The sequence below is a fragment of the Chelmon rostratus genome, chromosome 13 (genome assembly GCF_017976325.1).
Source record: "Chelmon rostratus isolate fCheRos1 chromosome 13, fCheRos1.pri, whole genome shotgun sequence".
Taxonomy (NCBI): Eukaryota; Metazoa; Chordata; class Actinopteri; order Chaetodontiformes; family Chaetodontidae; genus Chelmon; species Chelmon rostratus.
This window is the reverse complement of record NC_055670.1, coordinates 9,243,344-9,382,617: the sequence shown is the minus strand read 5'-3', so window position 1 is coordinate 9,382,617 and position 139,274 is coordinate 9,243,344. Positions and strand designations below refer to the sequence as shown.

The window sequence follows — 139,274 nt, the reverse complement described above, 5'->3', positions numbered from 1 at the left end:
AACTCATCAAATCCTCACATCTGTGATGCTTAAACCCAGCAAAGCTGCAAAGTTTGATCATTTTACTTTAAAAATAAAACAATTGATGATCAAAAATGTTCTGTCAGTTTGATTTCGTATTTGATTAATCGACAAGTCGTAGCAGCCTGAAGGTCCGGACAGAATCTTTTTAAAACAAGACTTTTCATTTTTATACCTTTATAACTTCTTCAAATTGCCATTGTGCTTTATTGGACAATATCAATTGAAAAGCAGCAGACTAAATGTTTAACATTTAACAGCAAAGGTGTGTGTGTGTGTGTGGGTGTGTGTGTGTGTGTGTGTGTGTCAGGAGGAACCTTAATAACGATGGCCATCTCAGATTGCTTAACACAATTCTTTCCTTATGTCAAATTTATTAAATAATTAGTCTATTCCATGAAAATATACACAGTGGAAAAAATAAATAGTACAAATCATCACACAAGAGTACACAGCTGACTTACTTGTATACAACCTCAGGGGAATGTTTGCTAATTTTTAAAAATAAGTTTTCTGTGAAGGAAACACCAGACTGGAACTATTTGAAATCGCTCTTTGACCGCCTTAAATTGTGTCACAACATAAATCCACCGACGCACAACACAAAAGTGAGAAACACGTTTGAAGGAAGGTAAATTATTGCTCATTAAAACAACTTAATGCTGACAAAAGCGCATTAAATCAAGGTCTCCTATTTGAACAAAACGGTGGCTGTACAGCCCGGTCCAGCGTGTGGGACATCAAAACCTGCAGCATTACAAGGAAACTATTATTTTTAACTTTACAGAGAAACGGAAATAACTTTTTGTTTGTCAGAACTTCTTGGCATCGCATTGACAAAATGTCCTTTCTGTGGGCTGTTCTAGTGAACAAACACTGCCTTTAATCGACTTTGAACAATTTTCTATTCAGATCTTTTCATTTTTGTGTCCCAAAGGTTGACTCATAGTGCAGAAAAACACCCTGCCAGGCATGAAAGCAGACATTTGTCCTGCTCTGAAATGAACACACACTAGATAAGATTATTATTGTGGATTGAAGAACATGGGGAGCTGTAAGAAAAGTTTATCAAGTCTCCCATCATTTCAGGAAACATGAGATATTTTCTCTAAAGAGTTATTCAAACACTTCACGCTGTTCAGATTTCTTGGTCTTGCTCAAGTTATGTTCACGTGTCGCTGTACATCCTCTTGCAGTCTATGGAGGGTGACGGCGTGTCAGGACCCATGCTGCCCACCTGTGAGTACGCGTCCTCCGGGGTGCGTGGCAGTCCAGGCGGCGTCATGCGCTTCTCTTTCTGCCTGCGGTTGCAGAACCAGACCCTGACCACCTCCTTCTCCAGCTGCAGAGTGTCCGCCAGAGAGTTGATCTCCTGCGCGGATGGTTTGGGACACTTGAGGAAGTGGCTCTCCAGCGCGCCTTTTACGCTCACCTCGATAGATGTGCGCTTTTTCCTCTTCCTGCCCTGCGTGGCGATCTTATCGATGCTGGTCGGGCTCCCGGTCGTGGAATCGGCCTCCTCCAGCCACTTGTTCAGCAGAGGCTTCAGCTTGCACATGTTCTTGAAGCTCAGCTGAAGCGCTTCAAACCTGCAGATGGTGGTCTGCGAGAACACGTTGCCGTACAGGGTGCCCAAAGCCAAGCCCACGTCTGCCTGGGTGAAGCCCAGCTTGATCCGCCGCTGTTTGAACTGTTTGGCGAAATGCTCCAGGTCATCGGACGTCGGGGTGTCCTCGTCTGAGTGCACTTCGTGGCTCACCCCGTGATGCTGGTGATGGTGCGCGTGGTGATTATGGTGGTGATGGTGATGATGGTGGCTGCTGTGGTCCAGCTCCGGGGACTCCCCGCGCACCAGCCCCGGGTGCATGAGGCTCTGCCCCGCGTGTGAGCTGAGCATCCCGTTGACTGTAAACCCACCGGGCTGCGAGTAAATGAGAGACTGTTGTTGTTGCTGCTGCTGCTGCTGCTGCCCCTCAGTGATGCTGATGTGCGCTGCGGAGGTGCCTCCCCAACTTCCCGGGTGCGCCTGATGGGGTCCCAGATGCGGGGACCTGTGGTGCAGAGCGGAGCCTGAGTGGAGGTCCTCCCTACCGGCGTTTCTCTTCACGTCCGTTTGGGAGCTTGGGGGCCACGGAGAGCCGGCCTCGACGGCTGCCACCGCGGCGGCTGCTGCTGCGGCTGCTGCGTGAGGCAACGATGTCACCCACTGATGGGCATGGCTCAGCATGTGGCCCCCGTTGCTCGCCACCATGGCTCCCTGCATGAAGTCACTCTGCACCATCTTTACTGAAGGGTCCCCTCTGTATCCACTAGACACCGTGGTCACAGCGGTGCTGCCCGGCTGCATGCCACCACCCCTCCGATCAGAGTGAAGGACAGAGCCGGATAAAATCCTGCTGCTGGCTAGGTACGGACTCGAGGTAGCTGTTGCCATCCCCCAAAGCATATATCTTAAGATATACTTCTCTCTTCTGATGTTTTGTTAAAGTCCAAGTTTATTCTAATCCATGAATAAATTATGTCTATCTCAGCATGAGCGAAACTGTTGGCGATTGGTGAAAAAAAGTGCAAAATCACTCCACAGAGGCTTCGATGATAATTTTAGTTATACAGCAGCTCGTGCGTGCTGAGACTTTCTTAGCATTCCTGTGCAACAAAACAATAGTCCTCAAAACTTTTCTCTGTCCCGGGAGCTGCGTCGTGCGTAATCCACAGCCCTGATGACATGGAAAGCCTACTTTGATCCGCGCCAAACCGATGAGCTGCCGGACCGCTCACTAACAACACGCTTCTGTGATGTTTAACGTTTTAAAACGATCCGCAGTTTCGCTCGCTTCGTCTGCTCTTTCCGGCGAGTCCTCTACGGACAGAAGGAGACGAGCATGTGTTTACGTTGTGCCAAGGCTGCGTATACCTCTCCCATCTCCATCCAATTACAGCAGGAAGGCTCTGCAGAGCCCCCACTGATTGGACCAGAGAGGAGTTGTGTGTCTCAGTCGAGCCTCGGGTGCACAAAGTTGTTGCCGCAGGAAAAGAAGCCACAATATACTGGAAAATATGACAATAAAAAGAGACAAAGACGCAGAACAGTCCAGCTGCGTCTTTAATAACGCGCTAAGTATTCATGAATCATTTGGAGAAAGAAAATAAAAAAACAAATCTTCTACCAAAATATCAAAGAAATTATTTTAGATTGTTTTTATCATCATCATCATCATCATCATCATCATCATCATCATTATTTTTATAAGGTGATAAAGCTACTAAATTTAGTGATTCCAGTTAACATAATATGGTTATCTCCTCTCTGAGAACGCAGAGCAGCAGAGGCCTGTGTCAAGGATACTCAAGTCGGTTTGGGTACATAGGGGCTTTAAATGTCTCTTGCATCTTAATGCGCTCTGCTTTTCATTCTTTTTGTTAAAGGAAGGCCACAGTGGCGTGACGCGCGGCACTGGTGAGCGCTGAAGGTGCACAAACCCGGGCAGCAGTTTGACCCCCCCCCCCCCCCCAAAAAAAAAAAAAAAACCCAAAACAAAACAAAACTAAGCGGCTCTGCTGGGATGTTTCCACGCTGGCTCAGTTCATGGATGAACTGTTAAATAAACGTGTCATGCGGAATTTTCTACCGCGGGTCTGCCTGAGATTTAAGGGCCTTACGAGAGCAAAGCATCGACTGGGACGCATGAAGTTTCTGTGAGCAGAGGAGAGAGCCAGGTGCAGCCCAATAAATGTGCTAATTTATGTTTTCACCGGATTTGTCTTGGATCTTATCCAAACGGTGGAAGACAAATAGACACAAAAATGTATTTGCCCAACCTGCAACATAAACTGAGACTTTTATCATAACATTTAAATCCACCTACCTCCCATTATGTTCAGTCATGATGTTCCAAAATACCAGATTTGTTCGATTTGAGGATACATGTTTAGGTGCAGCTGTTTGCAGCTGTAGAAATATCCTGTATGATTTATCAGCAGAAGAGGTGTATGTCACATCCTGCACTATCTGCCATTATTAGGCAAGATTAAAATGCATTAAAGTGCTTTAAGGTCACAACAGACTCACTGAGTAATGCAGATACGCAGCCACTCTCAAGAACAGTTGAGGAATCATTTTTCATGGGATTGTTTTTGTTAAACTGTTTAATCTCCCAAGGTATCATTTCAGAAATCACCATGGAAACTGGTCAGGGTGTTCTGTAACGTCCCCTCAGAGAGTCCAGGACCTTTTTTTTGTTTGGCGGGGACAGGATGGCACTCAGGGGTTCATCTCTGAGGGACCACAATGACACACTTACTCGTGCAACTCAGCCCAACTCAAGGTAGCACCACAGGCTGCATACCATAATGAATTACACAACAAAATACTGCACTTGCAGTGAATAATGTGCTATATTTAAATGTTGTAATTTGGGTGATTTAACCCTTTAAATTTGAAATGGCTCAGGAGTTCATCATTTCTAATGTTGGATACCAACTTGAAGAATTACCAACATTTAACTTTCTAAGACACAATTTATAAAGGGTTTAAAAGTGGAAACACTTTGGCCATATTAATGATTGATAAATGCTGGTGCCATAAAGAGCAGTTTTGACAATTAATAAGCACAATGTGAGTTGTGTCAGCTGATCAACATGACACTTGGTTTTAGACGTTAACAAGTCATCAATAAAGGGGTTTCACAAAAGTCCAAGTCTTCTGTCGTGTAAATGGTCAAACTGTACAAGCAAGTTTTTATGCACCACAGAAGCCAAAATGTTTAGTTGAGTTTTTACTTTTATTAGTGTCCTTTTTTCACATTCCAGCTTTTGTTGCCAACACATTCATGGGCCCATTGTAGTTGTAAAAATTCATAATATAATAATAAAAAATTCTGCAGACGATGTACAGAGATCAACACATTACAAATAAGAGGAGTGCATCAGCATTAAGGACTCGTCGCACTGTAACATAGATATGGTTGCTATGAAAGTGAAGATGTTGCTGTCTCCAGCACCCCAGCAGCTCCTGACTGAGCCCACCTACTTGTTGTGTAGCCACACATAACTCCATGTCGCTTTATTAATGGCTTGTAACTAATAACCCTTTTTTAGCAATTCATTACCTTTATAAGGAAGTATGCATGAGGAGGATATATCAGCAAGAGGGGTTTTAACTGATCTATACACTGTTAATAAATCATTTAATAACCATTAATAAAACGATTTACAACGTCTAAACATAAAAACATGAATGATCATTAATTCCACAGTCTATAAAACCTGTTTATTGCTGATCTGTGTTCAGTAAAACACAGTAAAAACAGAGAAGCTGTACAAAAGCACCACAGTGTTTCACATTTCCAGCCTACCAGCACAATGTAGAGAAAACCAGACGAGTCGGGGAATGCAGTAATGTTTTTCATGTGTTGTGCTGGCTGGTCACAGCACTGGGTCCTCTATTTGTTATTCATGAAGGAAGCTGGGTGAAGAGGCCTTCTTATGATGCACATTTTTCTCTCTGCTCCCTCTCCCTCTCTCCGTGAAACCGCTTGACAGCTAAGCAAATCATCTGTTTTAGCTGAAGTGAATCCTGCAATTAATCCGGCATAATAAGCATGACACCGTCAGCTAATTGACATTATTGTTTCTTTTAGATCATCTTCAAATTATTTACAGAGACTTTCTCTCTCTCTCCCTCGCTCTCCCCCCTTTCTCTCTCTCTCTCTCTCTCCCACTCTTCGCCCTCTGTTGAGTCTTCAATATGCAGATCGGCCATTTCTGCCCCTGGGCTATTTTCTTTGGTAGACTTTTGAAATATGCAAATGCTTCCAACAAAAATTGCGAAGGAGAAGAGGAAAAAAGCCTTCATCTGGGCTCCAGGAGTTTTCCGTTCAAAGAAACAGATGATTTTCTCTTGTTCGTGCTCTTGTTCTTGCTCTGTTTGCTTTGTCAGTCAAGGGTCTGTCTAATTAAGCAGAGCGAGAAAAAACACAAACCAGGCAGACCAAACAAAAATTAAGCGGTGAGGATGACAAGGAGTTGTTGTTGCTGATATCTACAATCCAGTAAACAATTATTAGGTTTATTAATATTCTTTGCAGAGACAACAAATTCTCAGTCTACCTGGCTTGTGTCTGTTGTCAGGTAATATATACAATATGTTTATATGTGTATGTCGTAGAAGCTATAGGTCCAAGCAGATCATATAATGTGGCATCTACTGAATGAAGTGTACTGAATTGCCGGAAACACCGCTGAGAGATCAAAACTTGTTGCTCTCTCGTGGCTTTCATCCCCGTACTCTTTATATTCCACCTCTTCAGTGTCATCCTGCGGTTCTGATCATGAGTGTGTTTGACCTTCAGCTCTCCCTGAGTCAGAGAGATCCTTCACAGCGTGAGTCTCTACCCACAACCCCCTGCTGCGTGTTCGAATCAGAAGCAGAGGCGGCCGCGGAGAAGAGGGGGAGACACGAGGAGGGACAAAGCGCGGCAGCCGGGGAAGAGCGTGGGGAAACACGGGCCGTGCGGGGGAAGTGATCAAAGTATATCCATTTCCTCAGTCCTCATTCACAGAGACGGACAAACATGACCGATGATATTCACATTTAAAGGCAGATCTCTCTGAGGTTTGGGAACATGTCTGACTGCGCTCTGATGTGCCGTTTTAAATTGCTCTTCAGTCAGCAACTGAGCTTAAAGATGATTCATCAGGCGTGAAAAGTTTGCTGGGATGGCCGTCCATTTCCGAACTGCACTTGATGTGGTGGAACTACTCATCGCAGAGGGGAGGGTAAAAGCAGCGGAAGGAGTTGTGTTTACCACGCTGGAACAATAGTCGATTACGAACCCCTGCTGTGACTTCAATGATGATACCCAGCGGACAGATGCACTGGTTAAACACTGTTGTGGTTTGGCCCATTATGTATGAATGGGTGGAAGTTAATGTGTGAAAATTACATTCATTAATCCCAATGGATCATTTGAAAGGGGCCAGAGTGACAAGGAACAGCGCGGAGAATACAGCCGGGAAATGATACAAAGACATCACTCAGCTCCATTTTTCCTGTTTGCGTGTGTGTGTGTGTGTACACAGGTGCTCGCAGGTGCCTGAAATTTGCCCGTTTCTAAGTGTCTGTGCGCATTAACATAATGGTGAAAGACGTTCTTGGAATGAGGGCCTGTTACAAGCAGACGTCTTTGCTGAATATTTATGCTAAACTAAACAAAATGCAGGGAGAGAAGAGAAACATCTGGGCCGTCATAGTAGAAAAACAGAGGAAATTGAGAAAAGATGAGACTCATGGGGTTTAGAGCGTTCAGATAAAGTCACGGCCTAAACGAGAAATATAGCTCTTATATGGCTGCAAAAAAATAAGCCATGGAAGTGGGTTAAAGGAAAGAAGCCTGTGAGTTTTTAATTTCCTTTTAGCTTTTACCAAAGCTCATGAACCAAAACATAAAAAATGATATTGCGACTACGAGTTTCAAGTTATATTTGTGTCTTCCCACTATGGCATCTAATGAGTTTTTACCCATGTTCTCTCTCTAGAGTTCCCATGCTGTCCTTCGAATACGACTGCAAACAGTATGACAGAGAAATTTAGTCAGGAAATACCTGCAGCTCTGCAGCCTGTGGCTACAGACAACTGTAGCCCTGTACCCAGGCCCAGTCCTGAGCCAAGTCAAACAGCGGGTGTCCCTGAAGGGCCGGTCTGGCTGAGTCTGGCTGGCCCTGCGCTTTTCATGAATGGACAGATTTCTCTCTGAAGCTCCCACCGAGGTCCGCATGGTTACAAAGGCTCTCTGTAGTTGAGATGATTTCTCAGGTGGGTTTGGAGGGAAACAAGGAAGTATCAGATACTGAAATATTAAGTGACTTCTGATATAAGTGGCAGAATGGTTTGTGGCAGTTTGATTCATGATACCGTGCTCCTGTTACACTGTGGCTCATAGAGGATAGCATAGCAGGTATGACAGTTAATGTGTTAGTTTATCATATTATGGATTATCAATTTGATCTCTCAGGGACAGCACACAAAGAGACACACAGTGTACCCACATTATAAACCAACACCACCACCAGTTCAAATAAAAACCAACCTGTGATTATTCAGCAGGGCGAGAACAAGTGGCTGAATTCATAATAACTTTTTTGTTCTTTTATGTTTGAATCATCTGAGCAGTTCGAGAACAGCATAATAAAAGAACACTCTCGAACATGTTGATGATATTGTGAATCTATCAGCACTAAGCGGTGTTCCACGGATCAGCTGAGGCATCAATCAAGACACCTTACAATGGAATCTAATTAAATAAACGGAACGAATACCTTTAAACACAGCAGGTTAATGATGGCGTGCAGCTTCGGAATTAACACTTATTCACTGCACAGTGAGAGGACTTTCACATGAACACTGCACACTTCAAGAATTACAACTCCTTTTACATACTCCTTGAGGGTACAAGCTAAAGAAAAAGCTATTTTTAGTGTCGCAACAATTTTAACTTCTTGTCAAAGTGACACATTTAGTGTTTTGCTGAAGGACGACATGCAGACTGACTGATTAAGTTCAGTTCTGATGAAGGTTTGGAAAATGAAGGATGTTTTATTTTTATGTATGCATTTATGCAAGGGGCCCGACATCACTAACAGTGCACATTTTTTCAGTATGGTCAGTCAAAGTGGCAAATGATTCATTCAGCCTGACACAGACTATCCATTATGTTCACTTGGATATGGTCTTTCTGAGGTTATACTGGTGCCGTGTTCTAATAAGGCACATTTTACAAACTGTCACTAATTTCTTCATTAATGGTTACTAAATCATCTATGTTTTATATATCAGCAATTATACAGTAGAACCTGAGGCACAAGCTGTCAACAGATCCATTTTCAAATGCCGTCCACTAATAAACACAATGTTATGTGGTTGAAAGCTCTGGAGAATCAGAATTAGGTTTATTGTCAAGTAGGTTTTCACATACGAGGATTTTTCCTTGATGTCGTGCTGCATAAATAAAATAGAATACAAGTGCCACAAAAATACATCTTAAATGAGAATTTACAATAACAAAATGTGTAATATATTTAACAGTATAGAGAGTCGTATAGTGCTTCAAACAAACATGTTGAATTTTGTACAAAAAAGTGGACCTTGACCCAATGAAGTTGATGAGTTAAACATCAGATATATTGTCGTTGTACTGTTTTCAGCTGAGTAATGTCAATGTTTTTGGAGTCAGGGTTGTACTGCTGATGAAGACCATGGCATACATTTGAAAGCTATAGAAACAGCTAGATATTGCACCTTGAGTTGGGATTGTTCTGTCAAATTTCGGATAGCCAGTGAAAGTGAAGCATAAATTGCTTTGTTGCCTTTTTAGGTTCTGAGGAGGACTCTGTTGTTGACTGTTCATCTACTTACGTTCTGGCAAACAGCTGCAGAGGATCTGGAAACAAATACATTTAATAACAACTTATCAGCATTTACAACTGCAACTACAACTTAGATTAGGGGTATTCCTAAAAGAGTTGTTTTATGAGAGAAGAGGAGATCCCCAGTTCAGAGCGTCTGGATCAGTGTTGTGGATGTATGGGTCAGAGAAGCAAAAGCTTCTGTATTTTTCCATTCTTGATGCAGCTCTTTACAGAGACATTCACTGGAACCTCGAAGTCTCTGGAAACTCTTAGCAGCCTCTCCTGCTGCACAGTCTCATTCATAGTTGTGGGTCAGACATTTTAACATCTCAAAATTTCTAGATACCAAGACTTCAAACACACAGCAAAACGCTGTTGCATGTGTGCAGAGAGAGGAAATTAGTGTCAATCGAGGACCACATCTCTAACCTATGACAAGCTTTTGTTGGTTGCGGTGTTTGACTTCCCATCCTTGAGAACATGTCCTGCAGACCCAGCAGCTCACCTTGTGCCATCAGACTGGCCCCGAGCGCCAACACCACACGAGCGGGATCAGAGACGACCTTGGCATGCACGCAATGAAAACACAGCCTACTTCAGCATCTCTCTTTGATGTACATTATCAAAGACCTTTCTCCTCCTCTCCTCCCTGGACCAAAGGCTACTATTGTTTTTGTTGTTGTTATTGATATTGTTTTCCACCCTTATAACACAAAGCAGTCTGACCATGACTCTGATGCTAATGCGGAGGTGGAGAGGGTGTTTTAATGAGCTGCAGAGTAGATCAGAGGAGCTCAGGGGGCTAGAGAAAGGGAATAGGTAGCACTGAACATCAAAACACAGCTAGTACTCCAGCTTCTGCTTTTCACCAGCCATGACCTTTCAATGCAGCACCGGCTGGAGGATGTATTAAGGAAATTATGATTTTTAGCTGCAAAATAAACAATATAGAAACAAACAAACTGAAGGTTTGTTAATAAATGAAAGAACACATGTGGGAGAGGAGATCATTTAGTCTGGCCACCTTTAATATCAATAACGTTTATTTTTGACAAAGTAGACAGTGGTGAATGAGAAATAGCATACAGCCCAGTCAGACCAGCATTTAAAGCAGCAGTTTGCAGCGAAATCAGTGAATTTCAGTGGTATTGCAGCAATCAGTGGATTTGCCAAAAGTAAATCTGTGAAAATGTTCAACTTTGGCAAACAGTGATGCACAAATCTGCACCACTGACCACTTGCAAACTTTCTCCACAGTGCTGACCCTTGAGTAAACCCAGAGCTGGAGAGTTTAAATGCCAGAAGCTATAATAGCTTATTAGCTGATCTGCAACATACACTTTTACTTAAACTCCTCTGTTGGAGAAAAAACGGATCCACAAAAGATGGTTTACAGACAGTTAGGACACATTAATCGATGGTGCCAATATGCATTTCCAAATAAACTATGTGAACTTATTGCCCTGTGAGCAACCAAGCTTGTGTGCGTGTTAACAGTTTGCTAGCTACCTCTGCAAGCATCTCTTTCCCTTTCAAAATGCCAGGGGAAGTTGATGGCCCAGTAAAGTGATATTATGACTGACTGCATGTTCCTGGCTGGCTAAAGTTTAGCAGTCACACCTTGTTTACACCTGCTATCATAAGGAAAAATGCGTGTTAATGTACGGTTTAAAATGCGTCATGATTGGACTGTGATTGGATCTGCCTGATCACATCTGGAGGTACTCTGGCTCGCATTGTGTTCAGATCTTATTTAGGTGTGAACACAAATGTACTGGCATCTGTACACAACATAACATTGCTACAGATTTGTTTTTAACCAACATAAAATATAGGTTGTGGTTGAAATTTAGAGCTTTCAGGAAGGCTGAGAGAGACATGCTTCTAATTACTGATTATATGTCTATTCTGTCCCATGAAAGCACCAGAAGATGCATTATTCAATAGAATGATATACCGAAATAAATATCTGTGTGTGATGGTTTGAATTGCACTCATCTGCGCAGCTGATAACGAGGCATATATTTTATCTAGTAGCCTGCACAAGGGAACAAACTAACAGCAACCACAGCACATAGATAACTATGATAATAATAATTCATTGAGGCAAGAGAGAATTCAGTCCATACATTTATTTAGTGAACTATGGGTGGTCATTCAACCGCTTTTATCTCGAATTTTACAACCTGATTCCAGAAAAGTCAGGATGCTGTGAAAAACACAATGCGATAACTTGCTAATCCTTTTTCACATATACTTATTAGGAAACAGTACAAAGATAACTTATTGCTGGGCAACATATCTCAATACAGATCCTGTTTTAGTAACAGGTATAAATGGATCACTAACTTCTAGAAGCACATAATTCAGTAAAAACGCAGATTAATCACTTGGAATACCTTCATTCTTTTGATTTTAAATTAATATGTTGCCGACCCTTAGAGTTTAATCAAATTACCACAAGGTAAACCTGAGACCCCTGGCCCCAGCAGGTTGATTTGGCCAAACAGTGACAACAGTCTTACCTGACTTGGTCAGTGGTACATATGAGAATATTCCAAAATAGTAACTTAAGTAAAGAAGAAGCGTTCTTCCCTCTCATAAACACTCCTGCCAAACTAACAAAGATGCTCCCACAAGAACAAAAGCACACAGTAGCGCATAACGACAAAACAACTTCTCCTGTCTATTGCCTAACGCTGTCTGCACAGATTGTTTTAATACCTATCAAGCAAATCTGTCACTTCAGCACAGACTGTCACAGTTATTCAAAGATGGACAAAAGCTTTGCAGGAGACAACAATACGTAAATCTGAACTGATAGCGAAAGAAATCCTGTCGGAACATTTAGAGCTCCTTCATGAATCAGAACGTTGTGTTGCTGCTTTGTTTTGTTAAAGAAAACCCGAAGTTACTTCAGACTGCTGCTCTCTACAGCTGATCTTCAAAGTTAGAAGAGATGTTTGTCTGATGGGTGTTATTTCCTTGTGAGTGTTTCAAAGTCTGTGCCTTCTAACGTCCGTCTGTTCAATGCACCGCTCACAACTTTTGGGAGCACTTTTCCTGAGATGTACCATAAATATGCACACATCACATTGCAGGTGAGTCGTGTCCAGACGTGACCCTCATCCTCCTGCAGTCTGGGATCTTGTTGTCTGAGCTCCTGCTGAGATTAAAGTTTATGAGCGTCTCTTGCTTCTCATGTGTTTGTATAATGAGACGAGACAACAAAGCATCTACCAGCACTGATGCAGAACCCTGTCGAAGCTGTCGGCCGAGCCGAGGTGCAGCCCTCGCACGGTAAGCAGGAGTAGGCACAGACGTGAACTAGCTTCATACGGCTATTGGCCCTGAACATGCAGCACCCAAGCACCAACCTAATAGTCTGGGAACCATAGTAAAGGCTCTCCATGAACTGGTTCATGCTGAGATATAGATGCTACAACACCTGGCTGGGTCGGTATCCATCTGCAGCTTTTTCAGCGCTGCCATGTGGTCTCTTCAGGTTACTGCCTCCATAATTTACTCCAAAAAGAAGTAAAAGTAAAAATTGCAAACCCAAATCACAGAGCTGCTGATTTACACAGGACTAATATTATCACATGATCTCTGGTAGATATGGTACGTAATTTGCGGTTAGAATTTTTACTCCACAAAGAAGAGACAGGACTAAGATCACAGACAACCTCTGAAATTATTACAAATTACAAGCAGGTAATGCTAGTCTCATGCAAATAGGGTACTGACCCTGGGAGTGGTGTAACATGGTCTGTCTAGGGCTCAGACACCAATGGCATTTTATGTTATTCTCTAAATCAGTGAATATCTGCATGATTTGGTATACTGAACGACTGAATTTGTACATAAACCAGTTAATACCAGGACTTTACCAAGTCATTTTGATTTTTCTTTGCACATTCAGGAGACCACTGGGCACGCCGGGACCCTGGGAGTCGACCTTACTGTTCTACAGTCCACATGCCATCTAAATCTCAATATGTTAATCTCAGCTCTGTCATTTTGTCATAACATTGATGTGTCCTTTCCATTTCATATTCATAATACACTCTTCCACACCTTCACAGCTGACCAGTGTGGCCATAGTCTTCCTGCTGCTAGTCACTGACCAGCCTAGAGACGCAGAAGAAATCAGATTCACCTCAGCGGACACCTGACAGGCAACACCAGAGTCAACTAACTGTTGTATCATGTTATCCAGCTTCAGATCTACATGCTGATAATCTCCAGATGGTTTACGACAACTAAATAGACATGTATACACATATATAACACTCAATCTCTTTGGGTCTAAAACCTCCGACCTCCTGAGCATATTACATTACTGAGACAATTTTAGCGCTGTGAGCTTAGGCCTAGTGGTGCTTTGAGCTAAATGTTAACATCAGCATGCTAAGATGCTCACATAATACTAATGTTGAGCAGGTGTAATGTTAGCATATTCACCATTTGCCAGTTAGCACTAAATATGCTAAATGGGCGTGTTGTTAGTTTTGCAGGTATTTGGACAAAAACCAGTATTGGTAAGAACTGGACAAACTGAAATTTTATTATTAAGGTAGGTAGTATGTTATTACACTTCATCCTGAATGGGACTTGAACGTGTACTGTCGACCAATCTATTGAATAGATATTTCCCCCATAGCCACTGCTGTCAGCTTCATGGTGCTACAGAGAGTCAGCAGACTGTCAAACTCTTTTTTTCAGCATCTAAGAAAACAATGGATGTACAATCCATCCAGTAGGTGTTAAGAACACGAATGTCTGTGAAAAAAAAACAAAACATGGCAATACATCCAGTGGTTGTTGAGATGTTTGAAACACTAACAGACACATTTTATCAGTCTGCTCTAGCTCTCCTATTATCACAGTGGAAAAACAATAGAAAAAAGGGGGATTTATTCTCAGAGTCTCCAAACCAGGTTTGCTTCCAATACAGAAAGCAAAGTAAGCTTGAACAAGGCATATGGGAGGAAGGAAAAGAAAAGACTTGTTTACCTTTCCTCCCCTTCAGGGTCGAGGGGGATTCATTAGCTGCTGTGTAAATCAATCTGCTTCTCCTTAAAGGCCTGTCAATTTAGCCCTGATGTCTGGCAGCCTGACATCGCTCACTGGATATTTAACTTGAAAGCCAATTAATCATCATGATTAATTCACTCACAAACCACATGGAACTGTTCGACTTTACCTTACGGAATAAGGGCCAAATTCTCCAGACTTGAAAAGGGAGAGAAATGTGAGGTATTGGAAGTCTCGCAGCTCCGTTCACTCTTGATCAGCCTCTCAATGCACAGTTTCAGCTGTGCCTCCACTCTCCTCTGTTCCGCCGACACAGCCACAAACCTACAGCTCCGTCTCTATCACCACAAATACCTCTATGCACTTATACACACACGCAGGCCTGGTCCATGATTAGAGGGTGACTCTTGTAATTGGCTTCGCTCTTCAAATCTATAATGTTAACACAGGTTGGAACTGTGAATATAAATTTGCTTGCACATATAATGAACTCACTCCGTCGTACAGAAAAACAGCAATTTTCGACACTGCTTACCGCATACTGGCTGGCTAATGTTTTCTTAGCTTAACGTAATATTTTCTCCTCTTTCTCAGTGAAAAGGTGGGATCACGCATTAGGAAAGTGGAGGGTGAATATGTATTCCATTCAGCACTTTATCATTATCTTCTAAAGTCTCAGCTGAGGTAATGGAAATGACCTAAATTGTATGCAGAGTTACTGAGAAAGACAGTTTTGCTATCAGCAAAAAAAAAAAAAAAAAAAAATTCCCAGCTCTTCAATCATGTATCATTATTTCCTCTGCTAATTCATTGAGGCAAGAGAGATTTCAGTCCATACATTTATTTAGTGAACTATGGGTGGTCATTCAACCGCTTTTATCTCGAATTTTACAACCTGATTCCAGAAAAGTCAGGATGCTGTGAAAAACACAATGCGATAACTTGCTAATCCTTTTTCACATATACTTATTAGGAAACAGTACAAAGAAAATGTCAGGTGTTGCCGGTAGTGGACCCACAGGAGAACGCACAGAACAGTCACAGGCAGATCGGGGTTTACGTGAGTTTATTGAAAACAAAACTTAACTCTCCGTGTGGCAGGTGGAATGCTGGAGAGGAATGAGCGTTCAGTTCGCTGAGGAGTCCGCCGGGCAGCTCTAAGTCCACAGCGGCTGCTTGTGGAGCAGCGGAGAGACGGAGCCGTCCAAGGTCCAAGGCAGGATGCGCCGGAGCGCACAGACAGGCGGGGAAGGTATCGGCAAGTGGCCAAGCAGAGGGAAGGCGGCGGAGTCGAGGGCTGCCGAGCACAGAGGCAGTGGAATACTCAGCTGATGTTGTTGGCAGGACGCAGGTGAATGCAGGATCTCGACGGAACGGTCAAAGGACTGCAAACAGAGGGGAAAAACAACGTTAAACAACGTTCAGACAAAACTTGACACTAACGTGCAAGCGGCTCAATCACTAACAGTGGAAACTGAGTTTACGATCTCGCAGGGAGTGGAGTGTTGAGCCCGGTTATATGGAGGTGGTGAATAATCAGTGAGATGACACGCAGCCGTCGGAAACCCTATGGCGCTGATTGCAGATGGGAACCGCTGCTTGAGAGCTGCAATGACAGGAGCTGAGACAGGTGAGTGAGAGAATGTGGAAGGAATGACACAGGATCAGAGAGGGCCTAAGCAGACACAGGGTGAGCCCTGACAGAAAATATATTTACTGTCTGACCTCATCTACTTCATTGATTTTTGTAAATATCTGCTCATCCGGAGTTTGATGCAGCAACACGTTTCAAACAAGTCAGGACAGGAGCAACTAAAGACTGGGAAAGTTGTGGAACGCTCCAAAAGCACCTGTTTGGATCATTCCACAGGTAAACAGGCTGATTGGTAACAGGTGATAGTATCATGATTGGGTATGAAAGGGGCTTCCTGGGTAGGCTCAGTGGGTCACAAGCAAGGATGTTACTACATGGGCTCAGGAAAACTTCATAAAACTGTTGGTGGTAAACACAACCGGTAAACTGGAGATCGTGCCACAATAACAGCAAACAGACAAATCTCAAAACATTAAAATCTGAAAATGTCCTCAAACGCTGCACAGTGTCTCGCTCGTCCTCTGTCCTGAAGCTTTCAGCGCGATTGGCGGACGCTGACTCAACAAAGCAATGAAGTCAAAGGTTGAATGATTCATGCGCCGATTGGCTGACTGATGACTTCCTGCTCCAGCCCCTCTTATATAGCTGCGTACTCTAAGAGGACATGAACAGCAGATCAATCAATCAATCGTATCCCTCCTGACAGCTGTGATCCATTGAGAGAACATTCTCTGGTTGCAGTCTAATGACTTTTGAGGCATCGAATGATCACTGTCAATGTAGCGTCCAAGTGCAAAAGCTGGCGCGTCTCCTTCAGACTCAGCACATTTCACTCTGTCCGTGCACCTATGCCAGAGGCGAAGGAGTCTTTGTGTGCTGGAGCATCTGTTAAACACATGTCACAACTTCGAATTATGCCTGAGATGCACATCCTAGAATGAACACTTTTCTGCCCACTCCTGACAAAGAAAGAGATACAGTTACTCGAATGAGATTTACTGTGGAGACTGCAGACGTAGCTCAACGGAAGTTAATGCTTTAAAGCTTCTATAATCATCATCAACAGTGGGTCATATGACTACTTGTATGTGAAAAGGGTTCAGCTGTGCAGAGCTTCAGCATCTTTAAGCTGATTGTTTTGGTTTTCCACCCTCACCTTTACAGTTGTGGTTTGGACTTTGGACCAGAGACACTGCTCTAAATGAAGGATGTTAGTCCATAACTGTGAGAGTTTACACCATCATGCTGCTGAAAATACACACCTGCCCTTTAAATGACGATGTTAATCCATGTCTCAAAATATCCCTGCTTAAATACACTACTTTCCCTGTTTGAGTAAAGTTTGCTAAAAAACTACACTGGCCATCTGTTATAGGAAGTTACAGAGCCATTTTACAGAAAAATAAAACTTGTGATTTTAAGGATTTGATGTTATCAGTAGCAGCACATGGACGTTAGGTCAGGACTGGAAAGTCAGAGAATACTGAGCGATGGACAAGCACATTGTTGGTTTTGATCTTTTCATGACACATAAAAAAAAACTAGGGAATAATGCAAATCCCTGTCCTTAAATATCAACCACAGAGCTCTGTTCACACACACTGTAAACTTGCTGTAACCCCACAGTCCCTCCAGGACATATGACTCAAAACAAACCAAGTAAATTAAAAATTATCTGTAAATCAGAAATTTTTTTGTGGCACTTAAGTTATAATTTTCATCATTGTTACATTATTACATTATTAATTTAGATAAACATATGCAAAGACATCCAGTATGTCCAGCTTGGATGACAAGGATTCTGCGAGTGAGATACACTTCCTAACTTTAAAGTCCATTAAAGAACCATGTGTTACAGGATTTACTCCCTTTTATCTCATAGAGCTTCGTCTAATACACGTTTTGATCAGGCTACCACCCAAAGTTGAGGTGCGACACACTGTAAAACAACTTGTCTTCACAGTTCTGAAAGAAGTTCATCAATCACATTAGACCTCCTTTAATTAACTGAACCACCTCTCTTGGTCGAGAACACACACACACACGACCACCACACGCAACCTCCCGCTGAGCCAAACTCTGCACCACTGTCCGCCACGCAAGCTCCAGCCTCTATTTGAAGAGCAGGACATGAAAGCAACCGCAGACCCTCCACGTGGGCTTGTATCGGATCTTAATTAAAAAGCCTTGCATATTATTTGCTGTAACAAAGGGAAATTTGGGGGTTCATTTAAATCCAATTAGGCCTGTGCTGATGCCTCAGGAGATGAGAGAGTAATTGCTGTTTGAACACGAAGGTCTTTGTTCTGGGCTCCGGTAGATTGATAAAGGCAATAAGCACACAATGTGGAGCGACTGGAGATGGGACGGGGCTGTGAACTTACAGTATGAAGGCTTAAACACGCCAGGACCATGTAACAAGACAATTAGTGGTATGGAAATTTTTTCCTTGTTGTGTTTTGACAAAAAAAAAAAAAATCTAATAATGTGATTGAGCTCCCCATGCTGCAGGTGTTACGAGAAAGATCAGTTGAGTTAATTGCTTCAGTCATTATTGCCTTATGCCACATGCAGTGAGCCTCAGCATAATCAAAGTGCACATTGTTAGTGTATAATTTCACTAACTGAAATACATTTTCCTGATGTTGCGTGCTTATCATCTCTCTGTTTCGCACTGATTCGTCCACTATTAATGTCATTACTGATTTATGAGAGGCTCAGGTGTTCCTCCACATAAATGTGGGTGGTCGTAATGATCAATGCACCTTTACACACACACACACACACACACACACACACACACACACACATACAGTCCTGTTTCCATCATTTTTGGGGACATTACACAGACTTACACTCATTTCCTGGAGACATACCATAACCATAACAACTCCTGACTAACCTAACTCTGACCTTAACCCAAGTCTAACTCCATTACTCCAAACGATCCCAGTTTAATGAAGTTCAAACCAACATTAGAGGGATAATTTGAAATTTTAGTAAATATTTTTATTCACTTTCTTGCCGTGAGTTAGATGAGAAGATCTCGATACAACTCTCATGTCTGTATGTTCAGTATGAAGCTACCGCCAGTGTTAGCTTAGCTTAGCACAAAGACTAGAAACAGAGGGAAACAGCTAGCCTGGTTCTGTCCAGAGGTAACAAAATCAACTAGCACCTCTGAAGCTCACTAGTGAACATGCGGCACCTTTTTTTCTAATCAGAGCTACAAATGAAACATAAAAAGTGCTTGTGATTTTATGGAGGGTTATTTCTCGGCCGGCCACAATAACTTCCTGGACTGTGTCTAAATCTCCCTGTTTGCTCCATAGTTCACTGTGCTTTTTCCTTCGCCATTTTAATTGAGCGCCTGAATTTTGAGTGAGCTTTAGAGGTGCTGGCAGATTTTATACCTCAGGACAGATCAGCTAGTCCAGCTACTCTCCAGTTTCAGTCTTCATGCTAAGCTAAGCTAACAGACTGCAGTGACACATTAAAATATTTTCAAGTGCTCTATTCAGACACATTTTAACATTTGCTGCAGCGTTCATGTACAGAGGAGTTGGACTAGTAGCACCTACTGTCAGTTATGCTCAGAGTGAGAAAGTAATGAAGCTACTAGATACCAGCTATACATACAGTATACAGCTGAAATGATTATCAGCCTTTATACGTGGCAAAAAATGTTCAACAAAGCAATTGACATATTTTATTTTATACACCAGTGATTCTGAAATAATGCTTTTGTAAAAGGTATAACGGCAACTGCAATTAGATTTTCATCAAGTGCACTATAAACTGCTATAGCTGAGAATGCAGTATAAATCAAGTTTACAAAGTTTCTTGCAGCGCTTCAATCAATATAAAACAGCCACTGAGACTTTTGAAATGTATTATTCCAAAGAGAAGATTTGAAACAGGCGCATTAATAAAAGCTCTTAGGAAAATCTGCTTAAAACCTGATTGTACCCTGACTGAAATATGGACACACACACGGGACATCATACTTCTGTCTGTCTGCTATCCTGCAGCCCAGCCTGAGCAGTGAACTGAGAGAAATATTTTAAAGTCGTTCTCTGTGGCATATTAACACAAAGAAAGAGAAAGCTGCCTGAGTCTGTGATCTATCGCCACGTTCTGCTTGTGTATGTGTGTTTAATGCATGCTCATGTAATTACATTACCAGATCAATCCTGCTGAGCTCCTCGTAACCTCACAGCTGCTTCTAAAGCGAGTAGAAAACATTCTTACATCTTCGCTTTGCTTGCGCTCTCTCAGACTGTGGTCACACCTCTCAGGTGAGGCAGCGTTCATTTGAAACCTTTTGACTTATCTAAACCTCCCTCTTCCTCTCTGGAGATTGTTTTCTGAGCAGAAAGGGAGCACAGCCGGGACACTGAAACACACAGCGCAGGTCACATCTGGGCCTCCCTCTGGAGGCCAGAGGTCACCTAATGAAGGTTAAAGGGCAGTTTTCTGGCTTTAGGCCAAGGTCAAGGCGTCAGAGGTCAGTGTTTGAGCTGTCAGCTTCATCCTGCCCTTGGCCTTGAGCGGATCAATAGGAGCAGGGTCTCTGCTTGCCTCAGCCAAACGATCAATGAGTCATTTACATTTAGTCCAGTCACACCCCCCCACATTTCCCCAACACCGACTATCTGTTGGCAATGATGCCTCTTTCTCTCTTTCTCTTCTTTTATTGTTCTGCGAGTAGAAGCTCTCCACTGCAATCTTTTCTGTTTCACATTTTAGAGATCAACATTTCGGTACACTGCCTTCATCAGGATAAAGATGGGGTTATGAGTGTGTGGCTTTCTTTGATGTCTGCCTGAAAGTCAGCACTTCAGTAGAATTGGCTCGCCTCTTCCCTCAGTTCTTCAGGTAGATGCTTACATGAAATGTTTTTCATTATTGTGATCAGTGGTGGATGAAGTACCTGAAAGCCACACCAGAAAATGACTTTAGTAGAAGTTAGAGTCACCTATTAGAAAATGACTTGAGTAAAAGTGTCTGATATGTACTGTGAGTATTAAAAGTAATTTAAAATTAAAAGAAACTTGAGAATGTAAACCACCTTAAAAATAGAGCCTTCATCACAAAGTGAGGTCTTCACACCTTTAAGAATTTAAAGAATACATTTTTTTTTCTCCTTCCTTCCCTTACAGTAATAACGCAGTCATTACTTAAAATCAACAACAACAGTTTGCTGTTCATCTTGAAAAGAAGCTGGTGTTCAAAATTGTTAGACTTCGGTCTTGTTCTTCTCGGGCTGAAGACACGTCATGCGATGCCTTTCAGAGACCGCGGTGGCAGGTACAGGTGCGTTCAGCTTCACAGACAGATTGCACACAGCTGGGAAGGTTTTCAGCAAGTCCATGTGATCTGCTGAGCAGGCCAAGTATCCATCCAGCTGTCTGGAGCTGTCTCGTGCTTGAGACAACTGCAGGGCAGAGAAGAAGTCATCTTCATCAGATGAGCTTTACGAAGTCAGATCAGTCTAACTCTTAATGAACGCACACACAAGGATTCACAAATGTATTTCGAGATTCATGTATATAAATGTTTGCACACAAACATATTCATGGTATCTCGATGTAAAATAAGGTTCAAAAATGTGTTTGTGTGGTTTTTGCTTTTTTGAATTAGAGTTAATGCAGTTAATGTTAGATTGAAATGCCTTTTAGGAACAATAAACTCACATGACAGATCAGCTGTTTCCACTGAGCTGTTTCTGCAGAATAAAACGTCTCCTCATCCCTCCATGCAAATCTGATGTAACCTTCCTCACATCAGTACATGAAACAAATGGAAATGTCATATTGTCATTGTGTTTTCTATATCTTTTTCACCTTTTGAGGTTTTACTGGCGCTCTTTTGTTTACATCATCTTGTTACACCCTCTTCCTCTGCAATGGTTGCCTGACAGGAGAACTGGCACCAGATACTGCTCATCTCGATGAACCAACTCCTAACACTCACATAAAGGTACATAATTCCTATTTACATAAGAATCTTTAAAGGTTTGCTGTGTGGGATTTAGCTGCATCTAGCAGTGAGGTTGCAGATTGCAATCAACTGAATACCCCTCGCCCCCCCTCTCCCTTTCCAAGCATGTGTGAGAACCTGGCTGCGAAACAAAAAAACACAAATGCAGTTCAGAGCCAGTCTTTGGTTTGTCCATTCTGGGTTACTGTGGAAACACGTGGAAGAGGGACCACTCGCTCTGTAGATATAAAGGTGACAAAAAGGTAATCATACACCAATGAAAATGATGATGTTGCTTTCATGGCTTTAATTGTAGCCATTAGGCAGAGTAGGCAATAGGCTCAGTAGGTGCTTCAGGACTGGAACTCAAACCCAACGACAAACTCCTCTTCTTCTCTTGTCCTCTTGATCCTCCTCTCCTGGTTGAAATGCATCATCATCACCATCAACTGCACTGTTGTTCTCCTCTTCGCCAAAAACTTGGAAAAGTTTTGTGAGGTCCGAGACATTGTCTGTTGTCAGGATGGATTTCATTCAGGGCTCTTGTCAACACATCAAATGTGTCCAAAGCTCAGTTGTTTACGGTCTGTGGCTGCTGAGCATCTTTTGAGACCGTCAGGGTCAATTCAATGGGCAGCAGCACCAATGAAGCTCTGGCTTCTTACAGACCAGCAGTCGGTGCCTATGGCCAACTCCTCCGTCATCGCCTCCTTCATTCCTTTGGCGGTATCATCAATCACGGAGCGCAGAGTAAGCCAAGACATCATTTTGCATTGGGCAACGGCTCCTTCACAAAATCTCTAAAATGGTTCTTGTTCGACAACACAGAATTCTGGAGCCGCTGGACCACAGGCTTCATGACAGCTTTGTCAATGGACCTCTGAGACACAGTCATGATGTTCACTAATGTGGTCTGCCTGCTGGTGGATGGAGTCTCTTTGTTAATTTAAAAAAAACTGAGGAGAGTTTAACAAAGCATATGGCGCTTTTAAAGATGTGCATAATCCTGAACACTGTTCTGTAACCTGCCGCTGCCACACAAATCACCTCCAGCTTTGCAGAATAAAAGTTACCTGAGGAAGTATAAGGCCAGTAGGTTAAACCAGAAAGACTGTTTCATGTCTTCAGGAGTTTTGTGTTTAATCTATTGTAAATTCAGTGCTAAATATTATATTTGTAATTCGAAAGTAATTGGCAATGTTAGCCATCGCGTTAGCCAGATGCCTGAACAGTCTTAATGCTAATTATGATAACAAAATAACATTAACATTGCAGATTCACAAGATTAATCTTAATTATTTTAATCTTTGCGCAAACATAAGAGGCGTTTAATCCAGAACGAAGACTCTTTCACTCCAACATGAGAAAACATTTCTTGGCAATATGGCCACAGGTGGTCGTCTTCGTCACCACCGTCATTCGGTGTGGGAGTAGCAGCTACTGTCAATATTCCTGCTTCCATCATGAAATCAGTCTCATCAAGTGGAATTCTACTCCAGTAGTCACCTAAACGTGGCTGTGAGAGCACTTTAATGTCGATTCACCAAACCGGCTTGCTTGCACTCTGTCTTCCAACATCATTAAGCTACCAAATTTCTTCTGACTGAACTTAACAAAGTAGTGAAGAAGCTTGGAGGGAACGTATCACAGTAAAAGTATTCATTCTATTAAGGAAATGCAGTTGTCATGTCTCGTAGCGTCTGTTGATGTGTCAAGTCTTGTCATGCACTTCCTGTCTTATTGTGAAACCCTAACTCTCCTCTCGTTTCAGGCCCTTGACTTCCTGGTGTTCTTCCCGCCTTTCTGATTGTCTGCCCCACTCTGATTGTCTCCCCCTGTTCATTGTTACCTCGTGTATATATAGTCCGCGTCTCCCATTGTCCTGTGCCAGATCGTCTTGTGCGTCTCGTGCCTTGTTGTGAACCTTGTCTTACCCCCTTGAGCTAATTACCTTGCCATTTGCCTTTTTGTTATTTTTTGCCTTTGCTCATTTTTGTCTCTCAGCCTAAGCGCCTTTAGTTTGTATTTTTTGATATCCTCAGCGTCTTGATTTTTGCCTGTCTAAAGAAAACCTTTGTTCAAATAAATTCAGCCTTTGAGCTCGCTTTAAGTTTGGAGAGTTGGGGTGCCTGCTTGTGAGTCCTGAAACCTCGAGCCCAACGGGCCTTTTCAGCAGTGGAGCAAAAGTGAAAGTTGACAAATCTAAAAACTCAAGTAAAGTACAGATATGTCCAGACCACATCCTGTATTTTCACGATAATTAAAATACTGTCCAGAACGATGATTTAAATTAGAGAGATGCGCAGTGAATATTTAATTCCCCGCCTCCCCCTGTAATGTTCATCCTGCCCAAAGTCTAACTTTGTATTTCTGAGACTCACAAATCTGGTTGGTTGTTGGTTTCAGCAGACTGTGCTGATTGGCAGCCCTCCATCACTTTTTATCTAGTCTCTTGTTCTTCCCTGTTAGCTCCCCCCACTCTCACTGCTTGTTGCTGCTATCATGAACCCCTTTCCATCCTCTGCAGCTTCTCTGTGACATGGGACAAACTGAAGCTCTGTTGTTTGGACAGTGTTTCCTATTAAACGGACCTTCCTTTATATTCACACATGGTGCATCTCCAGTCCCAGAGCAATTATACACATGACTACACTTGGAGCTAAAGGAACAGGCTGAATCTTTATCACCAGCCAAAGAGCAGCAGCACTGTGACTCCTTACCGAGGCGTCTGCCTTCTGTGCTTGCGTCTGCAGTCCCAGTCAAAGAGAAGGAATATTATTTTGTTGTTATCAAATGACCAGAGCTCAATTATTTTGCATTCTCTGTAAAATCACTCCACTGAAAGAGCTGGGCTAATTATTCACTACAACTCAGTTAGTTTTAACAGGTTTACCAAAGTATCAGAAATACTGAGTGACAATGGAAAGAGAACAACAGAGAGAGGATTGTTGTGATTTTAAGACAGTTGAACAAACCATAATTTGTTAAAAATCATGAACTTTAACGGCAGCGCTTGTACACCATTGTAATTCAGTTTACTCCATGACATATCTGTATACATATATATGTATTTTTGTCCACACTACGTTCATCAACTGCAACAACTATTGGGTGGGTTGCCATGAAATTCACGTCCCCAGAGGATGAATCCTTGACTTTTCATCTAATGGCGCCAGCAGTGGCACTTATCCTGCCTCAACTACTTCTGTACAATGGTCAGGCAAAAGATTCGGCATTCAGGGTTCCCAGATGACATGCCCTAACTACTCAGACTTCAGTGCCAATTAGCAAATGTTAAAGCACAACACTAAAATGTTAAACAAATGAGAAAAACTACAGCTTCAAAACATCAGCATGGTAGCGTTGTCGCTGTGAGCGTGTTAGCGTGCTGATGTTAGTATTTAGCTCAAAGCACCACTGTGTCTATGTACAGTACAGCATCACAGAGCCACGAACATGGTGAGACCCTCAATCCCGTCGAAGAATCATCTCTCCTCTTGAGACAAACTGAATGACCAGCTTGACATGCTGCTGAGTGAGCTCCAAGACTGGATTTTTACTAGCTTGCGTTATTACAAATGTCAATATAATTTTGATTAAGGTTTTCTATCCTCTGGAGGCTCATTTTTTCCAGTTTAATTTTGGCCCTCTTTATGGAAATATCACCATTCCTGCTGGCCAACAATAATCCAATATTTATTTAAGTGCTCGACATAATTGCAAAGTTGAATTAATAATGGGACACTGATGTGTTGGCCCTTTTACATCAAAGTAACTCTGAACTTGAAAATGTAACCATGTCCCCTAAAAATATCCCAATGTGCTTACACAGCCAGGATGTCCATCTGTCATGATCTGTGCTTGGCACGCCTGCTTTTTGTTGATTCTCCTCTTGTGTTGTCATAGTCTGTTTTTGTCACGTCCTGTTTTATTTTGAAGGTTCACATTATGTTTTTTCTTTTGCTTTATTCCCTGCGTTTTTCCCGCCTTGGTAATTGTCTGATTGGTTTCACCTGTGTGTCATTGGTTGTCCTCCCTTGTGTATTTAAGTCCATGTCTTCCCCTCAGTCTTTGTCAGGTCGTTGTCTGTGAATCCATGCCATGCCCCATGTAAGTGTCTCTTTAGTGTTGTCTTAGTCTTTAGCCAAGCCACGTTTCTTGTAAGTGTTTTCTAGTGTTGTCTTTGTCCATGAGCCGTGCCACGTTCTTTGTAAGTGTTTGTTCAGTGTTTCCCTGTGTTGTCTTCATTCCCTGAGTTAAGCCCGACTACCCGCATGTTTTCCAGTAATTTCTTATGTTGGTCTTTGCTTCGTTTTTTTTTTTTTTTTTTTTGCATTTGGACTCAAGTTGTTAGACTCTGTTGTAGACTTCCTTTTGTTAACCTTTTGGGACTTTTGATTTTTGTTTCGATTATTACCTGCCCACCTGTGTTTACCATCACCTTAAACTCATTTCAATTACTCCAGTCCTCCCTCGTGTCTGCATCTGGGTTCAATCCTTGTTCTCCTGAAACCCCACTTCCTGATACCATCTTCCTCTTCCCCTCTCCAGGATAAAACTCAACGGTCTCCACATCAAAGAGCGTCTTTCAGGACAAGGACAAACATGCACTGAAATGAGTGGCACCATCCTTTAACAGTCCTCCCTTCCTGATATTTCCAGGTCTGAGCAATGTCAGAAAATCTGGCAGCAGCTAAGATGAAGGCAGAATGTTTGAAGATGAGGAAAGATGTTTGAACCTGCACCCTCTTTTCTTTGTCCCAGTGGGGAGTGTATATGGGAAGGCAAGTCATGTATTATTTAGTCAGATCTTCCTTTGTGCTTGATCAGGGCTTGATTGAGAGAGGGTGTGACTGGTGGTTCCTTTCCCCCTGTAAGAATGTCTGCACAGGAATGAAGGTGAACTTGTGACCTCCACACAGAACTCGGTCAATACCTGCATACATTGAATGCAAAGTGCGGGAAATGTATTACACTACTTTGCTGGCATGTGCATGGACAGGTCCTGTTATCAGAATACTTACCAAACAATACTCTTGTGCATTACGTTATTGGACAGCTGTGGGATAACCTGCACTCCTTGTGGAGTTGTTTTAAGTGCAGGAGTATTGGTAATGTGTCAAGGGAGCTGTGTTTTAGCCAATCCCTAATTAAAGTGGAAACTCCGAGCGGTGTGCTCCTCCACTGTTCAGCAAACGAGCCATAGCTGATATGCTCTTTAAGTCATTAGCAGCTCTGACTCGAAGCCGCAGCACCTTGTTAACAGAACAGAGGCTCATAATCCCAAGACAAGCTGCTCTGGTGCTGGTGGAGCAGCTACTCCAGTCCAAATTGGAATATCAGTTTAGTTTATAAAGTGTGTAATTACTGTATCAGACTGAATTACACTCATTACTGTTTACAACTCTGTCGATGGTGGTGGAGAGGAATACGGACTCTGAAACTACCCGACGTGTTTGCATGAAAAATGACACAAATTCAAGGCCCAAATTTGTGTGACTTACGATTTTCTATCCAAATGAGGTTCATAATTCACACACGTTTGGACCTTGAATTTGGTCTCCAGCTTTGAAACATAAATTCGTCTTGCAGTGAGCTTCCCTGAGCATTAAGAAAGAGACACTCCTCTTCAAAAAATGTGTTGACACGGCACTACACTGAATAACCTCCACCGAGAATATTGAAATTGTGATTGTGAATAATTTACAGCCAACAGCACACACTGAACGTACTAAATATTTGGGACATACTGAGCTGTAACAGGTCAAAGATTCAAACCTCCTGCATGTTTATCTACCTTGAGTTGGTTTAAATACACAAAGAGAAATCATTAAGAGAAAATGGCTTTTACCTTGATTCAGCAGTGCACTTCGTCTAGAACAGAGACGCTTTTCATCCTCATCCCCAAAATGTTTCCTATATCTTGCATCAATACTGTTTGGGCAATTAAGCTTTTAAAAGTGTTTATCTGTTAGTCTTGGGGCTTGGTCGGCTGGGGCTTTTCTGTGTGGAGTGTGCACACTCGGTGTGTGTGTGTGTGTTTCCTGCAGGTGATGCAGTTCCCTAAAATTCAGTTTAGGTTAATTGGCATCTCTAAAATGCCCGTGGGTGTGAATTAAAGCGTGAACTTCAAAGTTCAAAGATGTTTGGTGGTCTTGTGTAACGTGACTGTCTGCGTTTGTTCTGATGAAGTGTGAGGCAGGAGGAGGTTACCATGCTGATTGTGCTTTGCCTGGGTGGAGACAGAAAAGACCACAGTTTCAGAACTGTTACTCATTACAGCTTAGTTAAAACTGAAGCTTGGGGCAAAAATCTTTAATTTAAAAGTTTGATGAGCAACACTGAAGGCCAATGTGAATTTTGATCCAAAGTCATAAAAAGAGTCAGAGACAGAAGTAAAATCAGTTGCTTCCTTGTTGTAAAGCAGTGAACTTATTGCCATTGAAGCATTGTTGTATGTTATGTATTGTAACATAGTGGCTTTGTGGCTGCAGAGAGAGCTGTTGGTAATCTGAGAAATTGCCTCAAGGGATTTAGTCAGCATCTGAAGACTACAAGTTTGTCAATGAAAAACATCTGGGAGGGTGGAGTTAGAAAGAGAGAAAGAAGGCAGATGTGAGCTTACCAGACCTCTGCACCTCTGCCTCATCTCTGATCGAGGCTAGCAGCTCAAGGCCACATTAGCTGCTACAAGCATAATACACCTGAATCTCCAACTGAACTGTCAGAGGTTGTGTTGCGTTGTGGGTCATGTAGGCACCAGTTTTTGACAAGGAAGAAGAATGTGTTGAATAAAAATAAAAAGATATCCGTTTTTCTTTTTAGTCCTTAATTACAGGTGGTTTAGCTTTTTCGTTTGGTCTGCAGGTGTCATGTAAGAGTGAATACGAAAAATGAAGAAATTAAGAAGTTGTAAAGAAAAGTTGTCTTTAGGTCTCCAGTATTTGTTTTATCAAGATCTGATGTCAAACAAAAGATTCTTCAGACGATTTTTTAATGATAGTGTTCATTTTAGGACACAAAAGAAGGCCCTGGGTGTTACAGAGCGGCTTTAGATTTAAGATGGAGAAGGTGTTGGAGGTTTGAGGTCAACCTCTGCTGTCTGTGCAGGAGAATCCGCTGAACTTTGGTCTGCAGACATTATTGTAACAACTAATCAAATCAATTCAGTTTAAAGAGATACATACATTTTGTTTAAGGTCATATGTTGTTTTAATTCCCTTTTACAGTAACTCACAGACAATCAGTGAACCATGCATGAGTGCTGTGAATGGACACAGGCTGCCGTACCAGGCAGGCTGCATTTGAATACCAAATTTGAACAAAAAGGCAGGTTAACCTTCAAGCTACAGTGTACATTGACTCCGTGTTAGATATGCATTCAGAAGATTTATTGTCTCGCGCTGATAGGTCTGTGAAGTTGGACAAACGCCACCAAAAGACAGTTTATCCCGCTTCTGCCCCCTCTCTCCCTTGTCAACGCTCGGATCTGCAATCAAGATAATCCATCATTGTGGCACATAATGCAAAAAAAGATATTAAACTCACTCTGAGAAAATGTATTCGCAGGGACTGAAATGAGAATAAAATGCTGCTTAAGCATTTAGTGAAGGTTAAAAAAGGAGAAGACTACAGGAGACGCACCTGCAAACCTGACAGTCAGAATAAATATTCATTCATATTCTGATAGACTTTAACTCCATTAGAAGCAAATGCATATTTCATTTACTGAAACTAGTGATGAAAATGTTTAAATTTGTCCTAAATGATGATGCATTGCAACGGAGAGTGACATGCAAATCATTATTGTAATAATGCAGAGGAATGTTAATCTTATTATAATAATGTCAGACAGATTATCTACTGCGTACTGGTTTCAACACACAGATCAAACATGCATGTACTGCCAGCAACCATAAGTAATCCATGTTTGTGTCTCGGTGTAAGGATTAACCTGAGCAAAATCCACAACAACTGATCATACTTCATCACATTTTTCATCCATTCTAAAATGAAGTGACATATATAAGAATAAGATGATATGATCTGTAAAGTTCAAGGCTACTAAAACAAGATGATGTTCACTACAAGCAACAGCAACATGTTGAAGGAACAGATGGCAGGGGGCAGGAGAGGAAGAGTTCAAACAAGAAGGACTGACGAGAGGCAGGGGAAGTGGCAGAGCGGTCAGAGGCACATTGAGAATCTCTTGTGCGTGTTTGCAGTGACAAAAACCCAGATAAGTGTAGACCAGAGCCACACACAGATGTTTTTACAGGCTGGTGCCAGCACAGATGTTTGCAACACCTTTTGCAGGTTTAAAAACTGTCCTCAATCTGCTCATGACAAAACTTTCCCTCAGCAGGGCAGATAGATCGATCGGTAGGTAGGTAGGTAGGTAGATAGATAGATAGATAGATAGATAGATGGTCTGTGTGTTACATAATGACAGGCTTGCAGGACAAATCATTTCCAAATCACACTGTGAAAACCCTTTTCATTTATCACGCATGTGTGCAGATGCCAAGTCCCGACGCTAAAGTGCAACCCGTTCAGCCCCTCTGTCTGCTGAACAGATGCCCCTCTGCTCCTCCCAGAGGCTCAGATGTTACCATGCCAACTAGCAGGTGTCTTGTGTCGCGATGGCCAAGAGACTGGCACGACATCTTCCACCGGGCAGAGCAGGGTCTGGACCGAGATTACAAACAGGCCAATAACAACAGAGTCACAGGCTTTATAACCCCGTTCAGTCTGATAGCTATTTAGCTTTTTGCCTGACACTGTTGATGGGGATCAGCAGTGTTAGCAGCCCTAACATCACCGGGAATCATTTGATTTAATCGTAGTATTAAGTATTGCAAATTGAATTTCAAATGATGAGAATAATTCTTCTACCTCTACATACAAATATGCAGAGAAGGGATAACACACAAACCACAGTGAGCCAGCCTTTCAGCTTTAACCCTTATTCTTCACTAAAAGCAATTATAAATATAAAAGGTTTTCAACTGTCCCAAATACAGTTATGACAACTTCTTTTCTCATCATACAACAGCCCTCAGGTCGGTTTAAGTTTGGCTGAAGAGATTATTAAATTAAGCAGTTAATCAAATGACAAAAAATAATAATTAGCAGCTATTTTGATCATTGTCTAATCATTTCAATACATTTTTTTTAAAGTGAAGATGGTGAAAAAATATTATCTCGTTTCAGCCTGTCAAATGTGAGAATTTTCTGCTTTTCTTCTTCATATATCAAAGTAAACTGAATATTTCTGGGGGTTTCACACTGTTGGTCGGACAAACCAGGACATCTGAAGATGTCTCCTTTTTCTCTGGAAAGCTGCAACAGGTGTTTTTACCTTAGACTGTGTAAAACATGGATGTAGTCTCTGTGACGTCACCCATAGGTTTCTGAAGAACCACTGTGAAGCTCAGTGACAGCGGCTCTGGCTGTCGCCTTCTTAGCAGTGCCTGACTCCACTAACTCCCAGCTAATACAAACATGGGCAAAGAAGTGGAGCATGGGTGGAGCTGAGGCAGGCAGAAGACGTCTGGTTGCGGAAACCGAACAGCTAGCTGTCATTCAAAGCAGCAATGCCTATAATTATGCATAACTTTAAGCATTAATACAATTAAAACAAGTGAGTTATTTAAAAAGTTGTCCTTGTACGGTTGTCATGAACATGGAAATTAGCTATACACCATTTTTTGTACCAGGCTGTGAACATGACAAGTTCTGTTTTAAAGTTGGCCACTTTATTACGGGGGTCTACGGGGATTGACTCACTTTTGGAGCCAGCCTCAAGTGGCTAATCAAGGAACTGCAGTCACTTTCAGAGCATTACACAGCCCTGGATGCTGCCGCTTTTTACATTATTTTCCAATTAATCTATTAATTAAAAAAATGAATAAATTAATTGTGAAAATAGTCGTTGGAGCCCTAAAGCTTAGTATATTGATGTTTTCGTAAAATATTTCTTTACAATGTTCTTTATAATGCATGTTCCGGTCAGTAGGGTTAGTTTGTGCTTTGGGATGCATGCAAAGGGAATGTTAGGACAATCTAAATGTTTCAACAGACTTAACTTGGCTTTTAAAACCTTATTGAAAGACACACCAAACGTCTCTCATGGAGTGACACCAGTGATAAACTGCTACTCTCTTGATGGGATCCATCGCTTGGTGAACGCTGTTGTGTTTAGCTCCACCTGAACAGAAACAGTCATGCTTTGTACAGATAATTCTTGAGAAAGCTCTAACATGTGAACTTCATATTGTTTTTAAGAGCACACAAATTTTAATTATTAGTATGTAAATCTAAAACATCGGTGCACAAGTCATCCTCAACGTGTGTGTGCTTGTGGCTCCCAGAAATGGTATCTGTGATTATTCATATCATTCAGAGGAGTGATTAAATATTCCTTATACCCTCAGAGCAGCGAGACAAATGAACCACGGCTACGTTCTAACAGGAGCTGACAGATCTTTTAAATAATGTTTATTTATCGATGGTAACATTTACCAGCCCTTCCTATGGTCCCTCTGGCATCCAGAGGCATCTCTGACTTCCACTGCCTGAAGCCCGGCAGCGTCTCCTCAGCTGGCATTTCCTTTCTGCTTTGTAAAACTTTGCAGAACTTTGTGGCGTGTTTATCAAGGCTTCTCTCCTCTTCAGTTCATCTTCAGATGGGAACAAGAAAGAGAAGGACGGAGGGTGAAATGAAGGACGGGGATACAGTAAAAACGCTTTGGTTTTACACAAGTTCACTAAAGCAGGAGAAAGGAAAGGATAAAGGGAGGGAAAAAATCAACAGAAAAGTCGAGTAGAACATTTTTGTTGTTTTTTGACAGGGATGTTGAGATCCTCTTTACATTTTCAGAGTTTTAATCATCACAGTGGTGAACAACCAAACGTGTCCAATGACAGATTAAAAGAGAGATGGTTCGTAATGAAGTATAAGGGCAATCTAAATTGCAATTCAAACGTATGAATTAATAAATGAATATATGAACATATTCATTTATCATCTGCATGGAGATACATTATTCACTGCCTTTCTCCTTTCCCCAACATCCAAGCCAGGGATATCATTATACTTCAATTAATACAAAGTCTACTCTTACCATTGCAAAACCAAACAACACACTCTCTGCACAAGATTTTACTTTCAAGGAACGTCAGCCCTACTTGGGGTCAAAGGTATAATTTTGCAAGTTAAACCAGTATAAAAGCGCCGCATTCAGCCACAGGATGGGGACACACGTGGAGCATGTTGGATGTAGTGGTGAAGAAAAAGGATTGTAGCACAACTCTTGCTAACACTGGGCTTTAATTTGAAACTTCAAACATGAAAAAAAAAAAAAAGGTTGCTTGTCGTCAAAGCTGCTGCAAAAATTCAAAGGACATCAGCAGGTAAAGCATTCTGTCTGTGTCTGGCAGATTATTTGTGTCTGCTGTGGTGGCTTTTCTCTTGCCTTAAACTGTGTTTCTTTCTTTTAATTTGTCTGTTTTTTGTATGAGGTTTGGTGCTGCCTGAGAAATGTGTATTTCATATGTAACAATTGTGTGAAGTGTCTTCAGCTGTTCAGCTTCATTTTTCACTCGTTTCTTTACTTTTGCAAAGTATTTCATGTCACTGCTGGCCACATGCGTTAACCATGTTCTTGTCAGTGTAGTACATTTGTGTCTAAATCTCAGCAGAAGTCATGCTCTTGTAACTTCAGCAAGACATCACCTATATTGATATCCAGGCGATGTGACTCTAATGTCTGTACAAATGTAGTTCAAGTGTTAATAATAGGCCCGTGTTTGCTGTGCAGTGATTTCAATACATAATACATCAGTTTCATAAATGTAGCAACTCTTATGAATACACATGAAGACTGAAACAAAGAGTAGAGATCATTTGAATAGTTACATTAGAATTGTATATTTTCTTTTCTATTAAATATGGTAAACAGTGCATGTGCCTGTTTATTTTGTTGAATCCATTTACACACGCTGACATGCTTAAGACTAACAGATGTGACAGTGCCCCCTTGTAAAACGGCATTAATAAACATGTGTAACATTAAAACAGACTGAGGGATTGTGGTTCAGCAGAACGGAACAACAAACATTTTTATTGTACCGTTGAGACGCACTGGATGGAGAATCAGAGGTTTAAAGCTGCGTGAAGTGAACCTGCAAGCAAGGATATGAAAAAATGATTTTGCTCCCTGGAAATATAGTAAAAATTATTAGTTTCTGGTTTGATTGTGAATTTTTTGTGTGTGTTATGAGTTAATTAATTATGTTGGGAAAAAAGGGAAGACCTAAAAAAAAGAAGTTTAAAAAATTAATTAATAGTAAAAGTGAAGAACCATGTCAGAGTGTGGATAAATCCTTCTTTTACGAAATGATTGAGAGCTCCAAATTGTGGCGCAAATAAACAGTTGTCGGTGCTTTTTTCAAATAAATATATTTACTGTAATTAATTATATATTTTTCTAAGAAAATAATCATTTTATAGCCTCGATCCTTTGTTTTTGTTTTTTGCAGTTCTTTAATTAAAGGAAGCTGTTTCATTACTTTGCACCACAGATTTATCTATAAATAATTACTATATAGTAGGTTAGTGGCCACTTAATTAGGTACAATTGTACAATCAAATGCAGTCAAATGCAACCATTCTGCCATAACGTCTGTCTTTGTGCAGTTTAGACGTTTAGTTTTTGTTGACATTGTTGGAAATGAGTAAATGAATTTACGTGTTCAATACTAAGGTGATAGTTAAAGGTGGTGTTGTAATGAACTTCATTATATTGAGAGGTGTTTCTAATTTTTTGTCCTCTTTAGTTACATGCATGGGGGAGTGAGAATATTGGAAACACCTTTCAATATAATGTAGTCCAACACCACTAACTACGACCCCACTGCTAAATCATTTTGATGTAATGAACACGTCTGTGGCTTGTAAAAAACTCACCATTACAGGCATCATGAAGATAGACTTCATGGCAGAGCAGCTGTGCTGGATTGCATTAGGCTGTACCTAATAAAGTGGACACTGTGCGTATAATAAAATAATGCCAAGGCACGGTAAGCTAAAAACGTTAAATAACAAAATAAGAGAAAGCTGATCAAATGTGTAGCAACGTTTAGAGGAGTGTAATGTCACTTTTCAGCGTGACGTCTTGTTCAGTCTCACTGTGTGGAGTACAGGCGGGGACTGACTGGCTGTTCAGATGGGGGCAGATAGGTTTGGTACAGAAACCCCCGGCTGGCTTTGAAGCCATGATGCCCGCCTCACCAACGCCCAGTGTTACAACGCTGCATAAGAAATGATATGCAAGAGCTGTTTGAATATTCATGACCAAAATCCACTGGCTTTTTGTACTGTAGCATTAATTAATTGCTTGAGGGGAAGCTACACCCAAATAAGGAGCCGCTCGGTGCTGAAGCACAGCATCCGAAGAAGGCATTAAAAAGTGAGAAAATCATGAGCAGTGGGTGTTAGCGGGGTATGGAGCTTTCAAAATGCATGGGATGTATATGTACTGAAAGGTTTCACTCATTTATTTAACAATTACAAGCATATTTTGAGTAGGAAAAGACAATAAAGCAACTGGAATAATGTCTCCTATGTAACCCAGGCAAAATCTCTCTTCGTTTAGGATTGGTGGTTATATATGTGCCATTAAAAAATGTATGAATATTCAAGAGGAAAGATGGCTGAAGAGTCCCAATCATCTCCTACACAGTTGCTCTGGCAGTTAAAAGAGGGCCGCTGAGAGGAGTTTCACTGTGAACGACATTAGCATGCCTTTGAAACGAGAGACCTTGAGTATGAACAAGGGCCATCCATACACACTTTGGAATGTAATTTATATGCACAAACTAGGTGTGAGGCCAGAGGATGTGAGAGGGGCAGAAAGGATCCACTCAGTACAGGTGTAGCTTTCACTGGTCAACAGTGTAAGACCTGTTTTTATACAGCCAGCGCCTCTTTACACATCAGTGTGCTCCTCTGAACTTGCAGACTCCATTCAAACTGAAAAGATGTGAGTATACAGATAATTGGATGCTCTGCTTGTACTTTTATATATATTTATTTCCTCTCTGATCGTGACGAAATGTGCTGCCTCATCAAAGGGATTTTGTCTAACGTTTCAAGCCTGGTGCCACTGAAAGCGCTGATTTTCAACTGTTTGTGTGATGACCTGAGTTACTTTTTGTGCCACTGCCACCGGTGACCTATGTGCTCAGCTCTCTGAATTATGCATGCTGATTGTACGACGTAGTCCTCTGAATTGTAAATTCTCACAATTATACAGCCCATTGTCTATTCATTATTTCAAAACGAATGGGAAATTATGTAAAACTATCTCTAAAGAGGAAAGCAGCGTGTAATATGACTTGCCATATTGTTCATGCAATTCAAATACTTTGCTTTTTCTGAGAGTTGAAAGTAATCTGATTTAAATGAAATCTGACTTGCATGTCATGTGGGATTATGATACATTCGGAAGATAAGCTATGATAACTACACTACGTGCCGTGAGGTGAGAGCACTCAGGCAAAGAGTGTTTTCCAATTAACTTAAACCTCCCTCAAGGTTAAATATACAAGTGTTGACGGAGAGTCGAACTTATCTTCGTTTCTCGACCAGACGAGCGAAGGACTTCAACACGTCCCACGGCTTCTCTCGGCTTCTCTGTGGACTTTGATGATCCCTTCACTCGAGCAGCACATACAGTAACACACATACTGTATGTCTACACAGACGTAAAGCTCATTTACAAGCCTGATTCCAAAAAGGTTGGGTTGCTGTGTAAAATCCAAATAAAAACTGAATGCAATCATTTGCAAACAAACTGTGTTTACTGACAAGAGTATATGTCAAGAAGGATTTACTTTCTGGAATCAGGGTCGTAGTTTGGAAGTCACACATGTGTGATGTGGAAACGTGAAGCCTGCAGGTCACAAACACTGAGGACAGACTTTTCAGTGTAGTAGGAGGCATCTGGTGTCCAGAAGCTAAGCTTGAAATGAAAAGATTTCTGCATATTCATAGATATTCTGGATTTTTCAATGAGGGAGAAGGAACAGATGTAGTTTTAAAGAATTTTAAAGCAGGTAATTGAACTTTGCTGTGGAAAGAAAAACATATTGACACAAATTATTGTTGAAAGCAAAGAATTTTCATGTGTCTTGAAGTCTGCTTGTGTCTGGAGGGACTCTTTCACTGCTTCTCTGTGTTGTCAAAATACAGGAATTTCTTTGTTATTTTGTTGGAATGTTTTCTGCTTTTATATAAAGCATTATGGAGATTCAAGGGAAGCGCAGTGCAAAAAAAGGTCTGAAAGCTTTTTGTTATCTTGGCCGTAGACGTGATGAGTCTATAGCATTATGACAGATATTTGAAACTTAAATCAGCTTTTGATTGTGTTAATTCTATTCTATCCTATTCTATCTTATTCTGTTCTGTTATTTTTTTCTGTTCTGTTCTATTCCATTCTATTCTGTCCTGTTCTACTTTTTGCTGTTCATTCTGTTCTATTCCTTTGTGTTCTGTTCTGTTCTGTTCTATTTTTTCTGTTCCATTCTATTCAGTTCTATTCAGTTCTATTCTATTCTGCTCTGGTCTGTTGCATTTTTTCTTTTCTGTTCTGTTCTGTTCTGTTTTAGAACTGTTCTGTTACCGGGTGGTTTTCACACACCTCACTGCTATTATGACACTGACAGATGTCTGTTTTAGTCTATAAAAGTCCAGAGGTTTTTTTGTGATTTTTAAGGCACAGTATCTTGCATGGCCTTGCCTTGGTTGTGTTATGTACAGCCTATAAGGACCTGCAGTGAGACCGCTGCTTCCTGTCTCTCCTCCTCCTCCTCCTCCTCTGGAAGCGTTACCCTCTCATCCTCTATCTCCCCTCATCCTCTATTCTCCTCCTCACCTCCTGCTGCACTCCATCCCTCTGCTGAGCACAGGTATTTGTTTAGGAATCTCTCGGTGGAAATTATACTCCATCTCCGGCGCTCCCTATCAACACACAATTATCATGGGCAATCATGCAGAACAGTGCTGAATTCAGCTGGGACTCTGATGACATTACTGACTGCAAGGCCTGGCTTCTTCAGGAGGAAGCCTGCTCCACACCTGCAGTAAACCTCTCCCTCTCTTTTTCACACACTCTCTCACTTGATATGGATTGAGAAATTATTAAACTTTTTTTTTTTTTTTATCTCATTAGGATTTCATTTAAAGCAGGAAGTCCACCACATAAGAAATCTCTCTCCCAGGGGAGACTTTGCTGAAAAGACCACTCCAACCTGACAGGACAAATCCTGTGATTTGATCTTGCAGTTTATTAGCTTCTGCCAACCTCTGTGGCTTCCTCTGGTGACCTGCAGTGGTTTACCTCGCTGCAGCTTCTCATGTGGCTCAGTTACTCTCTCAGTGTGTGGACAGCAATCTGAAATTTCAGGAATCTGGAAGTGTGAATCTCCATCGTAAAGTGTCTTCTATGAAGGCAAAGTCAATCTCACAAAGTAATCAATGCCTTACTTTGTGTCGCTCTCGCCTGCATTCTGAGGCACACCACAGATGCATTTCCCTATGTATGGTAAGTGCATTAAAAAGCTCGAAAGGCACGGAGTTGATACAGACACATGAGAATCGGCACAGGAGTCCATTCAGATCCTGATCAAATGCTCCATTCATGAGTGAAATTACCATCCGTCTGTCAGCCAAGGTGTGAATTCTTTCATCTGCAGATCCAGCCTCTGAAGTTGTGATTAAATGCATAACGCCACATACACTCCACACAGACGGGAGATAAGCAAACTAGGATTTGTGCTGCTGACGGTGTGGGTTGATGTGTAAATCAACAGTGCCCTCTTGTGGTGGTTTAGCTGAATATTTTGTATTTTTCCAGTCCGTTGTTACTGATGCCATTCATAGAAAAATTACAAGAAGAATCATCAATTTATTCCACGTGGAAAAGGTGTTCTCTGGATTGGTCTCTTGCATTAAACTGTCTGTAAATTGTGTTGACGACCCTTTAACTGAAACTTTCACTTTTTGTCACATTTCCTCACACTGTGTCACCGTTAGCACATGGAATAAATGAAGCCTTTTTGTAACTTAAGAGCCGCTTCTACTTTTTTTGTCAGTGCAAAGGCAATTTTCCTATGAAATGGGACTGCTGATTTTGGTTGCACATACCTGACACTGTCTTTTGAAAAGCCTCAATTCAAAAGCCCGAATCCTTTCACAGTCGTTTCAGTTTTTTACAATGACAAAATGATTTGCCTTACACGTCAATGCTTGCCTTCACCTCGTCCTTTTATTGGCAGACTGATATCTTATGTCACAATCTCACAACGCACTTAACAATTCAAGGATGGTAAAAACGTGTACAACCAAAAGTCAACAACATAAATATGATTAAAATCGTGCTGCAAGCTCCACTTATAAACAAAATAAACTGTGCTCAATAAACTGGTCACACAGGAAAACATATGACCAAATAGCAGCACAGTTTCAGTCTATGTACAGAAATAGTGATGCTGCAGAAAAAGCAGGAAAAATTAAGCAAGATACACTCAGTGAAATATGAATATATTTTTATATTAGAGGATATGTCTGATGATATTCTGCAAAACCAACATTTACTGGACCAAACTAGTGTCTCTACTAAATGTCATCTGTGTCACAGCTACCAACACACAAGATTCAAACAAAGGTGTAAGGCACCACAGTTATTACAATAAACAGCACAGTGCATGTGATTGGGCTGGTAGAGAATTCCTCATGTAGTCTACTACCTACATATAGCTCAAGTGAAAGTAGCTCAGGGTGGAGTAATTGTGATGCCTTTTCTGAGCTTGTCAATGGCTGGAAGGTTTATTCTGGAACAAAGTGCTCAAGACGGTCAGATCATTTCCACACAGAGCTGCCATATAGTATCTACAGAGTCCTGCTTTTACCTGGCAGACAAAATGGGGAAAGTATATGAAAAAAGAAAGAGAAACACTTGTACTCCAAACTTCTCAAGCCCCTACTCTTCCTCCAACTTGCTGCTGGCTAAAGTCAGTGGTAATGAATCTGGATTGTTCGGCCAATGAGGAGGAAAAGAAGGCCGGCCAGGAGGCAGAAGAAGATGCCAACCGGGGCAAACATGAAGGACAGACCATAGTTGAGGGACAGCTGGAAGCCCGGACACACTGCAGAGCGCTGGTGGTCTATGTAGACATCCACCACATCCAACACCTGCAGCCACAGTACGTACATCACCACCACACACAGCAGGAAAAGGCCTGGTGCAGAGAGGGACAAAGAGGTGAGACCGTGATGACTGAAACTCACTCACACAAATTAAGTAGTAAGTTAAGTAAGAGGACCAACAGAAAGCAAAATCCCTGCATGTATAATCCTACAGTACAGAAGTATTTTCAGCGAAATACAATGAAAGTGTGAAATTTAAAAGTAATTATTCTGCAGAAAAATCGCTCCTGTGAGTCACATATTAATATGCATGACATTATTAGGTTGGTAATACTCTTGCACAAATGGATAAGAGAATTTTACTGTTCCTGGTGGAGGTCTGGCTAGTTTGAGCTAGTTAGGTAGATCAGTCAGGTTCCCAACAATGCAAAGTTTAACAATGCAACAGATTGTATTTTATACACTCATCGCATGCTTTGAATGTTAAATCTTAATTTGCTGTCAAATAAATGTGCTAAAAAGTAAAACATTCTCTCAAGTCATGTACAAATACCTCAAATGTATTTTTAGGTACCGAATTTTATTTTATAGCTACTTTCCCCCACTGGATTTAACCATGTCAACGCCTCACCAGATGCCAGGAAGAGGCCGCCTCCTGCTTTGTACAGGCGGTGGCTGGCGAACGGAGCAGCGCAGATGATGACGAACCCACCGAGCACTACAGCTGCCACACCAATGAGCATAAAGATGCTCCAGAAGCCTCTGTAGACTGAACAACAAACAAACGTAAGCCAGTTGTATCTCCACAGCCATTTGAACAATCACTCAAATAAGGAGACACTTACTTATGGCAGAATCATACTCTGTGGCATTGTGGGTCTGGTGAGACACTGGGAATGGGAAGAGGTAGGCGTGCATGCACACTTTGGAGTGAGGCTGATTTGCTAGAGAGAGACGGAATAAATCGATGCAGAAATTAAATGAGCAATATCTCACAAGTGCAGTGTCTTACAAGCTGGCAATCAGACGACATCACTTACAAATACAATATAACTGTGTAGCAAACAGGAACATAAATCTTTAATTGTCACTCAAGACATCTATAAGCAATAACAACTTGCATACAACAACAGTAAGATTTAATGTTTTTGCTTTGTCAGTTGCAGACTCTGAACACTCTTTTTTGACTTAAAATATGTATAGACGCAACTGAATATATGAAAAAGTTAATTATTTCAGCCTCTCAGGTATTTCTATTCTTCCCTTCTCTTCCACCATGTGAAATTCCACAGACCCTCACAAGGTCCTTTCAGTGCTGGAGGCTGTTTCTGACAATGACCCACCATTCAAAGTCCCCAACAGAAAAAAAGATGACGCACAATCACCTGACAAAGGACCAAAATAACATCACATGGCACGGCGTCTAAACAGTCACATGAGAGGGTTTCTATGGCAACGTACAGTTTTATTGACATAATAGCTGCAAATCAGAAGCTGATATGTATTCTGGAGCAGAGTTATACTGCCGCTGTGCGACTCTGTGGAAGCATGACGTCGGTTGAATACACAGGATTTTCATCCGCGCTGCATCTGTTATTGGAGTTGAGAGCAGTTTTTGTGCAGTAAGACCCTTCTTAAAGCCCTAATTTGTCCATTCGAATTCCTGTCACTGGAGATTTTTGAAATTTATATTACTGTGAATGACTTTTAGGGTAAAAAAATAAAAGACATATATTTGTTCATGCATAGCCTATATAAGTTTGAAAACCTAAAATGGTTCCTTATTTGGTGTAATAACATTACACTAAGGTCATTTCCATACTTCGCTACCTCGATTAAATGTGTAGGCGCAGTTTGTAGCAAAGGGAAGGGTTAGAACTTCTCTAATTTACTCCATACTGGGTTTTAATAATGTCAGAGGAAAACAAAGAAGTTATTTAAAGGAAATAAATTAGCTGATTTTGTAATTATGCTCATCAGTTTTAATTATATAGCGACGGAAAAGATGACAAAGTTAAGCCAAAGTCAACAAAACACAGGAGTTAATGACTGGAACATGATCATGTGCCTTTTTCACTTACTGAACCAGAGCTTCCACAGCAGGTTGTCATCACCCACGCTGCCTCCAAACGAGCACCTCCAGAAGAAGCCCTCATGGTACAGAGTGATATCAGGAGTGCCCTCCTGCAGCACCACATCTCCAGGCTGAAAGAAGGGATAAAACAAAGAACAATGACTTTTATTAATTTAGTCTGACTTTTCAAAAAGTCTGCAAAACGGGGTCCATGTGAGCATGATTATGCATTTGTTCCACGCTATCAAACGATGTAATTAAAGTTCGGGAGCAGGTGAGGCAGGTGTGCGGTGTGTTGCCTCAGTGGCACAGAGCAGCTGCTAAGTCAGGTCAAGGGTTGAGCTGAGCAAGCACCTCCAAACTCATGCAGGTTTGGTTTGGTGCCGTGCGAAAGTGCAGCTCAAGGGTGTTCCCATTCAGGATGTAGTCACTATTTTTGCACATCAGCCAAAAAAAAAAAAAAGACATCCTAAATGAATTGCCTGTTATGTCATCCATTAAATACCTCACAGAGGAGTTAAAGCAGAGGTTGCAGGTCGTGAGGAAGTTAGACGTTCAAGTTCCAAGTCAAGCTTAATTAAATCAGGGTGTATTTTATGTTGAAATCAGCTTTCTAAGGCCTTGTTGAAAGACTGCCTTGTTAGTTTGTTTGTCAGACAGAAAGGACTCTGATCAATGCTGGAGGGCAGTGGCTCCCAGCCCAGGGGTCAGGAGCCCCCAGTGATAAATCCATCCCCCAAATAATTCCTTTTTTAGCCTAAAAATACTGAAAGAAAATAATTTAAGAAGGGGAAATTGCTTCAGTTGACTGGTGTTACACCTGTGATGAGGAGTCAAAGAGAAAGAAGTTGGCTTGTTATAAGGGGACAGAAGCTAAAACAGGTTGAAAACCAGTCCTATGTGATGACAACACTCCTACTAAACTGTCTACTAATGAATTAAACCAACTGTTTTATAAATGGATCCTGCATGCTACCTTATATATTATGTTATTGCTCTGAAAATAACACAAATGATAGAATTATGGTTGATAAAATTTTAAATATTAGTTCGTCACATTGTGTAACTGTGTATACCACATGTTACTACTTTGGTTTTATTGTGGTGATATCACGTCTCAATTCCAGTGTCAGTGCCCACTATGAAAAGCAAAGTATGTTCTAGTCGGTGATATTTAATACAGCCTCATACTGCTGGGACTACTGGTATTTGTATTTCTATCATAGGGGCACATGGTACAAGCTATGTCTCAATCACCGCATAGCTGCACACACACACTACATACAGTGTCTGATTACATGGAGAGGTCCTTCAGGGATGCCTCTCCACCCTGCAGTTCATGTACTGAGAGAATGACTGGGACAACTGATCACACTTTCCAAAATAGAGGACCTGACTTTGATTGTAGTTTTAAGCTCCACCATTAGACATTGCAAGTACTTTAGAATAAGGGTATAAAGTCCTATACACTGTTTAAATCTTAAATACTATTCAGAATAATAGAATTGCTGGGTTCATGTCTTGCCTCTGGCCTTACAGCAAGAATAGCATGCCCTAACTTTAGTGTCGGGAGTTGTAAGACCATTTTTCGACCTATAACCACATGAAAACTAATATTCAAGAGACATAACAAATAATAACTGACTATCTTCTGATCGTCCTTGAACTGCTGCTGCTTGAACACCCACCTCTATGGTCACACCGCCCAGGCCAGCAGATCCATTACGGTTTGAGGGGCAACTCTCTGAGGCCAGCAGCCAGTAATCAGTTCCAAAGGAGAGGAGGATGAACACAGCTGCCAACGCCCCAAAGAGCCCCGCGAAGAACAACGCCGCGCTAAGCTTCATGGTCCAGGATTGAGCAGCCACTGGGTGCCCACACTCAGTCTGACGTTCCCCTCCAACTACAGTGAGTGCATGTGACAAGCAGAGGCAGAGACAGTCACTCCTCTTGCACTGCAGAACCCTCGCTCAGTAAGAAGGGTTCCAGCTGGGTTTTGATGGGTTATTGGATCTTGACTCTTCTCTCTGTGTGTTGTGGGACAAGGATGAGCACATGACTCCTCTGAACTCTGCTGGGGTCTGCAGCAAGCCCACCCCCTGGGCTATTTTGGGGGTCTGACTGAAGGCGGCTGCTCCGCTCCACCGCGGGACCGAGTGTGTGGGACAGTTGGAGAGTGTGAAGGGTGGGGATCAACGCAGAAATAACCGGTGGCAACTGGACACCCACCGCCTGCACGGGAATGTCAGGGCAGGGTGAGATTGAAAGGACAGAAGAGGAGTAAAGTATCCCACAACACCCTGCCCAGAGCTTCCAAACAGACACATAAACACACACACACACACACACACCAACACACACCAGTATTATTTCCTGTAAATGGGGGTCATGAAAATTACTGTAAATGCACTTTTGCTTTTTGGGGATTTTCAAAATCAAAGAGATAATTATCATCTTAAGTTTTATAAACAGTTAAATTGCTTATTGTAGTAATAATCATAATGTTATTTAAATTTAAAAAACTATACATATCAGAAGCATTTCTCAGCTTCTGATACGTATAGTTAAGCATGTTTAAATATTGGATTCAGAATACAAAAAAATGTAACTGTGAATTAGTTGGTTTAGCAGTAAGGCACATAACAACAACAACAACAACAACAAAAACAACAACAATAATAATAATAATAATAATAATAATAATAATAATAATAATAGCAGTATATTATAGTGGGTCAAGTTATTTATTTAGCCCATCAATATTTTTTTTTAAGTGTACTTAACCTAAAACAAACAGGTTTAAGATCTGAGTTTGTGGTTGGTAACAGGCAGTGAGAATCGAGGGGAACCTCTGCTTTATTAGCATCTAAGGGGCATATTTAGCAGTGAACCTACATGTAGACACCGACAAATTTACACACTGATGTGACTCAGGCCAACCTCGGGCACTCCACCCACATCCACTGATCTGTGCTGTAGTGTGTGCGTGTGTGAGTGTGTGTGTGTGACAGAGAAAATGTAGTTATCACTTAAATCATTTAACTCAAAGCCACTGAGTAATATTTTCCATCTACCTCTCATAATTTTCTTTTTTTCTTTTTATCAGACTGATAAAGCGTGCAACACATACTGAACAGTCCAACAAATGCATTTGTAAGACAAATATACTGTATCAGACTTAGCAAACTCTACATCCTGTTCATATAATCCATGGCCCCACAGCCAAAGATTTAATTTTTCAGCACCGTGCAAGGTTGTAAATAGAACATGTTTGAATGATAAGGACTGCTGATTAATTGTTATCAGCTCAGGAAGTAACCACCCTTTAAAATAAGTGGGAGGGTAGCTACAGCTGGTTATTTTCAGATAGGTTAACTGTATGTTAAAGACTTTTATTATCATATCAGAATATATGTCATAATTGCAAAGGTTTTCTTTTTTCATTCAGGTTTAGTTAAAGTCATTCTAACAAAGAGGTTAGGTCTTTGTTGTAGCCACAATATTTACTTGGATGTTCTAAACTGTTGGTGTGGCCCAAACAGAGAGATTATATAACTATAAAATAATCTAATGTATCACTGGGTCCTTGTGATGGTCTTATTTCGATCATTGTAGTATTAAGTATTAACTCATATTGCTGTAGTGTTAAATGTACAGCGTTTGCATTTCATCATCCAGTAAATACTCCAGTCCTGCGTATTGCCAACACAGTAAACTAGAGTAGTTGTGCCTCGTGGTACACTGTAAATTATCTATGAAATACAGTAAAGTTAAGCACTTACCTATGTATATGGTAATGTTTTTGCTCTAAGCCTATACATGCTTAAGTACTTCACTGTAAAACACAAGTTTATAATCTATGGCAGCATAGTAACCAGCAAGTTACTGTAAAGTCCTCCATAACTGCTTTGCAGTGTGTTGTTCATAATGTTGCCGCAGTTTGTCCAGCAGGTGGCGCAAAAGTCACAATCAACAGTCTCAGTCAGTCTAAACTGTACTGCTGAAAACAAAATAAATAGCAATTAGTTATAATGTTGATAAGTTAATGAGAGTGAAAGATACAAGCACCTAAACCGCGAGATTAAAATAAATATTTCCTCTTTTTTTTTTTTTTTGCTGGTGGTGGTGAAGAAGGGATTTTATTCATTGATTTGTGTATTTGTTTGTAGGATTTATTTTATTTGTGACAGGGATTTGTTTGTTTGTTTTCTTTTTTGTTCGTTACATTATCTATATAATCTAAATTATGGGAATGATCAGTCATTTCTTGGTATTTGCAACAGTACTTAGGTATGCAAAATTAAAAAAAATTAAAAAAATTAAAAAAGTGGACAGTCAGCATTATATAGGCTATAGACTATGTATAAATGTATGTTTGAAACTGATAACAAAAACATACAGAATTCATGTCAAATAAATAAATGCTAACGCGGAAAAGTATAAAATGAAATAAAATAACCAACAGTTGGGCATAGAGGGAGATAATTCTTTTGTCGTAGAGAGATGACTGTAATGTTTTAAAACCATCAAATCAAAAATCAAATCTTTTCACCCGTTTATCAATAGCAATTTCCGCGATCGAGTACTGTGACGTCGGCGGACAATACCAACTGTCAGCAAAGCCGCGGGTGAGTCCGCACAGACCACAGTTCAACACCCGAGAAGTCAACCACCAGTCGTGCAGTGAATTCACTGCAGGACGTATATTTCAACCTTACAACAATTAAAACAGCTAAATTTCACACATGCCGTATTTGTGGAGAGGCTTAAACCCGAGCAGATTAGTCCCACCCCCGGTGTGCGCGAGCTCCGCCGGGACGTGTTTTCTGTTTGGTTGATTTACAGTAGCTCAGATGAGCACTTCCGCTTTGGCTACAGTCGTGCGGTCACAGCGGGAGGATGAACGACCAGAAATGTAGCACTTTATTTCTGAAAGCCAGAGGACGGACCAGCGTCATACAATGTGTATATGTAGTGGGCTTCATGGTGAGTAGCTTACTGACACTGCACGGCGCTGGGCTCAGCAGACTGACTGAACTTTTCGGTCATTATTTCATCACTTGATGCATGATGCAAGCAGTACATTTCATAATTCACAGATTAGAGGTGTGCTTCATGTTGTAGCTATACAAAAATGACCAAGGTGCCTTCAGGGTGTTTGCTGGTAGTTTAAAAAAGAAATGTCAATGTCACGTTTGGTGTCAAATGTAGCTGATATCTACAGCCACACATTTCCCAGCTGTAATAGTTAATGTATTATAAAACACTTTTTATTGTAGAGAGTAAGGACATTTTGTGCTATCCAGTATAATTTGAGATATTTTTTAAAAATATCAAGTATAAGGCCAGTATAACCCCATCACAGATGATCATAGGCACGCATTGCACTTTTGTGATGATTTGGTAATTGTTTCCTTTTTAAAGGTAGCTCATATGTATCTGCAAGTACATCAGAAATACTTTCTGGCCACTCAAAATAAAAAGCAACCACTTTTATCTGTACATACATTTGGTGTGTGAAATTGAAATATGTTGCCCTAAATTTATAAGGCAGGCAGCCTCTCCAAATAAAGAAGATGTTACAGAACATGGCAGGTTGTTTTGACTCTTCTGAGTGTATCGAGTGTTGCCTCTTCAAAGCGTTGCTGTCAGTGAAATGTGCTGCAAAGGGGACGGCTGCCTTCCTGAATTTAAGAGCGTGGTGAAAACCAATGCCAGAAGATACACTACATCATTCTTAGTAACCAAGAAAGCCAATGTAATTCTAAAGACGATCAGGCTAAATAATATCCATGTTGTTTTAAGAGCTGCCCTGCGGTCTTTCTTCAGAAAACTAACTTTACATTTTCAGCCTGCATAGCTCATAAGTGATCATCTAATTAAGGCAGCCAGGCATCTCAGAAACTGCTCGGGACAGTAATGCCTCTGAGAGTTAAGCTATTAGTGTAATAAGTAGTTGTGGAACACTGTATGAAATGCTGTGTGACTTCAATCTTCAAGTTTGGCAAGATCAGCTCAGATCTCAGCAATGCAGACAAACAGAGTTCTGCAGCTGCTTCAGCCGCCCCTCTGTCTCTGTGTTGAATACAGGAAGCTGGCTTTACAGTATATGTTTGACCTACGGGTTTCCTTCTGTTCAGAGATTTCCGACGTAATAAAATTCTGATAATGATAACAGCTGGATACCTCTGGGCTGATTCCTGGTCCTCATTCCTTCTCCTTCACCTCCTTGTCTTTGTTAGGACTTGTTTGGGGTGAGCATGATCATCCCACTGCTCAGCCATCATGTCAAAGCTCTTGGAGCAAGTCCCACGGTGGCTGGGATTGTAGGTGAGTTTGCACAAAGTAATCTGTTTAAGTTACAACCACATGACTGACCAAATGATGATCTGCTGGTCAGAGCTCACACAAACAGAGAGGCCAATGATAAAGTTTTATTAAGTCTTTGGTTTTTTGAAGAGAATGATTGATGACCGGGACACACAACTTCAATGAATTAGTTCATGAATCAGTCAGTCAGCCTGATTCAGAAAATACAACCAAATGCAGAAAAACTGCAAGTTATGTATTTGGTTGTGTTTTCCTCATTTGTGTTTTGTCTATCTGTCTATTTTGTTGAGTCGCAGTGATGACCTCTCAGGGCCACCGTAGTTTTGGACTTTTTGGAAATTATGAGTTGCATCTTGTACCATTTTCTGTCATTTTCCAAAATAAATGAATTAATTAGTAGGAAAATGACAGAGAGATAAAATAAGATAATAATAATTTGTTGCATCCTGAATAAATGTAATGTTGAAAACAAATGTGCCCTCGAGCTTTAGTTAGGTTTCATTTACTGTAAGATGTGTTTGTGGAAAAAGCTAGAATGTCCCATTGTCCGTTTTCCTTGTTGCACATCTCTTGGATTATGATGAGCTTTGACAGTCAAGTCTTAACAGTATGTCAGCGTCTTGGATCTGAACACATGTGGTGTCTGCTCTGTGCTTTATATCACAAATAATATCAAACTGTTGCAGGATCTACATATGGGATCTTACAGCTCTTCTCAAGCACAGTTGTTGTAAGTATTGACTTTGTTTCTCTCTGAAAGAAAAGAAACCTGGAACACTGTCTCTATCTTCTATTCAGCCTTTCCTGCTTGACAAGGCTCACAGTTAGTGGCCAAAATGACCACATTCCATGTCAACTCCGGAATTTCACGAAGACAATAAACGCAGTCTGTTTTAGGTTGGTTGTGGTCACACAATACACCAAGTCTCTGCTCATTCACACACACAAGCTAGTCTGAGATAGCCGCAGATATCACTCTTTTCACACAGAGGTACGGATTACCCTTTAACACACTCTGACTGGACACTGAGGACATGCTTTATCAGTGATTTTTGTTCCCTAAGTGCTTTCCAAAGAAAACTGGAATTGCTTGTGGTTCTAGAAGATGTTTCGCCTCTCATCCAAGAGGCTTCTTTAGTTCTGACTGGCTGGTGGGGAATCCCCTTGTCAGTGAATTAACATTTTAATGATAGAATAAAAAAATCAAAGTCTTGATGATTAAAACCACGTTCCTCCTGTAAGAAATTACCAAATGCACAGTACTCTACATTAAGTCCAGTATTTCAAGCAAGATTTTCAGCTTTCTGCATCTCTTTCCTGCCACCCAGAGCTCCTGAAATTGGTTTAATTCTCAGGGGTCATGCGACAAATTAGACAGATAAGGAGTCATCTGTTGGTTCCTGCATGCAGACCGGCTGAGTCCTGATAAACGTAGGGAGACGTGAACAGCTGGGTCTCTATGATAATCCCTCCAGGCAACATCCAGAACACAGCAAACTCAATTGGTCCTTATTTCATTATTTCATCTGGTGTGTGTGTGCGCGCGCGCGCGTGCGCGCACACACGTACGTGTGTGTGTGTGTGCATGACAGAGAGAGACAGGGTGAGAATCTAATAAAGTCTTATAGGCCTTGGCTGCTTGCTTTGGGATTTCTGCCTCAGTTTAGTGCCGCCACACACTCCCTGTTGTGAAGGAAAAATGTTGTGTTATCTACTTGTGCTCCCCCAAGGAAAGCTGTCTGGAGACTTCGATGTCTTAATGCAGGAAGGTTTATGATGCTTGGCTGAGGAGAACAGAGAGATTATCAACACAGTGTGAACACTGCCTGATGCCACCTCGATTCTGAGGGATGCTTCCCGTGATCAGTCCTTTGTCCTGGGAGCACCAGTTTCTCTAAACAACCCGACAGCTACATTGTACTCCAGCAGAGCAACACAGACCTCTCCCTTCACCTGGATCCTATTATCCGTATTAACTCATTTATCCCCCTCCCCCATATGTAGATCCATGCGCAACAAGGGCCAGCACATGAACAAACTGGCCGTCCACTCAATTTTTAAACAAGTGTCATAAATTCTAGCTCTTTTGACACTTCTTACTGTTATGCAATGAATTTGTTCTGGACCCACTGAGGCAGAGGCAGACACAAGCACAGAGTTCAAGGTTTTTAATGGAAACAGGTTGGCAAAAAGGCACAGGTGGTGGCGGCAGAAGACTGGCTGGATTGGGAGCTGGAACAGCTGAACTCAGGGAAAAGCACTGGAGCAACAGCAGCAAGGCACACAGAAAAAACAAAAGACACTGGTGATTTCTCAGAAGAAAGAACACTCAAAAAAAACCTCTTCTGGTACACTGGAGACAACTGGAGACCGTTTGACTCTACCGAACAGGACGGAATTATCTGGCACAGGAGCGGAGTCGTGACCGGGTTTATATGGAGAGGCTGATTGGTGGGAATTGAGAGCAGGTGTGCCTCGTCTGCCGAACTCTCAGGGAGCCACAACCGACCAGAGAAACAGAAAAACCAAAACAAACCGAACACAAAACCCAGACCACAACACTTACTTTTGTTGTTTGATTTGTAATCTTTTATTCGAAACTCCATAATCTTACACACATTCACATCAAATGTTCCCGCCTTTAGCCAGGCACTTTCCAACCCTGTGGTCCGCTTTTCCCACTCATCAGAAATTTTCTGAGGGTCTTCAATGTGCTCTGGATGCTTGCTCTCCTCCATTGCTAGTGGTGACACACTCTTTGTCCACATTATCTCTTTGAATTGGAGAGCAAAGTGAACCTCTGAGTTTGATCAAGCGAAGCAGGAAGTCGGCCGCTGGAGCAAACCACCGAACAACGCCAGACAAATTCTGGCAACCAAACTTTTATTTAGATTAACTTAAACCCAGATCAGATAAAGAGGAGCAGTAAGAAGAAGCAACAGGTGCAAATCGTTCTATGTCCATGAGGTTTTTTAGTTTGAACAAGGTTTTCTTTCTGTTTCTCTGTCCTACAGGGGAAGCGGTGTAAGGGGGGATTTTATTTTTAGATCTACACTGACTGTGAAAGCCAGAAGGGAAGTGGCAAGCTCCTCCACTCTGGGGGTCCTCACTTGCTACTTCCTTAGCCTCTCAGTTTAGCTCAAGAAGTCGTTTCAATCCTCTCAATACAGTAACACACACCCACATACACATGCACACTCATTGCGCCCTTTCACACACCTTCAAGACGAACAGTAGTTTACATTCCAAGAAACTTTGCAAAGTGATGTCAGTCAGTTTGTTGAGTTAGGGAGTGAGCCAGGATCAACATTTATTTGCCACCGGGCTCTCACACCTTTCGCCATTTTTTCAGTTGCCAATTGCCAATTACAATCAGAATTTGCCAATTAGCAATTTACTCTCTGTTTCTACTTTAACAAACGACTGTTTGTTACCCAGGTTGCAACTTCACACTCTGCTGCATAGAAGTCTTCCAGCTTTTCCTTTTTTTAGTCAGTGGTAGTGTGAAACAGCTACGGTAACCCAAAAAGACTCCCGCCCTTGTGTATACTGTACAAGCTTACACTTCAGGGCCTAGGCCTCCGGGTACATATGCCAACCAGAGCCTCCCCGTTTCCCCAGATCACAGGACAGGTTCCACCAGTTCTTGGCTAAACAAAATAAGCATTTTTCAGCCGACCACAGAGACATCTTTCCCAAAGTTTTAACCTCAGTGGTGCCTTCGACTGTGATGAAACAGCCTGTTGCTGTCCCAGAACAAACCACCCTGTGGTGCTGCTATAGCGTTCCCCCTTGAACCCACAGTCTTAGAACGTTTCAACTCTCCCCACTGCTAATTAGTTGTCTAGGATTACAGCATTTATCAAATGCACCTCCATTGCGAGAACCGGCACCAAGCTCAACCCTTTGTTTCTACTCTTTTTGCTTTATTAACCTTAATATCATTTTAACATTAACTGGGAGGACTGCATTCCGACACAAAGCTCTATGGCTCATGCTTACACCCAGGTGTTCACAACCAACATTAGAAACTTTCAAAAGAAACTCTGCAAAACAGACCTCTCCCTTCACCTGGATCCTGAGCTGGCCTGAAGACGACCCCTTTGTCTGACCATGATCCTGAAGCCCCCACTAGGTGTAGTCAAGTGACAGAAAATTCCTTCACACCTGTGTTTGGAGATACTTTTCTCCGTTTGTCTCCATTTGTTGGATTTGTGATTAATCCCAAAATTTTGGCCTCAACTCCACCTATCCAGATGTTTCATAGGACAAATATCCATAATTTCTCCTCTAAACGTCTTTTAGAGCAGTGGTTCTCAAACTGAGACCTGGGCTCCTTGAAAAGGGGAATCGTTGATTTTCACTGTAATCCACAAGTGATCCATCACAAAGTAATGCAATGACTGAATGTTTGACTATTTCGGTCATAGGTTTAATACACTTTCTTTAATAAAACATCTAAAAGCAAAATTCTTATCAAATGGGGGACCATGGTCTAATTTGTGTCAGTTTAGGGGTCCTTGATGTGAAAATGTTTGAGAACTACAGTCAAATTTGGTTGGACTTCTGTTTGCGGTTGTGCGTCACTTCCTGTGTGTGATTGGCAGGGCAGCTGGAGTGACGTGGTGGGACGGAGGTACTCTCTGCTGAGCTGTCTGCTGCTGAGCGCTCTAGGCTACGGCCTTCTCGGGATGTCCACCAGCATCGCTTTGTTTGTCCTGGCACGGATACCTGTGGGTAAGTCCCAGACTGCAGGTCTTTTTCACAGAAGGCGTCCTGACATGTGACAGCAGGGACAGCACAGGTGGAAATAATCACATTTTGAATGAAGTTAAATGCAGTGACAGTTCTGACTCACTGTCACACCCTCCTGACTGGGACACCTGAATAGAACGGAGCTGTGGCTACTGTAATGTTATTAGTAACACATGTGCTTTTCCTACTATGACAAGTCAACATTTTCACAATATTTCTTCATTATCGCACATATTTTCTTCTCTGTCCAAGCTTTTCTAAAAGGACAGTTATGTAAAAAATGCTGTTGAAGAATTTTGGAGAAGGACGATTGGGATCATTTAATTTGCTTGTTTGAATTTATGAACTTAAACTCAATGTTGGTGAGTAGTAAACTGCATCTAAGTAACTTGAAGTAACTTGAAGTAACTTGCTGGTAGTTCAACTATATACATATTTGCATACTGACTTAAGTAGTTAAATTACTTTTTTGTCATTTTTTGTGTAGTTGTGTAGTGAAGTTGCAAACTATGTAACTACTGTAACTGAGCCTCCTTTGACCAGCCACACTCCCTTTTTCTTTCGTCCTGACCGCTGTGAGTGCACGTCCATGCAATGCATCATTTTAATATACTATGTGTCAATTGGTCATAACTATTGATTATTGCGATGTATTAATGAAAGTTCAGAAAACTTGTTGCATGCTATTTTAGAAGTTACCTGACTAAATGAGTAACCTCACTTGGTGCAAACTCTAGTTTCTAGAAGTCTCACTGATGGACACTGACTGCAAAACCAAAGCTGGAACTCCTTGCACTTTTGAATAGAGAAGTTGGGCACTTTTAGGAAGTGGGCAATTAACTCAACTTTGTTAAAATGTATATTGTCAAATTTGAGCTTCTTGTTTTGTTTTGTTTTTTTTACCAAAGTACAACCCAGATACAGTTTGAACTACCTTTTCTGTGTAGCCTCAGTTAAACAGACTAATTAATTCACGTCTTCCACTATGAATTAATTAGTAGCTTGCAGATCTATGCTTTCAAAGTAGCTTCCTAACACAGCTTGACTACAAGTCATTCTCCTGAGTGACAGTTGCATAGTATGGTGATAAATAGGCAGCTGATTAATTTTTGCTTTGGCGTTAAATTCTCATTCCAAATAGCAAAACTTTCATAATTTGCACAAAGCCACCTTTATGTTAAAGATCAGTCAGCTTCCCACTCTGACTGTGTGTTGACTGTTCTCTGTCTCAGGGCTGTTCAAGCACTCCCTGTCCATCTGCAGAGCCCTGCTGTCTGACCTGGTGTCTGAGTCAGAGCGCCCTCTGGTGATGGGACACTTCAATGCAGCCTCCAGTGTTGGCTTCATCCTGGGTCCGGTGGTGGGTGGCTACCTCACGGAGCACGAAGGTGGCTTTTATACATCGTCCTTTACCTGTGCAGCTATCTTCCTTATTAATGCAGGTGTGTAGAACGTGGAGGGAAACTGATTTCATAGAGCCCGTATTTGAAACATTTGTCTAACATCTTGTGTTTATCATTCCAGGGCTGGTGTGGATGTTACCGTGGAGCGAGGCGCTAAATCACCGTTTTGACACTAACTCCAGCCACAACTGCAGTAAGTCGGTTCACAATGGCTCTCATGCAAACAGTCATCGGTCTGTGTTGGCAGCAGAGACTGATCCAGGCTCCAGAGCTGCAGGCAAGCACCGAGGTGGTCTCAGGTGGAGGGAGGTGTCTCTGCTGCAGCCTGCCTGGAGACAGCTGTCCTCGGTGGGCTCCAAGATCCACATGGTGGCCTCCTCTGACATGTGGGACCTGTTCCTGGTGCGTCTTCTGATGGCCATAGCTATCATGCTTTACTACAGTAACTTCTCTCTGGCAATGGAGGAGCGTTTCTCACTTAAACCAAAGGTGACGGGTTATCTGATCAGCTATAGCAGCACCTTGGGGGCCCTGGCTGGGTTCTTGGTGGGGCCGGTCACCCAGCTTTATGGGAACGACATGCCTGCTCTGCTGCTTCACTCCACAGTTCTCACCTGTTCACTCATCTTACTGTACGCTGCTGCTTCCAGTGTGTGGCAGGTGCTGCTCACCTCCACCTTCTTTGCCATTTCCACCTCTATTGGACGGACATGCGTCACAGACCTGGAGCTGCAGAGAGGAGGGGTCCAGGCCAGTGGGACTCTGATCGGAGCCGGGCAGTCAGTTACAGCCGTTGGCCGAGTCCTGGCCCCTCTCCTCTCTGGTCTGGCCCAGGAGTTCAGCCCATGTGGTCCCCCCAGTCTGGGAGTGGTCCTAGCTCTTGCAGCTGTAGGTTTACTACTCATCAGGATCCCCAAATGGGACAGGAGAAGGATGGCAAAAATAGCCAAACTCTGAGTAACTGAATGAATTTAAAATGACAAAAGCGAATGCAAATCTACCACACGGAGAAGTGCTCTTATTTGTAGGCCAGCTGTGAAGATGAGCAGCGGACTCATGAAGCGATGTTTCCTGCTCAGATGCCTTTTCCAGAGGATGCATCACAGGGTCCAAATGGCTCGTCACCACCAGCACTGCAGTCCGTCTCGCAGGAAGAGCGGCTTCACACCTCAAGCACAGCGTTGAGGTGAAGTCAGGGTGGAGAAGTTTAACCCGCTTCCCCCTGTGCTAAAGTTTGATCAGACAGAAACATATGGGCCTTTATTTTGGCTCACACTACTTTGGACAGCTTGACTATAAACATTGCACACTTTTATTTTTAATGCAACTGTCTAACCACTACATTGCCCAAAGTCCCAGGTGCTACTGTCAACCTGCAGATGATAAACTGCAAGTCAAAATAACCTCAACTGCATCACCAAAATACAAGACAAAGGTGATCCTCCTTTAACATCTGAGGCAGTAATGCTCCAGACAAGGTAGATCACATGTTGTAGAAATAGTAATAATTAATAACACACTTTACCTCAGTGCCAGTTGTTTGTCTTAATGCACTACATCAGGAATGGTTCATACGGTGGAATGTGAGCAAATGTTTGCTCTAGTTTTTAATTCTTCAGTTTTACAGTTAGGGATTTCTTAATTTATCTTAGACTATGCTTACATGGAGATTCAAAGAAAAAAATGTTTAAGTTTCAGATATATACTGAGCACCACTGTTTTTAAAAACCCAAATGTTAAGAAGGAAAATGGTATAATGTACAGAAGTCAGTGAATCGATGAAGTATATGCCAAAAAGTCACAAGGAATAAACAGCATTTGTATGTGAGTCTATGGTGTTTTGACTTGTGTATGAAACTGTTGCAGTTTGGATGTTGCATTCAACTCTGTCATGCATATTGTACACACTTCCCACCTCCTCTTCCTCCATGGGTGGTGCCTTCAGTGCAGCGTCGTAAGCTGTCATTGCATCTGTAGTTTAGTCGAGAACGCTTAACAACAACTTTGAGCAACATTCAAAATTTATTACAAAAAAGAGAAAATGAAGTGGGCCCAGATTTCTGAGGTACATCAGTGTAACAGACAGTACTTTGTGCTGCACAGCAGTAGTTCATGCTAAACTAATGGCCTCTATACAAAACCTGTATCATCAATCATACGACTGTCACACACAAAAGGCAATAAAATACAAAAAAGTACAATATTTACATGCAAAGACTAAGAAATAATTACTTAATATAAAATAGTTTAAATTACATTGTCTTTGAACATTTAAAAAATCCTACAGGAAGATGAGAAGTATTTAAAATCCCACTGATGTGAATGGTTGAAATAACTACACAGATTGGCAGCTGTCGTCAGCTCATACAGGTCCTTCACTATAATACACTGAGCCTCTGCTGTGGCCGACTGCTCTGCCTCTAACGTACTACTGTCCATTTTGGCTCATTTTGAAGGGTGGCTCACCTCTAATAAAGGAATAGTATGAAGACACAGTTTTATGTAGAGACCCTGGAGCTGAGATCCTGAGACCCAGTCTGTGGCAGTCCAGCTGCTCTCTGAAAGCCAGGGACACTTTTACATCTTCTTCTGGTTCCACTGAGGCCGTCTGAGCAGCGGGTTTTGTGCTGTGTTGTCTCTGGGTTCAGCAGCCCAGGCTGGAGACGGAGACGGAGGCTGCTGCTCCTCCTCTTCTGCCTCATGATGCCCATTTCTGAAGTTGTCAGCCGAGGCGCTGTCGTTGTCAGCAGAGGAGCGGGGCTGACGCCGAGGAGCAGGGATGTGGGAATCGCTGGAAGAGGACTTTGTTCTGGACATGCCACGCCCTGTCCGGCCTCTCTCCTCCACTGTGTGTTCATCCAGCATGTCAACAACAGAGGGCACCTCTTTCAGGGTGTCCAACCTGCGTAGAGGCATCATGGCTCTGGAGGAGGAGCGTTCAGGCTGGCGAAACCGAGAGCGACTGGAGGGGTAGGCAACCTCTGACATTGTTTCCTGATCATCTGGGACACGTGAAGAAAATGGTAAAGTTGTAAAGAAAGTATCTGGTGAATTGATGCCATCAAACCACAAAATTAATACAACTGCATGTAAATATTACTGGAATGGTCATTGAAGAATGAGGAAATGAATTTTGGCACAGAGTTCAACCTTTAAACCGGCTGATATTTGGGGGGTAATATGTATGAAATTATACACAAAATATTCCCATTTAATGGAATGGTGGTGACATCTGTAAGACTGGACAGCTTTGATCTAAAATGTTACGGTTATGTAACGTTCACATGCTCAAATGTTTATCACGTTCACAATCTTAGTTTTGCATGCTAGCATGCTAAATTGGCACTAAACAAAGTACACCTGAGGCTGATGGGAATGTTATTACTTTGCAGGTATTCTGTCATAAACCAAAACGTTGGACAAAGAGAAATTTTGACCTGATGTGAAGAGAAAAAAGGAGGACGATACATCAGTTTAAGAAGTCTACCTGTGTAGCTCAGCCTCCCAGGAGGAAATCTTGAGTCCAGACTTTTCCCAGCAGGAAGCGAGAAGTACTTATGAGATTTGGGCACCACCTGAGAAAAACACAGGAACGAAACAGCAGATCGATAGAGGAAAAAGAGAATGATGAACAAGGGGTGGGATAAAGACAGTGACCCTCATGTTTGACCTGGATTCTCTGCTTTTAATTAGGTTATTAGGTTTCTCACCTACTTTGACTAAAAGGCTGCAGTGAGAGTCACATATTAGCTGAGGTAAATGCCAGCTACAGTCAGAGTCTTCCTGCTTACCGATGTCTGAAAGCTGCCGGGTCGGAGGCTTCGTCGGATGCTGGTGTGGCGTCTGATCAGTATCTCTTTAGTGTGGCTGTCATTGGGAAGGGCGTGCTTACTTGTGTATGCCACCGTCTGGATATTTAAAAAAAAAAAAAAAAGGTTCAATGTACACACACACACACACAGACATAGGCCACTGGTGGTCGCTTCCTGCTCACAGATTCCAGTGTCCAAGTGTCCATCTGTGATAAAGTCACCCTACAGGTGGCCGCAGTGCTTCAGCCTTTAGGTCAATAAAATCCACTGACTGTGAAGATGGCGGCTGTGACAAATAGGCCGTTAAGATGCTTTGAGAGGAGACAGCATTCTTTAAAGCTCAGATTACTCAACCAAAACTGGCCACACCTGTTTGACCCGCAAGGGTGGGTGTCTCTGTTTGGAGTTGCCACACTAACCTCCTCCTTGAAGCGTACTCATCACTGTCAACATAGTCCTCTCTGTCCTGCAGCTATTAGTTCGAACAAACGCAACCGCCTACAAACACTCTAAAGGTTGCCATTGCTCGGAAGAGAAATGTCTCATGACAACAAAACGCTCTTATCTATTTTACAAGAGGTCGGCATGGTCAGAGAATGGGAACCAGTTTCATATTCTCTCATGTTAACTTCACAGTTTGTGACATTTCTAACATTATGTGAGGTCAAAAAGGGAACAAAGAAAGTGCTCAATGTTTAAAAAAATTAACAAAAGCACCACAGACAGAAGGGGACAGAGAGAGAGACAGAACTGGAAATATGTGAAGGGAGATGAGAGGCCATAAAAGAGAGACTATTAAGATAATCAGACAAATCGTCCACCTAGAACAGAAGCATATGCTTCTTATTTGTCTGCACATCAAAGCGTCTCTGTGCGCCTTCTAAAAGGGTGATGTCACGATGTCACTAATGGAAAAGTACTGCTGGCTGCGGTCTGTGGTCTGTGGTCATGCAAAACAGCTGTGACTTCCAGCGCTCGGAAGAATCACGCCGTCTGCGTGAGTGAGACGTCGAATAAAAATCTTTCCAGATTCTAGTTTACAAGGAATCTGGGATGAAAATGACGTCTGTTCAGCTGATTACAAACAGACATGTCTGACAGAGATCACAGGATTTCAGTGAAAGAATTTGACGCTGCTCTCGTCCTTTCAAGCTGCTGCTGCCTTTTCATGTAGAAGGTAAAAAGGACACGTCAGAACTGCAGTTTTGGAAAAGAGATGCTTCATTTCAGGTGTTGGAAAACATTCAGCGATGATGAGGAGCACATGTGAGACTGTGCTGCTGTTGCTGATCCATCTAAGGCCAACAAGTGTTCAGATATCCCATGACTGAATGTGAGTAGGTGACAGTTTACTGGGACAACAGCAAAATGCAAATGCATGAAGACTGGGGACAGCCCCCTGTTTTTACTCCATCAAACAGCAATTTGTGTATATTGTCTGTGTTTGCCGTAGTGGTAACCGCATCATTTAAAAAAGACACAACAATGAATACAGATGTGAACTTATAGGGGAAAATGTGACCCCAAGTAGTCAGTCTGAATCTGCAACAATGCGTTGGATTTTAGAAGCTGTGTCAGACGTGTGGAGTAAAAGATGGAGAAAAGAATATAATAGTTCCCTCTGAAATTTGGTGAAGATGAAGTATAAAGTGGAAAAAACTCAAGTAAAGCACAGTTACCCCAAAACTGCACTGAAATGTGGTATTTAAATAGAGGTACTTAGTTACTTTCCATGATGCCTGGTAAGTGCGTGCACACAGCTGTTATCCTGCCATATGATTCAATATCTTACCCGCTGCCTGATCTTGTACATGTTCTTGGACAGGATGTCATGCATGTTCCTAAGGTCGGAAGCCAGGAACTTCTTCTTCGGTTTAGCAGAGCTTTTCTTTTCCTCACTGGAACACAAATAAAAACAGATATTACGTTCCTCCACCTCTTTGATCTGAGCAGACAATAAGGAGGTGATAGTGAGAGAAACAGGATGGAGGTGTCATACTAGAGAGAGACGATGGACGGAGCGGCGCTGATGTCTCCAGACACCGTGTCCAGGATCTCCATGGCGTTCTGCAGCTCCAGCTTCTTATACAGGGCCACGATGCTGGACTCGGCCCGGTTGTCTCGGATCAGGATCCTCCGCAGGATTCGATTGTTGAACTTCATAAACCTGCCATGGACAGACAGGGTATTTCATTGATTAGTCTGTGGGAAACAGATATCTGTGAGGGCCGTGTTGACATCCTGTGGCCTCCAGCCAAGTACAGTACAGTCAGAAAATACCAAGACAGACACATTATTTTGTTGTGTTGACTCTGTACTTCAGCAAATTGGATTTGAATTGGCACCATCGATGATGGTCAAATAAGGTAGGTGTTACAGTTTTCTTATTATCAACAAAATCCCCTGAACAGATTAAAACCAACAATGTGTTCGTAATAAAGGAACATGTCAGCCAGCGCAGCAGTGAGGCTAATTGATGTGGTTTTAATAGTTTGAACAACAATGGAGCTCAATGGCACATAGAAAGCAACTATATCAGGCTTTGGCTACACAAACAACAGTTATTAATAAGTAAATGTGTTTTCATGGGCCAATCCTTTTAAGTGCTGACCCTTAACTTTAGTTTCTGATTTGCAGATGAAAACTAAATGCACACATATGGCATACAAACATAAAACCGTTGTCGGTTGTTTAAAAGTTACTTCAATTTCATTGCCTCTTTCACTGAATTTTCTTATCTTATCTTACTTTATTTATTGCAGTTGGTGTCAGGCTGAAATCTCTGACCCACACTTGGTATCTCCTCTGGTAATGCTCTGACAGGTCTGTGCTGCAGCCTTCTGCGCTTCTTACTTGTTTCAGAGGTTTTTTTGCATTCATTTTGGTCCTCAGCAATTAAACATATGATCAGTAGGCTCAACAACATGCTTTGGCTATTTGTAATTTTAGCACTATCGTCTTGCTGAAATGTGAATAACCTCAAACTTAATGTTTAAAGTCAGTTAATCCCACAGTCCGTCTGAATGCACTGTGCCAGAGTGCAAAACCAAAACACTGTGCAAACACCGTCTGACAGCTCCGTACGTTACAGTCAATTTCACAGCGTGTTTTGACTTGTTAAATCAAACTCAAAATCTGCATTCTGAGACTTGAGGAACTCGTCTCACAAGACAGACATGAAGAGTGTGCCACCAAAGCCATGAGGAAGAGAAGGAACAATGGAGAGGAGTCACAGGATGAAGGAAGCAGTGGAGGTTAAATGAGGAGATTATCCCATATAAAAATTTAATACAGAAATAAAAATGTCCAATAAGTAAGCTTGGTATGTAAGACCTCTTTCTACGAGTGTTTATATTGTACTGGGCACCGTGATGCAGATTTCATACTAGACAACATTATTATATATGTTTTGTGTGTATTTATTTCATACTCCATACACAGTATGTACTGTACACTGTATGTATTTCAGTAACATAAAGGTATATGGCACTAAACCTTTATACAGTATATGAAGCATACAGTATATCCTACACAACGTTGTTGTTAAGATAGCAGCTTTGAAGATAAAAATCTGCAAATGACCTTTTCTTCCTCTCAGAAAACATAAAATGTAAAGAATACAATAAAAACATATAGATTTGTTGAACTTGAATTACTTACTATGAAGTAAACTCTGACTGACTGAATAATATATCACTGGGTTTATGACATATTGTAGGTTTCAACCAGCTGTAATTAAATTAGGGTCATTGTGCTTAAAATGCCCACAGAAACGACCCACCAAATACGTTTGTCACAGTAGGAATGAATTTTCTCTGGTAAATCATGGTCAAAATGAATATACTCTCACTCAGAGAACTTGACACTACAGTTTGGACCTCAACCTATTTACAAACTAAGCTGTTTTTTCACAAAAAGGTGAGGAAATGTTTATTTTTTACTAAATTAAAACAGTGCCAAAATGAATATTATCTCAAAGTTGTAGGAGAGTGAATAGCTGAAGGAGTAGAAAGAATATTGCATTCTTCAGAACAGCTGCAGCAGGAAGCTCCGCACTAACTAAGCAAACTGCTGATGGCGGAAGCTGAACACGACTCCAGAGTCTAACTGGCTGTGAACATTCCCCCACAGTCCCAGAGTGAACAATAGCATTGTCAAACAAAAGCACGAAGAGGGAAACTGAGAGCAGGTGAACTCAGACTGCATCTCTCATCCAGTTTCACTGCAGATTCTTTCTCTTTAAAGTGAACGACATGAGGCAGTTAAGCAGTGAGCACTTAAAGATGAAGCGGGCGATGTGTGCATTGTGAAGGTTACTCATGACTATAAATACAGCACAGCAAAGTGCAGTATGTGTGAAATAAAAGCTTTTTGTTGAGCAGACAGACAGAAACAGACAGAAAGCTCTTACTTGTCCTTCCAGTAGAAGTGGCTCCACTGTCCACACAGGTCCTCTATGCCAGCTATGGTGTGCTCCATTAGCTGAGAGCAAATTGACACCCGTTAACACAGTGTGCAAAAACATACTGTATGACGCATTTAAAACAGTCACGACCCGAGGCATACCCTGCAGTGAACCTCTACATTGATGGTGCCAAGATTGCGGTTGGTTTTGCGGACGTTGATGTACTCGATCAAAGGTCGGATACTGATGCCCTGTGGAGGGGAGACAGAAAGATCGCAGATTCAGCAGAACCCAGAAAAAAAACAGAGGATTTTTAAAAATCCTGTCAAAGGTTGGGCATCATGTATGTATTCAACCTTCACAGGCTGAAGTCGTACACAGAAGACCGACTTAACTGATTCTAAACTTGCCTGTTTCAAGACTTTCTGTCATATTCTACTAGTACACTACACACAGATGCTGCCCTTACCTGAAGAAAGACAGTGAAGAGGATGATAGCAATTGTGGCAGTGACGAAGAGCTTCTTGCGGCCGATGTTATCAGGCAGAGTGAAGACCAGTGCGAACGAGATCGCGCCTCGCAGGCCGCCGTAGGCCAGACCGAACTGATCTTTCAAGTTAAATGGGATGGTGCGGAAAGGGTTGATGATCTGGGTCAGCACCAAGACACCTGGGAAGGAGGGGTAGACAAATGTCATGATGTTAGAGTTTAGCAAACTTGAAGCTGAATAATACATAATAATAAAAATATCAAATAATATCTTTATATTAGGTTTCATGACCCAGAACTTTACTGTTTCTCATCAACCTTTTCCAGCCGCAGCAGGCAGCCATTTTTAACCAAAAAGCTTTGATAAACCCACAGTACACTACCTGCCCAGCCCTGAACAGCAGACAGACAAAGTAGCTAGCTATTGAAGCATTTAGCCAAATTTAGTCATGGTAGCCAGTATTTTCCTCAGGAGGGGGTGGAGAGTGTTTTGCTGCCCTTCAAGCCTGTTTCACCTGTAACCACACCCAACAATGATGTCATGGGGTCCTGGAGTACACTTGTACATCACTACAGCAAAGTAAGACATTAAACCAACAAAAATAAGATTTTAAGTCTCTCTTTAAAGTTTTATTCAGTGTTTTGATCTTTTAGCAGACTCTCAGCTCATGGCTAAGGAGAGTTAAAGGTGCCCTGTGGAATTTTCGTGAAAACAAACAAAAGTAATGTTTGCATTCAGTGTAACTCACCAAAATGCAATGTGTGCATCCCGAAAGTCTGACAGACGAGATGAATGCATTTTCCCCTCAGAAGACATAATCAAAGCCGATTTTGAAAAATATTTTTAATGTTGCACTGTTTAGTCATCTTCTTCCTCCCCTTTATTGCTACTTTACTGTTCGTTGGCACATTACCGCCATCAACTGTTGATCAGTGGAACAGCGTGAAACCAACAGACGGATGTGAATTACAACACTCGCACACTTACGTGTGCATCCTCGTCTGTGTAAACGGTACAAACAAAACAGGGACCCTACCCTAAAAACTAGCACTACCAACTGTCAAAAAGTCCACAGAGCACCTTTAATCCTGAAACAGAAACCAACAGCTGCCAAGTCAAACAAACCCCGACCTCCAACATGACACAGACACCCCCGCCCTCTCCTTACCCAGACCTCTCCAAACAAAAGCAAACAGCAATGTGAACAGGATGTAGCCCCAGTTCCACTCGTGTTCCGTTGTTATGGTGACGACCCCCAGGAAGAAGAAGATGAGGGTCTCGGAGATAGAGCCAAGCATTTTGACCACATGGCGGATGGTTGTGCAGGAACGCTGGGAAACATTTTCCTCCACGTAGTACTTCATGGTGAGGGCGCAGGTCACGATGCTGCAGAGAAACATAAAACACAGCCGTGTTTTTACTGTATCCTTGCAGCGTTGAAACTGGCCACCATTCAAATATCTGAACCTGGAGAAATGTTAACATCCACTCACGCCATGATGGACGAGATGGCGAAGAGCTCGGCCACCAGGTAGGCCAGGTAGCTGTACATGAATATGAAGAGCGGCTCGATTTCTCGGACCTTGGAGGTGAATCTGGTGGTGAAGGCGGCCACGAAGCCGAACAGGATGCCGAAGCCCATCCCACCGAGCCCGACCACGAAGAACCTCGCCACCCCCAGGAAAACATCCACCGGCTCCACAACCGGCATCTCCGCCACAAAGTTGAACATGTTGTACAACACCTGAAAACGTGCACACACATGTTCACACACATAGACTGAAACACTGCAGCCCACACATGAAAAGGTCATGGGTGGTGTCAGGGGCTGTGGCCCTTAATGACACAGCTGCAGATAACAGTGATTTATTGAAATATTTACTCGGCACTGTTTGCAATTTGATAATCTCATTTCAGCAGGCGCCCCGAATGACTCACAGAAAGTGATTATTTGACTTTGTTCCTTTTCCTCCTGTTGCCTATAGCTCTGACAGTGAACAAGGGCAACTTGTTCCTTCTGTCTTACTGTTTTTGTCATTTCAGAACCATTAAATGTAGGTTTTCAGAGAAAGACGTTTTTAGATATAGCAAAGAATGTAAAAACCAAAAAAAGTCGAGATGGGGACATTCACTTGGCTCAAGGTTTAATATTTACTACCAAATGGCTACCAAATGCGTAGTTATTTAGTACATGGCTCATTTAAAGGATGCGTCTGGTGATATTCTATATAATCTTTAACAACAAAACCCAAAACCAATCACCAGACAACACTGTCTGAATTCCCCAGCCCGCCTGAAGCACTCAGCCCCAAGCCAGTTTGTTCCTGCTGAAGTCAACAAGTCAAAAACACAGTCATTTCTTTAAAGGCTAAATTATTTCTGGACATTGTCTTTTTATTTTTCGGGGCTATTTTCAGCCACAGGTTTTGTGCACTAGTATTTACAGCAGCAGGACGGTGCACTGTATGTGGGATTCATTCACATGTCAGCCAGAGCAACAGTGTGGCTCACTCATGTGTTTTATCATAGTTTTTGGACAACACCAACGCTCTATGGCGAATCAGAATAAGTTATATCAGGTTTTGGCGACACAGACAATTAGTGGGATCAATTCATTGTACGCCTGTCTAACACTAGGCTTAAGAAGCCTTTGAATGATCAGAGACAAGGCAAACTGGTCCCTCTAAACATGTTTTAAAAGCAGATCTCAGCGTAGAGTAAGGTGACAACAGTTCCCTGTTTTAAATTTGCATATGGAGGGTACAGAGGAAAGCCTTGGTAACTGAACAATCGACTGCAGCGCTCATCGGAAGTATTTGCACTTCTGGCAAATATTGCAGCGTGTTTGATGGGTGCAATCCTGCAACACAAAGCTCTCCGTACAGACAACAGTCTCCTGAGTAAATGTTTGTCTTCACTTTTCAGCTCTGCTACTGTGTACTAAACAAAAGGGTCAGCACACCAAAGGTAAGAGCGCGTTAATGTAGGTGGGTAAGAGAGAAGGTGTGTTTGAGTACAATTAAAAGAGGGCGAGGGGGGAAATTTGAGCATGATCTCGCTTCAATCAAGCTTCAGAAGATATAGTGTGTGTGTGTGTGTGTGTGTGTGTGTGTGCACTTGTGTTGACTCCTCCCATACAGCCAAATGCAACAGTGACCTCATAAAACTGGTTTGGCAGCATCCGAGTATCAAGCTCCCAAAAGGTATTCGGCTCATGTCTGTGGATACATCTGTGTTATGTTCCTGACAGCATTCCCTCACTTCCATTTCTGAGCAGTTTATCTCCTCACCGATCTTGCCAGTGCACAGACGTTACCCTCCCACGCGTTATGTTCTCATGCGTGCACACTAACCCAGAAGAGGGAGTGAACAAACAGAACAATATCAGAAGAAACCTGAGCTGAGCCTTTAGAGAAAGAATAGAAAAGCTTCAGAAAACACAATACTGGTTCTACTATTTCATGTAATACCAGTTTTGAAATTAAAAGCCCCAGACCGGGCCTTAAAGGTAGGTGGAGCTACAATAGTCCCCATAATGAAATATGTGTGTGTGATTCTGATGTGTAGAGCAAAATACTGAACTTAGGCTAAAATGTTGTTGGTCTGTGATGCTAGAGTGCAACACTCTCCCAATTAAATTTGATTTTCTCTCCACATGCAGGCATCTGCTGGCACACAGGGCTCCTGATTGCACCCTCGAGGTGCATTTGGTCACCGAAATACACTCTATTATCCCTAACTATGCCATTAACATATTAAGCACTGTTTATAATAGCACCTTTCTCATTACTTCACATGCTTTCACAACAAGCAGTGGCCCAGCGGTATTCAAAGCAGGCCAACATGTTGCAGCAGGTCTCAGCTTTGTGTCACGGGGCCCTCTGACAATCCCACTAACCTGTACAAATTCTGAGATTCAGCCTCAGCCCACTCACCACAGTGACAGCATCGTTGAAGAGGCATTCCCCAAACACCACAATGTACAGCTGCTCGTTGACGGACACGTCCTCAAACACGCTCAGCACGGCCACGGGGTCCACGGCCGAGATGATGGTGGCGAACAGCAGGTTCTCCTGGAGGTTGATGTCCTGCACCCCAAACGCCTCGATCTGGCATATGGCAAACAGAGACATGCCAATGCCGATGCTGTTCCACAGAGTCCCCACCACTGCAAACCACAACACCTGCAAACACAGCGAGGAAAGGGAATTTATGTCTTTACACAAAAACAAGAAGCTGAATGTGGTTCAGGAAGCTGTGGCTGGTTTGTAACGGACCGTGCCGATGTTCTCAAAGAAGGGCCTGGTGGGCATGAAGTAGCCTGAGTCCAGGACGATGGGGGGCAGCATGTAGAGGAAGAAGACATTGCTGGTGAGCACAGCAGGGGGCTCCTCGTGGACGGAGTGCATGATGCCACCCACAATCAGACCAATGCTGATCAGAAGGCAGGACTCTGGCACCCAGATGGTGATCTTGTGGTACACATGGAAACCTGAGGAGGGAGATGTGAGTTTAGTGGCCAAACAGGAACAGGAGCTGTGAGCATATGTCACTGTTACTCACCAATCTTCGCGAATGAAGCCAGCAGCACCCACAGAGTGATCTCAAACGGTATCTGTATTCTTGGATAGTCCATTGTAAACACCGGTAAATTTGCCTTCTCCGCGTCTGGAAAGGCCTGGGGGCCATTGTCGGGCTTAACCGGGGGCAAGATCGTGACACCAGCGGTTGGTTTGGATGGGATTTCTCCTCTGGAGCCATTCAGAAGACTCAAAAATGTGAAAACAATGAGTAAAGCTCCTGTCCGTCTGGCAATGCGTAAATCCATTGTGCACAAAAAAGCGCAGCCCCCACACGGTAATCCAAATCGATGTGGATCTCAATCACTCCATCCAACGGCACGGCCGGAAACCGAGAAGAAGTCAGTTGAGGTGAGACCAAACTCAGCTTCTCCTCTGAAAGTTGACTAGTTTAGTTTCCCGGCATGCTCTGGCTCCACCGGCGTCTCTGAACCCTCCACTGCTGCTGACTTTAATTAAATTACCTTCAGAGCTCACGATCGTGTGCGCTGAGGGAGCCTCCTTCAAACTGCCGGACAACACACCTGCGATTTACCTGCGGCGCGTCCACGAGTTCCGATACAGACTGGGCGCGGCCCCGAGCGTTTCCCTGATTGGCTGTCACCTGGGGGAGATAAAAAGGGCGGGTCGTGGTGTTTTTCGTGCGGGCCTTTCACTCTGTAAGTTTCGGTGACACCTGTTTTCGATACAAGTGCCAGCTTTCACATGTAATGCACAGTTTCTGTGATTTGTCTGAAGCGCTTTATGAAGAGTTGACTGGAACAGTGCGACTATCACAGAGCATATTAAAGGCGCTTTTCTTTAAAAATACAATGTTTAACCAGTTTGCCTCTCAAATTCAATACTGATGACAGATAGATAGATAGATAGATAGATAGATAGATAGATAGATAGATAGATAGATAGATAGATAGATAGATAGATAGATAGATCCACCACAGTCTCAAAAGACTCAAGTCTGAGTCCAAGTACAGAGCCAGCCTTCTTGATGATTTTATCAAATCTGTTGGTGTTGTTGGCTCTGATGCTGCTGCCCCAACATACAACAGCAAAGAAGATGGCGCTGGCAACCACAGACTGGTAGAAGATCTCCAATATTTTGCTGCACACGTTGAAGGATCTCAGTTTCCTCAGGAAGTAGAGTCTGCTCATCCCCTTCTAATGCACAGTCTCTGTGTTGGATTTCCAGTCCAGTCTGTTGTGGATCACCACTCCAAGGCATTTGTAGTCCTCCACCTCCTCCACCACCTCCCCTCTGATCCGTAGTGGCGAAGGCGTCTTCTTCCTCCTGAAGTCGATCACCATCTCTCTGGTCTTGTTGATGTTCAGCCTCAGGTGGTTCTGTTCGGACCGCTCAACAAAGTTGTCTATCAGTGTCCTGTACTCCCCCTCCTCTCCCTCTCTTATACACCCGACAACAGCTGAGTCATCAGAGAACCTCTGCAGGTAACATGACTCAGAGTTGTACTTAAAGTCAGTGGTGTATAAGGTAACAAGAGTGAGAGTCAGAGAGGAGCTTGGCTATTTAAGAGATGTTTAGAAAATGGCATTTGAATGTCTGACATGAAGTCAAAATACTGATGGAAAAATTATGAGACACTAAGTTAAAACTGGGAACAGCAGGACAAGGCAGGAGTGCCTGGACGTGGTTCAGCATTCTGCAGCCTCCACCACATCTGGATCTCCATGTTGCATTTGACAGGTGGGTTCATGGTGGCCGGCCTCCACCGTGAGTGGGTCTTTGTAGCCACCCAAAGCCCCCCGACAGGGTTCAAAACAGAAACCAAATTTTGAAAAGTTAAATGTAACCATAAAAGCAGTGAAACTAAACTAAAGGACCAAAATCAAAATATGTAGGCTTAATTTTAAGAATGTGTGACCATAATTCTAATATAAAGAATAAAATGTACCTCCAGCTGTGAGTGCTGTACAGATTGTGTGTATTGTTGTAGTGATGCGGTGTTGGGTCTTCATGCAGCCCTTCAGACCCTCAGCAGGTGCTGCTGTGGACCACTTTGCTCTGTAAACATTTTGATTTAGTATCTCATAATTCTGACTAGCCATTATTTTTTGTTTTTCAATAATAATTTTAACCTAATAAAATGATTTATCTCTGCTTTTAAATTTTGTGTGTGTGTGTGTGTGTCTGCGTGTGCATGCGTGTGTTTGTGTGTGTGAATGCTGATTTGGTATTTCATGATTTTGACTTACAATCACTTCATAATTTTTATTACTTTCATTTTTCTTACTTAAATAATTTTGACTAATCGTAAGATTGGCTTAGTATCTTAATATTTCTTTGTAATACCCTGCCCTGATATCATGAAATAATATATGTTTGACAAACAAGTAAATAATTAAAATACTTTCTCTATTTTGCAATAAATAGTGCTAAAGCCAAACTAATAATGACTTAAATTGAGTATTGATTATTTATCATCTATCCTTTGAATCTGCTTCCATATATTCAGTTGATAGATGTTGTTATTTTCATTCATTATTCTTATTCATTCTTCTTCAAGCGAGTTTATGTTGATGGTCCTTCGGTCTCTGCAGACCGGGCTGGCAGCGCCCCCCGGTGGAGAGAGGAGGCGCTGCCTCCGGTGAAGGTATTACGTCCTGGTGTGTCAGAGGGAGTCAGGGCGAGTCTCGACTGCAGACATCGTCGAGTGTGCGAGCAGGATGCGCATCAGCATGAAAAGAAACCCTCGCTTTTCTCTAAACGGTACGAGATATTTATGTTTCTCTCTCTCCCTCCGTGTGTGTGTGTGCGTGCGCGCGCGCCTCTCAGTTGACATGGTTCTCAAACGTCTCACGGTTTGCGGAGGGCGTTTGCTCGCAGTGACAGATGCTGCCGCGACGAGCAGCGGGATCAGAATAAGACATGTTTACAGAAAGAGCAGGATCTCAAGCGTCGACTTATCCGTTTCAGTTTTTCCTCACGGCCCGTTTCCACCCGCGCTGAACGGAGCGCACATCCTGCAGCACCGTACAGCAGCCTCACTGGACGAGCATCAGCACATATCATGACGCAATATTTGTTATTGTCCGAGTGTCAGGGAATAAACATGTATAAGGACAATGTTATAGCCCAGAGCTGCCATAAATAGAGTGTGGCCTCTGTTATTTCCACATATCCAGGCTGGTAAACAGACAGGATGACTCTCTGCTTCATGCAGCTTTACAGAAGGCCAGCAGGGTGTTGATGGAGGATTATGGAGAATAATGTTGCATATTTGGGTTTTTTTTTATACATGTTACATCTAAAACCGGATGTGTTGTTTGTGAAACAAGGTGTCACGCCATTGCAGAGCTGCCAGATGCTCCCAACAGAGCATAAAGGATTAGATTTGATCTGTTGAATCACAGTTTTCATAACAGAGAGCGAAGTAAATGACACATAGTTCCTCTGTGGTTCACCTCTGACTGTCTCTCTTTGTGATGTGTGTCTTTTGCATCCGTGTGCGTGTTTGTGATGGAGAAGTTCATTTATTCATCATCATCATCATCATCATCATCATCATCACCATCAAAGGTTTCTGTCTCATGCTCAGTCTACTGCTGTCTGGGTAACAAGAGCTTCTTTATTCATGACGTTACTTCCTCTCCTCCTGTGTGTGTGTGCATGTGTGTGGATAAATGTCCTCCTCCTGACAACAGACCAGTTTGTATATTCTCCTCCTCTTTGATTAGTCAGATCAGAAGGCAGTTTATGGATCAGTCACAGTGGGTGGAGTCAGCCATCCATGAGTCCACGGCTGTGACAGACGTTTCTACATCAAGTCGACGTTTGCAGGTCAGACTGGAGGGGCGGGTGATTGGTGCAGCTCAGCTCTGGCCTGGAACAGGATCAATAGATTGAAATCGAGAGGAACACCGGGGTTACAGGGGGACGCAGGGAAGGGGGAAAAAAAGACAGGGTTGATGAAGGAGCAGAGGAAGTGGTGCACGAGGCATTTGGGAGAGATTTAGAGGAATGAGGAGGAGGAGAGTGGAGTTGAGGAGGAGGACATCTGAGGGAGAGGCACTGCAGTGCAGCCGGTGTTGACAGCATCTGTAGGGGGCCAGCTGTGTGCCGCCGGCCTAACTAACTGGGTCTGTTTTTGTCTCCGGACCCCAGAGGATTCTCTACCACGAGGACCACCTGAATCCTCTCCATCCTCTTTCTACTTCTGCACCACTTCACTTGCTTCCTCGCTGCAGGTGTACCATCTTTTCTTCTTCTTCTCCTCTTAAAGCTGAAAAGACAAAATCTGTCTCACTGACCTGTTTTGGCCTTATTCAGTTCAGAGGTCACAGGCAGAGCAGCTGTGGAGCTGGACGGGGTTCAGCCTCCTGCTCAGGGGCACTTCATCAGTCTGGCTGCTTGCTGTTCAAAATCTATAACAACTAGCCACACCTATAACTGCAACAGTCAGTCAGAGCTGAAACAATTAGTCAATTAATTGATTAGTTGATGGGCAGAAAATGAATCAGCAACTATTTTGATCGTTTTTCCAGCAAGAATAACAACTATTCTCTTTTTCGAGTCTCTCAAATGGGAAAATTTGCTCCTCTCCAGCTTTTTATATCATTGCAAATTGATTATTCTAGAGTTTTGGACTGTTTGTCGAGTAAAACAAGCGCTCTGAAGACCTCCCTTTGGGTTTTAGGAAACTGTGATTTGCATTTTTCACTGTTTTCTTGCATTTAACAGATGAACCGATCAACTAATTAATCAAGAAAATAATCCGCAGATTAGTTGCGAATGAAAACAACTTCACAGCTTTGATTGAGTTTATGTGGTTGATTTGTTTTTTGTTTGTTTGTTTGTTTGTTTGTTTTTTAATTAATCAAGTAAACATTTAATTCATAAAATGTCTTCAAATGTCAAAAATCCAATACCATTTAGTTCAATGATATAAAACAATGAAAAACAGCTAATCCTCACATTTTAGAAGCTGGAGCCGAAGAATGTTCACCATATTTGTTTTTTAAACCACTAAAACTGTTAAACCGTTAAACCGTTACAGTTGTTATCAGTTTATTGACAAGTCGTTTCACTCCCGGCGTTGTGTCTCCCCTCAAGCATGTAGCTGATGGCTGTCAGACAGATGCAGTGATGCTGGTCTGCGGCTCCCTGTGGCTCTGCATTAGATCCTCTGTGGGTTTCCTAGAGAGCTTCCCACAGAGCCCCTGGCAGCAGAGATTATGGCCTGTTTAAAGACAGCTCCCACTGACAATTACTCCTGTACAGCTTAATGAGGCAGAGCAGCCACGCTGTAATTGTCATCTATTTTGGTCTTGCGTGAAGGTGCCAAAACAGAGATTAAACTGGCAGAGAGCACGCACTCACACTCTGGACTGTGTGTGTGTGTGCGTTTGTTTGTGACTATGCAGATGACTTTGTATATGTGTGTCACTGGGAGACGGCGTTGTCATGTGTGCACCGTGTGTGACGTCAGCACAGATTCACGTGTATAAATAGACATCCTTGCACATGAATGCACAGTGCAGCGATTCTCATTTTGTCAGTGTGATGTAAGACCCGCAGAAAACAGGCACAAGACAAACACTCACAGCGCCCGATATCGCCTCCGTCCACTGGTTCGGCGTGTATTTGGGCAGAGAAGGGAGAGAAATTTATTCCAGCTGTGATCACTCTGAGCAAAGGCAAGTGCGGCACACACACACACACACACACACACACACACACACACACACACACACACACACACACACGTAAAGAGGAAATGTTAAGTGAGTCTGACATGCCACAGGAAATGTAAATGTTTAGCTCTTAGGGCCTTTTGAGGCAGCTTTCAGCTCAGGTTAGGCACTTGCTGCATCCTTTTCCTTTCCTCTTAACCTTTGCCGTTTTCTTCCCGCACCATTTGTCTGTTTCCTGTCTCTTCCTCTGCGTCTGTCCTCTGCTCACTGTTCTGTGGATCGTATTTGTGCTTAGTTGTTCTTTGCGGGAGCTCAGTCAATACACTGACAGCTTGCTTGTCTTGTTGCTGACTCTCACTCTTACATCACTGTTTCCTCTTATAGCCGGTGTGTGCCACACTTGGCACAGCCTTAGTTTCCTGTCCTGTTGCTGTTGAATGTAAATTTTGGCAGGTGCGTTGTTAGCGAGGTAACAACACGAGCAGCCTCGTCTTCGCGAAATGAGTGTGGGGAACAACAAATGAGCGTCTTGGCTTCGCTGTGAGTTACACAGCAAGAGCTAACTGAGTGTGGTGGAAAGATGATGATTGCAGTGATGGTAAAGTGTTTGTGGTTAAAATGATTACATTTCAATAAGCAAGTCATTCTTTTTATCATATAAAAGTGATTCTGTTGAATTCTGGCTGTGCAGTATTGATAAATCCATGGAGCTGTCCGTGGTGCTGAAGTAGCAGACAGATTTTTGACCATGCCTTTTCATCTCTGTCACTTACATCTATGATCTATAATATTATTTGGTATTATAATACACTATAAATACTCAGTTCTATACCATATCGTAGCCCAAATACTCTATAGAGTGGTGTCACCTTCATGTTCAAAGTGAGTAGCATTGAGTAGTCTCAGGAGAGTGAGAAGGTCATAGAGACACACTGCTGCCTGTGGTAGTAGTGTAGTATATCTGTGCTGCTGGAAATACTACTGGATTACTGTACTGTACTTTTACTGTAGATGTGTGGGTTAGGGTGTAGTTGTAGGGTTAGGTGTTCCCATTGGGCCATCCCCCTCTTAAAAATGAATAAAACAACAATGTTTATGTTACATGTATGTGATCCTTTATGGCCAAAATCTCCAATTATATCAAGAAATCTAAAAGCTTTAAAGTCTCTGGTGGGCGTTTCTTGGATGTTACTCCCCATCTCATTATTCTCTGTCAGTGACCTGCTGTCAGCTGTGTGACAATCACATTACAATTTGTTAGATTAGAATGAGATTTACAGAGAAAATTCACCCTCATCAGAAGATGAGTCCTTTTCTTTTTAATGACTTCCTGGTATTTTGTAAACTGTACATTGTTTGTTGTGCCGAACAATTTTTTGTACCCTTCAGGGGCTGCTAGATGGGCTTTACTTTTGATGATTGGCACTGTTTAAACATAAAGGAGCTCATACTAAAAATACAGGAACAAGGCAATAAAATACTGAATTCTAAGTTTAGATAGTCAGATGGTCCTTTTTCAATAACTGATGGTTCTTTGTGCCTTTGAATGACAAGGTTAAAGTTAAAAGTGAGACATTTACCTCATTACACCTCTGTCTGTCTGTGCATGTGTGCTTGATGAGAAGAACCCAAGCGCAGGAAGGTGAAGATTCAGTCTGTTGCAGCTCCATTTCGTATCCTGCAGCTGTGTGAAAAGTCACACTTTTCCTCACAGAAGAGACTTCCACTGCTTATATTAGCACTTTATGAGAGAGAATCGAGCACTGACAGGAAACTACACAGCCTCTCAGATGCTGCTCATCTCACAATGCGGCGTCATAAAGACAGACAGCCAACTCGGACCAGTTATTCATTGCTTTCAACTGGGGATTGAAGACTTTAACATGATGCTGAGCACGAGTGCTGCTAGTAGAAACCTGCCATACCGGCAGCTTCTGTAATTTCCTCCGATTCTTCTGCGCTCAGCTGCCATCAAGAGTTGCAGACGTCCAGTCCGTGTCGGTCGCTTCTGTCGGCACAGCGGATGATCACTTTGTGGTTTTCTTCTGTCCCTCTTTCAGTTGTATCATCGACAAACGAGTGACCGCTCACATCAACACACAAGGGAAGCCAACACACAGATCTCAGAGAAGTGACACGGCCGACGGCTTTTGATTTTGAGTCAGCTCAACGTCGTTCTGCTCCTCGGCCCTTTTATTCTAAAATCCCTCCTCAGCCCCGACGTGAACCCACCATGTCCGGGAAGGAGCGCAGCCCCCGCCATCGGCCGTGGTCCGTCTACCGGGCCAACACGTTTGATCTCTCGGCTGAGATGATGGGGCTGGCTCTCTCAGGTAACTAAGTAACTGCTACCATGGTAACCTGTTTAGTTCACTGATGATGATGGAGAAGGTTTAAAAAAAAAAAAGAGCTCCACCTCCTCTATCTCTCTATCCTACAGGCAACAGTCAGGATCCAGACGAGCCTGTGCTGGAGTTTAGCGTGGGTAAGTTCAGGAAGAAGACATAGCTGCACATGCTGCACACCGAATATGGATGCATCCTTTATTGACAGCTTGTTTCATTTAAACCAATAAGCCCAATGAGTCCAAGATAGTTGATCAGTAACGAATCTCATGACCAGCTGATACAGCTTGTTCCTCTCCACTGTAGCTCCACTGTTGTCCAAAGCTATTAAAGACACATTAATGAGCCACACTGTTGCACTGGAGTCTCTGACAAATGCTGCTTTTACTTGTGTTGGATTAGTGTTTAATAAAAACTACAGTGTCCTGCTGTTAATAATAATAATAATAATGATAATAATGATAGATCTTTATTGTGGAAATTCATCTTTGGCTTCAAAGCAAAACGCACGGTGTGATAAAAATAAACCTAAATCAAAGGGACATGACAAATATGACAAAGACAGTTCATACATACAGATTTACATTAAAAGATAAACAATAAATAAATGGGCCTATAACAATAAACTGATTTTTCAAAAGCTTTTTTAAAAAACTATATTTTAAAGCTGAACACATGGGTCATGCCAGCCTTATCCTTAAAAGCTGCACTGATCAATATGTTTCTATTAATAAATAACTGTGTAGTGTTAAAGCTTCACTCGCAGTGACTCAAAGAATTATCACCAGCACTCGTCACCTCCCCTCAGCTTTTTAGCATCTTTTAGCTCATTGCTTTGTTTTTTGCGGCTGACACCTTTACTGTTGTAGTTCAGACGCTGCAGGGTATTTTCAGTGAAAAGCTCTCATGAACCAGTGGAGCATTTAGCAGCTAAAAAGCCCTATTTTTCCCTGAGGAGTTTGTGGAGACGTTAAAAGAGAGTAAATATTAGACTGATATCTACCAGACGGGCAGAAACACAGGCTCAGATGAATCGTAATGATGCTGCATGTCTGTAAACAGGCTGCTGTTTGCTGACGTTTTCAACATGTTAAGTTGTAGGTGATAATTTGTTGTGTTTACAGCTTGTTCAGCTGCCCAACATGGTTGAAATGATTTGATGCTGCTTTAAAGGATGAAGGATGATGTGTCTTGTCAGGGATTGGCTGATCACATCGTTTGTGTGGAACGAGTTGTTGCATCTTGATCCTTTGTCAAACTTGAATGCATAAATGGAAACAACTGCCGCTCATCAAGGACTAACAACTCAAAAATACCGTATTACATTCCTCCCATGGCCAAGGATTAGTGACCATCCCACCATTAAGACCCGCAGATTGTAATCTCCTCCTGTGTTTGTACGCCGCTGCAGCCTGCAGTGAGCTGGTTACTCCCTCTCTGGACCGTAAGCCAACCAGCTTCGTCGCCGTCAGCTGCACCACTCCGCCCCAGGCCTTCTGGACCAAGCACGCTCAAACTGAAATCATAGAGGTACACCACCGCTCCTGCTTCCTACCCTCTGTTGGAGACTTTACAAGGAACTCACCTCTGTGTCTCTGTCTCTCTGTCTTCAGGGCACCAGTAACCCCATCTTCCTGAGCAGCGTAGCGTTCTTTCAGGACTCTCTGATCACTCAGCAGACTCAGGTCAAGCTTTCTGTCTACGATGTAAAGGACCGCTCGCAGGGCACGGTAAGCCCCAACCCGGGAGTCACCCCACTGCCCTGTTAGGAAGTGAATAGAATTCTTGCCTTTATAGTCTGCACTTATCTAGGTGAAATTCTCTAAATCATGTGGGTGTGTGTGCTTCATGTGGCAGATGTACATGCTCGGCTCGTCCATGTTTTCTGTGAAGGAGCTGCTGCAGGACAAACACCACAGACTGCACCTGACTCTCAGGTAACAGGCGGGCGCCACACACTGTGCCTCTTCCTCTGCTGCAGGCCGGATGTGGGTTCAGGGGTGTTTAATTTTCTTGATGTCACCGTGGGTCAGGTCGGCGGACAGCGAGCGCGTGGGGAACATCACCGTCATTGCCTGGCAGATAGAGGAGAAGCGCGAGCAGAGAGCTCCCGTCGCGAGATTACAGAGAGGGGACACTGTGAATGGAAGGGTGAGTGGTCAGGAAGTCAGAGCTGAGATGCTGAAGTTTGCAACATAAACTTAAAGCATTAAAACGAGCTGATTCAATGATAATTAGATTGAGAGGAACGTCATTTTTTTTTCTAATGATCCATCGTAAAAATCACAGTCACAGCTGTGTTGTGGATATTTCACTGTTTTCTGACTTTTTTAATGATTAATCGCTTCATCAAAAAATTAATGGGCTGATTTATTGATAATATTTATAAAAGTTGCAACTGTAGGAAATGCATTCAACCAAATATTGTTTTGTGTTTGTGTCTCTGCCCTCAGCCTCGTCATAGTCGTATTGTTTTAAGCACAGATCAGTGAATATTGGCCTGAGCGACATGCAGCAGACACATTGTGATTCTTTCTGTATGTTTGTGTCAGATGGTTCTCCCTGTTGATGAAAGCCTGACTGAATCCATGGGCATTAAATCCAAGTCTTCGTCTCTATGTAAAGACCCACTGCTAAAGGCTGGTGAGTGCGTCTACGTGAATGAAAGATCAGCCTCCTCTCTGACCGTGTGAGGGCTTGTAACAGGTGATGTCTGCATTGCTGGCTGTGATACTGTGTTTCGGTCTGCTTCAGTGTTCGGGGGCGTCATGTCGCGGACGTACCGCTTCCCCACCACGGACGGCAACCACCTTCGGATCCTGGAGCAGATGGCGGAGAGTGGGCTCTCGCTGCATGTTCCTCGACAGTTTGTCAAACTGCTGCTGGAGGAGGATGCTGTCAGGTAACAACTGAAAATGGTCTTGATATTATTGATCAGAGGCTCGAACACTCGTTTGGACTCTTGACTACAGCTCTGCATTTCATCACAGGATGCAAATGAGTTGTTGGCAGTTTAGCCAAAGAGAGATGTCCCTCTCTGATTTGAATTTGTTTTAGCAGCCTGAAGAGCGACAACTATCCAGTGTTTATCTTATTAATCTTGCAACCCTCAGATGTATTTTGCAACCTCATTTGCAACTATTTTGCATCAGTGCATGCATGCACCAGAACAGCGTGTCTCCTTTGTAGACATTAAACTGAAATTTCTGTGATATATCATAAACTTTATATTGTGTATGTGCTCTATTGTCATGTCATCATCATATAGTCAGAGACACATTATCATTAAGACTCACACTGTTGCCATTCTTACCCATGGTTGCTTTTAATGTGAGTGATTTGGACCTGCTCAGCTGTTCATTACATAGACTTTAACTGACCAAGCTGCAGATGTGAAGCTGCGAGGTCATCAGCTGGGCGAACTGATTGTAGATGCATTTGTGTGATGTGCAGAGTGTGTGAGCTGGAAGAGCTGGGTGAGCTGTCCCCATGTTGGGAGAACCTCCGGAGGCAGATCATCACTCAGTATCAGACCATCATCCTCACCTACCAGGAGACCATAAGCGACCTGCATGAATACAAAGGTTAGGACTAAAATACTTTTTTCTATTTTATGTGTCAGTTAGTCACAGGGAGTTCTGCGCAGCCTGTGAGGACAGTTCTGTGGGTTGGGGGGAGCTCTGTCGAGTCTGAAGAGATCCCATCTCCAGGGTATTCTACCGGGTTTATAACAGGCAGCAAGCTTTACAGACTTTAGGACTTTGAGTTTAAAGTATGTGGGCATTAACCAAACAGGAAGGGGCTAAAAAAAGATGCTTATGAGAAGTGTAGGAATCTGTGATTTTGAGAATCTCGTCTTCTGCTGCAAAAAACAAGTTACAAACCTACATAGGATAACCAATGCAACATCTTATATACTTGTATTTTCATGTAAAACAGCACATCAGGTCTTATCTGTACTCTGGTATATGTAGATAACCTCCTTCCTCCTTTCTGCTCCCTCCCAGGTCCTTCATTCAAGTCGAGTACGTTGAAAGCTGAGAGGAAGTTGGAGTTTATTCCCACTAACCTGCACATCCAGAGGATGAGAGTACAGGGAGAGTCTGGCTATGGTCGGTATTCTGCATGTTTGCATGCACTGCATGACCTTGTGTGTCCGAGGTTTTAATGATGTTGTGTGTGTGTCTTCATCCTCTTTATTGCCGTCCTTCAATCAGACCGGACGTATGATGTTGTGACTATCGGTGCTCCTGCTGCACATCATCAAGGCTTTAAAGGCTGTGGCCTCCGAAAACTGCTGCACAAGCTCGAAGAAGCCAGGAAACAGTGAGTAGAGCAGAGCAGATAACACAGGGTTCTCTCATGGTGCTGCTTGATTTTATAAGGGATTAATTCATCCTTTTTTTTGTACTTTTTTACTCAATCAGCTCCTATGTGGAGGAAAGGTGAGATTACATGTAGTGGATTACAAGTTTCTTGTGTGTGTGTTTTTTGTCATTGCTGTGTTTGCTTTACTTGTCCCACAATTTATCCTCTCTTTTATGTCTTTCACACACACCCAAAGCTCTGCTGGCTCTGGCCCTAAAGGAATGGTGTACCAGCCTCAGGATGTCGTTAAAGCGAAGGAGCTGATTGGTCAAATTAACACTCTGAAGACACAAGTGTGTTACTACACTGAACGTCTGTCCCGAGCTGCCAAGGACCGCTCGGCCAACGCTCTGGAGAGGACCCTGGCCATCCTAACAGAGAAGGTAAGAGGGCACTCAGAGGAAGTGGAGTTTATCAATCAAGCGCTGTGTAATAGGTTTTTCTCTGTTTAATCTCACCCCTTCATCTTTTTCTCCTTCTGGCTTTCACTGGCTCCTCCACCTCTTAACCTTTTAATCTCAACTATTATTGCCCGGATAGAAATAATTAATTCTTTCAAGTGTAAAACATCTTCAAATTCAATTTTGGCAGTTGAGTGCAGCAAGAAAAGGACAGAAACACTGTGACAGAAACACTCACACACCAAGATACAGAAATTATTTTCATTTAATTTAATTTAAATGTTTTTTTTGGTCCCATTTATTATAGTTTTATTTTGTTTTGTTGCTGACACCTTTGTTGACCAGTGAAATTATACAGTTACATTGCACACTGGCAAACAGATGTTTTAATCTAAACCCTAATAATCCAATAATAGCATAGCCAACAGAGAATAAAGTTAAAATCTGTTCTTCATGACCACATTCTCCATTAGTTTTAATGTCACAGTTTCTGAATATTAAGGAGCATTTTTTGTATTTTGTATTTCTTGCATAACCATGTTTTTCCTACTCTCAGCGGCCTCCCTGTGTGCTCCCCCCCTCTCCTCCTGCAGACTCGTCAGCTGGTGACTGTGTGCGACTCCAAGCTGCTGTCCTCGGCCATCCTCGCCCTAGCGGCCGCCCGCCCAGAGTTCACTCAGCAAGGCACCCCGTCCCCGTCCTCCTCCTCCCTCTCGCCCTCCTCTCGTTCCCCATCGCGCTCCCCCTCCCGCCACCCAGCCTCCCCGTCCCGTGCTGCCACCTCGCCTTCTCGTCACGCGGCTCCGCCGGAGGGCAGCGAGGGGAGTAAAAACAAGCGTGCCTCCTTTCAGGCAGATTTGCACGAGGAGGAGTGGGTAAGAGCAGAGTCTATCTGCCTCTTTAACGTCTGTGTTCATGTGTTTTTTTTAATGCTAATTTGTCATGTGTGTCTGTGTGCAGGAGAAGGTTTGGCTAAATGTTGATAAGAGCCTGGAGTGTGTGATCCAGAGGGTGGACAGGCTGCTGCAGCGAGACAAACTCCAGAGCGACAGTAGCTCTGAGGACGTCTTCCTGCTCGCCAGTGATGAGCCGGGTAACACTAAGAAAGGTGAACACACACACAAACACACACAAGGTTTTTTTGCATATGGTGTGTGAATGAGGCACGATCACGCACCAATGCATTGATTGATCTCACTGCAGAGTACAAAGATCAGAGGGTTAATCTGAATGCATGACTCTCATGAGGTATCCATAGTAACCAAGACGCTTTCTGGATACATCCTGAGCATAAAGACATGGATTTACCATCATCATTATCATCGTCATCTTCACTGCAGCCATCACGTCATCTTCTCTCATCATCACCATCCTCGCAGCCACCACAAAATCATCAACCATCCTCTTCATCATCATCATCATTCTCTCACCAGACCGCATGCCTTTCCCATCCTGTCGAGCACATCTGTACGTTCAGTCTCGTCATCATGTTAACTGCTTCAGTCTTGCTGGGTGTTTAAAATCAGTGCGAAGTAGAAGTGGGATTTGACCCTAAACATCTTTTATGATCTCTCTCTCGCAGATAGCAGCCCAGAGGTAGAAAAGACGTCTCCAGGTGAGAGCAATATTTCTTTAACCAATATTTCCATATGTGCGAAGGCAGATTAAACCCAAACAGCCACTACAATAAAACAATACACGTATTCCTGCAGTACTCTATTTGTAAAACAAACATTTTTAAGATTAGGAGTAACTGTATTTAAAATTAATATGAACCAACTTTTAAAAATCAAAATATTTCAAACCTGAATTTAAAATATTTTGTTAATTCAAGGATGTCTGCAAGATTTCATAATGATAAATGCGAGAATTTAGGATTGTGAATTGAAAAACTGAGTTTAAAAAGCAAAACCGAGAAACAAACTTTTCAAAATCTAATTGAGTTTCTCAACCTTGGGCTCAGAAGTTCATGTCGGGATGGTCGATATGCAGATCAGGTAGCAGGAATTTTCAGCGACTAATACATTGGTATTTGTTTCTTATACTTTTTTAAGAAAATACATTAAAAAGTCTTGAAAGACTTGGTCCATCCATTCTTTAGAAAACATGATACAAAGGTATGATGACATGACAGCTACTGAATTGGTGAAAATGGGCTCACGGGACTGAAAGGTTGAGACGTCGTGCTCTGAAGTGTGGATTAATAGTTCAGGAACATTATGGCAGTTTGCTGTGAAGTACAATGACTCTTTCTTTCTGTACAGTGTCTGCATGTATGCTGAGTGTCCTGTATGTGTTTAACCTGTGTGTCTGCAGGTGAGTGGAGCGACGCTCTGTACCCTCTCCTCACCACGCTGACGGACTGTGTGTCTCTGATGAGCGACAAAGCCAAGAAGGCCATGGTGTTTCTGTTGATGCAGGACAGCGCCCCCACCATCGCCATGAGCCTCACCCTGCAGTACCGGCGCGACGTCGTCTTCTGCCAGACGGTCCGTCAACTTCTGCCTCCCCATTCCAGCTATTCTGTCTTTCATACGTACCATGTATTGATACGAGTTGTGCTGCTTCCAGCTGACGGCGCTGATCTGCGGCTTCGTTATCAAACTGAGGAACAGTCTCTGTGACCTGGGCTTCCTCAGGCAGCTGCACACCATTGGCTTACTGGTGCAGTATGAGGGCCTGCTCAGCACCTATGGTAACCTGTGTGTGAGGATGTGTGTGAGGATGTGTGTGAGTGTAGGCCATCGATATCAGCTGGATTGCTATTGCTAGTTTATATTAACATGTACAGTCTAAATCTGATTTCCATTACATTATCTGTTTACAAGTTTCTTTCAAATAGGGCAAAGATTTGAACTGTGATGACTCGTTGTCTCTTAAAGGCGAGGAGCTGGCCATGTTGGAGGATATGAGCGTCGGAGTGATGGACCTGAGAAATGTCACCTTTAAAGTCACGCAAGCGACCTCGGGTTTCGCCCCGGACATGCTGCCGGTGATCACAGGAAACAGGAACGGCTTCAACGTTAGGGTTCCGATGCCCGGGGTGATGTTTGACACACTGCCACGCGAGATCCAGAACGGGATGCTCCTGCGCGTGCAGCCCGTCCTCTTCAACGTGGGCATCAACGAACAGCAGACGCTGGCTGAGAAGTGAGTGGCTGAGATGAGAGGACAGCAAAGGTTGGAGAGGAGAAAGGGCACCGCAGAGGAAAATGCCAGTTTTGCCTGGATAGGTCAATTTTTAGATATTGTTATTCAATTGAGTTTTTGTAAGAGGTCCTCAATATGTAAAAATATATATTAAATAAAGAAAATCTGTAAGTGACAAACTACTTCACAAGGTTGAAACAGGAAAAAAACTGCTGTTATTATCAAGAAAATGTATTTTTATACAAATATGCACATAAAATATTAGACGTAGTATCACCGAATTTGACAGTGTAAAAAATCGAATTATGAACGTCATAATACAGTGATGTTGTGGCACAGTGATGCTCTGTCACCTCACAGCAAGGCTGGTTTGCTCCAGCTTCCTCCCACAGGAAAGACGTGTAACTCTGAATTGCCTGTAGGTGTGAATGGTTCTTTGTCTATATGTCAGTCCTGAACTGGCGACCTAACCAGGATGTACTCCATGTCGGCTAGAATCATATGGGAACTTATTTGAAGTACAGGCCAGCAGGATATTAACAGGAGATGCTTTAACTCTAATATCTGTTTCCAGGTTTGGAGACACGTCACTGCAAGAGGTGATCAACATGGAGAACATGGCTCGCCTCAGCTCATACTACGACCAATTTAGAGAAGTCCTACCAGAAGACTGTGAGTTTACATACATACAAAAGCTTTCATCAGAAGGAAAAATGTGTTGTTATATCAAACTCGTCGCTCCTCCTCTGTCCTCTCCTCAGGCCTGCCTCGCACCCGCAGCACCACCAGTCTGCCCGAGCTGCTCAAACTGCTGAGCCAGAACGTGAACGCCAAGAAAAACAAGAACGTGGAGATTTTGTGGCAAGCAGCCGAGGTAGCCTTGCTTCTCGTTGTCTTCTCTACGCAGCCCCTCGGATTTTAAAAGCTCTGTCTTACCTCTCTAATCTCTTCCTCCGAACCCCACAGGCCTGTCGCCGCCTGAACGGAGTGCGTTTCACCAGCTGTAAGAGCGCCAAGGACCGCACAGCCATGTCTCTGACCCTGGAGCAGTGTCAGATCCTGCAGCAGGAGCACGCCCTCGCCCCACAGGTCTTCTACCAGGCCTTGGACTGTATGCGCAGGTCAGCTGCTGATGAAGAAAGCCATAAATCTGTTAGATATTGCTGCTGCTGCATCAGAAGCTCATTAAAAAAATCATGTTTTTGCAAGTATAAATGATGCATATCCTCTGTTCCTCCACAGTGAGGGCTGCAGGAGGGAGAACACCATGAAGAATGTGGGATGTCGTAAATACGCCTTTAACTCTCTCCAGCTCAAGGCCTTCCCCAAACAGTATCGTCCTCCAGAGGGGACGTACGGGAAGGTCGAGACCTAAGTGGACTCCTCTAACTGGAGGAAACCAAAAGACTGAAGGGGATAGAGATGATAGCACCACACGAACAAAAACACCAACACAAACTGGAACAACAGCCCTTTGTTTTGTGCTTAGTCACTGTTATAATGATTAATGTCCAAGTGCCAGTGCTACTCTAGTTTGTTTTATAGCAGTTTCCCCTCTCCTCCAGTAGTATTAGACTCACACACTTGTCACGGCCACTTCACAGCCAAAAACAGTAAAGGTATGGCTTCCTGTCTTACGTTTTAGCCAGTGTGCAGACCACACTGATGGCTGCTGTCACACCTGTAGCATCAGGAAGCGTTCAACGTTTTAACTAGAAATAGGATGTGCAAATGTCTCAGCCTTTAGAGAGACAATGTGGGACACATGTTGGTAACCACGCCGCTTTTATTTGATTTTATCAGTTCAGGGTTCAGGGTTCATTTATTTGTCATTCTACAACACAGGGTTGCACAATGAAATGGAAGCTGTAGTCAATTTATCCAACATGAAGTTAAAGGATAAGCTTGTCAATGTTGTTTTTTTTTTACTATTGTAAACAAATCCCATGCAAAGACCAAAACCAACGAAGAATTCATCCTACCAATAAGTGTTGTCTGCGTAGCCAAAGCCTGAGACAGCTCAAGTGTGCTAGCACTCCATTGTTGTCCAAAAGATATATATAAAAACACCTCAGTGAGCCTTACTGCTGCACTGGCCGACATGCTCCTTCATTATGTTGAACCAGGCCACTGTAGTTTATTATGGGTCAAGCCCACATGCATTGTGCTGCTGCTGTAAAACTCGTTAGTGTGTGTTAATCCACACCTGAAAATAGTCCCCCAAAAATGCACTGTTTACTGTTATTTGAGTAACATTTACTATAAACTGCAGTGCTGAGCTGCTTTAGGAAAACACCGAGCCCTCTTTTTTTAAAATGATAAATATTTAAAGCTGCGAGAACTAAAGTGAACTGCAGGAAACACTGATCATCAACACTGCAGCTCCTCCCTGGGTTACACCTGTCTGAGGGACGCTTCACCTTCACTTGGCTGGGGCAGCAGCAGGCACCCGAGGAGTTCATGCAAACTGACTTGGGGCTGGCAAGGTAGGGAAGTCAGAAAGTATTGAGGGATGTATTAATGCATTGTTGATTTTGGTCTTTTCATGGGATTTGTTGACAATAAAAAAAAAAAGAATAGCCATATCAGCCTTATCCTTGAAGGCTACAATAGGCAAAATATCTGATGTGGTCAGTCTTCCTACAAGAGGTGACAAACTGATGCTAGTTATAACAGCAGCAAGCTGTTTTTGAAAATGGTTCTTAAAAATGTTTTTTGAAGAAAATTCGTGGATGTCTTGCTGCCGTTTGGAGCTCCTTACACGTGAAGTTGCCACATGTAGCTTTGATTAGAGCAGGTTTGTCAAAACAAATGTGTTTGGCTGTTGAGATGTGTCTCTGGACCTAAACTACGCTGCAGAATGACTTCTTTTATTTCAGCGCTTTGAGCCTAGTGTCAGTTTCCCTTCCACTGTCTCTCCTTTTTCTCATCTTTCTTGTTCGATCACATGAATATTCAATACCAACAAGCACAGATCTTGAAGACGTATATTTCTCACACTACTCTGGCATTTGTATTACAATAATGTCTCGTCTCATGTGATTTCTGCTGTTCTGATGCTACACTGGAAGCATTGATGGGGAGCTGGTTCACAAATTGTGGGCTTCAGAAGCGGTGTATCACATTACTCTATAATTCTAACATATCTATAGTTATTTAGGACAAATCTGTATGTTATATTAAGCACTGCGGAGGCTCAATAGCCCTTCAAACTTGGGTTTTTATTTATAAAAAGTGTGTGTTCTCCGTTTTGCAGCACTCAGTTGAATTATGCCGAACTTTGTGATCAAGATTGCATACAAAATTAATTAATTTAACTTGCATGAACATTAAAAAATCCTACCGCTTTATACTATTGCAATTATATACTGTTGCAATTGAGAGTACCAATGAGCACTTGATAGCTGTTTTTAGACTGAAGTGAATAATGCATATTGCATTATTCTGCCGACCACCTCATCTGTTGTCTGTTTACCAGCTCCAGGCTCCAATGTACCTTACTGTACAAAACTTAGAGAGACAGTGGATTTTATTTTGAAAATGTTATTTTGCTTACAGGTATTTATGTTGATATGGCTGTTGTTGCCAAATGATGTTATGGTTTTATCCATTGTTATTGAGTAAGTTATGCCCTCGTTCTGATCAGCTGTATATGCACACAGGTTGGACAGGGGAGTTTTGGAGACGCCTGCACCCCCACAGAGAAATGAAGTGAAACTGGATAATGAATAAAGGCTTGTCAATGCCAAATGAGTTTGTCAGTAAATTAAATTAGACACTATGGTTTTTAATTTCAGCAGCGACTCTTCCATCCTCTGACGTTTGTCTCATATAAATTGACTAAAAGAGAAACGTTTTCAAAAAGTAGGTAGTAATATATTTTTTTAATGCATCAATGTCATTGTTTCCATTTTTTTCTCTCAAACAGAGCTGAAATTGAAATGTGGAAGTCCTGCATGCAGTAATTATCTAATCTCAAAGGTCCTGCTCACTCTCAGCTATGACATGCCAAAACGTATTAGAGGTCACTGGACTCTAATCTGAATGATAACGGTGTTATTTATCCCACCATAACAGAGGGCTCAAAGCTATAAGGAGATGCTGAGAAATGTCAATCAGATGGAGTTTGTTCACACCCTCACACTCCTGAGAAGAGGTCTGATAGACCCTTTTCACAGCAAACACTTTGACTTATCATTGCTGAAAAATCTGACATGTTCATTGTAACATTTATGATGACTCTGTTCTATTCAAGTGTCCCAGGCGGCCATGACAGCATGACAGTGATCCAGTATTAATAATACCAGGACCCTGCACCTGAAGGAGCTAATTGGAATTCCTTAGATCATTGTTAAATTCATTATTTACACCTGTGATTCTCCTACCGAGACAAGACTAAATGTCTTCTGTGAAATCACCTATGTGGGTTCTTTTTGCAGGGCCCCTGAATGGATTAATCCAGCCATGCTGGTAGAAGGACAGTCTGTCTTGTTTGGTGACTCTTTATCAGGTTTTGTCCGTTTGTTTTTGGTGAGGTTGCCCGTATTTTGAAAAATTTGAAACAGTGCATAGAAAATAATAACAAATATCCAACAAAACCACATCAAAAGACGAATTATTCGTGACATTTTTAACAAACGTGTAGACAACAAAAGAAACGTGGGTTTATTAATTTATACAAATAGAAAAAATGTTCTGAGAGTCGGCTCAAGATCAAATTTTGTGTTTCCCTTTAAGAGTATTTCCGGAAGTGAAGTCATTGCCAGAGATCGTTTAGTGTGAAGAAAGAATCGCCTCACTTCATTCTCACACATGCGCCTGTCGCTAGACCTTTCCTGTATCACAACTCCGCTCTGGCTTTGGAAAATATATATTACAATCATTTTTTACACAACATTTCATGAGGTGTACACGTTGAAAGCTGCCTACCGTACAGTGGGTGCTTACGCTGCTCTGCTGTGGTCTGCATCTCGCTGCAGTTTGTGGTCCACAGAAACGGCAGCAGAGTGAGAAGTTGCTGCACCGGCCCCCTCTCAGGTCCTTATCAGTGTGCATGGCGGTGGCCGTCCGGTGCGCTGTGGTTCGTCGTATTTCCATCCGCCGTGTGGGGAGGTGAGGCGAGGGTTTCCCATTACGACCGTAAAACCTAGAGCGCTGTTTGAGAAGGTCCACACAGACGCAGAGCTTTGCCACATCTTCACCTTCCTCTCTGAGAGCTGCCATGCTAGCTTGTTGTCTTTCTGTTGACCGCTAAGAGCAAAGAGCACGCGGGAGGCGTGTTTGATGCTCTTGAAAGTAGAAATTTTCCTTCTTTCTGTATCCAAATCTTTCTGTCCAGCGGTCAGTGTGTCCTTTGAGACAGTAGTTTCCTTTTAGTCATGCACTGCTAGACTTTCCATGTGATTCCGCAGCATCACATTTAGTGGCAAAAACAACAGACACACAAGTGATGGAAAGCAGCTGAGTACGTTTATTCAAGCACCGTAACAGAGTTAGGTACTTTATTGGAGTATCTCTGCTACTTTATGCTTCTGCTTCACTACATTTCAGAGGGAAATCTACTTCAGTCAGTAGCAGATTCAGATTTATCAAAAAAAATTTTTTTTTGCCTTTTTATAGACACATTCATGCATTTGAAGGAATTATCTAATAAGAATATAAAACATAAAGGTGTCATCGTGCAGAACGTGTCATTCTAATTCTTTCAGTGCATTTTGCAAATAGCATTTCTGTGGTACTGTTAATATTACTAAAGTAATGGATTAAGGTATGTGCAGCTTGTGATAGACACAGTAAATATGATTCTTTGTAAATACACAGTGTAAGAGAGAGAGCACAGAAACAGTGCCTCATTAGGTTGTAATAGATTGTGATTAACAAGAAGCAGATTTATTATTAACTTTTTCTTGCTATTATTTAACTCCTCCCATGCAGTTCACTCAGGTTAGATTTCTTCATTCTGCTCAAAGGTTATTTGCAGCTGATCATCGTTGGTTCCAGTCTGTGACAAGAAGAGCACCAGTCGGCAAACACTGCAGTTTATCTTTTTCACACTCAGCTACAGGTCGGTGTTGTCTTGTGGAATGTGCACTTCTGTCTCGTTGAAGTTTCCTTAATAATCTGCAGGATTCACCAAGTATCTTTAACCATGATGGGGGGGGGGTGGGGTCACCATCAGCTTACTAATTTACAGAGTAAAACACGAGCCAAAGTTTTACGCGAGGAGGACAGCAGTGTTTTGTTCTTTTCGGACTGACGTCTTTGCTCCTTAGGGTCCACGATGAGTAAGAAGCTGCTGGTGGATGTGGACTGTGGGGTGGACGATGCCCAGGCCATCATGATGGCACTGGCTGCCCCCAAGGTGCAGCTCTTGGGCATCACCTGTGTGCATGGAAACACCTCAGTGGAGAATGTTTGTAAGAACACTCTGCGAGTTCTGCAAGCCTGCAATAAACTGGAGGTGGGTGCTGCGCTGTTATTTTATATGCACTGTCTTTATTTTATGATCCTGGCACGACCTGCATGTTAATCTTGTGTCTTTTTAGACCGCCATCAGCGTGTTTGCTCAAGAGCCTTTCCAGACATTAAATGGAATTTACTGGTTTCATGTGACAAGTCAGGGGGCAATTTATGAAACTGCCCAACAATGTGTAGTTGTTCCTCAAGCCACATGACTGGATGCAGGAACTGGACGACACAGGCAGTGTGACCTCAGTTAGCTTTAGTAGAAAAGTTACATACCAAGAGAAATGGGAAATATTCTCTGGTTTTGGGTTGGGACTTTAAATATGTAGGAAGTAAATATTTTTTCTTTGCTTCTGACATTCTTATTATGTGTTTGTTTGTGTTGCTGTGAATTTTCTCTAACCAGTAGAATTTACCATGACACTTCTAGTCAGGGGTGCTCAGGCTCCCAGCAAGGATGGTTGAAAATTCCCTATTGTCTCGTAGTATATACTGTATCACCATACGACTCGACCATATCTCGTAGTTTGTAACATTATAACTAGTGACGTTAGTGTTGCATACATTGACAGAGTCCGTGTGGAAGCTGTGTAATAATAACAGCAGTACATTTTCCCTCATGTTGCCAGATTCCGGTGTTTAAAGGTGCCTCAAAGCCCGTCCTTGGAAACACCATTCATTCGGAAAGCTTCCATGGGCAGGACGGGCTGGGAGATGCTCCTGACCCTGACGCTCCTAGTCTGGACCTGGTTCAGAAGGAGGGCGCTGTGTCAGCTATGATCAGGATTGTCAATGAGAACCCAGGAGAGGTGAGGGGTGCGACATGGCTCTACCTTTGTTTGTACATGTGCTTCTTTAGGGTCTTTAAGTCCTGGGTTGTGTTCCCCAGGTATCTCTGGTTGCCACAGCGCCCCTTACCAACCTGGCTCTGGCTGTGAGGATGGATCCATCTCTACCGAGCAAACTCAGAGGGCTGTACATCATGGGAGGCAACACTGAATGTCAGTAAATTCATTAACTTCTAGTGTGTTCACACTGCATTTTAGAGAAAGGTGGTGACGGTGACAGTGTGTTAGACGGCTGGACAAAATGCACTTTGAGGAAAAGAACTTATTTGAATAAATTTCAGTTTCTTTCACCATTGCACAGAAATGACTTAGTCACATATCATGTCTGTTGTGTTGAAAACTCCAAACTGAAAGAATTTAGCTGCAATTATTTTGATATATTAATCACTTAAGACATTTTCAAGCAAAACTGTCAAATGTTATTGGTTTGCAGCTTTCTGGTATTATCCAGTCGATCGAGATTAATTGCAAATGATCATTAGCTGCAGTTTTGTGACACCACTGTTTGTAGTTGTAATCAAATTACTTCAGAATCCTTTAAATTATTGTCTGTCAAGTGTTCTCATCATTCTGTCTACACCCGTAATGCTGGAGTTCAGTGTGTAGTCAGTGGTTTTCTGTGGTCTGCTCCTTCAGCTCGAGGAAACACCACAGTGTGTGGCGAGTTCAATTTTGCTGCCGATCCAGAAGCTGCGTACATCGTACTGAACGACTACCACTGTCCCATTTACTTGGCCTGCTGGGAGTTTACCTGCTACAGCAAGCTGCCCTGGGTAAGGCTTCCTTTAACACATTGTAACACACCTGTAGACTCCTATGTCTAATTACACCTAACCTTTTTACCAATGCGTGGATGAACTCATCATCTCTCCTGGTGTTGACAGGAGTTTTGTGACACCTGGTTGGCGCAGGACACCAATAAAGCTCGCTTCATGGCACGGATCTTCCGCCACAGCATCGAGGTGGCACAAACCGAGCGCTTCGAGAAAGAGTTTGTTGGCGGCGCAGGTTTCATTTCCTGTGACTCGTACGCCATGGCAGCCGCCATAGACGATTCGTTCATCACAGAAAGTGACCGTTATCCAGTCAGCGTGGAGCTGACAGGCACGCACACCAGAGGCATGATGATAGTAGATACTGTGGGCTTGCTGAAGAAGGCTCACAAGGCTGTTATCATAAAGAAGGTGGATATGGAAAAGTTCGAGCAGATGATGATGGCTGCTTTAAAATAACAGCTCTAAACAAGGAGGCATTAGTGACCATCATGTCACAGTTTCCGTCCACACATTTTGGCTCAATGTTGAGTTGTGCTTCCTACCACTGTATACGTGTACCTGAATTGTATGATAATGCCATCATAACAGGATTTTTTTTATATTGTCCTAGAAATCTTGCATATCTGTCAGGTGTATTTTTGATGATAGCACCTCATTAAACATTTAATAGAAACTCCCTTGTCATTCATTATTTCTTTTATTCCAAGTATTTCTTTTGCATGGCACAACACGCGCTCTCATACATCCAGAAAAAGCTCCATCCTGTGAGAGCTCCAGGTTTTTCAGCACGACACTTTGCTGATGAGTTGGTAATCCCTTTGTGCATTGTTCTGTATTGATTAGTCCCATTTTCTTGACACACGTCCTTCGGATGAGATCGTAAAGCCACACATGCACTGACCTGTGAGCATCACTCTTTCATTTAAATCATTATAAATATTTACAGCTGCTCATCCAGTATTCACTCAGCCATACGGCCATGTTCAGATGGTTCCTCAGTTTCCCTTCCTTCCTCTGAATCTTGACCTTGTGTCCAGCTGTCAAAAGAGGACAGACGTTGGTTAGTCTGCAGCACAGCTTAAAGTACGAGTCAAGTTATTTTTTACCACGTCTGTAAGGATTTAAGCATTATCATTAGCCTTTTTTCATATAATTTCTGGGCGTCTGGTCACTTGTAAACATACCATGAAAGAACAAGTTAAAACGTCCCCATGTTCTCTTTACTCCTCTACTTCCCACCCTTTCCTAGTTGCACCAATCCTTTCACAAGTCCAGCATCATCAAGACTGACTTACCATTGACCTCTTGCACTCAAAGAATGATGTCTGCAGGGCTTTGCAGTGGCCTTCCTTCAAACACTCACTGGGCATCTTCCCCTCCTGAGAAATGACGAGACCAGTTAGAAAACACTGGGTGTTTTCCATGAGAAAAATGAGCATTCCCATCAACAGCCTTAATCAGTGGCTTCCAGTCCTGAGGCCACGGGACTCACTCAACTCTGCAGAAGACACACAGCCTTTCTTCAGAGGGAAAAGAAACTGGGACATGGCGATTTATTTGCGCCTTTAATAGTTTCCATCTTGTATGTGTTTTTTCCTTACAAAGACCGTACAACACACACCACACTATCTGTACATCAGTTCATCCAAAGTAGAGGAACTAGTAAGTGTGTGTAGTTCTGAAACCATTAGTCAAGTGACAGAAAATGAACTATGATCTCGTATAAGAATTAAATGCTTTGGCAAATTGTTGCATAAAAGTAAAAATACCAACAATTTGCTGTTGACAGCCCAAAAATACTAAATTAAGCTTGCTTTTTAAAGTTTCATATGATTATAGAATTTGTGCTTTTGGTTGTGTTGCTTTAAAACATAATCAGTGCTTTAAATGTAAACAAGGAAGTCATAATACCAAAAGTCAGATAAGATTGTATGAATAAGTCAGTCTAGCTCTCTGATGCTGTAAAAGGTTCTGAATGCTGTTTAAACACCGGAGCAAAAGGCTTATAGCTGTATTGAACAATGATAAGCAAAAAACAAAAACTCATTTGGTTGCGTTACCTCTACACTTTGACAAAACATGTACTGAAGATAAATAAGATGAATATTTGACGTCTTGTAACTTGAACATTTCATCTTTACTCTTGAATGCTTAATGGTAAAAGCAGATAAAGTAAGAAGATGTATGAAGAGTCAATGACATAAATAACATCTTGTCAACCGTAAAACAATGCCTTCCAACGGAATAAAGGGCGGGGTGGCCGAACGGCTAAAGGTGGCTCTCTTTGTATCATCCGTCATATAACCCTGCTGAGGGGTTCATGAACTCATCAGCCGTGAGACCACTGAAAACCCGCGAGATCTCCCAGCAAATTCAGCCTACATTTACTCCACAGAGTACGGAAGTTTGACATGTTTAGCTAATATGCCAACGCCTGCATATACCATTTTATACTTAGCTTACGAAGCAAATATTAAAGCTGAAGAGTTCATTTACGAGTTGCAATAAATTATATCCCATCGACTCGACAGACAAATAGTCCGAATATTAACTTAACAGAGCGAGAGAATAGCTCGGTTCACGGCTAGCTATCCCCTCTGACCTCTGAATGCAAGCAGAATGTCAGGTGCAAAGGTTTCCCTCCCGGATAAGGGTTCTCACAGCGCTGTCCTCCGTTAGTTGTTGCACTCTTCATGACCATTTGGAGTCATGCAGGGTCAGTTGAGTTTAGGAGATAAAATGCATATTTTCTACGTAAGTAACTTAAGCTTTTGCATACCACTGTTCAACAATGGAGCCGCAGCGCCTCGTTTCAGACCTGAACTGTTAGCTAGTTCAGGTCGGTGTTATTACAGAGGACGTTTACTTACCTTTACCACGCAGTCGTGCTGAAGGAGACATGCCTTGAAATCCTCTCTGATACCGGCGCAGGCTCTGTTATCTTCCTCCTTATCCTCGTAATATTTCGGCATTGTAAAGATGCCACTTTAACACCACTATCCCCTTCTTGATAAGCTTACAAGCACAAGAACCAACTACTTACACCCATAACAGCGACATCAATATTGTTATAAAAGCTTTCAGCCATGTTTCTGTAACGGCATGATGGGAAACCGGAAGTACCTGACGCAAAGAAATGCATGCTGGGAGGGCTTGTAGTTTTACTTGTATGCTGTGTTTAAGAATCACCCGTTTGTAAAAATTTTGAGATCTCTGTCAAATCATGTTTCTGATCACGACTGCAGTGGATTTACGTGCCCTCCATCCTGTTACTCCACAGCTGTTTTGATTTTCTGTTCTGTGAATCAAACCTCGTGATGCTGATGGTATGAGTAACGCAAGTAGACCGAAATCATAACACAAAAGATGGCCATGGCTTCTAACAACGTTTATCATTTATTTCAAAGATGTCAATGTAAAATGATGTCAAAAACATCAGAGGCAGGCATACACATGTACATGATGAAGGCACGTGAACTGATGGGTGTATAGGGGGTTGTCGAGGAAGGAAAGAGTCCCTCTTTTAAGGTCTCCTGTCCACTTTCCACAAATACAGCAAGGGGATCACGGGGATCACATGACCGTTCATGCGGTTTTCATGCATTCCGTTTCTGTTTGTATGCGGATGCAGAACACGGGGAGAGGCCAATCCTGTTGGCAGTGTCTTTCCCCTTTCAAAACTCGTTCCGCCGCCACATTGGCTAGCTGATCTTCTCCCAAATTAAAAAAAGAATCAGATTAGGAGGCGGAAATCAAGCGACTTCAGTTTTCTTGAGTACAGCTCTAAAATGGATGGTTTGATCAGGGGGTGGAGGAGGCTGCTCTGACTGAAAAACATGTTTTTTAAATAAACAATAATCATTCACGTGAACAAGCACGAATAGCACTAATTGTCCAGTTTTCATATCAATTCCACCAAAAGGCACTTCACTACCCCCCTGAATAAACCACTGTGATGCACAATGAGTGAAGCTTCACTTAAAAATAGCTTCCACTCAAAACATTGGCCACACACACACAAATACAAAACATGTCAAGTGAATTCCATAAACTAGAAGTGAGGAAGAGGAGAGAGAGTGAGGGGAAAAAAGGAGAAATAATGCTCATTGCTTTTTATATATTTACAATCAGTGAAAGTACTACACAACCTCAGCCGAATCATACAACAAAGGCGGTGATCAGTAGTCATAATATCCTGTCCAATCAAAAAACACACTTGTTTGGACAAAATAAATCATAGTGTGGATTTGGAGGAGTCAGAGAAATGAGCATCTAGTATGGGAAGGTGGAAATTTTAAGTACAATGGTGAAGGGTGTGATGGTAACCAAAAAATAGTGACATAGCAGTGCAAATCACGCTGTTTCAGATGGTAATCTAGTATAAAACCCACCCTCTTTTTACCACTTTTACTAACACATAGATTTGTTCTTCACATCCAATTACTAATTGGACTGTGTGTGTTAGTTTAAAAATATTAGTATATCCAGCAATCAAAGTGTAGGCAAAAGTGAGCGAGAACAGATTGGAATTAATCTTGCTGAGACAATTTCAAGGGACCTGGACATAAGGCACGTTTTTCCAATTTTGACCCACAACTATTTCAATACAATCTATTCATAAATCCCCTACTATTCAGTTTTAAAGTGAAAACTAAAATAATTTTAGTTGTAATGTTTTGCTCCAAGTGAAAAGAAACTGGAACACACTGAACTGAGACACTTGGACCAGCAAACAAAGCAACTCTGCAAGTAGCTGTGGTAATGAAAATAAAACGTACAACAGCAATTTAGAAAAAAGAAAGAAAAAAAACAGTACACAAATAAAACAGACTCTGAACTACCATAAACATCTCTTAATAGAATAAAAATATATTTTACCTCTTGTACAAATTAAAAATTTATTTCAAATAAATTAAGTCACCTTCATAGATCGTCATAGCTGTACTAATATATCAATATAACAATATATTCCTTCGGGAAAATGACGCCAAGGCAATGTCTGATTGGTTTACGATAAATGGACACTGAGGTCATACACAGCCTGTCAGACAGGAGGTGAGATAGATAAGGTGTCATGGTACTTATTTTCTTGATGAACTGGGGTAGTTACCACAGAATCTGGCCTATGGTCAAAGTTGTTACTGGCATCCTGAGTATGTGTTTCAGGACGAGTGGAGTATTTGCGTGTGACCAGCAATACTCTGGAAGTGAAGGAAACATTTTTTGTTTGGGCTGGTGTTGATCTAGAGCTCCATCACCTCTGTCGAGAACAGAGAGCAACTGGCCATTAGTGACGACAACATTCTTGATCATCACGGGCTTTTTGCTGAGGCGCTAGTGACAGTGCAAAGCCCCAGCTTGCCCAAAAGGTGGCAGCATTGAGTAACAGAGAAGGATTTGGCAGCATCTACACCAGTGGCCAGGTGACTGGTTCTCCCCAGATGTGAAAATGTGTCCTCATTCATCCGAACGTTTTCTGATTGTGATCAAAGCTGCTGAACAACACGGTCACACTGAGAGCCAGGGCAGGGAACAGATGTCTTCGCACACTTCGCTGTTGTTCTTTAGACAGTAGTATTCACATTCTCACAAATGAATTCAAGAGTGAGGGAGAGATGCAGAAAGAAAGGGAGAAATCGATGGATGAGTAGCAAAGTAAAGTACATTAGGAAGAGCGGGGACAGAGAGGTGGCGTTCCTCAGACAAGCTCAGACGAGCAACTCTAGTGGGCTCTAATGACTTCACTGCTGGTTGCTAGGTGCCAGAGGCCCTGCGTAAGCAGTCTAACAGATTTTGGTCCCCTTGGGGCCATGAATCATGTGCCCGCTCCAGAAGAGTCAGCCAGCTATCCTCTTTATATGTATCTGCAGGAGGAGAGCAGAGCATCAATATGTGTGATTGAATAAAAACAAGGAGGCAGCAGGCATTTGGAACGAGTGGTATTTATCATGTGATTGAACAGGAGATTGACTTACTTCACTGAGGATGGCCCACACAGCCGAGTCTTTGAGAACTGAAAGTCGAAGCGCCATGACAGGGTTAAAGGAAGGATCTACAGCCCCTTCTGCCACACCCTTCTCGAAATGACCTGTGTGTTTGAGCACACACACACACAAAAGCATATGAAGTACTATGACTCATATTTGTAGGGACAGTGTGAGTAGTTCACCAGTCCCTTAGGTGATCAAGTGAGAGAGAGAAAAAAAAAGTCAAACATAACTTGGCAACAATAACTGACTCACTTAACGAATCTGAACTTTATTCAAACATCACATCAGCATTCAGCACATGGCTTTCATTGGGTTTATTTAAAGAAGGCGCATATTACAAAAAAGCTCAGAAACAAAAAGCTGATTAGAAAAGAAATCAGGGAAAGCAGAAGAATTAAGGTGAGAAAGTGACTGTGGAAAGAGCAGAGAACTTGAGATGACAGGGATAAAAAAAAGATAAAGGCTGTGACTGAGAACATTTCACACACTTTGGTACACTGTCTATCACTGTGGGCACCTTCAGTGTGAGTATGCTATCTGATCATGATGTTACAGTGTGTTTATATGCGCACACACACGTTGCACTGTGAGACTGTGAAAAGTCACTTACCAATCCTGTAGAAGCGGTCCTCGGTTCGCTTGTACTTCTCTTTGGTCTGCAGTCCAGTTTCCTGAAACACGAACAGAGTGAAAGATGGACAGTAGTGTGAAACATGAGAAAACAAATGAAAAATTTCAATCTGTTCATTTGAGCGGCACTTAAACAGCTGCTAGTGTCTGTGACTACACTGAACGTGTGAATCACAATGTCAGAATGTATCGCCTCTGGCAGAGCAAACGATTCAGTCACGCTCACATTCCTGTCGATAATCAATATGCCTCGTCCCTAAGAGCAACCACTCAGTGTAATCTAATCAAAACCGTTTGCACATCACACCACAGAGGGGTGACAGAATTTGTGTGTGTGTGGGGGGGGTGTTTCCCTACCGAGACAGGCAGTATTTCCACTGTGGTGTTCTCAATCTTGTCCCCTGGGTGCTCCTGGTTTCCGCTCCGAAACAAGAACCTGCCAGATAAATGAAGCATTCGTTGTAATGCTTATATCCATGGATGAGCATTGTTGCACTTTGGTAGCTGCCACGCAGATGCACACAGTCCAGTCCAGATACTCATGGTCACCTAATGCCCCAAGTCCCTTGTGGACGTTAGGTGAGTTAGGTTAGTTATGTCCATGAAATGAGAAATTGGGTATGCAGAAGTATGTATGCCCCTGGTGTAATCAGGTCTTAACTGTCAGTAGGATATAGTTGATCAACATTTCAAAGCGTATGCCTCTCAGATCTCATATTCAGGTCATAGCTACAGGTTTTGAACATTACGGATTCCAGTATTTCTGCCTTTTTAAGGCAATCTCTGTAGACTCCAGAGCAACTGGAGGATGATTTGAATTCACAAAGCATAGTGTGGAATATGAGCCTCGCTTGTGGCTTTGGTGTTCAAGGTTGGCAAGATTCAGAGAAGAAATCAACAATCATGGTTCCCTTACTTTAATCTGAAACAAAAGGTGTTGTCACTCAAGTCTGTGAGCATGGTAGTTGTGTTAAATGTTGAACAACCAGAGAGTCAGGAGAGAATCTGCATCTCTTGACAAACTGCTGATGAGATGTTGTCTGATCAGCTGAGCTGGTGTAATTGGTGTCATTCAAAAGCATGCAAAACACTTCAGAGTCAGACAGCGGAACACGAGATGGCCCTTTTCCCACTCGCTGCCATTTAGTTGCTGAGTGACTGACAGTCCCACTGTCCTAACATTATCTTTACAAGAGTGGTGGAATGCATTCACCATAAAATTAATCTCCACATGACCAAATATTAGCATCCTTTTCAGGTTGGCTCTGATCCAACCCGTCAGTCTCGCTATCAGCTCGCTTTATATTCTCTGTCTTACTGCCTCTCTACCTCAGCTCCACAGAGAGTAGGAGGCTGGCCTGAGAATGCTTATTTTAGAGCACTCTCATTAGTGCACCCTGATCCCTGGAGACACACACACACACTCACACACACAGAAGCTAAACTGAATCATTGAAGGGCAGCAGGCGGAAAGAATTGAAAAGGCAGATTTTTGCATGTGTCTGTATGAGAAAATGTCATGATGACAATATATAAGTTGGGCTCTGCTTTGCGTGCTCCTAAAGCGTTTGTGTGCATGATAAGAGGTTGTGTACACAAACACATCACGTACCTCTCAATGCTAACAGGTCTGTCAAATTTGAAGAGGACGTAATCTCCCATAGTAGGGGTGATGGCCCAGAAGAAGTCCTCTCCCAGGTACGTCTTCTCCAGTGTGTGACCCTGATACACCTGTGTGGCACAATGCACATGTTTGTTCCACCTTGATCACTGATTTTGAAGGTGTGGGACAAAGCATTAAATTAATGTTTTTGTTGTTGTTTTTATAGATATTGTTATTAACTATACTAAATATAGTATATATAGCGTAGCAGTATAATATATATAGTAAAGTGAAGATCCAGAAATAATATGTATTATGGGAAAATACCTTCATTGAAGTAGAAACCTCAGCTGGGGGGTTGACGTGCATCTTGTGGAGCAGTGGCTTCAGGAAGTCCTTGTCCTACAGGACACAGACAGAGGGAAAGCCAACATTTCTACACAGGAAGTAGCCTCTACTGTTTGCAGCAAATAGATGACTATGAGGGTGTGAGACTCACTGTGAGTTTTTGGATCTTTCCAGCAAGAGAAGAATGGAGTCCCACGTGTTGAAACAGGGAGGGTCTGAACCGCACACGGAGGCTGGACTTCTGCCGCTCGCAGTGTTTCTTTAAAAAAGGAAATGGGGAGAATGATCCACCTACTACCATTGCAATGACACTAATATTTATACAGTAATCACAGTGCATACCGCATCTTTCTCAGGATTGCAGACTTTGACCCAGAGAATGTGATCTAGTAGCCAGTCGATGGGCTTCTCCTTGTAGAACATGAAGATGAACTCAACAATGAGGTTTAGGTCTGGAGCCTGGAACATTTTTCCTGTGGGAAAGAGAGAATAATTCATTGATCCTGCAGCAAAGCACAACCAATTACTTGCAATTAACAACAATTAACAACCAGTTATTTGAAACAGGAAGATTAAACCATCAATCTGACCAAATCAAAACAAGAAAAAAACCCACAAATTCCTTCTTTACATTTTGTAGTCAGTGTAGTAATTTGGATTTGCTTTTCCCTGCCAAGTATTACTTTGCAAGGACAAAATTTCTACAGTGATCTATGTAATTTCCATCTTTTCTTAACTGGCTGCAGATCTGCCCACGATGCATTTGACTGTTCATCATAAACCCTGCAGAATGTGAATGCCTTGCCAAGTTAAGAGTTAAAATAATGAGTTAATAACCACTTTAGGCAGGCCATTTAGCAAGGAGCGCGATTGTTTGGCTGTGCTATCAGCTGACAACACAGATCCCCTGGTGGATGAGTATTGATCACATGCTTAATGGATCGCACCAATGAAGCCCAGCTGAGAGAACTCCAGGATCATCCAGTCCTCTGATGAGAGCTGCAGGGCGAAGTTTTTCATTGTGGCAAAGTAGTTGGGCTTGGCCACAATGTCATCCTCCAGCTGAAGGAACAGAAGCACAGAAAGAGCAAAACGTAAGACAGAAGAAACTCACTTAAAGAGCTGGGGGTTATTGGTAATGGAGAGGGTGGGAAGCAGGAGGGAGGCTCCTCTATGTTCCTACAATTGCAACACTCCGAACCGAGCTAAGAAAACACTTCTCAGTTGCTCCACTAAACTAGAGTAGCAGTAGATGTCTGACAGGCAATACCTCTTCCCTCCAGGTGAGAGCAGAGAGTGGAAATGACACGCCCCATGCATAAGACAGAGAGATGGGAGATTAACAACACAGTGAAACTAAACCATGAATGTCTGGTGCTAGCACTTCAAATCTGATGACAGTAAACATTTACGTAAACATTCCCAAATTGGACGCCTAGTTTAGCCAAGAAGACAGATAAGAGCTGTACAAGTCTAAGAGGATTAGGCTCAGAATAAGTGAAACTGGCTCCGGTCTGGGGAAGAAAAAAAAACACTGGCTCTGATGAATGACTGCAACAGCACATATTTGCTTCAAGCACTTGCCATGTTTTAATTTGGTATAAAAAGGTAAACGAAAAGCAAACAAGTGTCAGCCTAGTAATGTGTGAGGAACTGTAAAAAGCCCTTCTTAAAATGCACGCCAACAAGTTGCTACGTGAACTTCTCTTTTCCCAAGAACATACCTGGACATAATAAACCCCTTTGCTCACGGCATACATCATGAGGAAGGAATAGTCCAGATTCTGCTTGGTCCGCCATCTAAACAAAGTAGGAATCAGCAATAGAAAACAGTAGAAAATTACACACACATGAAAAGTGAATCCATCTTACCGTATTTTAAAAGGTATATTCAGGGCCATTTTGCCTGGGAAAAGCACACTGCTTCCCATGCAAAAAGCCAAACTGTGCACATCAGGTACTCGCGGGGTACACTGAATGCTACAGCAGCAGACTCTATTTGAATAATTTATAACCAGTGCTGTCACACGACTTGTTTGATCTGAATGATCTGCCCTTGTTGCAGTCTGACTCATGGCAGTTCACCGAGGGCTGCAGGTGTTCATGATGCCTTCCACGGGGCAGGTGAGAGAGGTGGCACACAGATACACACACCCATACGTGCACACACAAACAGAAACACACACACACACTTTCAACACTCAGATGAACACACAACACAAATATAGGAAATAGATGCACGTGCATTTAAACTCAGCCAGGTGGTTGAGTGCTGCTGCAACCATTCACTTCAATGCATGCAGGCATGCATCAAAACAAGTGTCTAAAATGTGACACTTTCATACCATGGACCATGCCCAGATTGCCGTCAGAAGCATCTGTGCTCACAAACACCCACATACCAACATAAGTAGTAGTCCTCAGGGCCTAAAGGCTACAATCTGAGTACATACTGTAAGGCGTCAGCACAAACTGCACCATAAACAGATTTCTAATGAAGCCAGTTGTTAGATGGCTACAAAGAGAAGATAAGCACGGAGGATAATAAGAGGGAGCGAAACAGAAGGAAAGAGATAGAGGGTGCTGCTGCCGATGACCTTGATCCGACTTTGAGAAATGCCTGTGGAATACTAAGTACCTAGGCAGCCTACCTAAAAGCTCTCACTTGCTCACTCCCCTCCCACTCCCAGTCCCACCCACCCCCCGACTCATCCTTCCACTTTTTTTCTGCAGTCCTCATCACAGCTCTCCCGCATTTCATTTCTCTCAGGGCTGGCTTCTCCACGATTTCCATAATGATCTCTATCACATTTTGTCCTAATTAAAATGTCAGAGCACCGAACTCACAGACAGCACAGGTGTCATGCCCACAAGTATCTGAATTGCTTACCTGACTCTCTCTTTGGAGTCTCCAAAAGTCTCTTTGAGGTTGGTGAGGTCAGGGTAATAGGCAGCTGGTGGGGAGATCACCTCCAGCAAGCCTGAACTCAGCTCTGTAGAAAACCTGAACAAAAGGAGGTTACTGTTGACGTCAACAGGAACAGGTGTGACATACACACACACACACACACACGCACAAGCACACTTCTCTGGGTAAAAGTGTGTTTTCACTCCATAATATTGCCACTTTTTTGTGCATCTATCAGGAATTGGACTCACTCCTTTTCCAGGCCAGCAACCACGCTGTGAACGTAGTCCACATCAGTCTGCAGAGGTCAAACAGTTAGACACATTAGACACACAGACCGTTTTGAATTCATTGTGCTACGAGTCATACTGTATGAATACCAGATCTCACCTCCCCAACAAAGACTATAATGACACAGTCAAGTTTCTCCTCTGGTGACAGTTTGTCTATTAGTGAACGCAGCGTCTCTGACAGATAGGACTTCACCTTCCGCTTCACTGTAGGGATCCCCATCACCATGGTAACTGAGAAGAAGACAGAGCGTGAAAGGCTACAGGGGTGGCCGTTTAATAAAGCTGATCCAAAACCAAATGTTAGACAAGGACTAATTACATCAGCCTAAATGTGCGATAGCAGAAATTCCTGGCCAAACTGACAGATGGCAGTGGGAGGGATGACTGATGGAGGTGGACTGTAATGCATCTGCACTGCCATGCTGCTTGTTGTTAGAGAAACGTGTTTTAACAACAGTCACACACAATGAGGGTAAAGAAATTAATTCAGAAACATACTACATTTGAGAGTAACTGATTCCACACCTAGCAGCTACAATGTTTGGACTTTAGACAGAGGTGACAAATCTTTCTCATAGCTGGCTCAACATCATTTTTTACCCTGAGATCTGCAAAGTGCTGCTAAGTTAATTTATGAGATTTTCCAACCGGCTAAAACAACCAAAGCCACCAGCAGCAAGGAAAAGAAAAAACTAGAAAGGAGAACTAGCTGTTTTGGCCACTCCAATTCTATTACTGATTTATCTGTATTTTCTTTCAATTAATTGATAAATAATGAATCTATAAAAACTTTAACCAAAACCCAAACAAACACTTTTAAGCTGCTTATTATCCCAAATTCCAAAGATATAGCCTAACCACAAGAGAAAAACAGAGAAAAATAGCAAATCCTATATTATGAGAGGCTGGAAACAGCTGATATTATTTTACTTTATACATGACCAAATGATTAATCAACACTCTAAACTGTCGACAATTAGTTTTTTCAGTCATCTAAGCGATTAGTCTCCTCAGCAAAACCCACTGATTGCAAATATGAAGCTAATAACCACCGCTGAGCTAAGAAAGGCCATGAGAAGTATTTTGCTGAGGACAGGCTGATGAAGTCAGACAACAGTAAGACAGGGAAACAGGAAAAGAGAGAGGCTATTGTCATCTCCTTATTGCTCCTATTGTACGAGGCCTCGAGTGGTTGCTGCTAAACAGTCGGCCTCTTCTTTAGTACGGCGAGATTGCCTGAAAAGTATACCAGAGGGGAAAAAAAAAACAAAAACAGACTCTCTTACAGACATAAAAGCAGTTCATTTCACTCACGAGGAAACAAGGATCATGTTCACTAGGGAAAGACAGAGTGAGGGAATGAGAGAGTGGAAAGAATACAGCAAGCACACAATGTGAGGATGAACGAGTTGTCAGGCTGGATATCTGACACTGGATCAGTGTTTTCCTCATGCTAAGGAAAAGATGTCAGGACAGTCAGCATGAAATTGCCCATTAGCTGTGGCTCTCTTTCCCATGTTTAGGTTTCTTCTTCCTCTGTATACAGAGTATTTGCCCTCTACTGAAATCAATCCTGTGGTCACAATCTAAAGAAGGCAGTTTTGCATAATGCTTTGCATTAAATATAAAACCCTTTTCCAGAGAGGAGCCACAACAAGGCTAGCTGTTGTATAAATGTGTGTGTGTGTGTACATTTTAAAACAGGGAAGCATGCTAGCTAAGCTGATGTGGGGGGCACAAGGGACAAAAACAGAGGCACAAAACAAACTTGAGGTGCAGAATGAGTGAGCAGGACGCTGGACTTGAGAAAGGGCGCAGTCCTCCAGAGTGATCTGAGCAGCGTGGAGAATCTGTCCCAGTTTTGCTTTGTGTTTCTCACACTGAGCTGTGTGTCGTATAGCGACACCCACCACCACCAAGAAAGTAGGTCGAGGATGAAAGGAGAATGTGGGAGGAAGGAAAAGAGACAGAGAGTGACAGAATAAGGGAGGGTGGCAGACAGTGAATGAGTGATAATGCATGCGAGTGCGGCGTGAGCAGGACCGACTCCAAGACTGCCCCTCCCCATGTCCCTTGATCAGCCTGCCCGCTTCACTCTGCCATCCTTTCATCTCCTAACATGGGAGAAAAAAGGCAAAACAATCTACATTTCTGTCCGTTTCTGTGTCACATCAGTGAAAAGAACTGACTTGGCATGCTATGAACATAAAAACAGTCGTGTTTAGATGTGTTTGTAATTCCAAAAAAATTACGCTTCATGGTTTGCTTCAATGAAGCAAGTAAATGTTGTTATTTTCCCTATTTGGAACCATAGCATATTTGCCATCCTTTGTTTGTATCTATACAGTATGTTTATGTATTCTATTACATTAACCAATTAAAAAAGAAGCCTTTTTTAATAACTAATTTAAATCTTGTATGGTGAAATTTAAGAAAATCACATCACATCATGCTTTGGGGTAATTCAGGCATCAGTAATTTTTCACAACTGCCTCTCTATCAAGGCAAATACCAACAATGTTTTCCACTGAGAAAGAGGTGTTGCTGCTGGGGATGAAAGGCATCCTGAGAAATGTAGGTGCTCTATTGTAATGAGAAAAACTGAACCTTTTAAAAATAAGTCTTAAGGTTTCAAGGTCTTACAAAGCTTGAGGGACACTGCGTGCATGTGTGTGTGTGTGTGTGTGTGTGTGTGTGTGTGTGTGTGTGTGTGTGAGAGAGAGAGTGTGTGTGTGTGTACGCTTTTAAACAAAGCTTGCTAGTAGAAAACCTAGAATCTCTCTTACACACACATTCATAGCATTTTGTTATTTAAGTGGTTTGTTCAATAAATTCAATCTATTACACGAGGGGCTTAGTAAAGATAAACAGTCTTATCATCAATAACCAGTTAGAGCTATCGCATATCCTACTACCAATTATATGGATTGGGTTATTTAACCAGCCATGTGTGATGGAAAATTACCATTTCACTTACTATAGCAAGTTTCAATCATGCACTTTTAATGGTACAAACACTCTTTATACGGTCATATAGTTTTTCTTATCATAGTGGTGCACCCTAGCTGTGCCCTGGACGCCTAACCACAAAACTGGCCCAAACCAGATCGGGTCATGACCGCTTTGACACCTCTTGCTTAGTCTGTCATTGTTCGTCTAATAGTCAGTCCCCCTGTCTGATCACTCTCAAAACCTTTTACTAAATATTGCCAAAGACATAGTTTTGTCATCATTATTCTGTCTCTCACTTAAGGTGCTAATTTCCAGTACACCATGTATAGAGGGGACCTTTGCAGACACAGTAATTCTACTCCTTGTTATAATTGTTATATTTGTACTGTTTGTGTGCAGTGCTGTCACCAGTGAAATTCAGAAATTCGCAATATTCCATAAAAAAAACACGATGAGCGGTGCAAGCCTCACAGCCTATAAGTGTTGGGTGAATGGGGAGGCCACTCGTGTTTGTATAATCTGATAATTATACTGCAACATCAACAACATGAGGGCATCAGGTCTGGTCATTACCCTATTTGCAGACATTTGCAGGTGAAACGCGTCATGCACAGCTGCTCTGACGTGCGTTACTGTTTTCATCTAGAGGGCAGAACCATGTCCAATTTTTTTTTCTTCAGTGTGGCATCGCAGCAATGCAGCCAGCCAATCAGAGCCCACTCTGAAACAAAACAGAGCGTTGCCTTCATGGTTTAAATTCAATGGAAATTTAGTGACAGCTGAAAGCCTTGGCTTGTGTTTACCGATGCAGCCAAAAATGTCTGTGCGTAGGGTGAGGTTTGATATACAAAGTTCTGGACAGGTCAGTCGTGTGGGATGAAGACTGGTCCTTGGCGCATACTGTGATTTTTAGTGAGTGAGTGAGTGTGGTGTGTTTGAATGTGTTAGTTACAGAGTTGCCACTGAAGGCAATTAGCCTCAGATTAGATCTTGTTGATTAGATCGTGTTGATTAATGAACTGAGTTCACAACTTCTGCCATTCAGACTGAATGTGTAATCAGCTGAATCAAAGGTTTCTATGCCATGTTGAACCCTGTGCTGAACAGGCTATGATATCAGAAGCAAGAAATATAATAGTAAAGTAATAATATAACAATCATCAATAAAGAAAGAAGCAACAAAAAACAAAAATCTGGTTGTCCAATTAGCAGACAGTGAGTGGGAGTCGGGACAACAGTACGGAGAGGTTGGGACCTGGGAAACCGGGTAACCCTGTAGGATGGTGTTGCAAAATAATCAAAATAATCTAGCTATGTAGAACAGGTTCACAACAAAGGCGGATTGTTTTAGCTTGTTGCCAGGGGTTAGCGAGCTAACCAACTGTCAGTCTTAGGACAGCTCATGCCTCTTTCACTGTTGAGTAGATGCATGCCAGTTTAGTCTGAACACCCAGCATAGATGTTCCCTGAGCTGACTGGTAGGTCAGGTGTGTGTCACATGCCTAAAGGCAAAGAATACCACAACATGTGTTATGCTCTTCCAGTGGGGAACTGGGGCTTTGCAATAAAGACAAAAGAACAAGCTGGCAGCATGTGCATTAGTGCAGACGTGTGACTGTCCACACTCTCCTCAAGCCAACAGAAGAGTCAGCACCAACAAAGAATGGAGTAGAAGGAATTCCAAACTGGGGAGAAAAAGGAGGCGGGGAAGATGTCTTCAACTGGACTCTGGGCCATGTTTAATAGTTGGGTCAGTGTAAACAACTGCTGGTGTTGCTTGGCAACAAAATAAGTTCAGACTTTGTGTAAAAGGCACAAGTTGGCAAGCTGGTGGCTTGCCAAAGGCCATATGAGTTTTGAGCAAGCCAGGCGGTGTTTACAATAATGCCCTTTTGTTGGTTTCTGTCTTAAAGGGCTTCAGTCAGGCCCTACACCAACCATTACAGTCTCAGAGGTACTCTGAACTGTTTCTTCCCATAATCCTTGTTCAATTTAAAGTGGGATGACGTCCTAATTTGCATAGCTATAAATATCCCAATGTCAAATATGCTTAGACCAGCAGAGAAACAAGGGGGGAAGTAAAAAAAAAAAAAAAGAAAGAAAGACAAAGACGTAGACGAAGAAAAACAATGAATAGAAAAAGGAGAGGTTCAAGGCACTATTGGGTCATGTATGTTTTGTGGGAATGCACCGGTGGTACAGAGGCAAAACTTTTCTGAGGAAGTCAGGTGTCTCCGCAATCCACCTACAACAAGATCTGCCATCACTTCCCAGGAGCAGTACCAGCTTGGTAGGGCATTCCAGTCAACACAACTCATAGTGTGTTAGGGTGGGAAGCTGGTGAGAACAAAGCAGTAGGCAGCTACAAACTGCATTATCAGTAGCTACGCATTTTCTCTAGAATTTCCAAGAGAAAGCCAAAAAGAGTCTTAAAACCTTGTTTGCGCGTAACAGATACCTTCCCACCATAAACACAGACAGACTGGCAATGACTAAGAGACAGCAATGATAGGCGAAGCTTTTTTTCTTTTTCCTGTGGGAAAACCTTGTACTCACTGATCAAAACAGGCTATGGACCAGGGACAAGAAACTCCTATTTATTCCAGGCTGCTCCCTCCTTCCTTTCCTCTAATTTGTCTAGGGCCTCTGTTCTTCCCCTCAGCCATTGTCATTAGGAATGTGGAAACACCACTTGAGCTGTTCAGCCCATAAACTTGCTCCCCAAATTCACTCCACCTATCACACTCGCCTGTCCCGGAGAAGTGATCCTCTTAAAGAGAACTTGATATAGCAGAGGTCACATGCTGTATGCTGTTGCTTGAGAGGTGAGAGGAAGACATTTTTAAAAATAAAAATAGAGTTGCTGAATATATGAGCAGAACAGGAGCTAATAGGACAGAGTGAAACAGGGAAAAAAAATCCATACAAAAGGGAAGGCTAATGACAGCAGCTTTGACAGGACGTGTGCACTTTGTGAGCTTTGTACAAAACGTAGTTTTACAGCATCTTTACTGTAGAAAACTATCAAGAGAAAAATTACACACTGGGTTTATTGTGGCCTACATCTAATGATTTTGTAATCTTATGTTCAGTATGTTCCAAACGTAAACTTTCTTTGTAAAGCACTTTTCGTGTTACAGTTTATACCCCTCAGGTTCAATGGATGAAAGAAGAAAGGACAACAGAAAAGCAGTTGAACACACAAGTGTAAATACATGTCAGAAAACAAAGTGGGATAGAGATTTGACAGGAAATCCCTCTCCGATTAATCTAAGAGGTAGGATAATACAATGTGTAAAGTAAATAGGGAATTATATTGTACATACACTGTAATTATCTTCAACTCTGCATGTTCTTCAGAATGATCCTAATGCAAAGCTCAATCCCAAGGGGATACTTGTTGTGAACTGATCAACAACTGAAAACTTGTTGAGACTTGTTCTCTCCCTGGTGCAAAGAAGATGTTTCGAGATTTTATGGTGTTTATGTAGGGCGAGCAGGCATATTCCAATGAAGAAAACCACCTCAGCAATCAGGGAAGTTACTCTTGTTCTGAATCTGCAGTGTGTTGCAATCGCTCACCTCCTGTGCGGCCGAGACCGACCTGCACGGCAGGGTGCAGGCTGCCCTCATTGTTGAGAAGGTGAGGCAGGTGGTGGTAGATATTTGGCACCTGGAGAGGTTTCCTATTTGCGAGCTCCTTCAGTAATTTCTGCGTCTCATCTGACAGCAGGCACAGAGAAACCAGTTAAGTGGAGTGCTCTTCTCAGTTTCATCAAAAGATGACAGGAACGAAATTATGCTGACTTTTAAAGCATCACCTGTTAACATTAAAGTGCTCTGGTAGAACACTGATGCTTTAACTACAGAATTACAGCCTTAAATATTTAAGTATACACTGACTTACTTACAGTACAAAACTCCCTGGCTGCAAGACCCTGTCTATGCTTATGACTTACTCCATACTGCATGGTGTACATAATGATACCACTGTGTTGGTGTTGTTCCCACAACATCATAATTAATGTTGTTACCAGACCATCTTTGCAACTATATTTTTGTGACGTCATAGCTTTGCAACTCGAGAAAAAGACAGAACAATATGCACATGTGAGACATTAGTTTTTCTAATGGCTAGAAATGTAAAAAGTAGACAAAAAAGTAAAAAGCATTCGTTTTATCTCGGAGCACTGCATGTTTTGGATTTGAACCTATTCAACAGACGATGCAGAGCCAATGCAAGTGAGGAACGCTCGATTAGATGAAAATTACACATCGACATCTGTTCTGGACAAATGACTGAAAACATTTCATGTTTTTTCATGTCCATCAAAGCACAGTTAATGAGTCTTTGTACGTGTTTGCATCTATGTGTCAGTTACCGGAGAAGTTTGTGAGGGCATCTTTGCTGCTGTTGGTCTCGGCGATGGCGCGTCTGAACTGCTCAAGAATGTTGTTGAGCTCGGACGAGCGCTGCAGCGTCCTGTGCTCTGCCACACGAAGGCGCTCTTTCAAGGCATGGAACTCCCTCTGGTAAGCTATCAGCTTCTCTATAAGAAAAAATAGAATAGAAAAAAAGGGTGCATTAGCAGGTGACAACTTGCACTGTGTTAAGTCCCAGTAATTGGGGGAAGAACGAAAAAACAAACAAACAGTGGTCTAATAAAGGACCACTGTTGGCTCCAGAAAGAGTAAGATTCGGCCAGGAAGTGGAAACATCTTAACAGACTTGGGCAACCACCAGGCAGACCCAACACTCATAAAAATGTAATACCAGGAAGAGTGCAAATCTATCAGCGTGGCAGGGACTTTAGACATTTGACTGAGATTACATGATATTATATTAGATGTTATATTTTATTATATTACATTATATTTCACCACTTTATCTAAGCAATAATTTACAGCTAATATTTCACTATCATAGGCTAAGACAGAACATCACAACTAAAACGAAGGGCGGTAAAGACTTCATTAGTCATATCAAAAAATACCAATGGAAGGTATAAAAACCAGTGGAGTGACACAAACCAAATTCTAGAACTCACTTCAGCTCTTTCAATAAGAGAAAATGTTGAGAGAATTTCAATCTGCATCAAAAAACTGGTCATATTCATGTGTACCAGATTGTTTGTTTCAAGTAAAGATAATAGTTGTTGAGAATTGGATATGTTCAAACATGGTCTTTTTCATAATGGTGAATTTAAAAATTCCTCCTCTTGAATCTGCACCAAAAGCTAATCACTTGTTGCTCTAAATATCCCGAACAAGGGTTACATTTTTTCTTTGGTCTACACTCTAACTGAGCTAAATTATCTAATGTTAACTGAGCAATGAGTGTGCTTTTTCAGCCCTCACATTCATGTGGTTCCAAACACTCTACTGAATCTGGAGAGTAGTTCAAGGCTCTGCTGAGAGAAGGAAGAGAGCTACCCCTTCCCAGCCAGGATTTCTGTTCCATTCCTATTGTAAATCCAGAGTTGAACGTGCTTTTGCAGTTGGAGCTCCATAACTATGGAACAGTCTTCCCCATTCCACCAGATCTACTGAACCTGTGGTTTGTTTTAAACGGCTGGTGAAACCTCATCTCTAAAGGTTAGTTGTAGCTGTTTTTTTTAATAAATACTCTGTTTGTCTTTATTTTTGTTCATTTTGATTGTGTGCTTCAATTTTTGTCTCTGTGTCAAGCACATGTATTTGAATGAGTGTATGTGTACCTAAATATGTATGTATTCATGTATGTATGTAAGAGTGTACACAATACTATATTATATATTTGTATGTGCATATTTCAGTCTGTTATATAAAGTGCAATACAAATTATTAAAAGGCTGTACTAGGATTGACTTGGCACAAACCTGCTTTTCATATCTCTGAACTACTGCAGCCAGTTAATGCTATCAACAATGATACAGCACTCAGGAGCAGCAGTTTATTGGCAATACCAGCTGCATGTTTTCCTGGAAATTACTTTTGAGGTTTAGAGACAGAACCTGTCCTCGGTGAGCTCTTATGAGGAAACAGAAGTTTTGCAGCAGGTGTACAAGTTCTAAAGAAGAGGCTATGAAATTCCATGAGAAGGGAAGTAAGCTATGGTCAGCAAGTTCATAGTGAATCTGGAAATTATTAGCAATGACTTTACTTTGTTCCGAATTTCATGAGGTTACAAGAAAGAACGTCTCTGGTGTGTATCTGTGTGTTAGGTGGGGTTTTGAGTTTGGCCAGTCTCTGATCTTCCTCTGCGGGTAGATTTATAGTGCCCTTTCGGTGAGCCCTCCGCCATAACAAAACCCAGCCTCCCTTTATCTTCCCCTCTCCATCACTCTCTCTCTGACTGAGCTATTGTCCATCCACTCTGCCCTGGCTGCTTTCCACACAGAACCATGTTGTTCCACCTGAATGTTGATCTCCAAGACATACAGGCAGATGCTGTCATTTGGCCCAAACCTCATGAAAAGGGCAGCTTCAAAATAAAACAGACTTTCATCTTCACATCAGTCCTTTGATTGTCAGACTCCAGTTGAAACCACACCTGTAATCACGCCGTGCAAAGAAACAAAGACACATAGAGCGCGGCAGGAGCAGAAACAAGAAGTGGCTAGGGTTTCTATTTAGCTATACATCGCCTGCACACAGATGTATTAGGTGGCGAAAGTGTAGGCTTTCGTATTGCTTAATATCACATTCTCTTTCAAGAGAGTGCCTCCTGTAATTACCTGAGCAGTGTGTCAGTGCCAAAATATGCTGGGCAGGGTTCACACAAGTCCCTTGACATTTCAGTTAAATGTCACTCCCTATAATACAGATCAAGTGGTATCAACATAAAATTTGAGTAATAGGGTGATTGATGAAGCTGCTCTACCGGTATACATGGATGGCTGAATGGGAACACAAAATGCATTAAACAATTAGACCTACCTGAGGTCTGGAGCACATCCATTCAATCTCATTATTCTTTTCTGCTCTCTGGAACCCTGAGTGGTGGGGGAAGGGCTAAGTGGCTACGCTCTGCCCCTGAGCGTGACAACCTCTCTCCTTCCTCACATCCAACCTCGTTTCTTAACACGTCTCATCCCTTCCTTCTAATTTCATACCACTTTTCACAGGTCAATGTTTGTTCGATGTATCCTAAATTTGTCTAATTTTGTAAACTATCTGCACTTCCATCCCGGCATACACCTTTGTCTTTTCCCTCCTCCTTTCGCTCCTGGTTTCTATTTACCCAGTGGTCTCCTCCCCTGTGATATTTTGCCTTGACGTGTCATCTTGATTCGTTTGCTTAGTTTATTTGATTTATTAACGAGACAGGAATGGGAGGAGTAGGGAGTGGATGGATGTTCAACAACTAGCCTTTAAAGCAAACAGACTGAAGGCCTCAGAGTCACTCACAGGCAACTGTGCAGACATGCACGTCTGACAAAAAAGGAGATATTGCCATTCCTTATAAAGTCTTTCATGCAGCAAATTTGAAGTCAATGTGTTAATTCTCTTCTACTAAAAGTTCTGTTCTGATGCTCCAAGCGAATAAATCAGGAAAAAAAAGTGGTAAATGGAGGCAAATTAATAAATAGCGACTTGGCATATATGACAAAAAAAAATTCCATTTCTTTTTATGTTGCATTAATGTTATTGGGAATAGATAAGTGAGAAGACGATGGGCTTATCTCCAAAAGGCATAAAGTTAAAGATGAGACATTCTCTTCAACATTTTAGGCAAGATTAGTACATTTCTGATTTGTACAATTTTAGAGTGAAAAAAGGAAAAGAGCACCATACAAACGTTTGGGGACCCCAAGAGATTTCAGCTCTCAGATAACTTTTACAAAGGTCTCTGACCTTAATCAGCTTGTTCGGATTATGGCTTGATCACAAGGGAAGGCCAGGTGATGCAAATTTCAAAGCTTCAGAAATCCTATAAGTCCTCAAACCTTGTCCCAACAATCAGCATTTCTGGAGTGGTGGAGCACTGTTCCATGTCCTCACCACAAAATTTAATGCCAGAAGTTAACAAAAAAAATCATTCTGGAAACAAGTCATGTGGACCGAAAAAAGGGTGCAGAATTTCATGAAAAGATGACCTCGGTTAAAACTATTAAACGCCTGGGTGGATCGATAATGTTTGTGGTTTGTGTTGCAGCAAGTGGCACTGGGAACATTTCACTGTTAGAGGGAAGAATGAGTTCCATCAAATACGAGCAAAACCAGGAAACAAACATCACAGTGTTTATAATTCACATCAAAATCCACAATGGACTATCTCAAGAAGCACAAGTTGAAGGTTTTGCCATGGCCCTCACAGCCCCCTCACCTAAACATCATCAAAAACATGTGGATTAACTTCAAACTAGCAGTGAATGCCAGACAGTCCAAGAATCTCGCAGAACTAGAAGCCTTTTGCGAGGAAGAATGGTAAAATATCCCTCACACAAGAACAGAAAGACTCTTGCTGGCTACAAAAAGCCTTTACAAGCTTTACAAGTGATACTTGCCAAAGGGGGGGTTACTAAGAAGGATGCCCAAACTTTTGCTTCAGGCTCTTCTCCATTTTTGTTATTTTAAAACTGCAAAAGATGGAAATAATAACGTAATTTCACTTGAAATGTGTCATCTTTAACTTAATGCCATTTGCTAATCAGGTCATCAGGAACAGAAATTTTGACCCGGGGTACCCAAACTTTTGTATGCCACCGTAGCAGTTATCCACGCGTGTACTGCAACTTTACAGCAAAACTGTGCAGCTAAATTTTGTGCTGAGTTCAGTAACTAAAAAAAGTTAACTGCCTCCAGACATACAGTTGAGCTTGAATGTAATGATTGTATCCGTTTTAAGCTGATGTTTCAATTTAGAACAGATGTCTCTGCAGACTTCTTTAAGACACTGCAAGACCCTTGACTGTAGGCTGTAAAAAAAACAAAATCAGAGGAGTTACATTAACCACGTAGCTCATCTCATCTCTCATTTGAAAACTCAAAGCCCTCCTTTGTAAACAATGTTTTACAGGTACTTATCCATTCACAGTTACAACATGCTTGTTGTGCCTGTTGTGACACTGTGCTTCCTCACTTTGACTTCATCAAAGACATCTGAAGACTGTATGTCAGAGAGAGAGCGTAGAGACACACAGCATAAGCTTGGCTATACAGATCTTCAAACTGCCGACGTCTTCTGTACTTCACAGTTTGAGAGCGGACGAGGATGATCTTAGTGCTGAGAAATACTTCACAGAAATCCACCCCTGAACTCACCAGCGTGTTAAGAGTTTTATCAGTCAATCTATTAGCTCATCAAAAGCCCTCACAGTGATCTTGTCCTTGACCTCGCTCTCCCTTGCTGATGCATGCTGCTGACTGCGGGTTCAAGAGTGCTGATAAGGGACTTGAGCAGTTTATGTTTGCATGAGTGAGAGAGTTGCAGTACATAATATGCAGATGTCCTTGTTGGAGCAAAGTTTCACTTTTCCGGCACATTTTCACTTTAAAATACACAACTTCCAATAAAGCAGAAATAATGTCCAAACAGACTAACAGGACATTCATGTATGCAGTATGTGCTAGCCAATGAGCTATGCTCAAAAAATGTCCTTTGACAGTTTTGCTGATCCCTTGTCTACTGTATTGAACACATTTAGTTTCTAAAGGGAAAAACAAATCAAACCTCACCTATATGTTTTGAAGGTATTTGTTCTTGGTCACCTTAAAATCTTGATGAAATAATAAGCACCATTTTCTATTCCTTAATGGTAACACAAAAACTGGAGATTAATTCTCTAATTCTTGAAATACTGGCACAGCTAATTTTTATGAGAAGTACAGATGAATGAACACCAGCTGTTCAAAGGAAATTGTGTTTAAAGGGGTCAGTTAACCCACTATACAAAAAAAAAAAAAATAAAGAAAAAATAAGTGTTATCACTGTATACCACTACTCGTCCACTTGTTCGGCTGCTGAAAAGTGGATATCTGAGAAATCCACCATTTACAGAAAATTCAGTTTTCTTGAAAATGTCACTCATACCAGTTTGTTTGTATACATAGCCACACACTTTCATTGACACTGTTTAAAAATGGAGAATCTGGCAGCTTGCCAGAAGCCCCATTTATCAAATGAACATTTTTTCCTCATTTCGATCTCAGCAGACTGTCTCTGTGTACTGACAGAAATCCAATTTACCTCAAAAGCACTTCAGCTTTTATTCAAGTTATACTGTAAAATTAGCAACTCTCACAAATTTAACACTCACATTAATCTAACGTGACTTATGGACTTAAATAGACATAAGTATGACTATTTCTTTATTGCCACAGTCAAATGAAGAATCACACTGTACTATGACTGATAACCATTGGGCCAAAAGGATTACTTTTAAGTGAAAATAGTAAAACATTTTTTTTTTAATTTTGGTTTAAAATCTCACCAGGTGGAAATCATGCAATACTTATCTTCACCCAGAAAAATAATCAAACCAACACACATATAATACTGCTCACGCACAAAGTAGTAGTATTGATTTTTGGTGGTATTTCCCTGAAGAGAAGTGCAAATCGATCCATGAGTAGGCGAGTGATACTCCCTCAACGGTTCCATGTAGTTTGCAGAAAGAGAAAATGCACACCTTTATTCCATTCTATTTGTCTTTGCAGAACCCCACAACCCTTTGTGAACAGGTTGTGGGGGTCAAAAAGTAAAGCAGTATCAAAAGAGGAAAGACTCGCATTTGCCCCCTTGGCAACTTTCCAGCCCAGATTCCCAATTTTGCTTCCTCACCATGGGCTCATTGTTTCTACTGACCTCCACCCACTTCTTCCTCTATCGTGCTGCAAGTCATGATAAGCTCCTGCAGCCTGCTGTTTTTTTGTGGCAGAGCATGCTGTCTGGCGGCACTGAGCCGAGACTATGGCCCTGCTCTGCTTACTTCCACTCCTCTAGCTCCACTTGGGCATGTCAGACTATGATAAGCCAGGGCTAAGGAAAAACGCCACTTTAGGGATGTTAACCAATTAAATGTTTAATCATATCCAGGAAATCCAATTGAATTTTTTCCCGATTTCGTTTTTATTTTTCAAAAGTCTGCTTTCACTACATTCTGTCATTTTATAAGCAAAACAGTAAAGCCATAACTATTTTCAGAATTTATCAAAAACATGTTTAAATGATATCTAATGATATTTATTGACTAAGTTTAACATAGTTAAACAAATATGTATGGGAACATACAACCTGACAATCAATAACATTGACCCTGTTTACACCTTGCACTAATATGCACTTCATATCCAAATTGTGTCTAGATGTGATTTAACCTGATTATATTTCCACCTGGTTTGTAAATAATATATAATATGCGTCTCCAGTGTCCACAGTTCTGTCCATCTTCCTTCTTACACCCTCCTCTCCTTTGCATGAGTCCAAAAAAAAAAAGATGAAGCTAAAGTATTGTATAGACTTCTGATAGCTTTGGGAAGTGTGGGAAGAAGCTGTCTTTGACAACTGGAATGCCGAAAACGAAAGCAGAGTACAATGCTGTTTTATGCAGCTGCTTTTATTGCAGCTTTGGTCAGCGCCAGCATTGTCCAGTGGACCATCTGGTGGGAGAGGAAAGTGATGGGGACCTTCACGGACGAAGACTGGGTGTGAAACCTACATATGCAGCGTCAAATTTTCGATGACTTTAGTCAAGCCCTTTCCGATTGCAGTCCCATCACCGAAAAATGCATTTTAATGCAACGTGTAAAGGTGGTCGATAGCTGCGGTTAGCATGTGTTCAGTAGCACCTGTAAGAAATCGGGGGAAATGTGCCTTTAAACTAAAATATATTTTCCACATCGGAGTGGCCACCGGGATTTATGTGATGAAAATTTCGTCATCTCCCCATTTCAGTGAGGGCCTGTGTGGAGCATCTGTGTGCAGCCCAGACTAGGTGAATTCCTGTGAAGTATATCTGGCCCTCAACATGTAGACTCCACGATTCTGGATCTGGGATCAACTTGAGCACAGCTCTCAAAATGCTTGTAGGTATGCACAACCACATCCACACAGACAAAATGTGTACAAACAGCTCCTTGTATATACAGAAAGCTTATGCCACAGATTAATCAACAGAGTACGGTTAGAGGCCAACAGTCGCTGTCTCTCCTCCCTGACACTGAGGAGAAATTGTGTGCCGTCGGGGAATTCTGCCGGGAAAGAACGTGCATGAATGAATGAATAACAATGTGGGATACAGGAAGTGAACAGAAGCACGGGGAGGGAAACAGTGATTGTTAATTCACCAACAGATGATGACGCTTGCTCCTGTTTAGACAGAGTGTGGGTATGAATGTGTGGGTACGAAACACAGAAAAAAAAAAAAGAAAAACTAATCCCACTGTCTCACTGCCTTGTCAGCACTCTCATCCATTCTCTCCATCATACTGCCCACCTCAGGCTCTTCTCATCCTCTCTTTTTTAAGATTTGGCCTTTCTACTATCTTCCTCCTTCTAGGCCACTTAGGATTTCTCTGGCAGACTGCCCTACCCCAAAGTGCACCGCACACAAACTAAATGTACACACAAATACATATAACCAGACACTACAAATGAAAAAACACAATGTTCAAGCATGTCCTCTGTATCTGGCCTACCACCCTCTGTATCTGTCTGCTCATTTACCTCTGTTACTGCAATCACTTGTGCTATTTCTGGCCCATTGTGTTTGATGTGATGATTGAAGAAAACCATGCCTTAAAACACAGAGGAAGGGGAACACATGGGTTCAAGGAAGGCAAGCAGGAAATTACATTTACAGGGAGGAAGAGTGCTATGTGCTTGGTGACAGTCTCAGCAGATGTGCTGAAGCCATAAACACCTCAGAGTTGTCTCAAGCTAGGGCTGGAAATCACTGAGCAAGTATCAATAGAGTGCTCACAACTATAGCAAATATCAAAATAAAAACAAGTACATGACAGGGAAAAACATCTGCAACACATCATTCCTATAACTTAACAATAATTGAAAATTCAAACTGGATCCTAATACCAGAACAGAGCTTGCTTCTCCTTTAATAGCACAAAAAACATAATACACATGAACATGTAGAGAAATGCAAAGTTTGACAGGCCTGCTGCTGCCTAGTTACAGTCACTAAGCTAGGATTGGATAGTTGCTATTTGAAGGAGGAGTTTAGCGAAGGCCCAGTTGTGCACCACAAGCACACTCTACTATTATTAGTGTGGTAAACACAAACAAGAAAGGTCATCAAGTGACAAACTACTGAAAGAAACAAATGGCAACTTTCTCATTTTGAGCAAATGCATTTAGAGCGCCAGTCCATTTAAAACACTAATACTAGTGTACCAGTGTATAACACTACATGCTACATCAACTTTTTTTCTCACCGCTGTCACAAACCACAACAATATTATTCATATTTATCTTGCTAGTCAGTCTTGTTAAGATCTATTTCCGATATAACAACAGAGATACCAGAGCGCAGTCTCTTACAAGGGGATGGGGTAGACTCCAACAGAGAAGTACACATTCTGGAGAGTCATTCAACATGGAGTGTTTGGACAGCTGACTGGCACAGCTCTCATACACAGCAGTCAAGTGACCAGGAACAAGACAGGATGTCGGAAGCAATGGGTTAGGGGAAAATAAACAAATAAATAAAATAAAAAAATTGCCTAACATTACCTCTCCACCCAAAAAACCACTAACTGTGTCTTACTGACTACAATAACTGACTATACAGCACAGTCATGAGCCTACATACAAATATGCTCTCTGTGTACAAATACCAGAACAGGATTTAATATTTTTCATTTTCAGAATGACTCAATGCCTGAAGCCAAGTACACTCTAAACGCCCACGCTGGGCAGCATCAAGAGAAGAAACCATCGATAACTGCAGGGAGAGATGATACGGGACATCAAAGAGGCATGTATGTTAAAAAAGAAAAGACAGAAAAGCTGCATTAGAACATCTCATGTTGAGATAAGAAACAACACAAACGCAGAGAAGCAAGGAGGCAGTGCAATACAAGGTAAAGTACAAGAATAAAGCCTGTGATCTGGTTGATGCAGGTAAAGCCTACACTTGAAGGCAATACAATCAGTTGTATGTACCCTGGGATTGACATACTGAAATATTATATTTAGTATATTCAGCTTCAGGCATCTAAAGTCACAAAATTCTTTTCTGCAAGTATGTAAGTGTGCATGTGAGAACACCAGACTTTTATTTGAGACCTTTGAAAGATGTGTTTAGTGTCAGGAATTAACTGCATCCCTTTGATCTCAGTCAGAAAGAGAAAGACAACAGCCCAGCGTTGTGCACAAAGATTACAACTTTTCAGCAAAGACAGAGCTATTTGTGTCAGCGGCCTTCACATAAGCTAATGCTGCCCAGAGTTTATGGTGTAAATCAATACTCCAGCTTTCACTACAAGGCCAAAAAGGGATCTTCATTACAGCTCGCACTCTCGTTTACCCCCTGAACATGAACATTTGACACATTTTGTAGTCCACTCTGATATGAACAGATTAAACAAATTGGTTTGCAGTTTTCAATACTACCTTACGTTTCCTAATGCACTGCAGCTTAATAGAACCCAAGCAAATAGTCACAACATAACAAATAAAAAGCATACATTTGACAACACATAGGCAGCATATAGGAAAGAAATACTGCAAATAAGCAAAACGCTATTAAATTAAGAGGTACATTCTCTAATTTGTTAACACCTACATGACACAAAAAAAACCTGTTGCATATACAGACAAACCAAGAAAATACAAAAATGCTGCAAGTCCACCACTATGCTTCTCTAAAACTGACAAATATGTCAACCATATTGGTGTCTGAAAATTAGCTAACAATGGTAGTTTCAGTTTGGAGATAGTGTCTATAAGCCTCCTACTGTTTGCCCGTTACCACTTGCTAATTTTTAGAATCCCAAGGAAACTTCTGCTGTGTTGTGAGTTGTGTTGTTATGTAGGATTTACAGCTTTACTGTATCAGTGGATAGTTTCTTTATCAAACTTACTATTTTCTAAAAGTACACGTTTAAATTATAGGATGACGTGCAGAGTTCATAATATATAGTGCAAAGTGTCACACATTTCAGCAGCATTTAAAATATTAATTGGTTATTGAAGAATACAATTAATGGTTTCAAATGGCTCTCATAATATAAGATATATTTTTCGGCCAATGTTAAACCTTACAGATTAAATTGTGCTCATATATAACTGTTTTCTAGGTGTTTTCTTACTTCTAGACTAGTAGACTAGTTTAAGTTTAACCTTCCGTATGAACATCAAGGAAATTAGTCATTGGGAACATGCCTAGACAGAACACAGGGGGGGGGTACAATAAAGAAAGCATCAGATTTTTGCCTGTTTCAATGCTTCGAAAGTTGAACATTTGACATATGCCGATAGTATTAACTGAAGGGACAACTGTGAGGTAAAAATAAGGGCACTTGTTTCCAGCTTATAGAAAAACACTAGCCAATTTTATCAGGTTTTATAATAATTGTGTGAAATTGAACACAAGGATTCACACTCAATATCCCTGTTCTGACTACAGACTTTATCAACAGGTCCATCAGACAGCGTAGAGGTCATCAACACTTGACCTTTGCTATTATCACCCTGGCACTTTCATCAAGTCATGGACCAGTCTTAGCTTGCTCTAGTGGTGGCACTCACTGGACTCCATTTAAAGGAAAATATTTCATCATGCTGATAAGCTCCACAGTAATCACAACATGAACCCTTGGCTTGGAATTTATCTAAAGGCTGCAATTATTTACACTCTGCTGATAATAACTCACTAAGGCCCACAACCCTCCCCAAATGGATTGGGTTAACCCTGGCAAGTAAGCACTCAGCCCTTGCATACTAGTGAAGCACAGCACTTGCTTAATAAGCCTGAGCCCAGATGTTTGACAGGGCATGTAAAAATATGGTTAACATTCAGGTGAAAGCCCTCACTGTGTCCACAGGAAGGGAAATGGCATTGAACGGTGTGATAATCAGGAAGTGCTGCAGACTGTGCTGCCTGGTGATTTAAACCTTGGGCACATGCTCAATTATCCCTAACTGATCGGCGTTTGATGGAAACAGAACAGCGTGGAGATGATGACTGAGTACAGATCTGCCATGCTGTGAAACTGTGAAAACGCATAGGTCAGTGGGAATAGTAATACCTGGAAGCAATGCACACGAACGACTTAAGAAAGACCAATTATTACACCTGGTACCCCTTGTATAATGCACGCTGCACCACGAGAACGTATGGAATGGCACGCTGCATGTTAATATCAATGCACCGTGACTGGGTAAAAACAGGATGGGTCCAAAGCAGACAGCAACACCTGCCGTCCTACGACATGCTGCTGGACCCGCGTCAGTCTGATGACCGCCAGTTTGTTAACCAGGCCTTTACAACAGTCGCTCTGTCTCAGAGCCGGCGACAGAACAGTTGAGCTTACCTTTGCCATTCTGCCACGCTGTGTACCAGGACAGGCTGAGGAAAGACGTGAAGAAAATAATTGCAGTGGCCACAGTTCCATTTCTGAGCCTCATCTCATTTCAGCGATGCCTCGCCTCGGCTGAGTGTCGGGGACCCCGGAGCTGCCGTTGCCTCCCTCCCTCCTCGCGCTGCCCTCAGGCTGTTGAGACTGCCGTGGGCGCAGGCATATGGGGGCGTCAAGCGGTTAAAAAAAAAAAGAAACTGGTTAACAGGGCTGTGAACACGGACTCCTGCGCTGGGAAGGGAGTACTCGGATGTCCTCTCAGTCTCGATGTGTCTTCCCTCGTCGTTGTTCGGAGGGCTGCAACTGGCTCCTCCTGTGTCGTCCTACGGCGTTCAGTCACGAGTCAACTGCCTTCCGTGACAAGACAGGTTACATGGTGGGTTAAGATAGGACGAGCTAGCTGCCGATACAATCCATGTTTTTACAGCCAACCATTAGCTACAAGTTCTAAGTGGAAGGCATATCGACTGTGTAACGGCTGATCCTTTGGGATAGGCTGCTCGGTCTCTGACGGTAGCCGACAGGCAACGCCTCAAATCACGTTGATTCCGCTTCAACTGGCAACAGATGAATTTAAAAAAATAAAAGCAGTGTGTTGCTAACTAACCGAGTCCAGCACTCCGACGTTACCCGTTTCAGACGCGAGCTACGTAACATTTCTGCCTTTTTTAATCTGTTAAAATGCTGCCGTTTTGTCATTCACACATAGGTAAGTTTTACGTGAACGTTACCTCGGACTTTATCCAAACATAACGACACATTTATGGAATGAGTTCACGCTCGCGCGATATTTGACACCTGGCGCGTGAGCGTGAATAAGCTGCTGTGATGACATTTAAGTTATGACAGCGAAGAAGAGTTTTCTGTTTGGGGGCATGCTGAATGTAAACAGTTTTGTTGGATATTATTTATTAATCTTATCGTTAATTAAGTAGCCTTATGTCTTTTACATTGAACACTGTGTATAACCGGGTCTTCCGGCAACAACTTTCAAAATAAAGCACTTATAGCTGTGGTACAACGCACAGCTGGAATCTGGAATCGGGCAACCGAAAAATGTGTTTTGTCAGTTAAAATCTATGGCAGTCTCTTCCACTGTGCCTAAATTGCATATCAAAATGAAACCGGTTGAAATACCTACATTTAAAGAATCACACTGAAATTTGTTTTCGGTTTAGAGGTGGCAGCACCAGAGGCGTTTACAGTGACCAACTTTTTGTGTTTTCCACCAAGCATCGACTTATCATTCCACAAGTAGAAAGCGCGCCATCTAGTGGCCAAATCATACATGCAAAACTCCGTGATAGATAATAAAATGCGACCATACCATTTGAGCTTTTTAACACCAAAAAACTCTTGTCATTGAGTTATTGTTGTCATAGTTTATGTCATAGTTACCTCTGTTATTTTCAGGTACTACGTTTTCATAAATAGCAACACTCTATCCTGATTCACATTTTTGTCTCAAAATGAAAAACAAGAGCTCAGGGTTGTTGACATCACCATTATTTTTGAAGGTTTAAATGGGAACTGAACAGACAAATCAATACTTTCTTTAAACAGTATGCACAATATTTGTGTGTGCCAACATTCATTTATTTTTCAAACAGCACACATATTTTAATGCAAACCCATAAAATGTCAAAATCAGTGTTTATAAAGAAAATATTAAATGACATAGTTTTCTTCTCCAGCTGTAATGACTGTGACCATTAAATGTAACTAGCTTATTGACTTTGAATACATTCACACACCAACCACAGGAAACTGATTCGCTGATTCTGTGTGACAAACCAAGTTGAAGGACAACAGAAAAATGGTGAAGAAAATCCACTTTTACAAATTAAAATAACATCAGTATTTGAAATATATTTGGGAAAATACTCTTTTGGCACCACATATGTGGTGTAGACAGCAGAACTGGTCTGTTGGACTGACATAATGCAGCGGACGGATATTTTCTTAGAAAGGCGTAGCTTTAAAGTAGTCCTCCAGGGGAATGAGTGATACGCCTCCGATCCAGTCTTGCAGCCAAACCTGGATCAGCTCCAGCTTCATGAAGAACCACTTGTGTCCCACTGGCCACTTTGCCATCACGGGATGTCTACAAAAACAAGAGTAACACATGAAGATACGTGTGCCAAATATTGTTGTTCTCACTAATTTTCAGGGTTGAAAGAAGCCAACATGTATTCATACACGTCTCCATCCATTAGCTGAGTTACCTTGAGAACATCGCCTCTTTCGCAAACCCGAGCTCCTCTGGGGCCACCTCCACCATCTTGCCTGTTAGTGTGAGTCGTGCACATCTTGGATCCTCTGGATCATATACCATTTGCCTTCAAACACAGAGGACCATGTTACCATTGTAACACACACACACACACACACACACACACACACACACACAATAGGTGTTCCAGCTTTTCTGAGCCTCTAACTAACTTGCAGTCATTAAATTTATCTGGCAACTGCCCCAGGGCCCAGAAAAGCTCCATGCTTACTGTGTGTCAACCAATTTGTACTAATTTTATTGATGTGTTGTTGAAAACAAGCACTACTAAAGCACAATATCAACTGGCATGTTCAAGTCCTTCTGGTGGGTCCTGCTTAATTACCTTCTAATGAGACCATTCTGAAGAGGGCCTCTGTGTTAAGTTAAGTCTCTTTCACACAGAGTTCCCTGTAAATCACTGGGGTAACCTTTCAGGCACTCCTAGTGATTTTCACTTTTCACACATGCTGCATTCAGGAACATTTCTATCTTGTGCCTTTTCACACATGCTGCATTCAGGAACATTTCTATCTTGTGCTTTCTCACACATGCCACAGCGATGCTGGAATCGATGGGGCACAGGACAGTCCAGCAGATGGTGGTTATACAACACTTGTGGGTGCCAACTGCCATAAAACTGAACAGAGGAAGAAGAGGTAGGAGACAAGTCAAGGTTGGATGTACATGTATGTGGGTGCAAAAAGTCTCTTATTATTTTAGGGGAAATGGAGGGCGAGGAACTGTTTTTGTCTGCTGCCAATGTTCTTGTAATGTATTTCATATTCAATAAATGTGCAAGACGAGTAATGTTTTTTTTATCTACTTGAATCAGAAACAGGCATTTGATACATTAAAAAGGAACTTTAAAACAATTTTGGAGCATCTTCAAATACCTCATCAGCAGAGTCTTGTGATCGGGTAGTTCGCTCCATGTGAAAGTGTCTTTAGTCAGATGGACGTTACCTGTACCTGAAATGTTACTCACGAAACAGCTGGACCAGCATTTGCTCTGAAAGGTTACTCAGTCTTTATGTGAGAAATTGGCAGTACAGATTTCCCTGAATATGGATCCCTTCACCCATTCACACACGACCCCATGAAGGAAATGTTCCTGAAAACTTCAGGGATAGACTGCATGTGTTTAGAGGCTTTAGTTAGATGTCCATTATTTCAGTTAATGGGGGCCAAGTAGCCTGGCCATGGGAGTATGTTAAAAGTTAGGGCTTACCTGCAGAATTCTCCCTCAGCCTCTGAGAATGTGAGAGAAGCATAGGGATTACTTTTCAGGTCTGATACGGTGTTGTCCATCGGAGTCACGTAAAAGTAGATGACTCCAGTGCTGTTGTCCAGCGGTCCATCACTCACTGAGAAGATGTTTCCAAAGGGGAGACCTTTAATCTGTGCAAAGAGTAGGATATTACCAAAGACATCTTAGTACAGAGAAAATTCAGTAATGACATATTGTCAGAAGGGTCTGAATGGGTGTGAATCATTTTCAATTGTGATAACAAACTGATCATTTAGCATACATGCAAAAATTCCCCACTACATGACTGCTAAAGCTATGAAATGAAAGTTGAGATGAGCCATCTAAACTAGTCTTATCATGTGGTTTGGTTTTATCGGACAGTGTGGAGAAGGCTTTGAAATAGCATTTAACTTTGACCATTTTGGAAAACAGTAATAAATAAAATATATTAAAATCAGAAACACAAGAGTATTAATTATTATTAGAAACATGGACTGAACAAATCTAAGGTAACAGCAATCATCATGCAGAATTAGGCAGTGTTAAATTACTGGGATCCCAGGGTCTCAAAAGGTTATATTTTACATTTCTTTTTTATTTTAAGCAGCAGATAATTTGTGCACAAAAGTTATTATCATGTGCAACAAGATGAAACTCTTGTTCGGGACTTCGGGAGCTTTCTTGTCAGTTTTGTCTGTGGGACAAGTTACAACTTTTATCATTCTTATTAGTGCATGATGACCTTGTGTAAATCCCAGCATAGCTTTGTACAACCTCAACACAACCAGCCACATAACTGGGGCAGAAAGTACAATTAAGTGGCATCAGCTGGAAATACATGAGAGAACTGCAGCACAGCACTTGAGTGAATGCACAGTTACTTTGCACCACTGGACTTGAGTATTTCTCAGAGCTTTGCTGCAGCCCTGGCTCGACTGAGGTCCTCTCAGTGTCAGTTTACTTCATCATGGGAGCACTGTTGCTCGGCTAGTCCTTTTCCAAACACTGAAATGCACTGACACAGTCATTAGGACGTCTCAGTCCACGGAAAAGTCTCTCTGTGTTACCTTGTCTTGAGTTGAAATGGTGGCCAGGTGTCCCCAGTCACTATAATGAGCTATGTATCTGGCAGTCCTGGCGGTCTCCTGGTGAGGGGGAGGACCGCTGCTGGCGGACTTCTTCACCTTCTCCAGCCGATATGAAAACAGGCGAGAGGAGAGCTGCGCCACATTGTCGCTCTCCGGCTTCACCAGCTCTCCGGGGCTCTCCACGCTGTCCGCGAGGACGCTGGAGGACGGGTAAGACTGCTTCCACAGCCCCGCGCCGTCCACCAGCAACGCCGGGGCGACCTCCTCCGACAGGTCCGCGTCCTCCACCACGTCGTTGGAGGACACGACCCAGGACACCGAGCTCCTCAGGGTGTAGCTTTGACACAGAAACAGGACAGTGGCGAACACTGCCAGGGGAAAGCAACAGGCCCTCATATCAATGAGCTCGGACAATGGCCGCCCGTCATCCACTCTCTTGTTTACAACCTCACGTGTCTGTGTTTTTCGTAACACGAGGACATTTTGCAACACAGATAAGGTTTACAGCGACCCCTACTGGCAAAGCAGGGACACACATTTAACATTCAAACCGGTTTCAATTATGAATGACTGAAACGGTGAAACAGTGATGGCACTGGCACGTAGTAAAGTATGTAAGTATTAGTCCTAGTCATATTTTACTTTCTGCTCAACTATATTTTAAAGGAAAACATTGCAGTTTTTGCCTCAGTAATATTTTGTTTCCCATCCATGTTTACTATATTCTGCAGATTAAGTTTTTATATACAGAAGCAGTGATGATTGTATGCGTTGCAGGGTAAACCAATGGTCCCTAACCTAAAGGTTGGGACCCTCCAAAGGTTTCAAAGACCAATCTAATAAAAGATAAAAGTTACAAAACAGTTAAAGGGACAGATGTATTACACAATTTGCGCTGACATACCTCTTTATGTGTCTGAAAGTCGTCAAACTAAACAAACTGAAAAATCAAAGAGCTTACATCCCCACCATGGTCATGGACTTATTTCAGGGGGTCACTTGCCATAAATGTTGGGTGCACTGGATTGAACTATCCAACAGAATATGAAGTTGTAAAATGATTTCTGACTTGAACACCTAAAACATCAACATGCACAAGTCATAGTGAGCTCCACCTCCATCTTCGGCTGTGCCCTTCCATTTGTGGCTCATGCAGTGCGCAGCATAAAATCAGATCACAGCATTGTGGAAAAAGGGCCAGTTACTACCTGACTTCTTTATTAAAATAACAATAGTTTGTTTGACTGCCCCTGTTTGACTTCTGGGACCAGTAGTATTAAACAGCATTTGCTGTTACCTTCAGTAGGTACAAGTGTCACCAAATGAAGGATTCCAACTTTAATGACTTTTTTCATGTGTTTACGCACCCAAACAAGTCAGTATTGGTACCATGTTCAATACTTGATCTAGTTTCAAACCAAAAACTAATGGCATACAGTGTCACCTAACATTGAAAAACATTTAGTTTCAGGCAGGATGAGCAGTAAAAATCTCTTCTTACAGTGATGCACAGCTTAGGGCAGGGTCCAGATAAGGCCTGCAGGAGGGCCCGTGGGCCAGATTAGTGAGGAAGTGGAGGTCCCATGATATACTGATTCATTACTGCTAGGTTTACCAGACAGGGAAAAGCTGGGACAACAGAAGTCCTTGCTCTTGACCCACTCTCTCTACATCCTGAACAAAAAAATCTAAATATTAAACATTGTTATCCATATATAGAGATCATATCTGATGTTGTTCCGAGAGTATGAAGTCAATTACAGTATATTTGACATAATAATTTAATACCTTCTACTTTGCACAACGGCAAATGACAAATGATACAAAACCGTAACATTAGAAATTTTATTATTTAACATAAGCTATTAACAGCAGTGACATGTTGAATCACATAAAATATTGTGCAGAAATACCATTTATGTTGAAGTGTTTGTGGTGGAGAGGGATCATAATGAATGTTTCGATATATATCCTCTCTGTGATATTATATCTGTCTCTCAATATAACATTAACACTTTACAATTAAATAAAATTCAATACACAAGCACAACAGCCTCAGCAGATTTCAATCAACACCTTCCTGACAGACTCACCAGAACTTAAATATAGCAGTTTGTCTGCAGGGCTGTTGTTTGTTGTATCACACACAATATGTCTGTTTTCCCTCTCAGTCCATGGACTTATCACTCCAGGCCATTGACTTCCTTTTTGCCAGTTCCATCCAGGACGGCTGGCCGCTCTCAGATATGGACTGCAGAGCTGATGGCATTGTGGGAGACGTTGAGGGCGATGAAGATGACGGCACACTTTTCCTCAACCATTTGTCCTCACGAGGTCTGTCTGGAACTTTGGTGGGACTCGACTCTGAAAGACAAAAGTTGCGTCATGTAGCTGCCTGTGAGGATACTGAACACCAATTTACTATTTCTGCAGTCGTAACTGTAGTTAATGTGCATCAACACACCTGCAGGTGCCCCCTCTGGTCTTTCCTCTGGTTTTGTGTCTTTGCTTAGAGGCGTGGTTTTGGCCAAGGCAGGGGATTCACCTGATGTCTGTGCCTCTATTTGAACTTTTTTCACCTCCACCTGAGGAGAGCTGGGAGTTAGATCATCTGAGCAGCATGTCAGTCTCAAAGAATGGTAGGTAAAGAACAAATGTAATGATATTCTACATTTCATTCATTGTTAACAACTGCCATGAAAAGACCCAATAAGGAATTGATCCAACTAACAAGAATTGTCTGTGGAGCCAAAGCCTGAGTCATCTGCGCTCCACTGTCATCCAAAAACTATTAAAAACTCAACAATGAGCCAAAGAATTTCAATGGCCGACATATTCCTTCATTAGGATGAACATGGGCACTCAAACACAGCACCCTGCTATTGTGAACACTCACTAGCACACCAAAGCTAAAGTGGCTAACAATAGCCTCCACAAATGCACAATTTACTTCTGTTCGAGTAATGTTTGATAAAAACTATAATGCCCAGCTCTTTTAGGAAATTACTGAGTTTTAAAACATGAACATATATCAGTCACCCAAATTTGAATATTTACATCCTCAGAGGGAACAAATTGACTTGAGATTGAGTGTCTAAGACAGGGCAGGGAAGTCAAAAAGGAACTATCACATTCTGGGTTTTTGACTTTTCATGGCATTTGTTTACAAAAGAGAAAATATAGAATATCGGCAGTCTTATCCTTTAACTGATTTTCAGTCAAACGTGGAATGAAAGAAAGTTACAAAGAAGTACCACAAACCCCCTTGGTTCCAGATGGAGTGGCCCACTCTGCCCTTTTCTCCAAAAAAGCAGCCTTCTCGCTTACTGACCCAGCCCAGACCGCCCGTCTTCCTGACAGTGATGCGCCCTCCTTTTCCTGCATGCTGCCTTCTCTCTCCTCTCTCCCCAAGACACAAGCTGCAGGAGTAACTGTCGCTGAAGAGATGGTGGAAACTGAGGTTGGAGCTGGAGTTGCAGATTTGAGCTGAACACCTCGACTGCTCCAGGGGGGTTGCTGTTGGCCTGAGGAAAGGTAAGGTTGTGCCGGAGACTGTGCGACGCTCCCTTGTGTGAGCTGAGAGGAGGTTTGTACAGAGGGGGGCTGGGTTGTCCCTGGATTGGCCTGCACAGACACAGACTGCGAGGCAGACTGAGTTGTGTCTGGGTGTGACTGAGGTTCACTGGTTTGTTTTGATGCTTGTGGTTCTCTCGAGGTGTTTGACTGTACAGGAGATGCTGTTGATGTCTTCTGTTGCACTGCCACCAGTGACAGTTTGATAGTCTGTGCTGGACTTCTGCTTTGCTCCGTTTCTGCTTTGATTGCATCAGTTGATGGCTGATTTGCAGCCTCTAGTGGTGTTGTACTGTGTTGTATTTTTACAGTCTGTGTCTGTGCTTGTGCCGCAGTCGGTGCCTCTGTTTGATTCGTTGTCTGCACTTGTGCTTGCGGTCGAGCCGCTGACTGCACACCTGGAAAATCTCTGGGAAATCTGCTAGTAAAAAGCTGCTGGAGGCTTCTGGTCTTCTCCATTGCCAAGCTCATCCAGGACACCTCCGACGGGGCTGTTTGGGGGACAGGCTGGGGCTCCTGAGGCGCTGCAAGGGTAGTTTCAGCTTCTTTGGGATTTGAGGAGGTTGTGTGGACTTCTGATGGCATGATGTGAGGATCACAGGTAGTTGGTGGGTTCTGCTTGACTGGATGGGAGAAGCCAGGTGGGGCTGGATCTAAGGAGTGGCACAGGTCAGTTAGACACTTGGAAGCTCTGTTAAAGTTAGTGAAAGTCTGTACAGTACAAAGGTCCCCTGTGATCTTATCTCTCTAGAGAAAATTACAGTATACATCTGTGCAATGTTTAACCCTATATGGAACTGAAAAAGTGCACACCAAGGCAAAAGTGAATGTGAGCTTAAACGTCTTCTTATTGGTGGAATTAATACGATTTCTCTGACTCACCTGTCAGTCGGAGGTCTCCAGCGGTGGATGGTGTACAAGAGGTGTTTGTGGACATTTTTTTACACACAGAACTTGCAGTATCACTTGTTTCCTGTCTTTTTTGTTTGTCACATTGCTCCTCACACGCTGCTGGCTTCGAGCTGTGGTTAGAAGAGGCATCAAACCGAAGCCTCATTGACTGAGATGTGGAGCGCAGCTTAACGCCAAATGCTGTCTTTCCTTCGTCCTCCTCAACCTCCTGTGCTTCCATTGCCTCTTCCACCGCCTCCTGCCTGCTCTCCGCCTCTACACCCTCAGCAGTGCTTGCATCTGTGGTTACAGTTGTGGATGGCATCACAAATTCCACTTTTTTGAGGCTGTCCCTCTTGTCCCATTGAAGAACTGAGCTTTTGTTTAGAGCACCCTCTTGTCTCAGTTTTCCCACAGCAATGGGACCCCCTCTTGGCTGTAAGTCTCTAAGTTCTGCCTTTTCCCTCGTGCTTGACAAGGGTTTGTCGTCCGCTCTCTGCCTGGCTTCTGTCTGTTCCAGGACTTCCACAAAACTGCCTGATCGGGGTCTTTCTACATCTCTGTTTTTGGCAGCCGTGATGGAGAAATGGAAGGATCCTGGGGCAGGTCTTTTTATTCCCCTCATGCTTTCTGTTTCACCTCGAACCTCCTTCTGAACAGAGGAAGACCTGAATGCTACCACTGAGGCAAAAGCAGTGGAGGGCTGCACGGAGGATGCTTCCGTCATTCCAGCCTTGTTTGGAGTAGTTCTCTTGTCGTGGGACATTACTTGTATCTCAGACCCCTCCTCTCTTTTGTCCTTCAGTTCTGACGGTATAAAGGATGAGTGTGGCCGCTCACTGGACCTTACATCCGCCGGTCTGTGAGGCTTAACTCTAAGAACCTGAGGGGGGAGAGAGGGCACTCTCCCAGGTAGAGCTTGGTCCTGTTGGGGAAGAGTTTGGTAGGATGATTTGGATGCTACCTCTGGTGTGGTTGGCGCCACCTCTGAGGATTTAGAAGGAAGGAGCTGGGATGTAATAGGAATGATGGCCCCTCCTTGTACTGTCTCCGGTGTCTCCTCCTCTTGAGTACTAAGCTGCTGCTCTTCTTCTCTCATAGACTCGGGCTGGTCGATATTGTTTAGGGCATCTAAAAGAGGCCTTGAGTCAGTCTGCAAAAAAAGAGAAGGAGGGGAAGGGAAGTGCATGGAGTGTGTTGTGCATGTTTGTCTTCACAGACAGTATATAAGATGAAAAACAAGTGTGTTCACTCACTGCAGTGAGTCTCTTCTTGGTGCTGGCCCTCTGGTTTCTGGGCTTTATAGACATCCGGTGGCGTGCAGCAGACGTATCCAGACAGGGGGTGAACTGGGCTGGAGAGCTGAAGTCCAACGGGGACTCCACAACAGAAGAATTGGATGGGACATAAGAAGGCAAAGGTTGGGATGGAGTCTGGAGCACAGGTTTGGTTGGTGCAGGTTTGGGCGAGAAGGGACGAGAGAATGGCTGGTACATGGTCTGAAAAGAAAGGAAAATCATAATAAGACAAATCTAAGATGAACACGAAAATATGAAAAGGCAGTCACATTTTCATATTATTAGGACATATGTATTGTATTTATTCCCTAATACCAGACCTCAATCTCCCACATTCCTGACTTTACAGGATAAGGCTGGCTATATTCTACATTTTCTTATAGTAAATAAATCCCCTGAAAATAATAGAAACCCAAGTACCTCAGGCCTCCACGGTTGTCCAAAAACTAGTGAAAACATGTCAATAAGCCACACTGTGTCACTGAGTTTCTCTGAGTCATTCCCACATACGCTGTGTTGCTGCTGTAAAACACTCACCAGAAGATATTAATCTGTGTCTGAAAATAGTACCCAACAAATGCACTATTTACTATTTAGTAATGCTTGCTAAAAGCTGTAGTGCCCAGCTGTTTAGGGATTACTGTGCCTTTAACAAAGGCACAGTAACCAAAAAAACATTCATTTGTGACCCATTTTTTTTTAAATGTACGTCTTGTAATGAAGTAGGAATAAATGAGCTTGGTCGGGTCTGAGTGCCTTACCCTTTAACCATCAACCCAAGAAGTTTGGATTGGCAAAATGTCCACAATGAAAGACAAATGGACACCTACAGGAAACATGAGCATTGCACTTACTGCACTGGCAAACAGGCTAAGGCAAGATGTTTGCATGAAGGCTGCTATGCACTGAGAGGATGCTACTTGTTCCTCCTCTTCACTTCCTGTCCCTGCTAAACTAAAAGCACCATGGCTCCTGTGGCTCCTGCTGACAGTTTGGCATTTGGATAGAGTTAAGGCTATGTGTCTACACCCCGACAGATAACTGACCATCCTTTAAGTGAGATAATAAAGCACCTTTCTGAGGGCTGCCTGGGCTGCGACGTCACCTCCTGAGCTTGCAGGGGGGCTCTTGGATAGACCACCATCTTCGGAGCGGCTTCCCGGATCCTCTGGTTGTCTGATTGGCACAACCAGAGGTGGCGGCCCCAAATGCATCTTCTGCTGCTGAAGCTTCATCTGTGACGCCAAAGCACAAGCATTTTTGAAAGAGCTGCATTTGCAAAGTTCTCACCAAAAGGCCTCTAATAAAAGGCTATACCTGCAGAGCTTTGATCTTGCTGTGAACATTCTCCTGGGATAAGACCCTGGCTGGCTCAGCGTCTGTCTGGACCTCATCAGCCAGAAAGATGCTGTCGTGGGACAATGCCCGTGATCCCATCATCCCCTGGGAGCATCTGTTGGAGCAAGAGGGGGCAAAACATATGAGGGATGACTGCATAGGCCAGAAATCAGAGTAGAAATAGAGCCGTGAAGCAAAACATTTACTATCACATTGACACTCACGCCAAATCTTCCTCTGAGCCGAGTCCCTCTCCGGCTGTAATGTCACTGACTGACTGGCTGAGTTTGGCGTTTATCTCTACACCTCCTCTCTTACTCCCAAGGAGACGTGTTTTCAGAGACTTGAGCCTGGACTTTTTACGTCCTAACGGAGACGGAGATGAAAGATTGAGAGATCCAGGTCGCAGCCGCTCACACACATACACGTGCAGAACACACAGTCTCTTCTCTGCACCCTATATATTCTCTGATCTTTTCTAATTGTTACATGTAGTGCGTGTCAACTCGTATATTATGATCTACCATTTACTCTATAAATGGTCCTCGGTGTGTGCTAGTTACATTTCAATGTTGTGCTGACAAAATCCTTTATTTGAATAGCCTGTTTTTGTCAAAAAAGTTGCCTTCTCTTCATCATGACACTCTCATGTGAAACTGCATGGCAGATAATCTCACCTGGAATGTCCTCCGTGCTTTCTTCTGTATCTCCATAGAAAGACTGCATTTGTCTGATCCTTGAAAGAATTGCAGAGCAGACGACAGGAAAGCATGTAAAGCAAGGCACCGATAATGAGGAGCAATTGTGACAACAAAAGCCTCGGGCATACGCTTTTTACAGGCTGTTGTCACATGCCGGAGGGCATCTAACGCGGTGTAATTACACCACTGGTATGTTCTCTGTTCTCTGGCAGGCACATATGTACAATTAATGTACTCGTGTGATGGTCTGAAGATGTGACACTGGACCTGAGGTTCAAAGGTTTATTGGCACTATCAGGAAGAGTACAAACATTAACTGTTGCTAGGTGTGTCGTTCTGAGAAAACTGTGATCAACCAAACATGATCAAAGAAGCTTTTACAAGACTATATACAGTAGAAGACCCATTAAATGCATCAAGGAAACAACAGCAACAGCATGTAGGTTAGAGAGGAGGTATTCATTAATATCACCCTGTCACAAAGCAGTGCCGCCTGGATAATGTATCATATTTTGTGAACAATGCAAAAGCTAAAATCTTGCTCTCTGGCAGCTTTACTAATGCAACACTTGACTGACAAACATCAGGATTGGGCTGATGTGTCTCTGGATGCAAGATTCAGAGCAGGGTGCTGCTTTCCTTTGTTTCACAGACTCTACTCTATGCCCTGCCCTGGAGCTACTCTTCAATTTGAGATATGCATGCACAGTACTCTGAGAATCACACAGCTCTCCCTGCGTGGCCAAGGAAGTGTTGTCAGCAGAGCATGATCCTGCACCGCATGGGGGCCTGATAAGACAAGATGTGTCAGGTTATGGATAAACATGCAAAGTCCACACTGTGCCTCTCCTATCGCCCAGCCTACTCTCAGAACACAAGCACACCCTATTGAAAACAATAGAAGCATATTGATAAACCAGGACAGAAAGAAGGCTGTTGTGTTTGACTTACTCAACATTTGAAGCTCTGGCTCAACCCTGAATGAAACTAGCGCTCATGAATCAGGCCTCACCTCAGAGTTTTGTCATCCAATGAGCCAAGATATAGCCCCAACAGAAACAGAGGATAATCCCGTGGATTATTGACATTGCAGAGAGATCCTTGTAAGATTTCACAACACCATAATCCACAACAACAGCTTAATCACAAACTTCCCATGGCACGTACTGCGGCACAGAATTCACCTGACTTTCACAGGGGAAGTGCTTCTTCTTCTCAGTGTGAAAACCTGTGAGAACACACTCACATTCACACACCGTTCAGTGCAAAAACGAGTCAACTTACCCAACAGTCTAATTCCAGCACCTCTGCTCCTCTTCCCCCTCTTTGTCCTCCCGTCTAAGACGAGAGAGTCGTCTCGTCTCGGCTGTGTCACTGTCCTAATGCTTAAACCTCAGGCTTGCGTCGTCCACATCTGCAGGCGGAGGGAGATGCAGACGGAAGGGAGCGAGGAAAGTGCAAGGAGAGAGAAAAGACAGACGGGGAGAGGGAGAGAAGGACACTTCATGACAGGGTAAGCAAATGCACAAAGAGAAAAGAGGACAGAGGAGAATGAGAGAGAGAGAGAGTGGAAGAGAGAGAGAGAGAGAGAGAGAGAGAGATACTCTATTACATTAGTGGCACACTGTGGCCCTCTGCGCTAAGCTCCTTATAAAACGCTAACCTGATTTTAGGCCCAGAAATGAGAGTAGAGGGAAAAAAAAATAAAGCTCCAGTTGGAAAGAGGACAGGCATACATGAATTACGGCTCATAGAACTGTTTACACATTACACCGGCTTGCTTGCACCCCTGGGCGATCACAGAGGGGAGGCTATGTATGTGTGTGAATGTGTATGTGTGAATGTGTGTCTTTGAAAGTTAAAAATTAAAGAAAAACACCAACCACCCCACCCCCCCCCCGGTGAGATCCAGAGTTCAAATCTAACTACCAGACACTGGAGCTCTGTTGTAGCACTACAGTCGTTAAAGAGAGAAGTGTGTGTTTATGAATAAATTCATCTTGCGTTTGCATGTCCTCACATCGCTAAGCAAGTACTTTCACATGCATCAAATGGGCACATGATTGTTCATTTCCATCAAAAACTCTTCCCAGTAAGGTGGCCCGTAGCTGAGGTGTTTATAACTGCAAAGCCAAGAACCTTTGTTGCATGTTTCCTCGATATCTCCACTGTAAACAGTCTAATAAAGCCAAAGAATGACGAAAACAGTCTTAAAGCAATAACTATGTCAGTCACACTGGTGAAGGAGAAAAACTACTTTATGTCTCACACACACGTTCTGTAATAAGTGAAATAATCCTTCCTGCTGCAACACTGAATCCAACTGTCTGCACACTCACACAGGATAGCGTTCAGAGATGGGAGCACTATCTAGGCCACTGGGCTACGATCAGCGAGAGGGAGGGCAGCAGGAAGTGGAGAGCAAACCTTTGCATCCACATTTTTTTTGTGTCTGGGTGTGTGGCTGAACAGCTCCTCTTATGAGGCTCCTCATCACACAAATCCTTATCTCTTCCACTAGAGTATAAACCCAGCCGGTGGCATCAGGATTACATGCAACTAAACACATGTTAACAGACCACAGTGACATAAGAGCCCAGGATGTGGTTTTGTTTAATTCCCCCACTCGTGGATTTATTGTCTGCCGTCTACACGTAAGGGACAACATGTGTGCAAGCGCATCTTATCTAATGATGTGATTACGGCAGATGTGTTGTCTGTTGGCCACATATTGAAATATACTGCATGTTTACAGCTCTCACCGCTTCATGCACTGCAGCCTTTGTCCGCCAAAGCAAAACAAAGGTTTGCCGTTTGGCACGGTTGTGGTCATCTCTGGTTCATGCGCTTTTCTGATGGATTATAATTTCCTCCTCTCAGAGCCCAGACGAGGACTGTGCATATCGAGATTAAGGCCGATAGATAATCCGATCACAGTGCTGTTTGAACTCAGGCAGGTGACCATTCATTCAAACAAACAGTTCCCCATGAAAATTTAATGAGGGAGATATTTTTCCCATATATTATGAAATATTTTTGTCATGAAACCCTGAACAAGTGTCATGTACCAAATCACTGCTTCCAGCCTGACTTCTCTCGGACAGTCAAATATACAGAGCTTTAGGTTCAAGCAACATGACAGATATGTTTTAGTAATTCAGATTCCTTTAGAACGGATTAAAACCGCCTTCAAACTGTTTTAACGCTGTACAGACTGTTCCTGGAGCCAGCAGCAGCAGAAACTGTTGTGTAAAGGAGAATTCATGTTTTTACATTAGGCTTAACTGATACAGCTGCTGCTGCATTAAGGTTCTGTGGAGCTCGAGTACAAATCAGCGAAAGACCAGTTAATGAAATGCTATTTGAATGAATATATCTGCAATCAGCAAACTGGAGTATAAACCAAGCAATGGACTTCATTCTTGACCTTGGAATAGTTGAGTAGAGACACTGCAGGTGAACGTGGTAAAAATGTTAGCTAACAGATATCACCATGAAACTTTCCCAGTTGATTG

At 42.4% G+C, this 139,274-nt stretch overlaps 10 protein-coding genes across 13 annotated transcripts; 3 read left to right on the top strand and 7 right to left on the bottom strand.

Moving 5' to 3' along the window:
* Nucleotides 1-1,189: 1,189 nt before the first annotated feature.
* pou3f3a (POU class 3 homeobox 3a) lies at nucleotides 1,190-2,467 on the bottom strand. The gene has a single exon (XM_041951100.1). The coding sequence runs from the start codon at nucleotides 2,465-2,467 to the stop codon at nucleotides 1,190-1,192; it is 1,278 nt and encodes a 425-aa protein (XP_041807034.1).
* A 36,902-nt stretch (nucleotides 2,468-39,369) lies between these two features.
* On the bottom strand, nucleotides 39,370-44,355 carry tmem182a (transmembrane protein 182a). The gene is made up of 5 exons (XM_041951296.1): nucleotides 44,013-44,355; nucleotides 42,332-42,455; nucleotides 41,096-41,194; nucleotides 40,882-41,019; nucleotides 39,370-40,342 (listed from the first exon to the last, which is right to left on the bottom strand). Exons 1-5 carry the CDS (start codon nucleotides 44,169-44,171, stop codon nucleotides 40,116-40,118), a joined length of 747 nt encoding a protein of 248 aa, XP_041807230.1. The 5' UTR covers nucleotides 44,172-44,355; the 3' UTR covers nucleotides 39,370-40,115.
* A 2,848-nt stretch (nucleotides 44,356-47,203) lies between these two features.
* On the top strand, nucleotides 47,204-56,638 carry mfsd9 (major facilitator superfamily domain containing 9). The gene is made up of 6 exons (XM_041950121.1): nucleotides 47,204-47,310; nucleotides 48,567-48,654; nucleotides 49,341-49,384; nucleotides 53,262-53,391; nucleotides 54,642-54,851; nucleotides 54,934-56,638. Exons 1-6 carry the CDS (start codon nucleotides 47,224-47,226, stop codon nucleotides 55,767-55,769), a joined length of 1,395 nt encoding a protein of 464 aa, XP_041806055.1. The 5' UTR covers nucleotides 47,204-47,223; the 3' UTR covers nucleotides 55,770-56,638.
* On the bottom strand, nucleotides 56,390-68,630 carry slc9a2 (solute carrier family 9 member 2). Its single transcript, XM_041950119.1, has 13 exons — nucleotides 68,083-68,630; nucleotides 67,797-68,011; nucleotides 67,455-67,703; nucleotides 65,013-65,263; nucleotides 64,688-64,905; nucleotides 63,499-63,698; nucleotides 63,191-63,280; nucleotides 63,036-63,106; nucleotides 60,624-60,791; nucleotides 60,417-60,522; nucleotides 58,604-58,720; nucleotides 58,300-58,387; nucleotides 56,390-57,814 (listed from the first exon to the last, which is right to left on the bottom strand). The coding sequence occupies exons 1-13, from the start codon at nucleotides 68,345-68,347 to the stop codon at nucleotides 57,390-57,392; spliced, it is 2,463 nt and encodes an 820-aa protein (XP_041806053.1). The 5' UTR covers nucleotides 68,348-68,630; the 3' UTR covers nucleotides 56,390-57,389.
* A 7,351-nt stretch (nucleotides 68,631-75,981) lies between these two features.
* Nucleotides 75,982-85,387, top strand: inpp4aa (inositol polyphosphate-4-phosphatase type I Aa). Of its 3 annotated transcripts, XM_041950461.1 has the most exons (23): nucleotides 75,982-76,081; nucleotides 76,189-76,233; nucleotides 77,505-77,623; nucleotides 77,707-77,823; nucleotides 77,951-78,030; nucleotides 78,127-78,244; nucleotides 78,646-78,736; nucleotides 78,848-78,995; nucleotides 79,547-79,677; nucleotides 80,101-80,205; nucleotides 80,311-80,419; nucleotides 80,521-80,538; nucleotides 80,658-80,844; nucleotides 81,456-81,737; nucleotides 81,823-81,970; nucleotides 82,445-82,477; nucleotides 83,179-83,351; nucleotides 83,434-83,557; nucleotides 83,745-84,012; nucleotides 84,587-84,684; nucleotides 84,774-84,886; nucleotides 84,979-85,133; nucleotides 85,255-85,387. In XM_041950461.1, exons 1-23 carry the CDS (start codon nucleotides 75,982-75,984, stop codon nucleotides 85,385-85,387), a joined length of 2,895 nt encoding a protein of 964 aa, XP_041806395.1. The 3 variants fall into 3 exon arrangements, with proteins under 3 accessions (XP_041806395.1, XP_041806396.1, XP_041806397.1); XM_041950462.1 differs by lacking the exons at nucleotides 80,521-80,538; nucleotides 82,445-82,477 and having other exon boundaries at nucleotides 81,456-81,620; nucleotides 81,684-81,737; XM_041950463.1 differs by lacking the exon at nucleotides 81,456-81,737.
* A 3,625-nt stretch (nucleotides 85,388-89,012) lies between these two features.
* Nucleotides 89,013-92,764, top strand: si:dkey-4e7.3 (uncharacterized protein LOC402865 homolog). 2 transcript variants are annotated; one of them, XM_041950827.1, is made up of 7 exons: nucleotides 89,013-89,124; nucleotides 89,982-90,076; nucleotides 90,285-90,472; nucleotides 91,107-91,286; nucleotides 91,367-91,478; nucleotides 91,962-92,098; nucleotides 92,210-92,764. In XM_041950827.1, the coding sequence occupies exons 1-7, from the start codon at nucleotides 89,066-89,068 to the stop codon at nucleotides 92,555-92,557; spliced, it is 1,119 nt and encodes a 372-aa protein (XP_041806761.1). In that variant the 5' UTR covers nucleotides 89,013-89,065; the 3' UTR covers nucleotides 92,558-92,764. The 2 variants fall into 2 exon arrangements, with proteins under 2 accessions (XP_041806761.1, XP_041806762.1); XM_041950828.1 differs by lacking the exon at nucleotides 89,013-89,124 and adding an exon at nucleotides 89,136-89,178.
* An 18-nt stretch (nucleotides 92,765-92,782) lies between these two features.
* On the bottom strand, nucleotides 92,783-95,203 carry LOC121616158 (cytochrome c oxidase assembly factor 5). Its single transcript, XM_041950826.1, has 3 exons — nucleotides 94,972-95,203; nucleotides 93,397-93,480; nucleotides 92,783-93,138 (listed from the first exon to the last, which is right to left on the bottom strand). Exons 1-3 carry the CDS (start codon nucleotides 95,071-95,073, stop codon nucleotides 93,097-93,099), a joined length of 228 nt encoding a protein of 75 aa, XP_041806760.1. The 5' UTR covers nucleotides 95,074-95,203; the 3' UTR covers nucleotides 92,783-93,096.
* A 284-nt stretch (nucleotides 95,204-95,487) lies between these two features.
* Nucleotides 95,488-123,836, bottom strand: mgat4a (alpha-1,3-mannosyl-glycoprotein 4-beta-N-acetylglucosaminyltransferase A). Its single transcript, XM_041950392.1, has 16 exons — nucleotides 123,302-123,836; nucleotides 111,208-111,375; nucleotides 110,408-110,548; nucleotides 103,971-104,104; nucleotides 103,832-103,878; nucleotides 103,563-103,676; nucleotides 102,397-102,472; nucleotides 101,620-101,734; nucleotides 101,015-101,145; nucleotides 100,824-100,931; nucleotides 100,652-100,726; nucleotides 100,334-100,452; nucleotides 99,079-99,157; nucleotides 98,702-98,762; nucleotides 98,077-98,189; nucleotides 95,488-97,965 (listed from the first exon to the last, which is right to left on the bottom strand). The coding sequence occupies exons 1-16, from the start codon at nucleotides 123,393-123,395 to the stop codon at nucleotides 97,939-97,941; spliced, it is 1,602 nt and encodes a 533-aa protein (XP_041806326.1). The 5' UTR covers nucleotides 123,396-123,836; the 3' UTR covers nucleotides 95,488-97,938.
* A 1,034-nt stretch (nucleotides 123,837-124,870) lies between these two features.
* Nucleotides 124,871-128,429, bottom strand: creg2 (cellular repressor of E1A-stimulated genes 2). The gene is made up of 4 exons (XM_041951195.1): nucleotides 127,938-128,429; nucleotides 126,850-127,019; nucleotides 125,572-125,685; nucleotides 124,871-125,450 (listed from the first exon to the last, which is right to left on the bottom strand). Exons 1-4 carry the CDS (start codon nucleotides 128,352-128,354, stop codon nucleotides 125,309-125,311), a joined length of 843 nt encoding a protein of 280 aa, XP_041807129.1. The 5' UTR covers nucleotides 128,355-128,429; the 3' UTR covers nucleotides 124,871-125,308.
* Nucleotides 128,430-129,857: 1,428 nt separating this feature from the next.
* On the bottom strand, nucleotides 129,858-135,784 carry cracdla (cracd like a). The gene is made up of 9 exons (XM_041951424.1): nucleotides 135,736-135,784; nucleotides 135,283-135,424; nucleotides 135,038-135,173; nucleotides 134,794-134,955; nucleotides 133,679-133,921; nucleotides 132,414-133,575; nucleotides 131,220-132,184; nucleotides 130,423-130,543; nucleotides 129,858-130,322 (listed from the first exon to the last, which is right to left on the bottom strand). The coding sequence occupies exons 1-9, from the start codon at nucleotides 135,782-135,784 to the stop codon at nucleotides 130,126-130,128; spliced, it is 3,177 nt and encodes a 1,058-aa protein (XP_041807358.1). The 3' UTR covers nucleotides 129,858-130,125.
* Nucleotides 135,785-139,274: the final 3,490 nt, after the last annotated feature.

Bases quoted from the DNA above. Each gene is read 5' to 3' on its own strand.
- pou3f3a (XM_041951100.1), bottom strand. From the start codon at position 2,467: ATGCTTTGGGGGATGGCAACAGCTACCTCGAGTCCGTACCTAGCCAGC.
- inpp4aa (XM_041950461.1), top strand. From the start codon at position 75,982: ATGTCCGGGAAGGAGCGCAGCCCCCGCCATCGGCCGTGGTCCGTCTAC. The intron at 81,738-81,822 runs GTAAGAGCAGAG...GTCTGTGTGCAG, and splicing joins ATTTGCACGAGGAGGAGTGG to GAGAAGGTTTGGCTAAATGT. The intron at 82,478-83,178 runs GTGAGAGCAATA...GTGTGTCTGCAG, and splicing joins GGTAGAAAAGACGTCTCCAG to GTGAGTGGAGCGACGCTCTG.
- slc9a2 (XM_041950119.1), bottom strand. From the start codon at position 68,347: ATGGATTTACGCATTGCCAGACGGACAGGAGCTTTACTCATTGTTTTC. The intron at 68,012-68,082 runs GTGAGTAACAGT...CTCCCTCCTCAG, and splicing joins GGCTTCATTCGCGAAGATTG to GTTTCCATGTGTACCACAAG. The intron at 58,388-58,603 runs GTAAGCAGGAAG...TGTTTTTCTCAG, and splicing joins CCGGCAGCTTTCAGACATCG to GTGGTGCCCAAATCTCATAA.
- tmem182a (XM_041951296.1), bottom strand. From the start codon at position 44,171: ATGAAGCTTAGCGCGGCGTTGTTCTTCGCGGGGCTCTTTGGGGCGTTG. The intron at 42,456-44,012 runs GTGGGTGTTCAA...CCCTTCTTTCAG, and splicing joins TGGGCGGTGTGACCATAGAG to CCTGGAGATGTGGTGCTGCA. The intron at 41,195-42,331 runs GTAAGTGAAAAA...GTCTCTCTCTAG, and splicing joins GCTGTGGAAGCTCTGGTTCA to CAAATCAGCCTCACTCCAAA.
- si:dkey-4e7.3 (XM_041950827.1), top strand. From the start codon at position 89,066: ATGGCGGTGGCCGTCCGGTGCGCTGTGGTTCGTCGTATTTCCATCCGC. The intron at 89,125-89,981 runs GTGAGGCGAGGG...TTCTGCTCAAAG, and splicing joins TCCATCCGCCGTGTGGGGAG to GTTATTTGCAGCTGATCATC. The intron at 91,479-91,961 runs GTCAGTAAATTC...CTGCTCCTTCAG, and splicing joins CATGGGAGGCAACACTGAAT to CTCGAGGAAACACCACAGTG.
- mfsd9 (XM_041950121.1), top strand. From the start codon at position 47,224: ATGAACGACCAGAAATGTAGCACTTTATTTCTGAAAGCCAGAGGACGG. The intron at 49,385-53,261 runs GTAAGTATTGAC...TGTGATTGGCAG, and splicing joins TCTTCTCAAGCACAGTTGTT to GGCAGCTGGAGTGACGTGGT. The intron at 54,852-54,933 runs GTGTGTAGAACG...TTATCATTCCAG, and splicing joins TATCTTCCTTATTAATGCAG to GGCTGGTGTGGATGTTACCG.
- mgat4a (XM_041950392.1), bottom strand. From the start codon at position 123,395: ATGAGGCTCAGAAATGGAACTGTGGCCACTGCAATTATTTTCTTCACG. The intron at 111,376-123,301 runs GTAAGCTCAACT...TTTTTCTTATAG, and splicing joins AGCGTGGCAGAATGGCAAAG to AGAAGCTGATAGCTTACCAG. The intron at 110,549-111,207 runs GTAACTGACACA...GCCTGCTGTCAG, and splicing joins TGCCCTCACAAACTTCTCCG to ATGAGACGCAGAAATTACTG.
- creg2 (XM_041951195.1), bottom strand. From the start codon at position 128,354: ATGAGGGCCTGTTGCTTTCCCCTGGCAGTGTTCGCCACTGTCCTGTTT. The intron at 125,686-126,849 runs GTAAGCCCTAAC...CTGTGTTTGAAG, and splicing joins GCTGAGGGAGAATTCTGCAG to GCAAATGGTATATGATCCAG. The intron at 125,451-125,571 runs GTAACTCAGCTA...TTGTTTTTGTAG, and splicing joins AAAGAGGCGATGTTCTCAAG to ACATCCCGTGATGGCAAAGT.
- cracdla (XM_041951424.1), bottom strand. From the start codon at position 135,784: ATGCAGTCTTTCTATGGAGATACAGAAGAAAGCACGGAGGACATTCCA. The intron at 133,576-133,678 runs GTGAGTGAACAC...CTTTTTTTGCAG, and splicing joins CCAAGAAGAGACTCACTGCA to ACTGACTCAAGGCCTCTTTT. The intron at 130,323-130,422 runs GTGTGTTGATGC...TTTGTCTTTCAG, and splicing joins ACCAGAGGGGGCACCTGCAG to AGTCGAGTCCCACCAAAGTT.
- LOC121616158 (XM_041950826.1), bottom strand. From the start codon at position 95,073: ATGCCGAAATATTACGAGGATAAGGAGGAAGATAACAGAGCCTGCGCC. The intron at 93,481-94,971 runs GTAAGTAAACGT...GTCATTTCTCAG, and splicing joins AGCACGACTGCGTGGTAAAG to GAGGGGAAGATGCCCAGTGA. The intron at 93,139-93,396 runs GTAAGTCAGTCT...CTCTTTTGACAG, and splicing joins TTGAGTGCAAGAGGTCAATG to CTGGACACAAGGTCAAGATT.